The sequence below is a fragment of the Acanthaster planci genome, unplaced genomic scaffold, assembly GCF_054643075.1.
Source record: "Acanthaster planci isolate LZ-2023a unplaced genomic scaffold, COTS_SCS Contig20, whole genome shotgun sequence".
NCBI lineage: Eukaryota > Metazoa > Echinodermata > Asteroidea > Valvatida > Acanthasteridae > Acanthaster > Acanthaster planci.
This window is the reverse complement of record NW_028257644.1, coordinates 1-144,179: the sequence shown is the minus strand read 5'-3', so window position 1 is coordinate 144,179 and position 144,179 is coordinate 1. Positions and strand designations below refer to the sequence as shown.

Below are 144,179 nucleotides of genomic sequence, written 5' to 3'. Positions count from 1 at the left end.
GGAATATTATCCAGTCATTTGGGCCCACCGCGGTATTTAGTTTGTGTGCCTGTTTCTTTCTTGTAGAGTCCGGTGATCCCCGTGCGTCGGCTCTCTCATTCGGTGCCTCAAGGGATCTGCCGTACAGCTCCAATGAGCAGCGATGTCGGGCGTACTGTGTCGGCGTCAATCAGACGGCTTGTTCTTAGTGCTGTGCGGTGCGCCCCGTCACCAGACTTTGCATCGTCATGGACCTGGCTTGTCTCATGAAACGCCTGTTCTGCTCATCAGCACCGACTAAAATGCCGTCTACGAACCAATATTAAATATGAGATAATAATAGCTACCTAATCATATTACAACGACTATTACTCTTTAAGAAGGCGTAAATATTATCTCAACTCAATCAGTTCATATCGATGTCATTCGGTCAACAAATACTCTTAAAATACATCAAAAACACACAAAACTGTAAAAATGAATCAACACCTTTCTGTTAATTATTAAGTAAATGAATAAGTAAACTCGATATGAAACTACAACCACGTTTCTCATCTCAAGAAACAGATAGGCTAACTCATGTCACTAGCATGACGGAACTTAAAGTCACCAGACTATATTCTTTGTTTGGACCAGGTTTCCAATGGTGTACATCGAAGGGGAATTGCATTAAAACAGAAAAATCATCATAAAAATTCAAATACTAAAAAATAATGCAATCGACCATACTTACAGTCAGATAGGGTTTTGGTCCCTTGGACATCTGGCCAATCTCGACCGATCCCGGTCTCAAATCAGCAAAAAGCTGCTCAAAATCATAGCGCAATTGCGTCTAACCACCTCGGGTTATTTTTCTCGCGGGGATTTTCTTTATTTTCATCACATGACCACGGCACTGATTTACGTTACAAAAACCAAACAGTCACAGACCCAAATAAAAGCTTCATTCAAATAACTTATAAATATTCATATAAACACGGTCCGCTGAATCCTTCAGCGCGCAGGCTATGCGGATACTTGTGTGTGTGTGTGCGTAGGCATTGCACAGTACAACCTACGCCGCGTACACCAAAAAAAAAAAAAAGAAATTTCTTATGCATGTAGTAATACTTACCCAATCTGCGATGAAGGGAAAAAGGAAGGAAATTGAAAGGAAACTAAATATTAGAAAATGAGAGAGAGAAAAAAAATATATATATACAAATTTCGACAGCAACTGTGACAGCTGGATCCCAAGATGTGTGTTGCTTGAAGATTGATTCTGCCCTCCAAGGTCCAGAGGAGTAATTTTCTTATCAAGAGGCAAAGGCTTGAGGATTTATGTAAGACACCACTGTCCTATTGTCAGATCAGATGAGGATGTGTTTGTTCTCAATTGACAGATGGAAGTGGCAATCGGCATTGAATATGAAGAGTTCCAAGATATTGATGTAATTCCTGATAAGGGATGGACCCCAAGTCTCTGATGCTGGTAAAGGAGGTAGGTAGGCACCCCATCACTGGGAAGCGTCAGTTGTGATGGTGAGCTGCAGAGCAGGTCTCGGGAAGGAAAGACCTTTGGTGAGGTTGGGATTTGAGTGCCACCAGCAAACGTGTGGAATGTTTAACTTTAGTCACCAGCACATCTATTGGGTCCTGACTGGCGCAGAAGAATGTCAACAGGTGGACTTGAATTGGATGCATGTAAAGACGGCAGAAGGGAACTTGGTCCATAAGACTCGCCACGAAGCCCAGGAGGTGAAGTCAAGTTCAAGGCAGGGCCAAGTAGCCAGGCAGAAGGAGGCTGACGCAGACAACCAAGTTGGCAATGCAATCCAGAGTAGGAGTCTTGATTCCCCCGCTGGCGGTCGAGACTTGCCCCAAGGTAGGTCAGACGTTGAGTGGGGGTAGGTCGCAATTTGTTGTGGTTTATAAGAACCCCCAGACTTGTGGAAAGGTTGTAGACAAAGAGGGTGGAAGCTGTAACCTCAGATGCACACTTGCCAATGATGAGCCAGTTGTCCAGGTAATGAAAGGTCAAGATGTCTCGACAACAGAGTTAAGCCACGATAGACCTGACGACATGTGTGAAGACCCTGGGGGACCCCAAAAGGCCGAAAGGGAAGTGCTACAAATACAAAGGTTTGGCCGTCGTAAATGAAGCGGAGGAACTTTTGGTCATATAGGTTGATTGGAATGTGCAGGTACACGTTCTTCAGATCCACTGTAGAGGCCCAGGCTGGGATCGGCAGGGACAGGGTGACTGTTTGCAAGGTGTCCATTTGAAAGTGCCGAGGACGGATGAATCTGTTTAGCAGCTTGAGATTTGGATGCCAGGAGTTTGACTCCTTCTTCGGAGTGAGGAAGAATGTTGAAACGAACCCGTCGCAGGATGGATGGGAGACTGGGGTGATTGCTCATGTCTGAAGAAGGGAGTTGATATATTTTCTGTGTTCATAAGTTTAATTTGAGGTTGTTTTACTTGCAATTGAAGCGAGCGTGTTTCAACAAATTTCCTGCCACAGCACAAGGTCTAGATGCATCACGCACATTTACCACACCATGCACAGACATTGTTGGCCAGTTTGCTGTTGTGATTATCTGAGTAGTACTGTGTGAATTGTCCATAATTCTTGAGTATTGTCGACTGTAGAAATTTTTCACAGATTAAGACAGGTTTAATTAATTTTTATTTTAAATTTTTTGAAAAATGTCATTCTCGTTCATGCCATTCAATCAGCACAACAAATTGACTAAAAGAAAAAAAAATTCCGATCGACCGACCTATTTTTGAGGCATGTAATCAGAAGCACAACTTCTTTTTGGCCTAATTAAAGACAGCATGCATGCAGCAGGCCAAGGTTAAATAACTATAATAATTGTGGATTCCAAGAAATCTTTGGCAAGTGTTGATCCAAATTGGGCAAGCAAATTTATTACATGGCCTGCACGCTCGAGCAAGCTAAAAAAAAACTGATCACATAAAATACATCCATCTACAAACATGTACATGTAATAATGAACCAAATAGGACTTGACACTTCTGCAGTCATTGAATGTTAAAAGTATCACCCTCAGTATTACGTCACTTGACCTGTGATGACATCATCATGACATAACCCAACTTCCATTTATAACATATCCTATCTATTTGAGAATGCCAAGTTTTGTCTATGTTGGACTTTTGGCTCTGAAGATACTAGCCTGCAAAGAATACAACTTTGGAGGTGTGTCATGTGACTTTGGTTGTTGCCCTCACGACCTTAACTCTGGTAAGAAAGATCTTTGTCTGATAGCTGTTTCTTTGTGTAACTTTGCTGATGATGAAAGATAGGAAGATGAAAGATAGGAAAATGACAAGAGTCGCCCCTAGAAGATCGTATCGAATGTCATCTGTTGTTATAGATATTCAAAATTTAATAATACATGACCTAATTGAGTCATTGTGATGTCACTTAAATGTTATCTGGAGCGGAAATTTTATCAACCGTATCACTTTTATGATTTTACCTTGAGAAAGATTTTGCTAGAATTGAAAAAAAATCAGGCCCTCCTTACATGTATTTTGTGAATTTTATGGTGATTGATTCATGTTTTAACAATCTCCTTTGTTCAGAATATGCATCAAAAATGTTTACAATGTGAAAGATGATGTCATCATGACATCAACCAAAATTTCATATAACACAAGGTTCTTTTGATCCATTCCAAGTTTAATCTCAGATTAATTGTTCTGGAGATATTGGTTTCCAAGGGATTCAGCTTTGCAGGCATGTCATATGAACTCAGATGACGTCACCATGACATCACTGTTCTCAGGGAATTTTTAACCTATTATTCGTTCAAGAGATATGTCAAATATCTTGTTAAAATAAGAATTTGAACCTTGTTAAAACAAGAATAATTGCTCCCACTCCCTACCTGGATATGCCACTAGACACCAAGTAGCCAAGAGGCTAGGGGCTGCAATTTTCCCCTGCAACTGTGATTTACATGTACTGCAATTTTCAGAATATACATGTAAGCCATGGCTTATACGCTGATTCTCACGCTGACAAATGTCTCTGTGGCTTATACGCTGGGCAGTCTTCTGTCACAAAAGCCACAACCAGGCCAAGTGTACCACGTGCAGGTGGCGCAGTCATGCTTTCGTTGGTGGCCATTTACATCTGAAAACTCGAACCTCGGAGAATAAATAAACATTCAATTGTCCAGATTTCCAGTTATTAACAGAATTCTGCAAGTCATGAAATCACGAAACACATACATGTACATAAATGTGTACGTAATCTTAAACTTTACTTGCTCTGCTGCGGCAACATTTCTTAGGCGGCTTTGCAAAAAGGTTGCCGCGGTTTGACCGTTGCGGTCGCCACGGTTTGGCCAGGTTGCTAAGGATCCTACAAACCGCGGTTTGGCTGCATCAAAATCACTCATGCGAAGGCAAGTTAATGAGTACGAGTGGAAACTGCGGCATTGTAATGCTAAAGCGCTCATGAATAATGCATTATCAGCTGTCCAAAACACGGTGATCGCGGCGCGTTTTTATGAATCCCAAAGTTTTTTTCCGGAACGTCGGCGATCGCTCGTATGCCCACTGACTTGCATAAATATGAACGCGGTGACTGTGTTGATATTGAAGGGGAATCAACGATCACACATAGTATGAATGAAACACAACGTTTTCAAACGTGATTTTGATCAGGTAATTGCTTCGAAATATAGAACAGCAAATGCTAGCTTAAAATTTGTATTACATATGTACTTAATGTTTCTGCCACCTTGGTGGTACGAGTGTAAAATAATTGCCTTTTACTACTGGCTTGTGTCAAATCCATTGACTTTGCGGTAGGCCGATGTCATGTGCGCTCCAATGGCCGGCGCCAATAAAAAGCCCAAATGAGAGCTGCCAACTTTTACAAACTCACTAAAAGCGGGGATGAAATTTTCTTTCGGAAAGTTGAAATCACAGTGGTGTAATTAATCACTGGTATCAAGAATGTGCACTTCTTACTTTACGGATTCCCAGCCCGGCGATGGACATCGTGAAACGCCATCCAAAAAGGCGAGACCATGCAACCAGCGTATATGCATTCTACACGTAGTATCACCATGTCACGCGCCCAGAAATAAACAACTGTGATCCAATAGACATGGCATTCAGTCATTTATCGGTCATATTTTGCCAGCTCTTAGATGTGTTGTGCACGTATAATACTCGCACCACACTCAAAAAACAAAAACAAACAAAACGATCCGTTCATCACAGACTGGAATTTAAGTCTATGGAATGTAGTGAGAATTTAGGTTCAACAATACGCTCATTACTCAGTTCTTCGCGCTATAAAATCACATCGTTGTACTTCTCGCAAAATTCTTCATGCGTGCGTATTCCGATGCCCCTGTGTTTTCTTTATCGGGAGCAACTGAACTGCAAACAAGCCTAGTAAAATCACACATCGGACTTATCGATGTCATTGACGCTTATTATCGGGCTTCCTACTTCAGTATAAAGCTCATACGCTTTAATTATGCGCTCATTTTAACAAATTAAAGCCGTATTTTTAACGAGAATTTCCATGCGAAAATCCGTCCTGGTTGGCAGCTCTGCCAAAATGAACCAGCATGCCCGTTGATGATACGGACCCGTTGGTCAACTACACATAATTTTACAGCGTTTTCCTACCGGTACCCCAGGCTTTTGACGGAATGGAGAACACTCATGTTCAAAAATACTACTTTACGTATACGTGTACATTACGGGGATCATTTCCCAGAACTGCAAACCAACATCACAAAACACAAACATCACAGCTGGGGTAAAAGTATGTTCTTAGGAGCAAAACAGTGACATACAATGTGCGCGTTTTTCCCCCTTAAAAAATGCCCGAGAAATATTGGAGTCGGTATGCTGGCTTCCTGAAAAGTACCTAGACAGCTTTGGAATGTCACCACGGTGGCCGCAGTCAGTTGCTAATTCCTCTGTGGAGCCGACCGCGATCACCGCGGTCCGAACGTATTTAAATAACAACAGGGGCTTCATAGTCAGTTGCACTGATATGTAAAGTGGGCGGGACACCGCGGTTGTCGGCTTGTAACTAGGGATTGGACAAACCGCGGTGACTTCGGTCAAACCGCAGTTCAACCTTTCTGCAAAGCCGCCTTAGTGATTATTTTCCCACTTTTTATTCCATTCATGGTGGTTGTTTGGTAGACAAATAATCATTTTACTAAGATTTATTTATTGTTGTGACCTAGAGATTTCTTTCTTTACGTTATTAAAATAAACATCAACCGCCTCAATGGTATACCTTCATGTGGCAAATCTTTGGTCTTTTTGCCGATGGTGTTCAGCATGACATTCTACAGAATATCTTCTTTTTTTCACTTGGGTTTTCTGATGACAACACTTTCTGTGGTCACATGGTTATTGGAGTCAGCAATTAGACTGTCCATGAATGGGTCTGCGGTAGCAGTCAGGCAACCCTGAAAACAGGGTTTATGAGATTGCAGTGGTGCGTGCATGCGTGTGTGCCATGTCACATGCAGCATGCATGCAACACAAGAGGTTCCAATGCGATGACTCGAACGAAGGGCTCATGGCAGATTTTTTATTTGTGAAGCAATTTGGCAGTGTCTTTTTGGTCAGTGTCACAAAACCTTCAGATAACTGGATATAGTGCTGTGGACAGTTACAGAGTCTCATTTTGAAATTTTACAATCGTGTACACTGCCTTTAATGAATTTTTCTATTTGCTCATGAATTTCAATCTGTTATATCCGTACTGCTAATTCTTAATTATTCGTGTGCAAATTTCCATAATAACTCATGTATGAAGAGTTCTTTCTTTTGTGAAGATTCACCACTGCCATTAGAGAGAAATGCCACAGCACAGTTTGCAAAACACTGGGTCATTAAATCTAAAATTCACAAAGGATGTGTAATGTTTAAACACACATTGACCTCGAAGGAATTCAGTAACGATACATGGATGTAACAACACCTTCACAGATCACAAACATGATAATGCCCAGTGCTGGAATCGATTGGGTATGATAAAGGTATGTATTGTGAATATGCCTTAAAAGAATAAGCTTACCGTTTTAAAGAACGCAAAAAATGCTCTATTTGGTAGTCGGCGAGCTTTTCAGTCATACAAAATCTCTGATACATGTACCACTGGCATCATGAAATTATATACTCCCTTGGCTTGGGTGGTATTTCGGTATCACCGAAATACCGCAGTATTTTTTTTATACCGAACAATACCGACAAACAATCCATGAATACCGGAATACCGGCTAATTCGGTACTGAATTTCAATACCGCGGTATTCTGGCTATTTTGTTCAGAATGTTCCCACAACCCTCTTAACATGAAAGCAGACAATTAAATCCTCAACACTGACTGCATACTTTGTGGTTTAAGTCACCCAGCATGTGTTTGTATTTTCTCTTTTGGGGAGGAGATAAGATGTAACGTGATACTTCAGCCATGGAGGAATGCTTCAGCATGCAGCCATCAACCCGCCTGTCAAAAGGTTTTGTCTTCCTGTCCCCACCATTGAGTTTGCGGTTTGGGGATAGCTTGTCGACAGTGCTTGTTGTTATTCCCACCAGCACATATCACAGCCTTTACCAGTAGCTTGGGAATTAAAAAGCAGCTGGTCTTCCGGTTCCGTGTCGCACTCGACTTTATTTTCCGAAGATCTTTATTTGCGGATAAGAAATTTAAATGCAAATGCTGCTTATGCTATCCTTATGCTCCCTTTGTGTCTTTTTTGTCCTTTATTTAAAATATGTACAAGTAGTGTGTGAAAATTTATCTAACTGAAACCAGGAATGTGTGTTCTAAACTTCAAAATGATTCAATAAAACTGCGTTCGGTTGGACATCCACGGCAATCGAGGATCATTTTTTACTGTTTTCACATTTGTTCCCAGTCCAACCACACAAAAAGAGAAGCAAAACCCGATCCCTCACTTGTGACTGCTTGTATTTAAGCTTGTCTGGAATAAATTGAGGACAGTATCTGATGTACAGAACTAGCTGCCTTTCAAAATGCGAGACACTGTTTAGTCAAAAGTGTCAGACCCTCAAAGAGATTATGGACTGAAGACAAGGGCGGCACAAGTGTAGTGAAATTAAGTCTATTGTTGGTCTTGAGTGGTCAGTTTTATTGAATGTGTGTGTACTTGGCGGAAGTTTACAACAAAATAATGCGGTCGGTCGTTTGATGTTGGTCAACGTCGGTCGGTATCGTTCAATCTGATAGAGACAAAATATCGTCTGGCTGCATTAAATTTCCTCTGTTGATGCAGGATGCTTAAGAAACTTAAGAAGGTAAGACAACAGGATTTCAGTAGCGTCATGGCGTCACTCGTCGCCTCCTTCCAAGATAGTACAAAAATGCAGCTCAAACTCCACGCCTCGTTCATGAGTCCTTCCAGATTTACGAATCAAGTATGGCAGTGTCTGGGGAGGAAATACGACTTGTAGGGAAGAAGAAAACGACATCAGCAATATGGAATCACTTCGGCTTCAAGCCTGGTGAAGACGGTACACCTGAGAACGAAAATAAGGCAATGTGTCGCGTATGCCACAAAACAGTTGTGGCGAAGCACGGAAACACATCAAACCTGGTCGCGCATCTCCGAGCAAACCACCCTGCAACGTATGCCAAGTTTGTGACCGAGAAAGGGCGTGCCACACGGCCCGGAAATGCAGACCTTGGAGCATCGTCATCGAGCATCAAACAGCCAACAGTCAGAGAATCTTTCTACAAGGCTATGAAATATTCCAGGCAAAGTTCCCGGTGGAAAGAACTCACGGACTCCGTCACACATTTCCTTGCTAAGGAAATGCTGCCAATTTACACCATTGAGAAACCAGGATTCAAGAACATGCTGTTGAAGTTTGATCGGCAGTATGATTTGCCTGGAAGGAACCACTTCAGCAGAGTAGCTATTCCACAGTTGTACACCAGAGTTAAGTCCAGGGTTGCGGAGGATTTGCAGGCAGCAGATTTCTTTTCCGCAACAACAGATATGTGGTCAAGCACCAATATGGAGCCGTACATGAGCTTTACGGTTCACTATCTCTCGCGTGACTGGAAGCTTCAGTCACGATGTTTAGATACATGCTTTCTACCTCAAAGTCACACCGCACAAAATCTGGCTGATGCACTCCGATCCACTTTGGAACAATGGGACTTGCCCACAAGCAAGCTGTCATGCATAACAACAGACAACGGGGCCAACATTGTAGCAGCAATCCGACAATTAGATTGGCCTTGGTTGAACTGTTTCGGCCACAATCTGAACTTGGGGGTGACGAAGGCCATTTCTGATGAGCGTCAACGAACCAGTCGTGCCCTTGGGCTGTGCCGCACCATCGTGGGAAGTTTTTCCCATAGCTGGAAGTTGAAGAAGGAACTTGCGAACGCCCAAGGGAGTCTAAATCTGCCGCAGCATTCCCTCGTCACGGTACGTACATTTTTTAAGATTACCAAAAAAATGTCTTTATTGTAGGCATATTTTTTTATAAATAAGTTTTTGAAAGCGGTCTTATTTCTCATTTTTTTGTAATCAGGCAACTTTGGTCCTGCGTGAACTCTAAAAAGTTAGAAGGAATCTATGTAAAATATCAACATGCTATTTTTTACACTCCTCATCAATGGGATAGTTTAAAGATGTGCGCACTTTATTTTTGGGCTGGCTGGGTGAACGTCCCCTGTCACCCCCCTGAAATATTGAACTGAGCGAGTGCATATGAAAATAACCACACCACAAAGTGAAAGTCTTGTTTATTATTCTGAAGTTTCAAGTTGTACAAATAAAGTATCAGGATAATTAAGCCTCAGTTGGTGGATTTGTGGTCGGCCGCGGAACCCATAGCCTGATTAGCCTCATTAGCATAATGAACCCCATTCTCCCTGATAATTCATTTCGTACTTCTTTTTCTTTATTCCCTAAGGACTGCGCCACCCGATGGGGATCGATGCAGAAGATGGTCGACAGAATCCTCGAGCAAGCACCAGCCATACGCAGGGTATTCTCTGAAGACCGAGCGCATGGACACTTGATGCCAATTTGGCAGGACATCAGCGTGCTGGAAGCCGTCAACAATGGGCTTAAACCAGTGGCGGCCTTCACCGACATCATGTCTGGGGAGGAATACGTCACTGTTTCGTCTCTCCTGCCAATGCTGTGTCACCTGGAAAACAACGTTCTCACCGAGGACCAGGCCGATGTCACCCTGACGGCTGACATAAAAGCGACGATAATGAGGAAAATGAATTCCTTGTATGACCGAGAAAGGACACAGGACTTGATCCATGTCGCCTCCTTCCTTGACCCGCGCTACCGCGCCGACAATATGACAGAGGAACGAATCCAGGCAACAAGGGCCGCGGTCGTGTCAGAAAAAAATTCCATGTCCGAACAAGCCGCACCACCAGCACCCGACTCAGACGTCGAGCGTGACGCTTCGACCGGCGACCCTATCCCAGCACCTGCACTTCAGGCGCCTCAGCAGAAGCGGAAGCTATCCCTCGGTGGAATTCTAGCGAAGAAGCGGAAGGACGACCCGAGCATGCCAATCACACAGCGGGCACAACTGGAAATCGAACGTTTTCTGGCGATGGACAATATAGATGGAGAAGTAGACCCCCTCATGTGGTGGCGTGATAACCAGCAAATGTTCCCCCTTTTGGCAAAGTTAAGCAAGAAATATCTCTGTATCTGCGCTACAAGTTCGCCCTCTGAACGCTTGTTCAGCACCGCAGGACACGTTGCAACATCACAGCGGTCATTGTTGAAGCCAGACAAAGTAAACATGCTGATATTCTTGGCAAAGAACTTGTGAAACTGTCACTATTATTTATTCACGCAGGAATACTGGATTTTATGGTCATGTTTCCAATTGCATGACAAACCAACAACTTCAACTATAAAGATTTTTTTCTACCTATTTTTTTTCAGTGTTACTTCTTTCAGCTTGCTTCACTGATTTATTCGTACTTTTCAATCACAATTGTTCTCTTTGGTTGAGCAGTTTTGATGACTTTTACAAGATGTACTTCAAGTTAAGGTAAATAAACTTTGGGGTTGGAATGGAGAAGGAGAGTACTTGTACAGTCTTGTAGATATACGAGGGAAAAAAACAAGACTGCTGCATGTTGATAGATGGTGTATTCTTATAATTAGATGGATTTTAAAAACGTGCCGGACCAGGTTCACACTATCAATGAACATAAGCGACGAAAAGCTTGCTAAATATCCATGCTCTTAGATTAAACGACCGTACGAGTAATAGGAACAGATTGAGCATAATTCTTTGATTTAAAATAAACATTTTTGAGAAGTTTCAGAAGTCTGAACCACCATGTGTTTGACTCTGTGCCCATTTACATTTAAGTTTATTTTTAGCGTCAGTCAGTTCTTAGGATTTTTAGTAGTTTTCCTCCCAGTGACTTCAACATTTCATACAAAGCCACTGTTGTATTGATCAATCCATGGTCCGTGGTGATCAACGTGCGTGTTGTTGAGTATTTCAGAGGGTTCTAGCAGACAGCAGACCACGTGCTTTCGTGAGGTCGATGCACTGCATGCAGTATGATTGGGAATGGGAAGCACAACCGTGACCATGACAGATGGGCGAACGTAATTAAGGAATCTGATTGGCCCACAATCCCCGAATCATCACTTATGACACGCCCCATGCACCCCTCCGTATAACATGTACATGTACTTGGCATTCTGCAATGCCGGCCGCGCCGCGCCACAGACTTTTCTGGAAGCCACCTTACTGTATTGCGCACGCACAGTGTGAAGGCACAGCTGAAGAGGAACAGCCACTGGTGACCGGCACATAATCATTACAATAACGCACTGTCTCAGCGAGTACCAACTTGACTGTTGTACATACAGTTTAGTCACGTACAGATTTTCACACCATGGGACTGATAACACAGATACGAATCACAGAGCAACGAATCGGTATTTAAAACACCGTTCAGTTTTTATTATTCTTTCACATGAATAATATTTATTTGACATCAAGTGGAAAGATAAATTATAATACTTATTAAGTTTAGAGGGTTTTGTGATGTTAAAAATAATTTATGCTAGCCGCTAGTTGTTCTGTTTGTGTTTTGCCATTGAATGTCAGCGTCAAGGCTACTTTTTGATGAGGTCATGCTTTTTTCAATGAATACCGCGGTATTAGTAAATACCGCGGTATTTTTTTCATGGATACCGCGGTATCAAAAAATACAATACCGCCCAAGCCTAATACTCCCTACCTTCCTTCCCGCCACTGCAATGAAACCTGCGCAAATTCTTCTCCATGACATTTTAAACTTTCACACAAAATTTTGCTGAATTTTCAACCAAAAATTAACATGTCAAATCGATTAATTTGTTTCAGTCATGTATTGCGTGCTTGGCGATGGCTAACCCTGATCTTGATTGGTTGTTAGAGTCTCTATAATCCAAGTAACAATTTTCCATTTGGATGAAATTTCCTTGTGATTTCTGAGACATCTGCAATGCAGACACGAAAGAAAAATCCCAGCAACTAAGAATCTGATACTTCTCAGACCTTTATTTTTAGTCTCTTTTAACCAATCTGTGCCATATATTAATTTCCTTGCTTAATTTTTGTTTAAAGTGTGATTAATGCAGTGGAAGTGTCAGGAAAAAAACACAGAATACATGTACATGTATGTACCATTTCCACTCTCGACAATGGAAAAGTTGGCAGTGTGTCAGGCAAGTTTATCCTCTTCAGCAGTGTCATTTGCCTAACCGGCAGGAACATGGCCACTTTTTGCTCATGTGATAGCTCTTGATCATGTTCATCAGTGGTTTACAATGCAGGCTGTCTAGGATTGTCTGGTGCCATGATCTGAGTGCTAACCCGGACATTGCAGAGGGTTGAGAACTATCAAATCATTTTTACAAGAGATAGAGCTGATCCAAAAAATCAAATCATTGTTTATTGAACAGAAATTCAAATAACAGTATTTTTTATTGGATTTGGAAATTTGGAAAAAATATTTACTTACCTTAAATCTTAAAATTTGGCCTTTTTATATCTATCCCTGTCATGGACAGCCTTTTATTTTTCTGTTTCTAGTGCTATTGAATTTGGTGTTAATTTTTTTACAAAGATTTTAAACGACCAGGCTATGTAAAACACAGGCACTGCTTTCAATTTTGTGCTCAAATTTTGTCCCTGAGACTATTGATAACACTGGAAATTTTGTTTACTGGTTCAGAGAGTGTTATCTTACTGTACTTTTTAATCCCACAAGTATTTCAGTTTCTATTAAAAGAAACCCTACAGTTGTCAATCTCTTTTCAGGAAACTTTTTCTTTGTAGATCTGAATAAATTTAATGGAAAGGGGTTTATTTTAACCACTTGCTGCTGGGGAATCCTGTTTTGAGCACCATGGGTTTATACACAGAGCCGGGGTGCCCGAAATGGGACAAAAGAGATAGGCCTTGTAACAAAAGACAGTACTCAGAAAAAAAAAATGATCTGCTGGGAATTTCAAACATTTTTTCAGTTGTCAACAGTGGAGGAAATCCATCACTGTTTTTAAACAGTATACCACCATTTGTGGCATTTGGGAACCAGGGACAAAGTGCTCCAGTGCTCCACAGATGAACAATACAATACCACTGCACACTAATCTGGCCCGTATTGAAAAGACGTCAGCAGTGCACTGTACTGGTTTAGATTAGAGTAGCCACCAGACAGTCATTCATGTGTGTAAACATCCAGTAAATGAAGTTATGAATTTTAAAATAATTTTGAAAACAGAAAAAAAAAGACCCTGACCAGCAGAATAAACATGGATAAATGGGTCCGGTGTGAAGTGGTTAAAAAGTAAAGGGGTTGGAGAATAAGGCCAAAAAAAAATCTGGTTTCTGGTCTGACGTGCGTCATCCTAGACCTGCGCGTCAGCAAAATAAAGAATTTTTTTATTTTGCATAAAACAATTTCCAAAAGCCGCTAAACTTACTTGATCAGCAGGAATTCTGCTACCGTGTAATTTTAACACATTTTAATGGGTGAGATTGAGTAGTATGTACAGTGAAGGAATCCCCCTAGGACTCCATACATTTCAGTTGGGCATTCTTATCAGATGACGTCATCCCTGTATCTTTACATAAAGGCCATGTCTGAATCAGTTGGCTGCGGCCTGATATAATGCGTGATCCTGTTGGAACTGGCCGTGAATACTGCCAAATACTCAGTGTAATTTCCGGCCGTAGCCAATTGATTCAGACCCGGGCCCACATCTGTGAATCAGACAAACGAAGTGGTATTACGTCCTGCTTACATATACAAATTGAAATGCTTTCAAGCAACAAACCGTAAGGTTTGCATCGCATGATGCAATGATAACTTCAAGTGTTTATGAGTTTCTTAAAACAGAAAATTAATCATTTGTGATAATTAAAACAAACTTAAATATAACTTTTTATGAACCCCCTAATCAAATAACTTTCCTGCAGCAAAACATTTCCAGTGTTACCCCTCGTCCTGTGGGGAAAGTGCTCAAATTTGTAAGCGATGCTTGTGTTTTATGAAGCCTGGTAAGTTATGGTAAATGTTTATAAAGAAATGATCAACAAAAAAACAGAGCCAAACAACAGATCAAATGACATTTTAACACTCACAATTATTTTAACAGCCAACTTAAAGGATTTCTGGTTAAGATCTCTAAACATTTTTTTTTAATTTCCCAAACTAACCAAAGAATAATACAACATGAGTTTCTGTTCAATAAGCAATTATTTGATTTTTAGATCAGCCCCTAATCTTATGTAAAAAGATTTTGACATTTCTCACATCCTCTGCAATGTCCGGGCCAGCAATGATACAGCACAAGACAATTCTAAATGGCCTGCAGTGGAGACCGCCGTACTTACCAGTAATCGAGAGCTATCAAATGGGCAAAAAGTTGTGGTTGTGAATTTCGCTTTAGTGTTGCTATTGACCGGTCATCAGACAAACGGCACTGCTAGAAAGAGAGAAGAAACTTCCCTCACACATGGCCAGTGGTTTCCATTGCCGACAGTGGAAATGGAATATCTCGAGTTTTTTTGGACACACTGCCACTGCAACAGTCACACTTTCAATGAGAAAAAGTAAGCAAGGAAAATAAATATGGCCCAGTTTGGTCAAAATAGACTAAATAAAGGTCCGTAGGGAATCAGATCCATAGCCTCTGGGATTTTTCTTTTGCGTCTGCATTTGCGTTCTTTAAAACATTAAGCTTACTTTTTAAGGCATATTCACAATAGTTATCATGCCGAATCAATTCCAACACTGGGCATTATCATGTGATCTGTCAAGGTGTGACATTCACGTATCATTGCTGAATTTTTTCAAGGTCAATGTATGTTTAAACGTTACGCATCCTTTGCGGTTTTTAGATTTAATGTTTGTGCATTGTTCGCAGAGGGATCCAGTGTTTCGCAAACTGTGCTTTGGCATTTCTCTGTAACGGCGGTGGTCAATCTTCACGAATCAGCTATTACCTTCGAGAAAGGAAGAACTCCCCAGACAAATATTTTTAAAATTGCACACAATTTGCAAAGAATTACGAAAAGGTCCCATATTTCTGAGCGGTATGGATAGCATGATATATTTTCATGTCTCTGTTTGGATTCTTGTGCCAACCAGAATGCATCCATATTTGGTTATCTCTATTAAAATTTTGACTTAAACATTTGAAATAAATTAGTCTTTTCAAATTTGCTTGAATTCTCCATGGCTTTCATTATTTCTATATTTTCATGACTTTTTACGGTCTGGAGATGGAAAATCAAATTTGATGGCAGGAAACCCTGCACTATACCATGGAGGAAGGTTATGGCATGTTCTTCATAAAATGGACTAAAATACAACCCCGCATGTCATTTTTCAAAACTTCTAGAAGATTGACTTTGATCATGTAAAATACAAATTAGCACCTTCAGATTTATAAAAATTATTGTTTGGGGATAATTAGACAAACTGTGTACATTTGGTTGGCTACCAGTGCAAATCAAATGGAGCTGAATTCATTTAAAGTTTTACTTCAAAGTGTTTGCACAAGAGGACTTGATTTCAAAACTTTTATCAACAACAGGGAGAATTCAGTTTATTTTTCAACTGATGTATTTTAAGCACCTAAGAAATAACTTGTAAAAAATATAAGCCACGGGAAAAAGAGCACACAATTGATGGAAAATGGTGAGAGAAGTTTGGCTCTCTTCATTCTTTTACTGTTTTTAATTACTTTCGCTAAATCTGCATATCTGCCAGGTGTTATATCTTTCAAGTTTGGCTGCATCAGAAATGTATAATGAGAACACTATGTTCGTTGCAAACGTCATATTTGACAGAATTTTGATGACGTTCGAGAATTTTGACAGAAACTGCATGACGCTCGACAATACTGAAATGACCGTCACGTGCAGTACTTCAACATTCCATGTGCGATGTTCATTTTATCGCTTATTTGGGAGTTATCCCCACTGAAAATTAAATCAAAATTAACATGATAAACAACTCTGAGCATTAGATTTTCTTCATGAATCGTATTTCATGTCTCGGACGTCTTTTTTTGTGAACGTCATTCAGTATGACAGATTTTCTTTTGAGAAATCTTGGTACGAAGAGAAAAATCCATTCCATGGAGAGGTTCATGAATATCGAATGAAAAAGAGGGAAAACTTTCTGGGTAGATTTCAAAGGTCAAACAGCCCACGATGCAACAAAATGTTTCCCCAACGTCACCATGAGATATTGACAGACGTCACAAAATCGCCATGATCGGTATTTTGGACTGCGGTTTTCAGAAACGTACTTGAAGAAATGTGATCAGTCCAGATGTGATGATGGTTTGGGGGTGCTTTTTTGCACTTTTTTAAAGCTTGTTTTGTACATCGATTTTGAATTTACTCGCTGGTTTTTTGCAATCCAGTTTTTGACAATCAAATGACGTTTGCGACTGCCGACTTCAAGACCTGATTATTTGTGAGATATTTTTTTCACTTTGCAACTATGGTTTTAATATGTGTAAATATTATCACCTTTCACCACATACAAATCTGCGTAAAATAATTGTGGGAATTATTACTTCCCGGTGACTTTTACTTGGCTAAGATTTCAACAGGTTGTTCACGTCTGTCAAAAATGCTGACATTTGAGACTTTAATTAATCAATTCTGATTAAGTTGAAAGATGGGAACGGTCATCACTGTTCCAGATATCAGCCATGACTTCCCTCATTTTATCAGATATCGGGAATTAATTTCCTGCTGTTCACTTAAGGAAAAATGAACCCCCAAAGTTGAACATTATCTAATGGTCCATATTTTGAGGAATCTGCCTAATACAAAGATTTCATGATCCACACAAAAGCTACATGTACATTTGTTTAATTTGCATCATTTTTGCAGTGCTATCATGAACTTTTCACACCTTTTTTTACCATGTTTCCACCCCATTTTTGCACAGTATTCACACAGTGATTTTTTTTGCACTCTTTTGAAAGTGTTTCATGCCCTCTTTACAAAACTTTTGCACGTTTTGCACCACTTTTTCCTTCTTCACATCTAATTTGCTGCGAATTTGCAAGTAGGAATAGCAATATGCAAAATGTGACTGCAAACATGAATTCCTTTCCCTGAACTAAGACAATAGTGGCAGAAAACAAACAGGAATCTCCCACCTACCGGTAGCTCTTTAGGGTTAACACTGCCACAACTACATAGATTATTCTTTCTGACATAGAAATTACATGTGCCAGAAAATAAAATGGAAAGCTTTTATTTATGCCAAGCCTCCAATTATGTGTATACCGGTCCATGTAAACTACAGGACATAATAATATCCAATATTTTCAACTTAATCTATGTACATGTACCTGTATGTCAGCTTCTGCGTCTTGACATTGACATTCTTGAGGATGATATTCTTTGTGTATTCTCCGCCTGGCTCCCATCCTCTCCATGTCAGACCTTTGACCACCTCAATTCCATAACGCTTAACTTTGCTTTTGTTGCCTTGTTGATCAAATTGGAGAGTACAACTCTTGAGATGGCTTTTGCCAGGGAGGTGCTGACGGCTAGTGGCAGGCATTTTAGACCTCATGTTGAACTTCTACACACAGAATTATCCTGAATAAAACAGAAAACAATGGGTCACATAATGTACAGCACTTGATTTGCGAAGGAGCTGGTAAACTTCCAGGTCATTTTAATAATTAATAATGATGCTGAAAAAATGTCAAATTTTGTACCACTGCACCACAGGATTGGGTTGTCCATGCCAGTGCTGATACTCGCAGGCGCTACGGTGTATGTGCGCCCCATGCATGCAGCAGCGGTCGTGTGTTACAGTATGCACATTGGCCGTTCACATGTGCACCATACCAGCAATGAAATCAAGATGCAAACAAGCGAGGGGAATTCACTGTGAACTGTGAATCCACTTAGATGCCTTGAGACAAGGCTGGTACCACATGTCAAAATGATCAAACCATGGCAGCAAAAAGGAAGACTAATAATATACTTCTTGAATTAAACAAAACCTAGTAAGCTTGGTGTACCATTCATGTAGCTGAATAGGCCCTCGGACCAGCAACAGGTACAATGTAAATTTGACTGGCTCACGTAACTTTTGCGCCGGCTACTTTTTTCCCAGTCATTAGTTTGTTTTTCGTAAAGAATCATTTTTGTTTGTTCACAAAAAATGCTAGTCTGTGGATTGTAATTTTATTGGGCCTAGCTTCGTGAAGAACAAAGGGCCTACACAGCTCACTGACTGGACCACCAATAACATACAGACCCTACATGTGGGTTATGCGGCCCAACTCCCAGTACCAGTTTATGGCACATGTTGTACCGTGTGGTCATATCAGGGCAAGCTCATACTCATGCATGTACAGTACGTGACATATCTATGATGAAGGAATCTGTATGAAGCCCTAAGAGTTACATAGACCTAGAAAAAATAGTTCTGCTGCCGATTACAACCCTCTCAAAAATAGGGTCAGTAGGTCAGAAAAAAAAACATGTGGGAGAGCAGTTTTTGTGCTTTTTAAATGAGAATGAAAGCTACCAAAAACTGCCACAAAACGTGATAAAAACTAGCAATAATTAATATAAAAATATCTACAGTTAACTAGTCTTAAGAATTATGAACAACGTCAGTCAGGTAATCACGATGGAAAATTGGCTAACAATTCCCTATATCACATGGTACATGTATGTGTGCATGATGCATCTAGAAGGACGAGCGATAAATCTCGTGTGGCAGCAGGCAATTTTGTCGAAACATGCTAGCTTGAATTAAGAGCAATACAACCTCAAACTAAATTCATGAAAACTTACGATACATGTACATGGACAAGACATTAACTTCTGCGAATTACCAGTAACTTGACAAAATCTTCTCACAACATCGAAAACGTTTTCTGTTCAAAACAGACTGCTTAACGTGCAAAGGCAAAGCGCTTAACTAATTTAACATCTAGGATTTTGGAGGTACAGTAGATTGGCCACCCAAAAACCAATGTAATGTACCATAAAATTATCTGCGGAATGTCAACACAACACAAATAAGAGGCTATTGCTTTCCACAACCAACTGGGCCAATGTCAGAAATACATGAGGTCAAATTTTGTGTTTACATTGGGTTGATGATGTAATGGGGAGAAATGCAGAACAGGCATGCATTCAGCATGCATGAAGATACATGTACACACATGTAACTGGTATCGTTGTGGCCCAAATACATGTATATTATTAAAACAAGGAGTTTTAATGACATGCAGAAAATGCACATTATACATTTACGTGTATGTCTTAGATGTATAAACTTTACCTTACTCTTAGCTGGTCAGAATAATTGAGATTTGTTCTGAAATAAAGGAGAACATGACGTTGAAGGTGGAGAGGAACATAAATTTGCATGACATACACTGTACATGTGAGAGTGCACTCCTGTTCATGTGCAGTAGCAACAGACTATTCCTATGCCACAGAGAACAATGCACCCGACCAGTACTGAAGTACCCAGACCTGAATCTTTGGCTGAATCGCGGGACACCTTGTACATGTGTGTGTGTAGTTTTCAGTAACTCCTCTTCAGTCTGAAGTGAATAAAGCTGTGTCAAGAGTTGAAGCCACCCTTAATTGACTGCATTTTTTAAAGGGTAGGATCACAGTTTGGGTCTGCCTTCTTTCACCATGTTCACTCGAGCATGGGCAGAGAATAATAGCTGAAATGCAGGCTAAGGATCTCAATTTTTACGGTGTGTCTAGCTGCATCCTGGCGCGAAGGGGTTAAGGAACACCGCAGCCAATAACAGCCCTGGGCAACAAGGCAAAAATTTCTACAAAAGAAACTTAGGCACTGAGGCCAAGGTGTAAATTATTCTGCAAAACAAGTTTAGAAACTGGAAAAAAAAATTGGTGTTTGTGTGCTTGAGCTATCAGACATGTATTTAAATATATTACAAGATGGAAAAGTCACATTTTCTGACAAAGGATTTTTTAATTTAGAGAAAATTCATTTATACAAAAGAATTGCAGTGAATTAAACCATAGATTAAACAAAGAGAATATGTTTTGTTTCAATTTTGACATATCTTTTTTGACTGCACAGCATGAACTTACCAACTTCATTCCCCGCGGCATAAAGTTGACTAACCCGTTAGGTCACGGAATAATTGGTTATGCGCATGTAGTTGACTCTACTGCATGCATGCATACATGTCCAAAACTACGGGGACAAAAGACCTAGCAGTAGCCGTGGAAGCTGATGCACATTATGCTGGATGAGGCTGGCTGGCACCATACACCCTTACATGTACATGCTAGCCGCTTGCAGCAAATAATCATGTGGTACATGTACGGCGCTGCGGCACACCAGGTCTTCCAACTCGGCTAGCCTAGCCGCACATTCATGCATGCATGTGTCGTGAAGACGATCGTGTACTGGTAGACTGCAACACAACATACATTCATGTGAATGTGAAGTTAGAAAATTATGGAAAATAGAGGGTTTTTAGGGCACCACTGCCAGCCTGAGGAAGAATGGCCCTTACATTACAAAACTGGACTGCATTTACATGTACATGTAGTTAGCATGCACTTGGCATTCAAAAATGGCATGTGAATATTATGAGGACTACCCTCCAGTATGGCATTCTCAAGAGATGCAATTCTGATAGGATTTATATGCAAACAGTATGCAAATCTGGTTCCATGGGGAGCCTGTACATGTATTTCATAGAATAAAAACTACATGAAGGGATAATTTTAGAAAGCATGTGAGAAATGCTGACCGAATGCTTAATGTCAACTGAGTTTTTTAGTTGGATTGAAAATGCCAACAACTTGATAATTAAAAGTTGATCGACCAATCACACAAGACTTGTGCAATCATCAGTAGTGGCATCCATCTAAACTCAGAAACTGTCCCTAAACTTACATGTCCCAACATCACTGCTGACCCAAACAATTTCATTATTTTTAAGAGAAAGACACAACAGCATAAAATCTTACTTCTAAACAGGATTCTCCCCAGGATTTTTCAAAACTGTTGGGGATTTCCATGTGGTTTACCAACTTTTTGCGAATCCATGGCGTGGGGTTCAGACCCCGCCCAAGGGCCCCGACAATTTTGGACTTTAGATGCTCTCAGCTGCATTTTAGAGCATTTCCTGGGTTTTTCAAGTACCTTTTCTCCGGAAAACATAACAAATTCAATATATTTTTTAAATTTTGGATAGGCCTATTAGTATTTCAACAAATGACCAGTTTCCATTTCTGGACCACTAATTAGGCCTGTAGGCACAAAGGAGTCATTTCCAAGTTTCAGAAATGCAAGAACATGTAGTGGCTGTTTAATTAACGATATGAACACCTGTTTATTCAGTTTTAATTTTAATACATGTATCAACCTTTTTGTTTTCCTGATCAGACCTGAAACCATGAGCTCCATTCAGTTTGTAAGGCAAAAATATTAGCATATAAGGAATAAACAAATGTCATAAAAATATAAAATGATTTTGTCTTGATATAAAATAAACAACAAGGCTTTTCTTCTATATCGGCAAGAAAGAATACCCACTGCAGGTGGCTGCTTCATTTGGGTTTCCCTCAGCGTGGACTGCTGAAGTTATTGGCTTCAAAAAGAGCTTATCTTTGATTGAGATATGGTGATATGGCAACGAGAAATATTGTCCCCGTCATAGATGCCATTAATACTTTTATACAGGGCTACGGCTGCCGCCATGAAAAAAAAAAAACTTGTGTGGGATCGATGTTTTAAGTTCTGCGAATGGTGTAGTATAAAACTGTAACCTTTGTAAATGCAGCCCCAGTAGCGTATTGAGCACACGGCACAGAGAAAGCACGCCTGCGCATGGGTGCATGTACGACGCCCATGACGGAAGTTCAGATTTCATGCAACACCGGCCACGAGGAACGTTCGGTGCTGATGTACATGTACAGTGTGCAGTACAGTGTGGCTGCCGATGCGTGGTGCACAATGCATGTCCAGTACATGTACGGTGTACAGTACAGTGTGGCCACCGACGCGTTGTGCACAATGCATGTACAGTACGTGGAAAAATGCAGGATTACACTTTTTTCATCTAGATTTTCCGGACATGCAATCTGCATTATGTAAGAAAATTCTGAGCCATACTGTCATAATTATATTGTGCATATCGGGGATGGGTATCAGCCCGTTTTTTGCATATCGGGCAGAAGTAATTGTGTATTGGGCCCGATACGCAAGTTTGTACTTGGGGAGAGCCTTGCTAAATGTAAGTTCTAGCAACTGTATACAACACCATTTTTATCAGGTATTTTTATCAGGTCAGGTTTTTGTTTTCTGATTACTGAAGTGAAAGGAAAAATTACTGGCGGCCGTAGGCCTACACGTATGTCAATCATGGAACTTAGGCCTACCTAGAAAACTATGGGTCTGACGTCCGCCAGTAGTATGTAGAAGACAATTTGAGCTAGCCCCCTTTTTCCACTCTGCTTCCATGCTCCAACACCCACAAACCCCAGCGCCAGGGTTTCCCACTTCACCCACCTTGACCTTTGACCCCGGTGCTTCCACTTCACCGGTCCACAAACAAGTTTGACCTTGGTAAACAACTCCTGACTCTAACAAAAAAGGGGAATTCCCTAACCCAAAACAAGCCTCGACTTGCCCGGCCGAACTTGTGACTCCTACTCCCCGGAAAATACTCTCTGCACAGAAGCTTCGAAGAAAAATGAGATTTATTTTGGGGATCTATAAAAATTACTAATGATGAACACCAGAGCTTTTAAAAAAAAAAAAGTTTAAAAACCTATATATAAATAGAGACATAAGCAACCCAAAACACAGGCTACTATTATCGACTTTCAACTGATTTAAGATGGCCTTTTTAGCAGATTTGGTCAAGCAGTATAACATTTCATTACCAGCACCACAGCGTAAATTTCACACTACGCCCGAACTCGTTCAAGCCATCTGAACAAACCAAAGGCAAATCAGATACCTCCCGCGCCAGTCATATCGCCAGCTCTTGAAAACGGTTCAAGAACACACAAGGGCATCCCATTCACACACAAGGGCAGAGTCCTAAAGCAAGATCTTATTAAAGCGATTAAAGTTTACACCCAACCCGAAGAAATTGCAGAAGTTAACATTAGAAACGTGAGGCGCTTTCAGGGTAACTATGGCAATTGGGAACTAATACCCAGCTTCTTTGAATACGATCTCCTGCATTTTTTTGATTTTCATAAAACTTTTATCGAGAGGAAAGCATTAGACGAATTGAGAGAAATCGGCTCTTATAAACTACAAACGTCCCTAAAAGTGCAGTTTAGATTGGAAAACCCCGACCAAACCGACCTTGGCACATTTACCTTCCCGAGTCAAAATACAGTGGTCCTAAGTAAAAAGGACCTAGTGGCAGCATTCGCGGAACAGAGACAGAAACAAATTGAGGACGTGGAGGCTCACATGCAATGCGGATCAGGATGGGTCTTCGATAAAGTTGACGCCTTTACATTAATGTGGTGAGGTATAATCCGGTGGGTGCCATGTATATTCCACTACCTGAGAAATTAGCACTTAAGGAAGCAATCATAAACGTTCAAAATAACGACCAGCAGTGCATCCGATGGGCACTGAGAGCAGCTTTAAAATTATATTCAGACTACGTCAAAAGCCAAATGAAAGTCATTTTGAAATCTAGAAAACATAACGAGCGCACCTCAACTTACACAGAAGCAGATGGCCAAATTTCACAAACATAAGCTTTCCAACACCCATTTCAAAATCCCTCATATCGAATCACAAAATAAATTAGCAATCAGCGTATTTGGTTACGACAAAAAAAACAGCGTTTACGTACTTTACAAGACTAAGCGCATAGGGGAACCAATCAATACTTCATTTTACCCAAGGGAAAAAGAGTCACTACTGTTGGATTAAAAAATTTTCTCGGTTGACGGGAGACGTTAATAAACACGATGGTAAGAAATGCTTTAACTGCATGTTGCACTTCCAAACAGATGAAAAGTTAAACAAACACAAAGATTGCCAAGGGTTAGACTCGACAAAAAGGCAAACACATTTTACAATTTGAAATTACAAGGACAAACAAGATGCCCCTTTTGTCATATACGCTGATTTGAGTCGGTTTTAGAGCACCTTCCACCTACTTTGACAAACACGGTCAAAACTCAGATCCATAAGCCCTACGGCTATTCATATGCAGTAGTGAGACGCGACGGTAAATGCATGAGCCAAAAGATGTACAGAAGTCAAGACGCGGCAGCGATTTTGTCTGGTCTCTTTCCGGGGAAGTAGATAAGATCAACGAAATATTTGAAAATCCAAAGCCCCTAACCTGGTCGCGCGAGTTACAAAAAATTTACGAAAATTGTAATTGCTGTTGGATTTGTGAAAAGCTTATTGGCAAAACTGAAGAATCTCAGTGCCAGTGCCCAATTCCATACGAGCCAAAAACAAAGGACGAAAAAGCTGCCTTTAGTTCAGTCAATGAATCCAATGGTTTCAGAGAGCTGCTCTGTACGACGTGCACAAAGCCAATTAATAGATTCCGTAAGGTCAGGGATCACTGTCACGTGACGGGAAAGTACCGAGGCCCCACACACGCTCTGTGCAATCTAAAACTAAGAGTCGTGCCCTATCAAACACCCATTCCAGTGATTTTACACAATTTGGAAAAATACGACGCGCATATAATCATGCAGGGCGCTTGCGAGTTTAAGGGCAAGGAAACTAAATTAACTGCTAAAAATACCGAGAATTACATTTCGTTTTCATTTGGCCAACTTAGGTTCCTAGACTTGTTTCATTTCATGGCGGCTTCGCTAGATCGATTAGTTAAAAATTGTTCACCCGATGATTTTAACTTACTTCGGGACAGATTTCCAGAAAACACGGGTATGCTTTTAGAAAAAGGCATTTACCCTTAAGAATATATCGACTTCTTTGACCGATTCCAAGAGACGAGCCTACTGCCTAGAAATGTGTTTTATAGTTCCCTGAAGCAGTCCACTGTGACCGAGAAATAACAAACCTGTGCACAAACAGTATGGCACACTTTTGATTGTAAAAACCTAGGCGACCATCATGACCTATACGTGGACCTATGAGCAGGTGTACTTGAAAACTTTCGCAGTCTGTAAAAAGAAGTATGGCCTTGACCTGGCTAACTATTACACATCACCGGGCCTATCGTGGGACACTCTGTTAAAGCACTCGGGCGTAAAATTGGAACTATTGACAGACATTGATAAGCACCTGTTCTTTGAAAGGGCTAAAAGAGGCGGCATCTCGAGTGAGGGTGCCTAGTGTTACGCCAGACTACGATCCAAATCAGCCAGAGTCACATATTATGTGTTTAGACGCCAACAATTTGTACAGCTGGGCCATGTCACAATCGTTACCAGTGGGTGAGTTTCGGTGGGTTGAAGGCAAGTTCACCCTTAAAAACATTCTTAAACTTTCGCCTAAAGACTCGTGGGGTACATGTTTGAAGTCACTTTGGAATATCTGCAAGACATTCATTCACTGCACAACGACTGGCACCTGAAAACTTAGTAGTTCCCAATGAATGGTTTTCAAGCTACCAACAAAAATTAATCGACAACGGTGAGCAACTAACTTCTGTAGATAAACTGGTAGTGACTTCAGGCACAAAACATAAATACATGTACGTGGTTCACTATCGTACGTTGCAGAAGCACCTGTTACTCGGTCTCCAGTTATTTAAAAAGAGGTACACCGTGTAACGTCGTTTAAAGAGGCGCCTTGGATGAAGAGTTACATCGATAAAAACACCGAGCTTCGTAAATTGGCCAAATCTGACTTTGAAAAAGACTTCTTTAAATTGATGAACAATTTAGTTTTTGGCAAGACCAGGTACCAGACCAGGTAAGATCCTGAATCAATGGTCATTTATTAAGAGATGTACAAGATGCCACCAAGTACAAAAAATTGACCCTTAAACCGAACTACAAATCCACTACGCCTTTTAAAGAGTGGGACCTCTCATTCGTGGAAATGTGTATAGTAAAGACCAAGCTGAACAAGCCCATTTACGGCGGAGTGAGCGTACTAGACTTGTCTAAGACCTTAATGTACGATTTTTACTACAACAAATTAAAATCCAAATTTGGTTCAAAAGTTCGCCTGTTGCACACAGACACTGATTCTCTGTTAGTCCAGATTCAAACTGGCGATCTAAACGGCTACTTGAGTAAAAAGAGCAGCTTATTCGACTTTAGCAATTACCAAACCGACCATTAACCTTACAATCCTAAAAAAAAAAGTAATTGGTAATTGACGAATTTGGGGTAAGGTTATTTCAGAAGTCGTTTGCATTAGGCCTAAAATGTATTTGATTTTAACGGAAGATCAAAATTTAAAGAAGGCAAAAGGCGTCATTAAAGTCATAACCGAGAAACATTTATCACATGCCATGTATAAAAGCTGCCTAATTGAACGGGTGCTACATCTTAATAGACAGCAGTTATTCAGATCAGATAAACATCAAGTACCAGTATACACCATCATGCAAAATAAGCTGAGTCTTTCGCCGCTAGACACAAAGCGCTATGTATTATCAAACAGTACAGATATGTTAGCTTACGGGCACTGTCAGTCGTTAATTCGCAGATTTAAGGCAACTGACCTGGAGCGCGCCAAGCAAGCGTTACAACCTAAGTCAAAAGAATAACACGATTCATTCATCTATCACTGGGAGTACAACTCTGATTTCAAAGATAAAGAAAAAGCCCTTAATTTAGTTTTTGCGCAGTTAAGACTCGGGCGGTAATTCGGTATCCTCGGGTATGACTTGAGGTTCCTCTTTGACAAAACTCCTATTTGGCCCGTTTAACAGATAGTGCAAAGTGGGACCCGTTTTCATGCGCTTACCTTTCACCCGTTTAAAATGACTGGTGCGCTTCTCTACCTGATAAACGTCCATGCTCCAAACGGGATCTGTTGCCCTTTTAACTGAACCACCCTCCTGCTCACCTGGGTAATACAGATACAGCACAACCAAGTCTGGAAGAAGTTTTCGCTCGCTCTTGGGGGTGCTGCAGGCGTTTGTTTCATTCGGTCTAATTTGACAGCTTCTGCGGGCTCTTTGCCAATTAAACACATTTTTTCTTCGTTTAACGATTTTATTACTTGAGGCAAATGCTGTACTCATTCCACGTTTCGCTCACCCACGTTCAACATTTCTTGTGCGTATTGATGGCCTAATAAACGCTTGGCGTTCAATTAAACCGTTCTATGATTCCCTGAGACCCATGAACGCCCGGTTCACCCATTTGTAACGATACGCCTTCCTTAACAAACGTCTTTTAAACTCGCCTTTAAATTCCAACCCTGAGTCTACCATTATAACCTTGGGCCAAGTCAGAGGTGATCTTTCATAAATTTACTTCATGGCTTCTAACACTTGATCGGTGGTTTTACTGGTCAAAGGTTCTGCTTCTTTGTACCGCGAACCCACGTCTACGATCGTTAAAGTGTATTTAAAAGTTTTACGGTTTACTCAATCCCAAGGCAAGTATAAAATATCTAATTGATGTGCTTCGTTTGGTTTGACAAACTCGGTTTGCAACGTAGATCTGGACACGTACGTAGGAGCAGGTAAGTAAATTTGCCAAATAACCTGTTTTTTTAGCCAGTTTTTAACACTTGACTTGTCTGCACTGATCTTTTCGTGTAAATGATCTACGGCGCTTTCTCCTTTCCAATAGCCTTGAGAGCCGTAAAACAGTTTTTTAAAAGTTTCTTCCTTTCCTTCCTTTTCTTCCTTTCTTTCCATTTTTGAAAGTTAAAGCTTTTTAAAATAAACTTACTTTAAAATAAAATGAAAGCTATTTTATCGATGATAGGATCAGCTACAATATACTGGTTAGCTTTCTCTGGCAGTAATTATTTGTTTAGTCTTATTCCAAAAGTTAATGATGTCGCTGTAGAACGTAAACGTCATGATCTAGCGTTAGAACAAATGGCTCAAGCAAAACAAGCTTGGAAACAAAATTGTGCACACGTGCTAGACTTTCTAAACGAACACATGAAACAAGAGCGTATTAGTTAACACACATTTGTAAACGTGGATGAAGCCTTGCGAGCTTACAGTGAATCGACAGGTAAACAGTTGCCCCCATTGCCTCCAGAGCCAAAGTTATCTGATTTCTACGTACCTTCTGAAGATCAGAAAATTCACGAGTTTGTATGGATTCTAGGTGGGACGGCTTTGATTTAGCGGTACAGTTAAGTTCACTTTATTTTGAAAGAATGAAACAAGAAATTCAAGCCGAAACGTTTCGTAAGCGAAATAACGAAGAAATGCTCTTTGCAGTGGCTACATGTATATCGTTAATCGCGTTTTCTTTCCTGTTTAAGGTTTCCCTAAGATTTAAAAATTAAAAATCGTATATATTAAGAAAATGTCGCAACAGTACACTAAAAAACTAAACCCGAGTCGCAGGCTAAAAGTGCCTCGCACGATTAAAGGCAAAAGATAACCCGGGCACCACCGCAGCACACCAAACGTTGACCGTAAAATTTCCAGCTTTAGGCGTAGACGACGTAATCATACCCGGCACCACAAAACTGGCTTTCAAGTTGGACCCAGACCGAGCATCAGACGATAATCGAACCGTGTATAATAACGTGGCAACAAACCTGATTTCAGAAATCAACGTCAGCTTACAGGGAAACAAAATTGTCAGTTACGGAGACGCAGACGTGTTTCATAATTTTAAGGACAATTAGCTATCTCTGTCGCAGACTAAAAATATGGTGTACTTTGGCTTAGAACGAGAAAATGTGGCAAAGTTACGTTTAGGTGCAGGTGATGCATCAGACTCGGCCAACAACAGCAAAGACAAAGCTATAGCTGACGCTTTTGGCAACAGATATGCGATTCTGTTAGATGCACCTATATTGACGGATCACGGCCTTTTTATCCGTCGGGTTTTAAAGAGCCTCTGACGTACCAGTTGACTTTTAATGACCACAACAAATTAGTTAACTCGTTTGACACGGCCGCAGAATATGCAATTTTGGATATAACTTTAGAATACGAAGTCGTAACTAATGGAGACCTCGCTCAAACTATGAGGAGTAAGCACAAGGGCTCCTGTATTACTTATTTGATACACTCTTGGAAGAAACAAGCGGTAAACAAGTTGGACACTTTGTGGAACATTAGTATAGATCAGACGATTAAAAGTCTAAAAGGCATTTTGATTCTGTTCAAAGATCCGGCGGTAAAAAACCCTCAAAGATTTTACAACCCACACATAACTAAAACGGTAGTCATGGTCGAAGGCAAACCAAATCAGCTGTATTCACAGGGGCTATTTGAATATCAACATTGGACCGAAATTAAGAAGCACTTTGGTGACTCGGAAACTGAATCGACTTGTGTGGTTGTAAAAAACTTGAACTTGACTGGAGTAGACATGGCTGACTATTTAAAAGATAAGTACGGGCTCTGGCTGGATTTCAGGAGTTCAGACGACAATTCTGCGCACAGATCGGGTAGGCCGCTCGGCGGTGGCGGTGATATATCGATACAAATGGAAAGACAGGCAGAAATGGCGAGACCTTTGACGATGTACGTCTTTTTGGTAATGGATGCACAGTTAACGGTAGAAGACGGGAATTTTAAGAGCTTGGTTTATTAAGTCTAGTTTAATTTAAAGATTAACCAAATGTACATGAGACCTCACTGCACCTTGGTCATTGGTAAAACAGGCAGTGGTAAAACCCAGTGGATCCTAGACCTATTAGAAATAGAGTATAAATTTATTTTTGAGGCAGTTGTAATGAATTTTGGCAGACACGTTAACCATTCATGCTGGTTGTTAACGCAAAAGTATGATTTGGTGCTCAAAGACTACAGAGAAAACATGGCGTGGACTGCTTTGTTTCATTGTAAGGATCGAAATAGCTTTGATCAATGTTTACATGAAAATGAGGTAGTGCCTGATTGCGAATGGGAAACGATTAAAAAACATTAACCTGATGTACACTTTAGCAAGTTGATTTTAAACACAGAGCCTCCGCTGAATTATATACTTCAATAAGCTACCTGCTGAACTAGAATAAACTACTGTAGCTATAATTTGTTGTTTTATTTTGTTATAATATAACAAATAAAATATAAGCTACGTTAGAGTATATTCAACTTGTTATTCAACTACATGTAATTATCGCAGCTAATTTGACTTATTACACCTATGAGTACCTTTGATTGAAATTTACGTTCAATTTATTTAAAACGTGTATTTTAAAAACGTATATATTATAATGGACATCAAATCCATTATTAACGAGACAAAAAATGAAACCACAGAATCGAAGGCCAACATCAAAGATCGTCTCTGCTCAATCGTAGCCTCGGGCAAAAGTAAGAAATACCTCGGCAAGGAATTCACCATTAAAGACATTGAATCTTTGAATCTGGCAAAACAGGAAAAATTGTTTAATTTGTACGAGGTCAAATTTGGCAAAGAAATCGTTAAAACCTTAGGTCACTCAATTTGCAGTTTGTACACGTGTTTACTAGGAATAGGTACTCCGGTCGAACTCTTGGGCTTCAACATGGACTTTAAATCTGAAGAGGCGCTAACTAAGGACTTAAACGATGACCCGATCATGAGTCAAACCATGGGACATTTTTTAAACGAACTTTGTTACAAGTACGGTGTGTACCTATCACCACCGGTAGCAACGTTAATTACGGCTAAGCATCTGGAGTTTAACAAAAGTCCTTTTATAATAAAAGATGGAGACAGAAGAACAACAAACGAGCAGTCCAGCAAAGACTCCAGTACAGACAACTAAAGTTAAAAATCCGAAACGCGTAGAGCAGGGTAAAAAATTAACCCGAGCATAACAAAAAGATGAAACAACAGCCAGCTAAAATGGCAATGAGTGAAGCCTCCGAAATAAAACCTGAGAATAAAATTTACGCGGCATGCATCAATAACCAGTACTTGATCTTGGGTGGGTTAATCGCCAGGCGAATTTTACTTGCGTTTTACTTGAAAAGAAGGCAAAGAATACATGCCGAACCAAAAGTTACCCAAACACCAGAACCAAAGCTGGCAACAAAAGCACCTGCGCAAGAAATTTTAGACATGGAGTAAGGTAAATTTAAAAACCGTATATATTAAGAATGAGTGACACAAACATCAACATAAATGGAATTGCTAATACGGTCTACCACGGTGCTGTAGTTTCTGCAATTTCCATGGGATACGCCATGCTCGGTAAAAGGCTGTTAAAAATTAAACCCCAGATTTGGATCAGTTGAGTATCAAAGACATTGCTAAAATGAGTGGTGTGTTGGCCACACAGGGGTGGCTCGAGGCACAAGGTGTATTACCTGCAAGTTTGCCCAGTAGTTAAAGTAAAATCGTTTATTTTAAAGTTGAAGTAAAATGGCAGAAGGCGGATTTGAACCAGTCAATTTTGACCCGATTAACGAAACTGAAGATATACCCCTAGAAGGAGAAGACGACGTGACATGGGACGATACCTTTGATACAACGCAAGAAGAAACAAGTTTTATAGAAGGCCAAACAATAGGTTTACCAGATTTAAGAATTGAGCTAGTCAAAGACAAAATGTACGATTTTTATGACGTGGTTCAAAGAGAAACTCGGTACGAAGCGTCAATTAGGGATTCAAATCTAGATAGCAAAGACCACCTGTACGTCAAGTTTGAAGGCAAAAAAGTTCTCTTAGCCCGAGAAAATAATAGTAGCGTATTTCGTAGCCTAAATACAATTAGGCAAAAAACAAACACCAATTTTACAATGTCCTAGGCTTACGCAACTACGTTTCTGGTAAAACGAAACAGCAGGCACAAGAGATAATCCATATACTCGCACAGCTTCAACCTGAAAACCTCAAGAACCAGGAACTCCCACAGGCATCAGATCAAGTCAGTGACATCGTAGAAGATCTTACTCAAGATACAGGCGGATTAAATTACAGGGAACTCGTTACTTTAGATAAATCTTTACAGACGGTCAAGGGGAATTAATTTTAAACCAGGGCAAGTTTGACCAATTGGACGCCAAGATTGAACAAGTAAAAAACGAATTAGAAGAAGCGGCATCTGAAGGAAAACGTACGGAACTTCAACGGCAGTTAGACGATTTACAAGTGGAAAGACGGGGTAGGTTAGAAGTTCTTAATAGGAACACGGATCAACTTTGGGGCCAAATCAATCGAATTAAGGAAATAATTACAGCAGTGATGGACAGTGATTTGATTTACGCGAGAAGACTCAAACTTTGTTTAAGGAACAGGGTGTAACGATCGTAAGCATTTTAACGTTTTTTTCTTTGGCCGTGAGTACGATTGTAAGTAGTATCATAGCTAGCGTCAGAGCTGCTGGCACGCTTAGTCCCATGCCTGAACCTACGCCTGAACCAAAAGCCCCAAGTAAGGGAGGTGTTACCGATTGGGTTAAAAGGCAACTGTGGAACTTAGCAAACGTGTTTAAGAAAGTGGGTTTGAAAGCGCTGGGAGCTTTGCCCAGAATCATCAGTAATGTTTTGAGTTGGATTTTCAACGTGGCGAGTAAAGCAGTCGGACGGGTCGCCGAGCACGTGTGGACTTTGTTTGTGGGCACAGGTGTTTTGATTTTGACTTATGTGCAGAGGGTACAGTAAGTCACTGTAAGTAGGGCAAAAAAAAAAAAATTTAAACCCCTTCTCATATTTGGGAAGATTTTTTTTTAATGCCTTAAGTTTTGCTACACGACTTAGCTTAACACTTTATACAACTTTACATTATACAACTTAACTTAACACTTTAGAACAACTTTACTTTATACAACTTACATAAACATTTTATACACAATGAAACCGAGACCACCCACGGCAATGGCTCCTAAGGTTAAAGACAGTTTTTCTTCGTTGTGGAAGTCTAACGGTTTTTTTCTCCTTGGTTGAGCGGGTAAAGTTTCTGGTAAAATTGTTGGTTCTTCCACTCCGTCGTTAAAATTGCTATTTGAAACTCCACCAGAATTTAAAGTCGGAACATAACCAGTCTGGATGCCTTTGGTGGCAATTTGTAAATTGTTGTTGTATCCTTCAAACGTGCCGATGCGTAAATCCATGTCTGAGGGCACCAAGTACAAACCTGGTGCGACTACGAAGTTTAAAGGCATTTTTGCATATTGTAGCGAATCTTGAAATTGGTTTATCGATTGTTCTTAGTCGGGCTCTAAATTGATTAAAGATTCCACAATGGTAACGAATTGTCTTTGCGCGTCTAATCTGGTTCCGGGGGCTAAAACGCTGGTCATGGTCTGAGCTTGCGCACCCAGTAACGTGTATACGTAAGCCCTAATAGACTCGTTTACCTTTGAAATTCCAACGTCTGTGATCTTTGTCCTTTTAAGTGGAATAAAGTCTTGCCACGCAGATTTTACTTTATCATCTTGTAAAATCCAGTCAATTTTATATTTAATCGTTAGACCCGAACCCAAAGGTTGCCAATAGAGATCCATTACCTTGCCTTCGCGACCATATTTATTATAAGTTTTTTTTAGGTCTTAGTTTTCCCTGGAACGGGTAGCCATTTTTTTACACCGGTATCAGAAAAACTTGAATGTCGTAACAGTAAGCGGTGCCGAGGCCGTTTGTATAAGGATCGCGGGTTTGTCTAAAATTCATGTTTGGATCCACGTCAAACTCGCGGCAAATGTTATTAAACCATTGTTATCGTAGGATAGAATATATTGCAGTAGGCAATGGAAAATTACACTCGGCAAATATCTTTCTTACCGCATAATACAAGTGGAAATTCATTAAGGCAGATATGTACTGGGATCAACGATTTGCCCAAAAATCGATTCCACACGCAGTCGTTGCACAATACACCGCAAAATTGACTTGGTTTTGATAAAATGAAATCGGATCTGTGGCCCAACGATCTACGACTTCTTGCTGGGTGACTTTTGGCATTTTGTAAGCCCTAGTAATGTCGGTAAACTTAGCCCAAATGAATTGTCTTTGTTTACTAAAATAAACAGGTTACTAAAATTGATTCCCATCTTTTAAACAAAGGGGCTTTTAAAAAGGAGGTGCTGTAGGTTTCACGTCTCGGTATTATGGAGGCGAGTCTTCGTATTTAACCGATTTGGTAAAACTTACTCGCCAAGTTTTTTCATAAAATCTTTTTTTAAAATGGCTGCCCGTTCGTTAGCGAGTGTTTCTGCTCTTTCGTTTACTTGAATTCTTCTTTGCTCATCGATTTACTTGCTTGTAGTTTAATAGACGTACTTGACCTAATTTTTTCTTTCATCTCGTTAAACTTTTTCAGCTCAGACAAAATTAGTACAAATTCCTCTTGTAAAATGTCATCATCTTCAATCGCGTGAGAAACATATTCTTCGATGGTGTTTAGCTTGGAGTCTGCCAGCATTCGATTTGATCGTGCATTTTAGTTTTGTGGGACAGCCTGTGACTGGCATACTTTAGCAAAGCCTAGGCACCAAACGCACCGATAGCAATGCCACCTTCCATCACTGGTCCCACGGGTGCCGACACGCTGCCCAAAAGTACGGGAATTCCTACAGCTGCAGAAGTTGCACCTATCGCTTCTACGCCGTACTCTACGTAACCGATTGCTGTTAAAAACCGTTTAATCTTTTTGTTGCTAGTTTCGCGCGTGTCACATTCTCTTTGGATTTGAGATTTGATTTCTTCGATCTTTCTGAGCCCGTAGACTCTCCTTTCTGCTTGTTCGGCAGAGTTTAATTCTAGGTGCTTAGTCAAATCTGGATATATGTTTGGCTTGACGTTTACTGTCATCTTTTTGTTATATACGCATTTTAAAAAACGTCTAACTCGATTAAATTCCAGCGCCTCTGTTGTCAACTAGCTACCCTCGCTTGTCTTTTAAAGAAAAGGTCAACTCGCCGACGTTTCTGTAAATTAACGTTTTAGACGTCTTACTGTCACAAGCGATAGTCGAGTTACACAGCCCAGTAGGTATCACGTCCAACAAGTCCGAAGACTGTCCGTTATAAAACTTGTCATGGGTATTTAAGTGTTCCCAATGAATGAACGCAAATTTCAAGGGGTTTAAATCATACATGTATGTATCTTCGTAAATGACGTTGGGTAAAAGTTTGATTTTGGGTAAGTTTAACAAATTAGAGACCTGTCTATTTGGCCTCAACTTGAGGTTAGGATCCGTGATGGCCAATGTCACCCTTTTAGACTCTGTGAGAACTTTGAAAGATACACCCGGGATCAAATTTAACAAAAAGTCAAACCAGTCTATGCCGTAATAACCTGGAAATAGGACGATGGTTCCTCTTTCGCCCTTGGGTAGCGATTGAAATGAGCCTTGAAGATGAAGTGTATCAAGTACGGGTCCTCTTAATCCCGTGAGATAAAGCCTCTTGTCTAATTCAGCGTTTCTCAACCTTCTGGGTTCGTTGTTTGGTACTTCGGTAGAGGACGTTCGTATTATTTTTCAGCTTCTTTTAAAGCTAATCGTCTACCTTCCAGTTCATCATTTATTGATTGATGTAATTCAGTCAACCGCCGGTGTAAAGCTTGTTTTGTTGGCACGTAACTTTCTTGATCAATTTGCACCGATAAATCCTTTATGTGTTGATTTATATTTTTTATTCTTTGGTTTTGTTCTTCAATTTCTGCGTCTAGTGTACCTTGTTCAATCGCCTCCAAAAACTCATTTTTAATCCTTTGTATTGTGTCTTGCCCTCATTTCACTTCTTCTATTGGAGGATCTACCGTCCAAGCCTGTGTCCCACTCAATTTTAGTAACGTTAGTCACATTAAAATACCCAGCTTCAAACTGAATATTCTTTACTTTGACAACTTTGTCACCTTTAGTATTGTTGGTCTCGTCTTTCAATTTAAACGTCTGTGGATTTTTGGTCAAATAAAAAGTGTGAGTCTCCATTTTAGTATAAACAGGTTTTTAAAAGTCTTCTTCGACAAGTTTAAATTTATTGAGGGCGATGTCCCAGTGCTTATCCGAGACTTGAAATAAGTCTTTAACTGTTGATTCAGCTTCCACGGTTACATTTTGGTATAAGACAGCGATTAAGGCCTTCAGCGGTTTGCCTCTAGAGATCTTACCCACTAAAATTTGGTTTAACTTGTATTCTATGGTGCCCGCTTGAACATGCTTCAAACGTTTAATTCTTTTAAAACTTTACTCAACTTTTGCTTATGTTTTTATAAACGAAACATTGGTTATATTTACCACCCACGTTTTCTACATGTACTTCGTCTGACTAAATTTGACAAAATATTAATCCGCAATGCCGGCATATGAGTTTATAATCTCTGATTATTTTGGTGTCGTGTGGGCATGTGGGTTCTTCTTCTTCTTTTTCTTCTTTGTTATTCACACAGGGTCTCATTTGGCTAAAAAGATAGATTAATAGAAGAGATAAACATAATCACCGCGATGGATGACAAATACAGTAAAAAGATAATCGCGGTGTCGTGTTGCTGGTAGTGATGTTTCGGCTGCTAGTGCTGCTAGCCTTCATCAGGCAACTGAAGTCTGGATGCTGCAGGGTCTGCTATATACCGCCGGACCGCGTCCTCCGTGTGTCCCCCGCCGTGTATTGCGGACGCAGTACAGATGACCTCAGCGGGCGTCGCACGCTCCACTTCATGGGCGTGAAGGGGCGTGTCCTCGGTATGGCTCCGTTGCTCCGGTGGTTGTGTTGGCGGATGGTGGGGAGCCAGAAACCGGGGATGTCGATGCCGCTGTCTCTGTTGATGTTGTGTCTATTCAGGCGGATGTGGATGGCCTCCTTGACGCGTCTTGTGTACCAATGCTGGTCTTGGTCCATGCACTGCACGCTGTCCCAATCGGGGTGGTGACCAGCTCCCCAGGTGTGCTCGGCTACCGCTGACGACTCCACACGGGAGAGTCTCACGTTGCGTTGGTGCTCCTTGATTCTCTCGCCGATTGGTCTGCCAGTTTCGCCGATGTATACCTTGCCACAGTCACCGCATGGTATCTTGTAGACCACTCCTCCGCGTCTTCTGGGTGGGATGGGATCCTTAGGGCGCACGAGTTGGTACACAAGACGCGTCAAGGAGGCCATCCACATCCGCCTGAATAGACACAACATCAACAGAGACAGCGGCATCGACATCCCCGGTTTCTGGCTCCCCACCATCCGCCAACACAACCACCGGAGCACCGGAGCGCAACGGAGCCATACCGAGGACACGCCCCTTCACGCCCATGAAGTGGAGCGTGCGACGCCCGCTGAGGTCACCTGCACTGCGTCCGCAATACACGGCGGGGGACACGCGGAGGACGCGGTCCGGCGGTATATAGCAGACCCTGCAGCATCCAGACTTCAGTTGCCTGATGAAGGCTAGCAGCACTAGCAGCTGAAACGTCGCTACCAGCAACACGACACCGCGAGTCATCGATTATCTTTTTACTGTATAAGATAGATTAAGTTTTCTTCGCCCATGGGTAAAGGCTCATATTTGAAGGTTTGGTTAGACATGATTTTTATTAATAGTCCATTTACTTAAGGTGGTTAAATGAGGGCTGTTTAACCATGCTTTGAAATTCTTGGCGTCTAAAATTTCTACTTTCGTCCTCGAGGACCAATGCATATTCGACAAAATCTGGAATTTGCCCTCCTGTCGAGCTAGATCGAAAAACTATTCCTTCGTTTTCATCAAATTTTTCATCTTCTTCAGATTCTTCGGTTTCAGGTTTGAATTCTTCTCCCGATTCCATTTTGGCTCTAATTTCGGCTTCTTGAGATAAGCTTATGTATTGTATGGTTCGGTCAATCATCAAGCCTATTTTTCTCAACTTAATGTCCAATTCGTTTTCTATTTCAGGCATGGGGTCATTTGGCATAATTAACTTTCACAATCTCGATAATCAAAACAACCATCGCATTCCTGACAAGATTCACATTCAAAAAAATGGTACATCTGGCGAAATGTGTGCAATGCCTGCAGTCCTGGCATGAATAAATACACCTTGTGTTAAGACAGTTATCACAATCGCGAGCATCTATTACGTTACTGCACGCTTTTATGTTTTTGCAAAAGTGACAATCAAAATTTCTGTCTGTTAATCTTTTTGGAAGTAGTTCTTGAACTGTTTTTTTCACACTTGGTTTTTCATCTCTAATTTTACAAGAATGTATATAAGGTTTTTAAAAAAATCTCATTTTTTTGTCAGAGCTTCAGATCTAAAATTCATTTTCGGATTCAGATTCAGAACAACCAAATCCACTAAATGCTTGTACCACAGATTTATCTAAAACAAGACCGTCATTTCTAATTTTCAACATAGTCGCCGATACTTTATACCTAACACTGGCACTGCACGACAGTGAACTGTGAGTACCGTAGTATACATGTACGTCTTTTGGACAAATAAAAGATTGCGCATCACATCTCTTATTCATAAATTTCTCGATATCTGTCTCGTCAATGGGCCTTTTTCGATGATCAAATAGAGAGGCATAGGGGTCTATTTTAACATACATTCAGTGCTTGGCTGTGTAAGGTGGTTTAAACTACGTATTCCATCTTGTTCAAATCATCAATGTCGCAACTGGCTTTGTAGGCGTTTATGGTATTAGACGGAATGTTAGACTCGATGGTGGCTTGAGATTCGATGAATCTGTAAACGGCTAAATTTATGTGATCGAGTATGTTCATGGTAGGTTGCTCTATTTGGTAGCATATTTGACGGCCCGTTATATTTTTAGAGGTTTTGTTTCTAGTACCGTATTTATACAGCGGGTTTATGCCGTAACAGGGTTTGGTCATCATAATCAACAGGCGTTTATCTTGGCCGTTGTGGCGGTAAAAAATAGGTGAGCTGCATACAGTTGTACATGTATGTTGGACTTTTTGCACCAAACAAGATGGCCACCGATTGAGTACTGGGGATCACCTGGCTCTGTTCAACTGTTGAAGGGGTACTTCTAGTCGAGGCGAATATCGGCATACATGTATCTGCCAGGTTTTATACCTTTCACCCACAGAAAATAATCTTCAAGTCTGGCTGCATCAAAGATGTACATATAATGTGTTTGTTGGGAACGTCATATTTGACAGATTTTTCATGACATTCGAGAATTTTGACAGAAAATACACGACGTTTAAGAATGCCAAAAACGATGTCACATGTAGTGCTTGAAAATTCCATGAGCTATGTTCATTTTACCACTTATTTTGGAGATATCCCCGCTAAAAATTAAATTAAAATTAACAACTCTGAGCATAAAATTTTCATCATTAATCGTATTTTATGTCTTGGACGTCATTTTTTTGTGTCCAGCATTCAGTATGATAGATTTTCTTTTAAGAGACCTTGGTATGAAGAGAAAAATCATGGAGCATCACAATTCCGTGGAGGGGCTCATGAATATCGAATGAAAAAGAGGGCGCACTATCTGGGTTGATGTCAAAGGTCAAACGGCCAGTGTTGTAGTCGAGTACTTTTTTCCGAGTATCAAGTACTGCCGAGAACTTTGACTGCCGAGTACAAAGACAGAGCGAGTACTTTGCCAGCCAAGTATAAGTACTGGTTTCCGAGTACAAGTACTTGCACTTCCGAGTACGAGTACAAGTACTTCTAATTCCGAGTACAAGTACAAGTACTTCTAATTAGTTTTAAAGTAGTTTTATCTTAATTTAGAGACGCTAAGACCGGCCACTGTGTAAAAGAAAGACCAAATACAGATGACATGGCTACAAGAACAAGTGATCTGGCTAGCAATGTCACAGTCACTACACTGCGTTGCAGCAGTTGACACAATGTGCATGGCGCGGCGAAGTCTATTTTCCAGACTCAATTGTTCACATGCCTGTGATTTTCTGTATGCTGGGTGCGTTGTTAGAATTTTTGACTCCAGGAACCAGACTGCCAATGCCCAAGTAAATCACGGGACCATTCTGGAGTACCACAATATAATTTGCGTACGTGACTGGTTAAGTACGCGCACAGACGGCGAATGGGTCGTATATGTTAATGGTCCCACGTTCGGCCTTCACTTTGTCAGAACCGTATCGAATATCGGGTCATTGGAGTCGATATTTTTGTACCTTATTTTAATGGCTGTGGTAAGTTAACTTAAAGGATTTTTTTTATCGAGTGCGAGTACTTTGATGCTCGAGTACAATTTTTGGATGTCGAGTTCCAAGTATTTTGCAGCTCGAGTACAAGAACTGTAGTTCGAGTACGAGTACTTGGACGTCCGAGTACAAGTACGAGTATAGGATTTCATGATTATGGTTTTAATATGTGTAAATATTATCATCTTTCACCACATATAAATCTGTGTAAAATAACTGCAGGAATTATTCCTTCCCAGTAACTTTTATTTGGCTAGGATTTCAACAGGTTGTCACATCCATCAACAATGCTGACGTCCGAGACTTTAATTAATCAACTCCGATTAAGTTAAGAGATACATGTAGGCACTGTCATCATTGTTCCAGATATCAGCCATGACTTCCCTCATTTCATCAGACATTAGGAATTAATTCACTGCTGTTCACTTCAGAAAAAATGAACCCTCAAAGTTGAACATTGTCTAATGATCCATATTTTGAGGAACCTGCCGTTACACAAGTAAAAAAGCTTACAGAGTTCCAGTTTGGTTAAGTATCAGTTTGCCCATGCTTGCCCCATAAGAATCTGGCAATGAAACAGCTGAAATGGAATAAAGTAGCTGAAACAGGTTTTGAAGGTTTTAAAAAGGATTGTATAGGTACCAAGGATAAGGGTTGTATAGGTATACGATCCCCTAATAGTCTCCAGTAGCTATATACATAATACCTCTGGTATTCAAATAGTGGACACTGAACAAATCTTGGAAAATTCAGCATTAGCATTGAGGAGTTAGAAGATGTTCTGTATAATTTGTCTTATGAACATTATGTGCGGGGCTGCATACCCACGGGTAATAGTAGTTTATTCTACTTTTTCAGTCCCTGACCCACATAACTGTTATTTGTCTTGTTACATGTATATATTCCGATTTTCTTCTCCGGTCCCTGCTACTGCTTATATTTACTTACAAGTGTGTTTTGTAGTTTTTTGTACACTTTTTGTTCAATTTTGCTTTGTCTGTCCTTGTGATGGTCAAATAAACAATAATAATAATGATGTTCTGCCACATGGGGTCTGGACAATTCGAGGGTTCGCCAACTCGACTTTGGACAAATCGACCGTTGAGACAAGTCATCGGTTGGGACACTGTCCGCTCAGCCCAATCATCTGCTGAGGCCATGGTGTGAATAATGCCTTAATAATGGGATGGAATTTCACGTAGTAGATAGACAGGCCTAATTTCTGAGTTATTATAAAAATGGTTGCCGCAGTAAGCCAATCTTTGCACGATCAACGGATCTTGCACCCTCGCTGACCCTGCCATGTACATATACATAGTTTTGGATTGCTTGAAAAATAACCTACCTCCTTTGTGTTGTCCTTCAGTTCTACATTTTCAGATTCTGGTTAAAAGGTGAATGTTAGCTTTTTGTTGAACAAAACTTGTTCTCGGAAAATTTCTAGAAAAGAAATTTTGGCCAGACTTCTGATTCGCACTTCGACATTTGTGAACAGTTTGTTAAAAATCATGGTAGTGGACAAAAATTGACAAAGAGTTGCAGGGTGATATGTCATTCACTACGAGTGATCCCAAATACTTTCTTATACTCAACAATAATAAGCCTTTGCATCTAATGTCTGTTTACTCAAAATGACTTTCAGAGTTGAATTTTATTAAAACTGGCCGAAAACCATTTTGTTTCCTAGTTTTGGATCACGCATTAAGTGCGTGCATGCAATATGTACGTTGTGAACTCATCTTACTTTACGGACATTGCAGAAATTTACATGACATAATGAGTTTGCCAACTGTGCGGCACGAGGTAGTATCGTTGATGGCTCGCGCTGTGCAGGTGAAAAAGTTTACTCAAGATTCACTTTTTAAAATATTCATTAGAATTCTTATTTTCGAACTGATTTTCTCTAAATTAAGAAATTTTTCATTAGAAAATAAACTTTTTACAATGGTTCTGGCTGAAAATGGATTTGCCGCCCGCGTGGTTACTTTCCGAAAAGTGTTGCCACTTTCGTCGATCCTGTATATCCGAATCAAAAGTTTAAAATTTGAAATTCATTTAGTAGCATCTCTAGCACACAAGGTGGATGGTGACAGGTCATATTTCACTGGAATTTGAGAATTTTTTGTAGCTGCAATCTGACTGAATAATTTTTGCAATCTGGAACTGGGAAAACAACTGTATTACGTGTAGAGTTCTCACTGGTCGAGCTGTTTCTGTGTCAAAGTCAATTTGTCCTAACGGACGACTTGACAAACGGTCGAGTTGTCTCAACGGTCAAGTAGTCTCAACAGTTGAGCTGTCCGAAGTGGGGTTGGCAAACAGTCGAGTTGTCTGGACCCCAAGTTGGTTTGCCGGCGGGTCTGAGTTGACTCCAAACCGAGTTGATCAGGGACGACATGTACAAGCTGACCCAAAATTGGATAGGCCTAGAACGGTTTGCAGACTCGGGCCTAAATTTCACTGGACATGCTGGAGCAGACAATGTAGAGCAGGTAATTTTTTTCAGAAGTTAGGCCTACCTTCAGTTTGATCCAGACAGATTTTTTCTTTCAGTTTTACTGGTTTCGTCCACATTGAATTCTCAAAGTCAAGGTTTCATCTCACCTAAGCCCACAGCTTACAAATTATCACCGTCAACGGTCCACACGCACACATGTCACGTCTGCATTAAAAGGCGCCGGCGACGGACATCTTGTTTGGGCAGTGTTGCTAGGGTATGATTAAACTGGTTTCCTGTCCCGGGTACCGGTAGCGATTTCCCCCCCCCGTACCACCACATTTTTCGCTATTGGCCCAGAAAACAAAACGCACTCTGATTGGATTATTGACAAGAATATAATATAAAACCAGTGCTCATACGTAGGCTAATTGCCGACCTTTCGGTGACTGAGTACCTTCTTTCTTCAGAGCAAAGCAGATTCAGTGCAGTAGGGGGTTTGCGGATACACCTTGTGGAAATTAGATTCAGTTCTGAATGAACGCAGAAAAATCCACGTTCATGCCCTCTGATTGGTTCATGAAACCATGTGATATGATTGGACCGTTGTCATGCATTACAGAGCGTCAAAAGTGGACAACCTCATTTTCTCATATTCTGTTCGGGATTTTTTACTTTGCCTATAGCATTTTTAAAAAAACGCAATTTCCGCTAGGAGAAATTTGGATTTTACTTTAACAACTCTTCGTCGCGCGTCAAAAGTGGACAACTAAAAACTTCAAATTCCCACTGGCAAAATTACTGTCATGCTCCAAAAGTGGACCACCCCGTTTTCAAACGCTAAAAGCGTCGTATTGGGATCCCGTTATGGGCTGTAGTGAACATGTGATACGGGAAAGAAAAAGCATACAGGTTTCCCAAGGGTGCACCCTCGCAAGAAGGCCCTAAATATGTCCACCGAGCTCATTACTAAAAGTTATACACTGAAAAAATACTCTATATTAGAGAGTCCTGAGAGCCATGAAATTGGGGAATTGGAGAAATATGGCACTGAACCCCTTCAAATTCAGAGCAATTTGGATGCAGTCAGGTCCAAAAATGGCACTATTTTGCCGTTTTGCAGAGGGCGATGGTTTTTCAAAATGGCTACTTTTCTGGGCAGGAAATTTTCTTCATTCTAGGGGTGGTCTGCCTTTGGTGAAAATTTCTCAAAATTCATTGGTCAAGCCCCCGAAAATTGAAAGGAAAATGAAAGGGGACATGTCGATCATCGTATTTCTGTGAAGCCTGGACACCTGTGAGAGTTGTATTTTTAATAATTGCGAAGTGTGGGGATTTATCATTGCTGTCTATGGGAATTCATTTGTAGTGGTGCACCCCCCAAGACCTTTCCAAGAGCGATGAACGAAAGGGCGCCCTCTATTTTGTTCAAGATTATGCATTGCTGGGACGCGTTTTGCGTAAGGGGGGGGGGGCTTACAGTTGCACTACACCAAATACGTGCCCATAGAAAACAGAGCAAAATCAAACTGAAATCGCGCCGCCTGTTGACTCTCGTGAAGAGGTTGGCCTCCGTTTTTTGTTTTTGTTGTTGTTGTTGTTTTTTACTGGAAATTCAAGATTATGGCCAGAAGAACACTTTTCGTTTCATTTTCATGGGGGTTAGCCACGATTTTTTTTATTCGCCTTTCAACGAAGATACTCCCAAAATAGTAGTAAAACTAAGCGCTCATTTCTGAATGTAGCCGCCTGCCTCTATCCAAAATAGGCCCGCAATTTGGGGCTTTTTGTGAAAGAAATACCCAGAACTGGAAACTCGGGAAATTCGGGATTTATAAAAATATTTCTGTGATCCCTCCTGGTTATGGCCTGTCTTATTGTAAAAAAATCCTGTGGGATCACAAAGTATTATGTGTAACAATCCAGTAGCTTGTACTGATTGTATTTCACAATCAGTTATTTGTTACCAGTGAGGAAACTCGATGAGAAATTATCTGTAACAATCCGGTAGCTTTATTGTATTTCACAATCAGTAATTTGTTACTGGTGAGGAAAATCAATGAGAAATTATGTGTAACAATCCTGCAGCTTTATAGTATGTACAATTAGTCATTTGTTACTGATCAAAGAAATCAATATGAAATTATATGTAACATTCTTATTTGTTACTGGTTGTCTGTCCTATGGTTTCATCATTTTTTTAAAGTGTTATCTAAGTTAAAAGTTTATCTTGTTAATGAATTTGGAAAATTATGTTACTTCATTTGTTTCTTTGAGATTTCTTGTGGGAGAGGCTGTGAAAGGTCAGCCTTTTTATTTAGGCCTGTGGGTTACAGTCAGATCTTTTCATGAACCAAATCTTTTAATGCGTGTCGATTCCAATATACAGAATTTTTATACAATCAAATTCTCGGGAATATTTTATATCACAACTCGTCAAGATCCATTAATTAAGGTATACTGCCATTATCCTAGTGATGTAAATCTTACTCTGGTGACGAATGTATCACTGGCTAGAGAAGTGTGTGGAAAAGGTACTGATTTAAATTGAAATCAAAACTTTGGTCTATATTATGATGGCTGTCATCAGTTGCCTTTCGTCAGAAAGTGTCCATACATTTTTTCTGAGGTTTCCGTAAGATGGTTTCTTGTTCGTGAATACTAAGTAGCATACCAAGTGAATTGATTTTCGGTAAAAGAATTGATTCATTCAGACAACTGGGCAATGGCTGCATTAGTTTAGTAGTAGGGATAGGAGAGTTCTGGACCACACGCCCTTTTCACCCCCTTTTACCCACCACACTCACCGGGGATTCCCACTCACCTTTTGACCCAGGCGCACTTTTCCTGTAAACAACTCGTGACTCGACGCTAACCCCCTTTCACCCACACGCGCTGGGGATTTCCACTTCACTGACCTTGACCTTTTGACCCCGGCTCACGTTTTTGTAAACAACTCGTGACTAGCACCGATCGCACCACTGCAATTACTCACAAACAAAAAAGGGACTTCCCGTCGACCGGAACTGTGACCTCAACTTAAAGCATGACTCTGTTCAAAGCAAAACACGCTATGTTTACAACCGCCTTAAATAAATGGCCTATATATAAAAATAACAATATAAAAAAACATGTCAAGTCAAGTCGTCAGACAAAATGATAAAAATTTTAGAGACCTACATATAAATAGAGACATGAGCAACCCACAACACCGACCTCTACTAACGAACTTTAATCGATTTAAGAAGGCGTTTTTAGAAGATTTTGTCAAGCGATATAATATTCCATTACCGGCACCAAAAACAACCAAAACCCGTAAATCTCAGACTAAACCTGAGCTCATTGAAGCCATACGGGCAGATCAAAAACAATTTAGGTACCTCCCGCGTCAGTCATATCGGCAGCTGTTGAAAACGGTTCAAAAATATGATAATATTCCTTTTGCAAACAAAGACAGATATGTCAAACAGGACTTTATTGAAGCGATTTAAGCTTACACTCGGCCCAAGGAAATTGCGGAAGTCGACATTAGAAACGTCAGGCGCTTTCAGGGTAATTTTCGCAATTTGGAATTGGTACATCCGAGTCGTTTCTTTGAATACGATTTGATACACTTTTTTGATTTTTACAAAACTTTCATCGAGAAAAACGCTTTGGAAGAACTAAAAGAAATTGGTTCGTACAAATTGCAAACGAATATCAAAGTTCAGTTTAGATTGGAAAAACCCGAAAAAAATGAATTTGGCGTATTCCCCTTTCCGAGCGACAACGATGCAGTCGCAAATAAAACCGACGTTAAAAATGCACTCACTGACCAGAGGGAAAAACAAATAAAAGAGGTGGAGGCTCATACACAAAAAGGCTCGGGTTGGATCTTTGACAAAGTCGTCGCTTTCTACATCAACGTGGTTAAATATAATCCAGTGGGTTCTTCTTACATTCAGTTGCCTAAGGAACTGTTAGACAAAAAAGCAATCATAAATGTCGAAAATAAAGATCAAGAATGTATCCGATGGGCATTGCAGGCAGCTTTAAAATTATATTCTGACAACGTCAAAAGCAAAATTGAAGTTAATCCAAAATATAAAATACATGACGAGCGAACATCGACTTACAGGTCAGAATCAGATGGTTTAAATTTTACAAACATAAGCTTTCCAACACCGGTTTCACAAATCCCACGTATCGAATCGCAAAATAACTTGGCGCTCAATGTGTTTGGTTACATCAAAAAAGACGGTCTTTACATTCTTTACAAAAGCAAGCGTCCAGAAGAACCGATCAATTTACTTTATTTTACCCGAGATGACGAAAATAACTATTGTTGGATTAAAAACTTTTCTCGGTTGACGAGTGATATCGATCATCACAACGGCCAAAAACACTGGTGTTTTAATTGCATGTCGCATTTCCAAACGGAAGGAAAGTTAATCAGACACAAAGAAGATTGTCAAGGCTTAAACGTTCCCACATGTACGGTCGAGTTGCCGGCCAAAGGCGAGAATGTACTCAAGTTCAAAAATTACAAAAATAAACAAGACGCGCCTTTTGTTATTAACGCCGATTTTGAGTCTGTTTTAGAAAAATTACCACTGACAGCGAGCGATACAAACATGGTCAAAACACAGATTCACAAGCCTTGCGGATACTCATACGCGGTCGTCAGATGCGATGGAGTTTGCACTAGCCAAAAGAATTACAGGGGTCAAGACGCGGCTGTTAATTTTATACGGTCACTTTCTCAGGAAACAAAGAAGATCAACGAAACGTTTAAAAACAAAGCGAAGTTGATCTGGTCACCCGAGTTACAAAAATTCTACGAAAAATGTAATAGTTGTTGGATCTGCGAAAAGTTGACAGATCGAGCGAAAGCGAACGAGCGAAGCGAGCGGAGCAACGAGCGTAGCGAGCATCACCGAGCAGAAGAATCTCAATGCCAGTGTGACATTCCAAATGAACCAAAAACAAAAGCTGACAAAATTGATTTCTGTCATAAAAATGAAGCTGGGTTAAGAGAATGGGTATGTTTAGATTGCAAAAAGCCCATCAATAATTTTAGAAAGGTTAGGGATCATTGTCACGTGACGGGGAAGTACCGAGGCCCAGCGCACGCCAGTTGTAATCTCAAGTTAAGAATAGTGGTCAATCAAACACCCATTCCGGTGATTTTACATAATTTAGAAAAATATGACGCACATTTAATCATGCAAGGCGCTCACAAATTTTACGGGAAATCAATCAAGTTGATCGCTAAAAATACTGAAAATTACATTTCGTTTTCTTTTGGCCAACTCAGGTTTTTAGACCCATTTCATTTCATGGCGGCTTCGCTAGATCGGTTGGTTAAAAATTGTTCACCCGATGATTTTAACTTATTATGCGAAAGGTTTCCAAATAACAGTCATTTACTCTTGGACAAAGGAATTTATCCCTATGAGTATATCGATTCCTTTGATCGATTTCAAGAAACAAAACTCCCGCCAGTAGATGCTTTCTATAGCTCTTTAAAGCAGGGAGGAACAACCGAACAAGAATACGCTCGTGCGGAAACAGTATGACAAGCCTTTGGTTGTAAAAACTTAGGCGACTACCATGACCTATACGTGGAAACGGACGTGTTATTGCTAGCGGCTGTTTTTGAAAACTTTCGGAAGGTATGTAAACAACACTACAGCCTTGACCCAGCCAACTATTACACATCACCGGGTCTGTCGTGGGATGCACTCTTAAAACATTCGGGGTACAGCTGGAACTATTAACCGACATTGATAAGCATTTGTTCTTCGAAAGGGCAAAAAGGGGTGGAATTTCTTCTGTAGGAGCCGAACGATATGCAAAGGCCAATAATCCAGAACTACCTGACTACAACCCGAATAAGCCAGAGTCACAGATCATGTACCTAGACGCAAATAATTTATACGGCTGGGCGATGAGCAAATATCTGCCTGTAGGGGAATTTACATGGGAAACAGACTTAGAATAATTTACGTACTATTACATCCAAGAGTTGCGACTAACTGACGACTATGGTTACATGTTTGAGATTACTATGGATTACCCGGAACGTCACCATGACAAACACAATGACTTTCCACTTGCACCCGAAAATATGTCGGTCCCGAATGAATGGCTTTCGAGCTATCAACAAAATTTAATTAGCAACGGAGTAGCGAGCGAAGCGACCTCGGTAGACAAACTCGTGGTCACTTTGGACACCAAACGAAAATATGTGTGCCATTATCGTACATTGCAAAAATATCTCAAACTCGGGTTGTGGATCAAAGAAGTTCACCGAGTATTGAAATTCCGTCAAAAGCCGTGGATGAAAAGCTATATTGACAAAAACACAAAATTGCGCAAATTGGCCAAATCTGATTTTGAGAAAGACTTTTTCAAATTGATGAATAACTCAGTCTTTGGCAAGACGATGGAAAATGTCAGATATCGAATTGACGGTCATTTACTGAGAGACGTACAGGATCCGATAAGTACAGAAAATTAACTTATAAACCAAATTACAAATCGACGGTACCATTTGAGGAGTGCGAGCTTTCGTTTGTGGAGATGTACCGAACCAAAACAAAATTAAATAAGCCAATCTATTGCGGTGTAAGTATTCTCGATATCTCAAAAACATTGATGTACGATTTCTACTACAACGAGCTAAAAGCCAATTTTGGTGAGGGGGTACGCTTACTTTACACGGACACTGATTCTCTATTAGACCAGATCGAGCGAAGCTCACACGGTTTAAACGGCTACCTAAACGAAAAGCGCAATTTGTTTGACTTTAGTAATTACCCACCCGATCATCAACTTTACAGCACCAAAAATAAAAAAGTCATAGGCAAAATGAAAGACGAATTTGGTGGCGAAACAATTTTAGAAGCCGTTTGCATCAGACCAAAAATGTATTCGGTTCTGACGGTCGATCAAAATTTAAAGAAGGCGAAAGGGGTCACAAAAGTAGTAACCGAGAAACGGTTAACCAACGAGATGTATAAAAGCTGCCTATTTGACCGGGTTTCTTATTTCAATAAACAGCCATTATTTAGATCGGACAAACATCGGGTGTTTACTCTGTCCCAAAACAAACTAATCCTCTCGCCGTTGGACACAAAGCACTACATATTGCCGAATGGAATCGATACGTTAGCTTACGGGCATAAGCGAATCGAAGCGAACCCAAGCTAATCAACAACGAAGCTACTCCCGTTATTACTCAGGTAATTCGGTATCTTCGGGTACGACCTGAAGTTCCTCTTTGACGAAACTCCTATTTGGGCCGTTTAATAGATAATATAAAGTCTGGAGGTAGTTCTCTTTGACGCTCGCTTCGCTCGCTCACAGGTGCTCTGGGTGTTTGGCTCGCTACGCTCGCTAATTTTATAGCTTCTGCAGGAACGGCATCGATTAAACGCGTTTTTTCCTCGTTTAACGATTTCACGACCTGGGGCAAACGTTCTACCCATTCAACGTTTCGCTCACCCACGTTTATCATTTCTTGAGCGTATTGATGGCCGAATAAACGCTCGGCTAAAGTGCGGTTAAACCTTTCCACGAGTCCTTGAGATCTGTGAACACCCGGCACACCCACTTGAATTTGTACTTTATTTTTTGCCATTAACTTTTTAAACTCGCCTTTGAATTCAGATCCCGAGTCTACTATTCCGAATTTGGGCCAGGTCAGAGCTGATCGTTCGTAAATTTTCTTGGTCGCTTCGCTCACTTGCTGAGCGGTTTTACTGGTCAACGGCTCGGCTTTTTTATACCGGGAATCCACGTCTATCATGGTCGGTATTTAAACGTTTTTCTTTTAACGCGGTCCCAGGGTAAATAAAGTACGTCCATTTGATGCGCGTAATTAGGTTCGACCGATTCTGATTGCAACATTGTAGGTCTGGGTACGTAATTTGGTTTTGGTAAATATATTTGCCAAATGGCCTGCTTTTTTAGCCAGTTCCTGATAACTGATTTGTCAGCACCGGTATTTTGTGTAGATGATCGACCGCGCTTTCTCCTCGCCAGTAACCCTGTGGGCTGTAAAACAACTTGGAAAATTCTCTCTCCATTTTAAAATAAGTTACGCAAATCGATAAGCTAAGAAACCGACCAAGGCCGTCCCGGATATAATTCAAACAAACTCGCGACTTTTTTGATCTTCGGAAGGCTCGTAAAAATCGGACAATTAAGGCTCTGGCGGTAATGGGGTAATACTCTTACCGGTCAATTTCGAATAAGCTCGTAGGGATTCGTCCACGTTTACAAATGTCTGCTGACTCGCGCGTTCTTGTCGCATTCGTTCGTTTAAAAAATCTAGCATGTGTACGCGGTATAGTTCCCAGGATTCCTTCGCTTGCGCCAATTGCTCCAACGCGAGGTCGTGTCGCTTTCGTTCTTCGTCGACTTTACTTTTTGATAAACTGCTAAATAAAAAATTTGAGTCCGTGAATGCCAAGCCGTTTACTATCGCTCCTTCCACCATCATCAAAGCACTAGCCATTTTTAAAATAAGGTTGAAGTAAATTAAATGAATAGCGAAGTTAAAGATCAATTGTCGGAGATTCAAGCAGACCTAAGCAACCTCGAGCAGATGTTGGGTGATATGTGTGCCGATATAGACCACATCGGTGATATGGTTTCAGAGACCCCGGCAAAGTGAAAAATACGAAGACCTGTTTTTTACGGTCGGTGTATCCTTAATCGCATTTTCTTTTCTTTTTAAAATATTTCAATAAGAATAGTAAATAAGAATATTATATTATAAAAGTAATATGTCACAACAATACACCAAAAAGCTAAACCCGAGCAGGCGTCTAAAGGTTCCTCGCGCGATCAAAGGCGAAAGGCGCGAAGTAACCATTACGCATAATCCGAGTACCATAGCCGCGGGTCACACGTTAAACGTACAATTTCCGGCCCTAGGCACGGACGACATCATTGTACCCGGCACCGCGAAACTGGCTTTTAAACTTGATCTAGAGGGCGCTTCGGACGATAACAGGACAGTTTATAACAACGTGGCGAGAAACCTGGTTTCGGAAATAAACGTTAGTCTACAGGGAAACAAAATCGTAAGTTACCGAGATGCGGACGTATTTCACAATTTTAAGGACAATTGGCTACCCCTGTCGCAGACTAAAAATATGGCGTACTTTGGTTTGGAAAAGGAGAACGTGGCCATGATACGTCTTGGTGCTGGCGACAAAAACGAAGCCGAAAACAACGGTAAAGATAAAGCGATTGCCGATGCTTTTAAAAACAGATACACGATTCCACTGGACACGCCTATGTTGACGGATCATTCTCCCTTTTATCCGTCGTGGTTTAAAGAGCCTCTGACGTATCAACTGACTTTTAACGGGCACGACAAAGTGGCCAACTCGTCAGATACAGCCGCAGAATACTCCATTTCGGACCTGACCCTAGAATACGAAGTTGTTACTAATCGAGACTTGGCGCAAACAGTAAAAAATAAAAAAAAGCGATGTATTACCTATTCGACCGGGTGCATTCCTGGAAGAAGCAAGCGGTAAACAAGTCTGACACGCTTTGGAACATCAGCATCGACAAACGATCAAGAGCTTGAAAGGAATTTTGATCCTGTTTAAAGACCCGGCTATTAAAACCCCCCAGAGATTTTATAAACCGCATATAACAAAAACGATTGTGACGGTCGAAGGTAAACCGAATCAACTTTATTCGCAGGGTCTGTTTGAATACCAACATTGGAACGAAATTACAAAATATTCTGGCGATTCGGATAGAGAATCGGCTAGAGCGGTGGCCAAGGACCTAAACTTAACCGGAGTAGATATGGCCGAATACTTAAGAGATAAGTACGGTCTGTGGCTCGATTTCAGAAGTTCCGACGATAACAGCGCTCATAGATCGGGTAGACCACTAGGCGGCAAAGGAGATATATCGATTCAAATGGAAAGAGCGAGCGAAACCGCGGGACCGCTGACGATGTACGTGTTTCTGGTGATGGACTCGCAACTCACGGTTGAGGACGGTAATTTTAAGAGCTTGGTTTATTAAAAAAAAATGAACGAGCGTAGCGAAGCGAAGCGAGAAACGAGCGAAGCGAGTGTTACCGAAGCGAATGAACGAAGCGAACAACGAGCGAAGCGAGCGAATGAAATGAAAAATTTTAGTAGACCATACTTTTACAAGAATCTGCATTGTGCATTGATCGTGGGTGAGACGGGTAGCGGGAAGACTAACTGGATTTTAAATCTTTTAGAGACTGAATATAAATTCGCGTTTGAAGCTATCGTGATCATCTGCCCGACGCTTTTTAAGAATAAAACGTATTTAGAACGCCCGTGGATATACACCGACGAAAACGTTTACCTGTGTGATTTAGATCGGGAAAGACTAGAATTAAACGAGTCAATCGAACTTTATCAAAAAATATTCGACGAAACGAACACGTTGTTTATCATCGACGACTGCGCAGCTGATCAGTTTATTAAGTACCGAAAGAAATCTAAGAGTAGCAATACGTGCGCTTTCAGTAAGATGGCGTTCTCAGGCCGACATTACCTTCACAGCTGCTGGCTACTTACCCAAAAGTACAATTCGGTGCTAAAAGATTTCAGAGAGAATACGGCATGGACCGCTATTTTTCATTGCAAAGATAGATCGTCCTTTGACCAATGTCTGGATGAGAATGACGTAGTACCGGACGAAAAACGTGATCAAATAAAAAAATATTTACGAGACGTGAAATTTAGTAAGCTAATTTTAAATACGGAGACACCGGTGAGCTATTTCGTTTAGTAAAATTGAGAAATTTTTTTAAAAATACTACTAATAAAAGTAACGATGAAAAAGAATTGCGTTAAGTGTCGTTGGCTTTCAGACTGGACAAACTTTAAAACGCAGAAAACGGGCAAAATTAACTCGACTTGTAACGATTGTATCGAGAAAATACGAGCTTATCAAGCGTTAAACAAGTGCCCGCACGGGAAGCAGGGATCTCAGTGTGTGGAATGCAACGGATCGTCAATTTGCGAACACAGGCTACTAAGATATGCTTGTAAACGTTGTGGTGGAGGTGGCATCTGTCTGCATGGAAAACAGAGGTCATATTGCAAGATTTGTTCTGACCCGATTGAAGTAACGATTAGAAGATGGATTAACACCGCTCGCAAATTAGATAAGAAGTATGGCCGATTTGAACCTAATTATTTGATCGACACACACTTTTGCCGTGGTTTGATCAAAGATTGCAAGGTTCGAATGCAATTCTTAGAGAACAAAGATGACTTGTGTACCATTGAACGATTAGATAACAAAATCGGTCACATTAAGTCTAACGTTGTGCTTTGCTGCTTGAGTTGTAACTATAAAAGGAAGTCTGATAAGTTAATTGTTACGTCGTCTAATGATTTAAAAATTGGCTACTAAATATCTATTAACTACCTAACTTTTGTTATAGCTAGGCTACGTCAGCCTAGTTACAACTTTTTTTATTTTAGTTATAACAAATAAGCAACAATGTTTGAGCTAGTTCAACTACTTATTCAGTTAGTTATAGCAGCTAACCTGACCTACCTTACGATCGAGTACATACGGTTAAAGCACGCCTACAAGAAATTTAAAAATCATATAATTAAATGGACGATATCAAAAGCATTCTCACCGAGCGAAGCGTAGCGAGCAGCGAATCAACTGAATCGAGCGAATGTAAACAAAACGTCAAAGACAGACTCTGTTCGATAGCTGCGTCAGGTGAAAGTAAAAAGTACCTAGGTAAAGAATATTCGATCAAAGAAATTGAAGCTCTGTCACTTAAAGACCAAGAAAAGCTTTTTAACCTCTACGAAGTTAAATTTGGCAAAGAGATCGTCAAAACTCTCGGCCACGCTATTTTAAGTCTTTATTCTCGCTTACTCGGTATAGCTACTCCGATCGATCTACTCGGGTTCAACGTTAACTTGACGTCCGAAGAAGCGCTGACCAAAGACCTAAGCAACGACCCGATTATAAGTCAGACCATGGGTCACTTACTTTAACCGAGATCTGTTACAAGTACGGTGTATATTCGTCACCACTTACAGCTGCGTTGATTACCACTAAGCATCTAGAATTTAACAAAAGCTCTGTTATATTAAAAGAGGATGTCAACGAACGAACAAGCGAACACTCCAGCAAACAACGAAGTGAACAGTCCAGTATAGACGAACGAAGCGAGACCTCAGACGGTAACTAAAATTAAAGTAAACGTTAAAAGTCCGAAGCGTGTAGAACAAGGTAAGAAATTAGCCGAGCATAACAAAAAGATGAAGCAACAGCTCGCCTAGATGAAGCAAAGCGAAGCGAGCAGCGAAGAGAGCAACCAGAATAAAATTTATCAAACGGCTAGAGAAAACAGAAACTTGATATTTGGTGGATTGGCGATTGGAGCGCTTGCGGTCTATTTAATTTGGAAAAACAAGTTGACGCCCATGAAAGCCGAAACGAACAAGAACCAATTAGTTCAACCCAAAAGCGACCGAAAAAAGCAAACTCGAGCCAAGAAAATAAAATTGAAGAACAGATTTTAGACATGGAATAAATTTAAGATTCCTTATTATTAAATATGAGTAACGCTAAATCAATCGACGTAAACGGAATCGCGAATACTGTTTACCACGGTGCAGTCGTTTCGGGGCTATCGCTCGGTTACGCCATGCTATCGAGCAAGCTATTTAAAATCAAACCGCCGGATTTAAATAAATTATCTGCCGAAGACGCGTTGAAATTGACCGCGCTGTCTAGCGGTGCATTGGCCACCCAGGGTTGGTTGGTAGCGCAAGGTATCCTGCCCGCGAGCCTGCCCACCGCTTAAGTTTCTTTATTTTAAAGTTAAAGTGACATGGCTGAAGGAGGATTGGATCCCGAGGAAATACCTCTGTTAAATCTAGATAACGAAGAAACAAATCAAAAGGATTTAGATTGGGACTATAATGAAACGTCGTTGTTAGAAGACCCTGATTTTACACATCCTATTACTGTTGGGCCAGACGAAGAAGATGAAATATATGGCGGCTTAGAGAGCGAAAAGCGATACTACGAATAAATTAAAGACGTCGATCCTTTACACGAAACAGAACTAACAAGACAAGTCAACTTAATGGAGCTTAGGCAATTGTTACGCGAATCTAAAGTGAACGATTTTTACTCAGCTATTAAAGGAGAAACTGGTTACGAAACAGAAATTAAAGACCCAAATGTTTTTAATTTAGATAGTAAAGATCGCCTGTACGTAAAGTTTGAAGGCAAAAAAGTTCTTTTAACCCAAGAAAACAATAGTGAAGTATTTCTTAGCCTAAATACTATTAGACAAAGAACAAACACAGATTTTATAAGACGCGTCTTAGGCTTGATAGATTACGTTTCTGGCAAAACGAAACAACAGGCGCAAAAAGTGGCCCGTAAACTCGCGGACTTCATCCCGAGAGCATAGAATTGGTAGAACTACCCCAAGAAGCTGATTTAGCGAGCGACATCGTAGAAGACATCACCCGTGACGTAGACGTTCAATCCGAAGGGTTAAATTACAGAGAACTCGTCGCTTTAGATAAATCGTTGCAAACGGTAAAAGGAGAATTAATTTAAATCAAGGTAAATTAGATCAGTTAGACGCAAAAATTCAACAGGTCGAAGCCGAGTTTGAAAAGCGACATCTGGAGGAGAACGTACAGAACTTCAACGGCAATTGGGCGACTTACGAGTCAAAGACGGGGTAGATTAGAAGTAATCGATAGAAATACCGATCAATTGAGGAGTCAAATTAATCGCATCAAGGAAACGACCGAAAAGATCATGAATTCAGATTTGACACTACGCGAGAAGATTCGAACGATATTTCGGGAACAAGGCGTCACGATCGTGAGCATTTTAACGGCTTTTAGTTTAGCCGTGAGTACCATCGTTAGTAGTATCGTGGCTAGCGTCAGAGCTGCCGGAGCGAGCGGAGCGAGCAAACCAACACCCGCACCTAAACCAACGCCAGTTCCTCCTTCCAAAGGTGGAATTACCGATTGGATCAAACATCAGCTGTGGAACTTGGCAAACGTATTGAAGAAACTCGGGTTGAAAGCTTTAGGCGCTCTGCTCGGAATCATCGGTAGCGTTTTGAGTTGGATTTTTAACGTGGCGAGTAAAACGGTCGGATTGGTGGCTGAGCACGTGTGGACCTTGTTTGTACGCCTTAAATCAAACCGTTTAAGTTAAAATTTTATACAACGTAAAACCGATGACACCCACGGCAACGGCTCTGACGGTTAATGATAGTTTCTCTTCGTAGTGAGCGTCTAAAGACTTACTTAAAACTGGCTATACAATTGGTCTCGGTAACACTTCCGGTTCTGGTTCTTCATTCAAACTCGGTACGTATCCAGTCTTCATATCTGCAGTCGTGACTTGTAAATTATTGTTATAACCCTCAAAAGTGCCTATGCGTAAGTCCATGTCAGAGGGCACCAGGTATAAACCGGGGTGACTACGAAATTCAAAGGCGTTTTCACGTATTGTAGCGAATTTGAAATTGGTCGATCGACTGTTCGAGATCGGGGTCCGAATTAATTAAAGACTCCACGATCATAATAAATTGCCGTTGCGCGTCTAATCCGGTGCCGGTGGCCAAAACGCTGGTCTTGGTCTGTGCCTGTGCCCCGAGTAACGCGTAGACGTAAGCTCGAATTGATTCGTTTACCTTGGTGATTCCCACGTTCGTCAACCGAGACTTTTTAGGAACAAAATCCCACCAGGCCAAAGTAACCGCATCCGACTGTGAAATCCAGGTGACCGTGTAGGTACTCGCGTGACCGGAACCTTTAGGCAGTTTAGCCCAGCCAAATCCCATGTAAGTAGATCCCGCGTATTTACCGTTGGTCACGTGTAAGTCGTGCGCGTCGTAGTTTTTACCCGGAACAGGTACGTAACCGTCGTCGTAATAATAAGCGGTGCCTAATCAGGCCGATAATTTGTCTCTTGTTTGTTTATACGATTTATTTGGGTCTACTCCGTATAAAAGGCACGTGTCGGTAAACTTCCGATGGTCGTAATTATTGCGTAACGCATCAAATACGTCGTCGCTAGGAATGGGCATCACGCAGTCGTAAAATATTTTTCTTACGGTGTAATACACGTGAAAGTTAAATAAAGCCGAGACATATGGATTGGGATCAGACAGCAGATCAAAACCCACACCGCCGGCCCATACGCGTGCGTCAAATTTAGAAACTCGGCTGTAAATTGTCTTCGTTGACTACAATGTTTAGACTACTAAAATTGCCTCCCATTTATTTTAAAAGACTTTTAAAAAGGAGGGGCCGTCGGATGGGTGAAAATACTCGCTTCGCTCGTTGTCGTTTTGTTCGGTTTGCTCGTTTCGATCGCTTCTCGATAAGCGGGTGGAGATTCTGGCTTTTCTTTAAACTTAACCGACTTTGTTAAAGTTATTCGCCAAGTTTTTTCATAAGATCTTTTTTTAAAACCGCCGCCCGTTCGTTGGCTAGCGCTTCTGCTCTCTCGTTGACTTGGCGTTCAAATTCTTCTTTAGAAGTTTCTTTAGTTTCCTCCAATTTTGTAGACGTACGCGATCTGATCTTTTCTTTCATCTCGTTAAACTTTTTCAGCTCGGATAAAATAAGGACAAATTCTTCCTGGGATATGACACCGTCTTTAATCGCGTGAGATACATATTCCTCGATGGTGTTAAATTTAGCGTCTGCCAACATTCGAATTTGGTCGTGTATTTTAGTTTTGTGGGTGAGTCTACGGGAGGTGTATTTCAATATCGCGTAAGCGCCAAACGCACCGATAGCGATGCCTTCCATCACAAGTCCAACGGGTCCGGTTACGACTCCCAAATTGGCGGGAATGCCGACGGTGTTGATGTGGCACCAATTGCTTCCACGCCATACTCCACGTACCGAGTGCGGTTAAAAGTCGTTTGATCTTTTTGTAACTATTTTCTCTCGGGTCACGTTCTCTTTGGATTTGAGATTTAATTTCTTCGATCTTTCTGAGTCTGTATATTTTGGTTTCCGCTTGTTCAGCCGAGTTTAAAGTCAACTCCGGGTGTTTACTTAAAATCCGGGTATACGTTAGTCGTCATCTTTTATTATAATATTACTTTTATAATCACGCGTTTTAAAAAATGTCTAACTCGATTAAAATTTTGCCGATGTTATTCAAGAGCTCGCCTCTATCGTTTTTAACAGAAAAAGTCAATTCACTGATGTTCCTGTCGATTAACTTTTTAGGCGTTTCACAGTGATTACAGGTGCGAGGCTCGGTAGCTATCACGTACAGCAAGTCTAAAGACTGCCCGTTGTAAAAATTGTAAAATGTATTTAATTGTTTGCAATGAATAAACGCGAGTTTCAATGGGTTTAAATCGTACTTGCCTTCGTAAATAACGTTGGGTAAAAGTTTTATTTTGGGTAAGTTCAATAGCTTCTTTGTTTAATCGCAACTTGAGATTGGGTCCGTAATGGCCAATGTCACCCGTTTAGATTCTGAGTGAACCATAAAAGAAACACCCGCAATCACAAAAAGTGAAACCAGTCCATGCCATAATAACCGAGGGATACCACAATGCTTCCTCTTTGGCCCTGGGGTAATGGTTCAGATGAGCTTCGCGAATGAAGTCTGTCATATATAGGTTCAGTTAGCCCTGTCAAAAACAGTCTTTTAGTCAATTCTCTTCTGGGTCTCGTGGGTGTTACGGGGGAGTTGGTGGTGGTAGGTCGAGTTGGGAGATTCCCTTCGTAGATTTCATCTAAAGCTTGTCTTTGCCCCTCGAGCAGTGAGCTGATTTTACTTTTTTATCGTCGATATCAAAAGCTAAAAGAGATCGCATTTCTGATGGTTGTCTTTGGTTTAACTGATCTTCTAAAGTTGCGATTTCTTGGTTCGGCTGCTCAATTTCATCAGCAATGATTCTAATTTCTTGCGCTAAATTGCCTCTTTTATTTGCTTGGATCAATCTGTTTTTAGCTGTTTGTACTAATTCTGAATTGGGAGATGCGTCCGTTCTTTCCACTGAGGGTATTCCGGGCGGTCGTTCGCCAAGTACTCCCGCGGGCCTACCCTCCAAGTTTGTATCCCACTCAATTTCAGTGGCGTTTGTTACGTTAAAATATCCAGCTTCAAAATGAATATTCTTTACTCTGATGACCTTGTCGCCTTTGGTGTTGTTGATGACATCTCTCAATTTAAACGTCTGCTCGCTCTCGGTTAAGTAAAACGTGTGAGTCTCCATTTTATTATATACGTTTTGAAAAATCTTGTTTGGCGAGGTTTAATTTATCGAGGGCGTTTTCCCAGTGCTTATCCGAAACTTGAAATAGATCTTTTACTTTAGATTCGGTTTCCCCAGTTACGTCTTGATAACATACCGCGATTAAAGCCTTCAACGGTTTACCTCTGGAGATCTTACCGTTTAAAACTTGGTTTAATTTATATTCTATTTCACCCGCTTCGCCGTTTTTAAAGCAAATGATATATTTTTGTAGGTTTTTTCTCGATTTTGGTGGCGGTGGTTTCCTCCAAACGTGATGCTTGTAGTATCTATCTCCCATGTCGGCGGGGGTGAAAGAAGTGAGCGAAGCAAACCCCCAAATTAGACCACAATGTTTACACGCGTATCTTTCATCTATTTCAAATATGTGGTGGTTACAAGGAGGTATCGGTTTACTTTGTTTTTGAGATCCTGCTATGTGTACTTCCTTTAGATTCAGCAAGTGACAAAGTTCTGCATCAGTCATCTTTTATATATATAGGTCATTTATTTAAGCTAAAAAAGAAAATAAACCCCAGTTATTCCGAGGAATAACCGAGGTTAAATTGATTTTTCAAATTTAATCGACTTTTAATTCAAATCCGCTAAACGCTTGCAACGCCAACTTACTCGAAATTAGACAGTCGTTTCTAATTTTCAACATTGCCGCTGTCACTCTTTACCTAACGCTGGCTCCGCAAGACAGTGAACCGTTGGTACCGTAGTATACGTCTTTTGCACAAATAAATGATTGCACGTCGCATCTCTTATTGATAAATTTATCGATATTTGACGAGTCGATAGATCTTTTTCGGTGATCAAATAGGGAGGCATAGGGATCTATTTTAACGTACATTTGGTTTTTAGCAGTATAAGGCGGTTTAACTACATATTCGATCTTGTTCAATTCATCGATATCATGACTAGCTTTGTAGGCGTTCACGGTGTTAGACGGGAGATTAGACCCTTGAGACTCAATAAATTTATAAACGGCCAAATTTATGTGATCGAGTGCGTTTGTCGTAGGTGATTGTATCTGGTAACAAATTTGACGGCCTTGGATGTTTTCAGGCGTTTTATCTCGAGTGCCGTATTTGTAAAGTGGGTTTATACCGTAACATGGTTCTATCGTCATAATCAACAGGCGTTTGTTTTGGCCGTTGTGATGGTAAAAAATGGGCGAAGTGTAGGTCCCTTCTTTAACCACGGGTTTTGAAATAATTAATTTACTCGGGTCAAAGGGACCGTATGTGACACTGGGATCGCAGTTGTCGGCATTGAGACGCTCGTGGTCGTCCGAAACGATAAATACTTGAGTTGACATGGTTCTGATTTTCCCGGCTTTGACCAAAAATTTTCTCATTTTTATTCGAGTGGGATTTCTACTTTAATTAAATGTTCGACATCAGCGTTGTATTTAATAATTAATCCAATTTTGTATAAATCCGCGTCGAGTTTAGTCGATGAATCGGGCAGTGGCTGGTTCTCTCGCGCGTGCCTCAGCTTTTTATGCTTGCCGTCTACGAGCACCACGTGATCTATTCCTTCCAACTCGACACAATTCACGCAGCAGGTGCAATAGGTACAACCAAAACATTCGATACAACGGGCACACTCGTAACAGTCCTCGCAACTGTCCAAGGCATTTGAATTCCGGCAGTCGTATGAATTAAAACAAGCCACGCAATTTATACATCTACCGCAATCGTCGCTGGTGGAGCAGTCCTTACATCTGACGCAATCGTTACATTGGTGGCAATTGTGGCATTCTTTACAATCGGTGCATTTGCGTAAACTTTTGGAATTTAAACAACGAAAGCAATCGTACGAATCTATCAAATCGATCGAATCTCTCGTGTCTTTGCAAAAATAACAATTCACGTTTGTAGTTTGATCTACCATTTATTTTTATGTATTTTTATTATTGTTTGTTTATTTTTTTATCATTTTTTATAACGAGTTCAGGTCGACGGGAAGTCCCTTTTTTGTTTGTGAGTGATTGCTGGTGCGATCGGTGCTAGTCACGAGTTGTTTACAGGAAAAGTGCGCCGGGGTCAAAAGGTGAGTGGAAATCCCCGGTGAGTGTGGTGGGTGAAAGGGGGTGAAAAGGGCGTGTGGTCCAGAACTCTCCTATCCCTACTACTAGTTTTTCTTGACGTTGAACTTAGTTTTGAGTGTAGAAAATACAACAATTTTGATACCTCTAAAAGTATACTAGAAAAATGTTTGGATTGAACACGTGCACACAAGCCTGGTTAGTAAATCTGAAGGTTTAGGTTCCAGTCTTCCCTGATAAGGTTTTGCTTTGCCATTTAGTTTTCCTTCAGCTTTTATACCTGTGAATATCTACTGTTTTGTATGCTTTATACACACATGGTTTATTTTTATAATCTATTTTCTAAAGGAATATATACACAATGAAATGTTCTTTCCGTTTACTTAAAAACATGAAGTGACCATGACATTTTGCTGTTGTTGGTTGTTATTATTATTATTATCGTCATTATAGTCATTATTATCATTTATTCCACCAAATTTGGAAAACAAGAAAAAAATAACAAATTAGTTTAACAAATACAAATAGCGGGGGGGGGGGGGGCAGGAGGGTGCAGTTGGTTAGGGGAGGGGTGTAGTGGGTTGAAGGAAGGGGTGGAGTGGGTTAGGGGAGGGGTGGAGTGGGATTGGGGAGGGGTAGAGTGGGGAGGGGTTGGGAAAGAGAAGTTCAGTATGAGGGAGGGACCTATGGCGGAGCGGGCGGATGCAGGTCCAGGGGGTGTTGCCTCGGGACTGTGGGGGATGACTGTGACAGCACGCAGGTTCTGGTTGTGTTTCATGTATATGTATGAGCCCAGGAAAGGACAAGGAGTCAATTATCCTCTCTCTGGCTCTGGATATTTATTCGCTGTCTGGGCCCGGGGGCCACCTGTAAAGATATGGCAGGCACTGCCTTGCAGGGTCCAGTCCACTAATTCAAGCCCCATTGAAAACAGTGTAAAATCAGCACCGTTCAGGGCCCAATAGCATGCACGCCAACATCCCTGAGATTTCTGAAACACAAATGAAATTCTTGTCTGGTCACTTATCTTTCAATTTCTTTTCAATTTTTTGTGGGTTAACCAATTACATTTTTAATTATTCCCACAAAACAAAATCACCCCCCAAAAAGTGATTTTTCCGAAGTCTGATTGCAGCCATTTTTCAAGTGGCAACCCTCAACTTTCTCGGGCACTTAGGACCATTTTTCAACCGTAGTTTTCAGCCCTTCTGCCCTCATATGAAAGCTCAAAGACCCAGGGAGTTGATCCTGGCGACGATTTACACAATCTCACCATTTTTGGGGCCAAACAATCTCTTTTTTCAAAAGATACTGTGGGGGGCACTTTTAATGCTAATGAGCTGGTCAGAAATTCTCACTTGAATTAGTGGTCTGCACCCTTTATGCCTAGCAACCGCATGGGCTGAGGGTTTTGAATGAGTAACATGTAGTTCGTGCAAATAGCAAATATTAACCAAATACAACCTGAGCGATACTATGACAATTACTTTATAAAGAAATATCCCTGATCACAATAAACATAATGGTTCATGAAAATTTAACTCTACTGTTCCCTTTTTTCTAACTGAGAAATTAACTTAGCTGCCTGTACAAAACCAACAATACTTTTGTCGCCTTAATTAAAGTTAGTGTAGTCTTGTTCCAAGTCAAAGAGAGGAGAGTCTCCACTCAAGTCGCATTGACTAATTACGTACAGTAGTGGGAAGAGTCAGAGAAAGGGATATGGAAGAAAACCACAACTAGTCATCCATTACAACTGTATGCACAGAAAAGACAACCCAAACTTACGACGGCCAGGATGAGCAAACAGCGAAAGACACAGTGACTCGAAAGCCTGCTCATCCAATCCAAAGCTAAATAAACAATAATCAATAATATACCTGAATACTACAATGAGAAAATATACAAAATAAAAAAGCATAAGTGTAAAATGTACAACAAATTGTGAAAACAACAAAACAAAATTCATGTAGATAGTTTAATCTGCAAATAAATCCATCTTAAGTGTAAGAAAATGGAAATATAAAATTAAATTTGTTCCGTCTTTGGGTCGGCTGTTTGTTTGTTCTTTGTTCTCTCTTATTGAAGATCACCAAAGAGGCCTTGTTTTAATTATAACAAATAATTTTGCAAGTTGCAAAATGGGCCGATCTATTATGGCGTAAAAACCATGCCCTCAGACACATGAGATCATGGAGGTGGGGGAAAGATTAACCATGACATTTTGTCCAATGTAAAGGTTCATGCGGCAGAAATAAGGATTCAGTTATAAGTATTTATAGTTGCATTGGACAAAAGTAAGTGTTAAATTTAATAAAGACCTTGGAAAGGTGACTTCTTTGAATACTTATTTTCATTCCGCCAGCGCCAAGTTCCTCATCTAAGGAGGCTCTGAAGAGCCAAATCACTGAGCAAGAAAGCAAATCATAAACATGCCCCTTTACCAGCGCCCCTTTACCAGCTGGCCTTAAAATAATACAAGCTGCGGAGAACTGCCAAAGCCCCTTTAATGAGCCTGTTGTTTTTGAAACTGCAACCTTTAGACCAATGACGATGGAACAATTTTCAAAGTGAGGGGGGAGGCACATGAGACAATCTGGCTTCAGCCGTTAATCATAGAGCAATCTATTAAGCCTACCCAATTGAAAGGCCTGCGAAAAGTGGGGGGGTCCCCCAGTTGAAACAGTGGGACACTGCACTCCCCCCACATGTGATGAGCCTTCCGCCTGATTTAAAGTCATCTCTGCCCATCACAATTTGAAACCCACTTTGTGAACATTAAATTTTGACTGCCCTACAGTTCACTCAAAGCGTTAATTTTTACATAGAAAGGTATCCAAAGGTCTACATGCACTCCTCCTGGCTCGCTTGCGGGCCTCAAACTTCACCATCCCAATAATTATGTTGGGTTGGCTTGAAAGTATCACATTGATTAAAATGTATAAAGAGGGTGTATAGAAACGAAATGGATATTATTGGCATTTGCAAGTAGGGCGTATAATTATTTGAATCAAAGGAGCGGCCTTTGTAAGGGTTGATGTGTCTTCTTTGAAATATCAACCAATTATGCACTGGGGGACCTGAGGGGCCAATGCCACTGCCTCCCTACGAATTTCCAGTGCCTCCAGCCCCCCCCCGCCAGAAAAAAAGGTTGCCCCCTTTTCCTTCCCCAACAAAAATGAGTTGCGATAGTGAAACACACCCGTAGGATGCTTTGCTTCGTATTTTCTTTTAGTTAGCCAGTTGCTTAATAGTAACAATCTTTATGTCAGGGGTTACAGAGCGAGGTAAAACAATGTTTACAACCACATAATAATTTACTCACTAAACTACATAAAGCCCTCCCAAGAGATGCTGATGCCCGGCCCGTTCACCCCCCCCAAAAAAATCCTAGCTACGCTGCTGTAATTTCTGTCACTTCGTTCACAGCTGACTGAACAGTGACCAAATTTAATTTATTTATTTTTAAATTTTTTTAACAGCGTCTATTTGGGGAATTGTACCACTTCGTTTGGCAGCCTACGGTGGTCTTGACTACTTTCTGAAATTTGCAAGTAAATGAGGGGAACCTTACAGTTTCTTGAGAATGCATGCTGCTTACAAAAGAACATTCGAATATAATGTTGTGTCGAAGTGCTGCAGACACGGAGACTTTAGCAAGACGTCCCCCTCCAGCTAAGGCAACAAATTGGTTCAATGTTTGCAAGTACCAGCATGAAAGAACCAGCCAAAACTTGTTTTTCATTGATTTATATAATTCGATTTGAAAGGCCCTTTAATGGTTGATTGCATTTTGGATGAGAGTTAACTAGGGTGCCCACAGCCTGTTAAACGAGGGTGTTGAATGCCTAAAGGGAAGTACAGGGGTGAATTATGACAGAGGAGGGGTGGGTGGGTTAGCGTAGCGGTTCTTTCCTTGCTTTGCACCAATGAGGCCCGGGTTCGAGTCCTGGCTTGGCCCCAGGTTTTTTAGTGCATTTGGTTTCCAGTCCATACTCGCTCTCACAGGTTTTCTCCGGGTACTCCAGTTTCCTCCTGCCTCTAAAACTGGACCTTCTTCCTAACTCCGTAATGTGATGCTGATAAATAAAGTGTATGAATAAACGTACAGTTATTGGAGCAAATAGCCTGAGTTGCTGCAAGCGCCATTAAAACACAACAATAAACAGCAGCAGCAGCAGCAGCAGCAACAACAACAACAACGAATTATGACAGCATTCAGAGATAGTGTGGGATTTGATTAAACTCAGTCTAGGAGGCCTGGTACCTGTTAGCCCCACTAGTGTGGCACGGACTCTCACTCCCGATCTATCCTTAGCCACACCTCCGTATGCGCAATTTCGTGTCGGCGTACTCAACATTTTCGGTGCACCCACTTATCATCGTGGGCGCAATTTCTTTTGCACACGAACATGATCCTTGACCTTTCCGTTTTCTAAAAACCATTTATTGAATGATTTCACTCACGTTATTCAAGTATTTTCCAGTCTTTTTACTCTGTTTTCCTTCCTCCATGGCTGGAGTTACTTCTTAAACAATTGCCTGTTCATGGAATGAAACATGTATACTCGCTTTTGCCCTTTGACATTCGAGTGTGTGTTTGTTATACGGAAAAAGGAAAGACGTCTAGGATATTCTGTCTTGGAAAGATGTCTTTCCATGTTAAGTTATCACAGAAAGGCGACTTTCAACTTGAGATTAACATCTCTGAAAGACGTCATTTCAGGATAGGAAATCACGGAAAAACGCCTTTCTTTGACATCATATCTAGGAAAGACGTCTTTCCATGATATCATATCTTAGGATGACGTCTTTCCCGTTATATTGTATCTCGGAAAGACGCATTTCCGTGATATTTTATCTTGGAAAGTTGTCTTCCTGTGATATTTTATTTTGGAAAGCCGTTTTTCCATGATGTTATATCTTGGCAAGCCGTCTTTCCGTGATATTATATCTTGATAAGACGTCTTTCCATATCACACTATCAGAGAAACACGTCCGAAATTTCAGGGTATTCCGTCTTTCCACGATAATTATCTCGGAAACGCGGTATTGTGGATGGCCACTTTAAACTTCCATAGTAGGCCTTGCCGCAAAGTGAAAAAATTTCTGCCTCCCTTTACTCCATGGAGTTTGTTATTGACGTAAACCCGAATCGCGGTGCTGCTTCAGCAGGTCTCTTAAACCAGTCTAAACACTAACGTTACGTATGTCGTCTGTTGATTTGTGGGATTTGGAACAATTTTGAGGAACACAGGTGACATATTCCCAAATGTATTTGTTAAAAAACTTTCAATTTGTTCAGTTAAATATTGATGCTGGGCCTGTTACCTTTACAATACATGATGGTTGAACTGACGCAGTGTTACTGTCACTAGTGACAATGTAGGCCGCGATCATGCATGTCATGATTGCAACGTTAACGGTGGTTTCCGGAAACCCTGTGCACAAACATGACAATCCTGTCATCAATGCCTGTGCTGTAGACTTGTCTGAGAAAACCTGTTTTCTAAGTAAATGCTTCATAATTTTTTTAGCTAAATTTCACTGTTTGTAACATGTTATCACTTTTTTTGGAAAGAATGTTGCATCCTGATTCCACTTCAGCCAGTCAGCAGTTGTGTTCAAAGTCTATGGGGAGTGAAGAGAAATTTTAAAGTATTTCCCAACAACATTGGTAAATGTTTACAGTAAGATAAACACTTCTCTATATACATGTACATGCATGTAAATGTACAAAATACATGGACGAATAGCCCTGGAAAACTTTGTATTTAGCGTAAATTAATATACTGTACCAGGTACCGATCACTTTGTGTAAACATTTTAGAAAAATAGTGCAGAATTCCAGGCTATTGGGATGTAGCCTTTTTTTTTAACCAACAGTTTGGCAAACTGTCAGATCTCTTAATATACACATGACATGCCTACATGTATATGTATACTTCACACACTTCCACTTTATAGACATACCGCAATCCCTGAAAATGTTTGCAGGCTGTCAAAATAGCGTTGGTCTGGAGACTGAGACTTGCTGATTCATATCTGAGAGCATGATAATACATGTAGTCCACACCCAACACGAAGTATGTCTGGTATCACATCAGAACAGCAATATGTGCACATGAGCATAGCCATACACTGACTACCATGTGTGCTTAGTACTCCAATGACCTTGCCTTTGAAATAAAAAACTAGCGCATAGTATGGGCAAATTTTTCCTTTTTTTTTAAGTGTTTGTACATGATTGATTGGAGTAGAAATTGTTTTTGATGGCATTATTAGCAGGAAACAAATTCATATACATGTATTGAACTAACCATCAGTTTGGCTTCCTACCCATTGTTTGATGGTTGCAGTATTGAATCATGATTGAATCAAGAATCAATTTTACGTGGATTTCATCTTTCCATGAAATTTGCTAATTTTTTTACAGATAAGGATGACTTTCTGGGAGGATGATTCGGTACCTGCTGAACCCATGGCTTTCCTCCACCTCCTCAAAAACTTGGATGATGGGTTAGGGTCTGAAGATTGTCACAAGCTCAGCTTCATAATAACAGATCTTGGCATTCCAAAGGCCAAACTGGAATTAGTAAAACAAGCTACTGACATTTTTGATGAGCTTGAAAAGCGAGCATTGATTGCAGCCGATGATGTCCATCTTTTGTGGGAACTGATGGACTTGATCCATCGGAAGGACCTTCTAAAAATTATTGATTCTTATTGCAAAAGGCACTTTGTCAAGCAGTTGCACAGAGACCACACCATCAGCAAGTACAGGTGAGGATTCAAGCCAGTAGCAAAGTGTGGACATCAGTTGTTCACTTCTGTTTCATGTCTTTCTTTTATTTTTTTTTATTTAGAGACTTTCAACATTTATGGAGTGCATAGGTTTATAGTCATAAATTTCTGCTTACAGTCCAGTAGTTGGTGCACATGCAATGTACAGTTGACTCCTGTTAATACAAGGGCCTTGGAACTTAAGTACATGTATCTTGTATTATGCAAAACCTTGTCTTAAGTGAAAGATATTTTTCCACTTGTGTTTGTCGATCGTACTATCGTTGAAGGGTAATGAATTTGCTTTCAAAACAGTTCAAAAATGTTCTTTATGAAAGTGGAATGTACGAGGAGGTCGAGTAAGGAATTGTTAAACATGTATTACAATCTAGAAGAATGAAACGAAAAATTTATAAAATGCAACAACATGGCAAGTGGACTCATCACCAATCATTGTCGGAGCAATGTAACCTGCACTGCTTGGTCGTTGTTGCAACAGAACCTGCGCATAAGTGCATTAACAATTTAGTCGGTGACTGACTACAAAGAGGCAATTTTATACGTGTACAAAGTGAAGGAAACAAGTGATTTTTGGGGGTGGACAATAGAGGGCGTAGGTTAGGGCCTGGGTAATATGTGACCCACTCTGTGAAAATGAGTCTTAAGTCGCCAGAGCCACTTTGGAGTAAAAAGTCCTTCAGAATAATTGTGCACAGTGTAAATCAATAGGAAACCACAGCATTTTTCACCATGGAGTATCCACTTTCATAAGGATACCAAACTGAGTGATACATCAAAACAAAAACTCAATTTGCTCTTTCCAATACAATTGAAAACCAAAAAAGTGGCTCTGGTGACTTAAGACTCATTTTCACAGAGTGGGTCTCATATCTGTAGCGGGAAGTGATTTTTTTTTTAATTTTGGGGATTTAGAATTCCTAAAGTTGAATTCCTAAAGGAAATTTTAAACAGAAGAATGGGTTCGTTGATTGACGAGTTTTCAAAGTGCTTGTGTTAAGTAGATAATACATCTGCACTTGACCGGACTGGAAAAAGCACTCGTCTCAACCCAAATCTGGTATCACCCAGGCTTGTATTGAAGATTTTTTTCTTATAGGAACATGTACACACTTTGGTCGGTACTGGCAAAATATACTCGTCTTAACCAGAATCTTTTCTTACCTGAGCTCGTATTACCAACAGTCAACTGTACATCCTCTTGTGGGGAACAGAAAGCTAAGGGAGGAGAAGCTTCTCTGGTGGAGGGCTTGCCTAGTTCTTTTCAGGGTTTCTGATAACAATTGATCTTCATCTACACATATAGCTCTCAGCTTTCTTCTGCAGCTCAAAATACGGTTGCCTGTGCACCAGCCTCACCCTGGTTAACCATCTCAGCGGGTGGGCAGGGAAGCTGATGGGATTTAAACCCTTCTTACGTTACATGTACATGGGCTTGTCTGTCCCAGTGTACACATATTGGAAAACTGGGTAGATGAGAGCAAGAGAGTGGTAATTAAGGCAGTTCTGGCAAGTGTTATGGAGAGTAAAGAGCATGGCAAGACATGAAAGACATGTTGACATCGCTGATGTTGCACAAATTTCCCTTACTTAAATCCAACTCGACTGCAAGTCATCTCCTTTGCATATGCAAAGTAGTAGAGTAGTATTCTTGGGTTTTCCTTTCATGTCTATAACTGTAACTGATTCTAATTGACTTTTGGTGCCATGGTCAACAGAAACAAAACTGGGGGCTGAGAACATGTATGAAACACCTGTTCTGACAGATACAGTTGTAACATCTTTAAATTGTACATTTGATGCTATTTGTTGTGAATTTTGGTATGATAGTTATATTTTATGTGGTGTTAAGAGCTATTGGTACATTCTCGAGAGTTCATGTGTGTAGCACAGATGCACACATACATTCTTTGGTGTTATGTGAGTGTGACAGCGAATTTATCTTCAAGTGCACTTAATGTGCAGTAAAGATCAAACATACTTGACACTGTAAACCCCCCTCACACACACCCCCCACAGAGAAAAAGGGTGTGAGATGGACTCTGAAATACAGTAAAATATCACACTGTTCATTGTTGTGGATTGAACATCGAGAATTGAGGATTTACAAAATGTAACTGTGCTTGAAGGTAAATACTGGTACTTAAAGATACTTGGTACATATACAGATGTAAGATATTATCATGAAACTCTGTGATTCGCTGGGGTGAGGATAGTTAAATACATGCTTACAAGTGAAATGACTCGCATCACTTCAGTCTCTTAAATTCCAAGTTTACTGATATACCACCTACATGAGTTAATGACTTGTAAATTACCATGTAATATTCAAATGCTGCATTTACAATTAAAATGATGCAGTGTTTATTTTTTTTCAGGCTGTTACTTCTTGAGGTAGCAGATAGCACATCTACTGCAGAGCTGGAATGCTTTAAGCAAGGATGCAAAGATCTCCTGGGAAGGCAGGCAGTCAGCAAAATTAAGAATGTCTATCAGTTGTTCTCACTTCTAGAGGAGCGTGAGACTCTATCACCTTCCCGTTTGGCATTTCTGTTTCAGCTTTTAAGTCTGGCTGGAAACCATAAGATGATGCACAAAATTCAACACTTCGGTGAGTTTACACACACGCTCATTTTGTGAGTGTTGATAAAGTTCAAGCGCAGCATAAAGTATGCAGTGCAGCGACCATACTTTTTTTAGCTGCTTTGGTAAACTGCTGAAACAGCTATTACTTTCCTTACGTTTTTTCTTTCTTTTTTTAGCTGTTTCCTCTCAGACGTGAGGTCAAAATACAAACGCTTTTGAAAGCGTTCAATGCTTTGTAAATGCTAAGCCCCACCGACAGTCAACATCGAACAGACGAACGCTTTAGTGAGGCTAACCAAACCGTTTGCGGTCGAGTACACCGTTCACTCTGCAGCTTGTAGTAAACAATGGACAACTTATCGCATTACCGCATCATGGGCTGCTGCGGTCTGGTGGGTGAGGCATGACAAGAGCTCTCTGCAGCTCCACAGGAGGATTTAGATCGGCAGACTTTAAACTTTGCGGCTGCACCTGCATGATTTTAAGGATACATGCTTTTTCTTCAAGTCAATCATGCATGCACGTTGCGTTTTGTTTTGTAAGGTTCTTTTGTCCTCTTTTTATACTTTGTGGCTGCACAAAATGCATGTTGGAAAACGAACATGTCAGGTTTTATACTAATTTTTGGTGTTCGACTTTACCTATTAAACTTAATTCACAGTAAACAAAAAACATGGACATAATTTAATCTGGTGCTGCAGGCGAACCGCGGAACTGAACCAGAAATCATCAAACAAGGCACTTTTGAACCGAACCAAACCAAACTGCTCAGTTCGGATGTTCGGCTTTAATATGGCATTTCATTGAGGCACGTGGGAATACATAAAAGAAAACTTAATAAAAACAAACAATGAAAAATGGGTCGTATGGTGTGCTCCACATGTGTGTGAACATACAACTTACAATGGGCCGGTATCATGAGATGTTTGTAAAAAGCACTGTGTGAGAATCACTCAAAAATCAACCAAGAATATGCAATGTACAGCATTGTCGCTGCATAACCATTCTAAATTCTCACTACATCCAATTTTGCTCATGTATATTCAGATTTAGTATTGTTATATTTGCCAATCTCCGATAGCTGTGCCCTCATGTTCCATTTTAGGCTAATGGCATTCCATATTAGGCCAATGATGTCATAAATGGCCATTCGAAATGAATTTTGATTGGATGCTGATCACAGTCGGATTCGTGCTAGATCGAAGGCATCTCCGGAGGGAAATTTTGCCAAGTTGTTCTGTGCATGCAGCGCTTCGGCGCAGCACACATGAGGAGTTTTGTTCGCTTGGTGGCCTAACTTGCCTTTCATTTGATCATGAAGGGTTTGATCGTAGTGGGAATATGTTGTAATGGAATTTCGCCAGATCCCAAATAACAAAATGCTGTTATCCCTCCGAAAGAGGCTGGTGGAAAATCCCTCCTTTGGTCACATGGGTGCCATCCTTCGAAGGTTCCTCCTCATGCAGATATGCAATGAAAGCGATATTTTCATAGTTGAGTCTATTTCGCAAAAATAACCAAAACACAATTTTCTCAAAATCTAATTTGATCTTTATTGTATTCTTTACTGAAGGAGGAAAGTCCTAATTGAGCATGCTGTGTTTTTTGTATTTGCACATATCTTACGATCGTTTTGTTGAGTCAAGCGTGGTCCGAACACAATTGCTTCTGGCTGGCAAAATACGGTCAGAAACTGCCACATCTCCGGCAGTAACTTTATATGGAATTAACTTGTAAACAAACTCTGGGAAAGCAGTTTTGAACAATATATTCAAATCGAAGTTGCTCGTGCATGGGGATAGATAGGAGATTCTTTACATATTTTATACACAGAAATACTATATAGGCCTGTGCGGCACATTCGGAGTGAGCGCTTCGATGTCTTAGTGTGTTGTACATGTACATATGCATATGTCTGAATTCCAACCGAACCAAAGTTCTGCAAAAGATTTCCAAACCGTGTCAGAACCGAACTTCGACACCTACTTGCAGCTTTATTTGATACAGAGTTTGACTTTTTTATTACCTTCAAAGAATATTGGTACACCTGACTGAAGTTCAACATGAATTTATATTGTGTCCATGTGGATACTTCTCTTCAGAGACGATAGATCAGGCATTAAAATAGATGACTGTGTTTAGCAATTCCTGTCACTCCCAGATAAACTTCTTTATTTCCCACGCTAAAAAACGCTTAATTAAAGATGAACATAAGTCTTGTGGCGATGTCTTTTTGTCATGAATTACCCACTCAAAACATTTTTCTGTGGCTAGAACAATGTCAGTAGCCTAGAATGCAGTTGATTTTGCATCTCTGTCACCAGGTGTTAACCACTAATCCTTACGGCCAGCCAAGGAGGGCTGACTCATATGCAGTAAGGTATGAGACGGAGAGAACCCACCTGCTTTGTGTTGGTTATTGTCTCGCAGGAATCTGGGGAATTCCTTTCAGACATCTTGGGGGGATGTGTTAAGTAACAATAGTCTGGAATGTGTATAGGGATTGGACATGTTGGGGGGGGGCACCCCTCGGTCTCATTTCTTGCTGGGCACGGTATAGGCTGACAGGGGCCCACTGGAGTTCTCCTAGAATAGGATCTTTTGTTCACAACTAGGGCTGTGTGAGCCACAAACTCCATTGTTGTCAAGGTTTCCCATCCAGCTAGACAGTCCAGGGCAGACGGTTCTTTTCAAACCGTTGAGCTGTCCCCAAAGCAAGCGACGAACGGAACGAAGGGGGATTAACACCAAACGTTAAACTGTTTCTAAACCGTCTGTATTTTGACCTTACGCCTAATTACCGTCCTTATCATTTTTCTTCTTTTTTGGGGTTACTTTTTCGCAATTTGCAAAAAAGGCTTTCTTTTTCTTATGAATTGTTTTCTACCTGTTTTGTTCGTCTTACCTAAATCATATTGGTGAGTCAGGTAAGTGTAGTGGTTCTTTCCTCGCCTTCCACCTCTGCAGTCCGGGTTAGAATTCTGTCCCGGTCCACATGTGGATTGGGTTTTCAGTCGAATATTCTCAATTTCCAGGTAAAACAAAACCTTTCATAAATTTAACAATCAATACCCAAAGCGTGTCACTATATCACTTGTAAATTAACAAAGTGAAACCAGTACGTCATTCAACAAATGGCACATTTTAAGACGTGCGACAATGCAAACAGGTGCACAAATATCGAGAATTGAGTACTGCATATTTTCTATGGAAATCATCAACTCAGTGAAATTATCAAAAATTATTAGGAACTTAATACAATAATAAATGAAGGTTTATGGGAGATTAAGATGCTTTGTCACAGTTGCGGCAGATTCCATCAACACTCGTCGTCCGAGTCACAGGAGCAAACACAGTCACAGGACAGGACGATGCTGCAGAGAGCCATCAGGCTCCAGGAAGGACAGCAGGTTGTGGAACAGGCTACACTCAGAATGTGGAACAGTAACTGCGGAACTACTCTCAGGCCTCAAAAGCAGGGTCCCAAGGAAATTAGTGCTTCGTAGACCATATACATCATCATACAAAGACCATCTAGAATGGAAAATAATCAAACTACTCCATACCAGAAAGCAGATACAGCTTCCAAAATCACTATCTTCTAGTGTTGGAAAAAATTAATAAAGTTCCACATAATTTCAACCAAGCAATTCAATTTAAAGAAATCACAGAGTGTAACTTATGGCTGCTGTTGTTACGCTGACCTATGCTTGCCCGAGCCACGCCCAAGACTTCACAGAGCCAAAATCATCTGTGCCGATAGCCAAGGGATGGCACAAGCTAACCAAAATGGCCATGTCAGCATGAACTCAAAACACCATGTTCCTTCTACCGCAACATGTAGCAAATTCCACCCATGCCCAATTCCATCCAACCTTATATACACACATCTACTTTCAATAAATACTAAGGATGCACTGATGCATGCCCATGCATTCCACAACTAGACCAGAGGGTAAACATAAGACAAAATTGGGGTTAAACAAGGATTTCTGTGACCAACAGCAACCATGGTCCTACAAGAGAAGAAACCCAATAAAAAGAAAATATTTAGTCCATAAAATTCAGCTGTGACACAGTCCCTACCTGATTCCATGGGTTGTACCCAGAATATTCCTCTGGGATTTTCCTCCCACCTCTAAAACTCTATTAAACTGCTTCCCATCATATCCTCTGTACAGGTTTCTTTAGACTTACGAGCTACAGTGCCTTGGGTGCTTTTGAGGAATACTTGGTGTCATTACCAGAAATGATTAATAATAATAACGAAATGAACGTTGTGTTTGTTGGTAGACAAGCGCTGAGCTGTTTCTGATAAATTAGGGCAGGAATCGAACAGCTGTCATGAATATGTAAGTCTGCTGTTTAAAATGTAAGACACACAGTATAAGCAGGGCCCGATATGCGTGGTTGCATGGAAACTTGGCAGATTCCCTGAAACAGGCTGGCTGAATTTGTACTCGATACACGTACAGAGAATATGGCCCTTACCGTTGCGGTTCTTACCCCTACAGGTGGTGTTGCCAGCATTACCAGCAGAAGGCAAATTTTTTTCATTAGCAGAGGAAAGTGTGTTTAAACAATGAAAGGAGCCCTACACCTTGCACAGTGGATGCAGATCTTTACTCTAGTTTTTGATTGGAAACAATAATTGATGATAGATATGAACCTACTTCCAACAGTGCTAGTTTCTGACCCAGTAGTTTTCCTCAAAACATCTAACGGTGACATCATGCAACCATCCAGTTCCCTCTATTGAAAGGTAAAAAAAATTCAATAATCTAATTTGAGCAGATGTCTGGGGTGAAGTTTGCCGGAATTCCTTGACAATTGTAATGTTTGTGCAAAAATTTAGATTGATGACGTCATCAGACCAGAAGTGATAATAAAAAGTCCTTTTAAAAATCACAAAAAAATCAATTCTGACAGCTACAGTCTGAAATTGCTCATCACAAAATAGAGCAATTATCTGCATCTATTGTCCAAGACGTTGAGCTTGTTATGTTTTTCATGCTTACCATGCGCCCATAGTGAAAAAATTGCCTTATGCTGCTGATGGTTGCAACACAATCCGTAGGTGTAAGACCTGAAGCAGTAAAAGCCACATGCTTTGTACATGTAAAGTGTGTAATTTGGAACCTTGCTATATTGGGGGAATCTGGCAAAATGCGCTACACGTGGCAGGGAAATCGTGTGAGCGTGTATTGTCATTGTCTTCTGACACAAGGGTAGTGGTGCCACAGACCTGAATTTGATTCTGGCCTGTTCCGTGCTGGTAAATGCATCATATTTTCTGAACGTGTACGTTTTACTAATGTCGCAGACTCCAGCACTTTTATCCATGACTGACCTTGTATGACTTTATATTCGGCACATATGTATATAGTCCATCAGGCCAAGATGGTGTCAGAAAAGCATAGTCATCAGGAGTCTCTTGAAATGAGATTAAAGTACAAACCTCAATTCTCCTTATCTTATGAAGTACATGTCCAATCGGGTTGAAACTTTGCAGATGTCTTGAAAGGGAAGGGATGTAGGACAGACTGACATCATGAGATCATGACTATTGGGTTCGAACCATGCAGATATCTTGAAAGGAAGTGTTATAGAGGAAAATTGATCTCACTTAATCATGATGTCATCAGATAACAAGTCATGTAAAATGAAAGGTGGACCCTTAAATGACTCGACATGTATCTCTTGAAGAACATGCTCGATTGGGTTCAAAGATCAAACCATGCCGATATCTGGAAAGGGAAGTCTCATAGAGGAAAATTGACCACATGTAGTGATGATGTCATCAGATAGCAAGTCACTTGACATTAAAGCGCACATCTCCTGAAGTACATATCTGATTGGGTTGAATCTTTCTCAATAGCTGCAAAGGGAAGTGTTATAGATGCAAATTGACATCATGTAGTAATTATGTCATCAATTGACAAGTTATGTGACATTAAAGTTGCATCCTTTAAAGCTCTATTTCTCCCTTAGTACCTGGTACATGTTTGATTTGGTTTAAATTGTGTTATATAGAAGGTAGATGGCATTGTTTGATGTTGACACCATCAGTTACAAGTCATGTAACATGTCAAGATGACAGGGATTGTAATGTTTTAGCAGATCCATTTCAATTCCAGGAATTAAGTTGCTGAAAAACACACAAATGATGCGTTGAAAAGCTTCCAAATCTGAAGCACCTCTGTCTGTCTGTGGATGTTAATTGTAATAACAAACATCTTCTAGTTCTCTTTTAAGTCCTTCAAAAATTCATCACAATTATTGCTACATACGAAAAAGTTGCTGGGACCAGACAAATTACTTTGTTATAACCAGGACATTGTTAAAACGTATAGAAAAACCGAAAAAAAACACACAAAAAATTCAAGAAATTGGGATTTGCAGATATTACCATTTTGTTATAATAGTGTTCTTTATATCGAGAGTTGACTGTACACTGTGAAACTGTAATAGAACTGGCTATGGATTGATATTCACACGAAGTATTGGGGAGCCAATGTAAAACAAATAACTCCGCTGTCTGTTCTTGACAGAGAATCAAGGCAGCCTTCCTGATGATGAACTTGTTCAACTGAGTTCACATTTGGCATCTGAATGGCGAAAGCTTGGGTCATTTCTTGGGCTTGGTCACCACACACTACAAGCCATAGATCTAGACCAACATTCCACAGAGGGCAAAGCCGCAGAAGTACTCTTCAAGTGGCGGCATACTTTGTCCAACAAAGAGGATGCATATGGAATTCTGTCAAAGGCACTCAAGATGTGCGACCGCTTGGATCTTGCAGAAGTAGTAAATAGTAAGTGTCAATTTATGACCTTCACTCTTTCATTTTCAGTATTTGCTGTGCTGGCTTTTAATCAGTCATGATTTAGTGACAAAAGTGTTTCATATGTATTGACATACATGTACATGTACTGGTAGTCACATTTATTTTTATAATGTATTTATAACTGGGTATTCCCACAAAAGAAAGGGAAACTCCCAAAGACAAAGCATGGCCATAAGAGATTGAAAGAGTACAAGCCCTCAAAGCCTACGATGCACTTGATGTTTATTGATGATATTGCTTTTTGACAATTATGAAACTCTGATTCATCATAACTATAAGGCCTGAATTTGAGTAAAGCTGAGCAAGGTCTTTTTGGTGCATAAATAATAACTCAAAGAAATGTGTCTTATAAATGTATTTTTACCCTAAATAAACGTTTCTGAAAAAATCTTGTTAAAACAAACTGGAAAAATACATGTATATGTCTTAGTCTAGTAATAGTGAAAGTTTATAAAAATTGAATTTGTAAAAATGGACTTGAAAAAAATACACCATACAAGTGAACTATACACTTTCTGTTTCGAAATGCATTCTTCATGGCACTATTTTAGACATAAGTACAGTACATGTATGGTAGCTTCGGTAAACGGTAAATGTTCTGCTACAAACACTTGTCTCTTAGTTAATAGTTGAACCATCCCATAAACATGAATTTTCAGTCTGTCCTCTCTCAATCCACTGGACTTTCACTCAACCACTTGCTGCCTGATGGTTTGAAAAATGCAGTGCACATAATCAGGACTTTTTCAAGATTTTCAGTTCTCAAAATTCTTCAGAAATTCATCATTTCAATAAATGGACGCTTACACCCACATGAATTACTGTCTGGTGGCCACTCTAGTCTGACAGACAAAATCTATTGACGCCCGAGTATTTCAGCCAGGCCTGCAGCCTTGTGAAAAGAGCCCAGATTGTGTGCGGTGTTATGTAACATTCTTTTGTTCATGAATCTGGTACAGTGCGCTGCTGACCTCTTTTCAATAGGGGCCAGATTAGCATGCAGCAGTGCTGTGTGGCTCAACGCTGTGGTGGTGGAACGCTTTTGTCCCCAGTGGTAATCTGCTTGCACTAAATGCCCCAAACCATGGTATACTGTTTCAAAACTAGGCTGGATTATCTCCACTATTGAGATGCCTAGCAGCCAGGTCTTTTGTTCCGAGTCTGGTCTTTTGTTACAAGGCCTAGTTCCCTTTGTTCAATTTTGGAGACCCTGGCCACACGTATAAACACACAGTGCCCGAAACCAGATTTCCCAGTGGCAAGTGGTTAACCCTTTGATGACAGGAATTTCTTTCTGAAAGCCAACTCCAAGAATTCCAGTCTTGCTTGGTCACGAAGGCTGCCGGCCAAACCGCAAATTCTCGGTTTGTGGCCCTGCGTGCTCTGCACGCTTTGAATTACACGGTGAAAAGGCTGATTGTTCGGTGGTACGCGGCTCTACTCATGCTTCCACATTCCCGTTGCCTCTTTTGAAAGTGGGGACTATTGTGAAGCTGGTGATTGTGATGCAAATTCGGTCTTTCCATTTCTGGGCTACACACAAAGGCCAATTACCATATATACAAGAGCCAGGGTCTGCCTTCTTTCACCGTGTTTGCTCGAGCGTGGGCCGAGAATAATAGCAAAAAGCGGGCTGAGGATCTAGATTTTTATGGCGTGTCTTGCTGCGTCCCGGCGCGGAGGGGTTAATGAAACACTGAATAAAAAATACTGAGTAACAAAATCACTTTATTGACAATAGTATCTAACTGCATGATGCTCAGTCCAAGCTAACACTTGGTACAGTAACTTATTCCACAAGCTGTCCCAAGACATTTTTATTTGCCATTTTTAAGACTGAATTGAAGAACTTTAGTGATCATAACCAGAGAAATGCATTCACATTTACCAGTGTCCGTAGAATGCTTGGAACCTATTGTTTATCATAAATGAAAAACAGCAATTGTCAAATTTGCATCTTTCATTGCTATAGTTCATGAGTCTCCTTTTGGGCATATACCTTGTATAGGAGTGCTAGTTTCCCTTTGATCTTGTAGTATACAGAGGAGCTGATATAAAAATTGTCATAATTGTAGTTACAAGTTTAATGATAGTGTGCACTTGCTTGCAAATTTGCGTACCTGCCAAACATTCTGATTTTATCAGAACTGCCTAGATTTCCAAGTTTTCAGACTGCTGAAAATGGGAAAGTAGGGCCTACCAATTTCCATGAAAAGGGGGATAGAAAACTCGGGAAACAAAGGTGCTAGGCCTATTTGCAGAAGAAAAGAGGGAAGAGAAAAGAGGGTACTATTGGCTGTGTCAAAATGGAAGTTTTTTAACACATACACTGTACATGTACATACATTTGCATGGATGTTTGTAGATACATGTAGCTTCTCTTGTGCGGCTGCTTATTTTGCTATAGGTTCCTACATGTGCAGATTTTTTACTTTTCAATGTTGGCAGGTATGTAATTATACCAGTAATTTTCATGATTTTACTTCTTCCTAGCAACATTTTTCATCTAATCGATCAAGTATACATAAATGGGATTTTTAATTGTGTATTCTCTAAACATAATAGTACCTGGTACCATACTTGTAGACAAACAGTAACAAGAAAAGGGCATATTATTATTTTAGCTGCCAGAATTAAGGGCCGGCGACCATTTAGACCTGGTTTGAAAAGGGCCCTCCCGGTAAGCTTGCCCTGTTGCAAAAACCCCTTTCATACCGGCCTGGCTACCAGCCTGGGATGCTAGACTGGTTATTGATCTCGAACTTCTCCATCCTGGGGTGTATTGTTTGCAAGGACTGGCACATGTAATCTATCCCAGAAGGAACCTGCTTGTGGTTTTTAATCCTTCAGCACTATACAATGTTTGCACTAATCCGCTTAGACCCCTATTCATCTGTGGAAGCAGGGGGGGGGAAGCCTTCCATCAGGGACTTTGAAATGCAGATGTGCAGACAGGCCTGATACCGGCCTGGAGTAGCCTGAATACTGGGAAGGCATTATACATTTTCAAACTGGGTCTAAATGGTCGCCGGCCCTAAAGAGATTTTTAATGCTGAGTCAGATATCTTGCGTTCCATTTATGGAATGACCCTTATTTTCTTTTCTCTGGGTGGTTAGCTGAAAGTTCAGTCTGTATATTTATGAGCTGGGTTAGTTTCTCCTGTAGTTAAAAGGAAAGATTCACCTGAGGTTGTTAATCTCCAGGTTCTACCGGTATCTTCATTTCACTGTTTGTCTAGATATGGCACGAGAGCATCAGCAATCTGCACTTTCTCCTGGCAAGGTGGTATACCAAGATATGGGAGGTCATGGCCCAACACCACACCTTATGAAACCCAGTGACTTCTGCAAAACTAGTGCACCATCTTTACCTATCCAAGCTACCAGGCCAGTCAGCTTTACACATATATCTGGTATGATGCTGTACTGTAAATGTGTACATGTACAGTGCAGCGTACATGTAAGAGGGGGGTACCTGTATATTCCACAAGGGAAGAATTCAGTTTCTTCTTGTTAAGCACACACCTTGTGTCTGACTTGGGTTGATTATATACTGCAAACAAGGCAAATATATGGTCATGCTATGTACGCACACTTAAGATCTCACCAGCAGTGGTGGGTTTTTTACGCTGGTAGAATACTCCCACTTACTATCTGCTTACATAAAAGTTTAGGTTTATCTGACCAGAGGCAGATTTTGATAGGTGATAACATTAACCACGACCTGCCGGGTGGATTTCTCTTGAGCGGGATGTGATGGCGGGACCTTTTTAAGATTTTCTGTTTTCAAAATTCTTCAGAAATTTATCTGTTCATTTACTGGACATTTATACCCACACAAACGACTCTCTGGTGGCTATTCTAATCTGTCAGGCAACCTTTATTGATGCCCGAGTATTCAACCTAGGCCTGCAGCCCTGTAAAAGGGAGCCCAGAATTGTGTGGTGTTGCATAATTTCCTTTGTTCCGGTGAATGCCAGCAGCATCTTTTCATACGCGGCTGGATTAGTGAGCAGTGATGCTGTGTCGCTTATCAATGGGGCCCTGGAGCCCTTTTTTCCGCGGTGCTAATTTACGGGCGCACTATGCCCAAAACAGTGGTATACTGTTTCAAAACAGTGCTGGATTACCTTCAAAAATGGAAGTCGAAAAATGATGGTAATTCCCAGTAGCAGGTCCTTTGTTCCGAGTGCAGTTCTTGGTTACACAGACCAGCTCTTTTGTCCGAAACCGGGCGCGCCGGCTTTGTGTATAAACACACATTGCCCGAAACTGGGCTCCCCGGCAGGAAGTGGTTAAGCAATAACCTTGTAGACCGTGGGCCAAACAGACAAAGCCTGTACATTTTTTACACGATCGGGCTCAACTCCTACGACTAACTAATTGTCACATAACAAGGTGTTAAAAAATCGGAACTACAAATTGGGGGATGTTCATATGGAATTTTCCTGCATGTTAATGTTTAGCAACAAGAAATAACAACCAAAAAATCTTTTAAAAATGTTGAACATGGCTCAGGTCATTGTAGTCTGGTCTCCATCCCGACAGTTTATTATTGTATAGTAAGGTGGAAAGCTTATGGTAGCACCATTCAAGGATACGATCTCTTTGTGTTCAGAACCATTCAGACTCACAAAGAGATTGTATCCTTGCATGGTGCTACCGCAAGCTTTCCACCTTAGTTGTCTGTCACCATGAATAGCTTGAAATTCTGTTATATAGTACTTGACATTTGGGGATCAGGCGTGACCATGAAATTCAGCATGGCATCATCAAACGAGAGCCACTACGACAAAAGTAAAAAATTTTGGTGTGTGATATTCATGTCCTTAACTCAGTTACTGGCAAGTAGGCCTGTGCCGGGTACCCGCCCATCGATTTCAAAACCCGGTTCCATTTTTCCGGGCCGGGTACCCGTAAAAAAGTAAATAAATTAGGAACAAACATTCATGCATAAAATGTCTGTGAAATTTCTTACTGAAGGACAGACTTCATGGAAAACCACCATGCCGATGAAAACCCGGTCCCGCGGTCATACATGATACTTGAATTCGGAGATCGGCAGCTAATTTTGTTATCCACTCCGCCCATTGTACCGCAAGTCGTTTTCCTAGTCCCGGAATTTCCTAGTTCACAAGAGCGAAAAAACCACTAAAATTCACGGGCGATAGGCCACTCGCCACGTGTGATTTTAAATATTTCTTTAAATTGAATAGTCATATAAACCTTTGCATCTAATGTCTGCTTAATCAAAATGACTTATTTAGAGTTTCCGTTTTTGTTAATTTAGCGAAAACTGCAAGCTTTTCCCCCACTCTCGGATCGCGCGGCGTTACCATGCAAAGTCGTTGTGAACTCAACTACACGGGCGCAGTAGAAATGTATGTGACGTAATGGGTTCGTCAACTGTGCGGCGCGGGGAGGGTAGCGTTGATAGCTCACTGTACAGTTGAAAAGTTGAGTAAAACCTTACGTAATTTCCACCTTTTTAATTCATTGTAATTCTTATTTTTCATCTAATTTTCTCAAAATTAAAAGATTCTTTATTAGAAAAGCAATTTTTTCAATGGTTTTGGCTGAAAATGGATTTTTCGTAGGGTTACTTTTTATTTGTGAAGACGTTTTTGTCTCGACCCTAAACCGATCCAGAACTAGGAAAGGTGTCATCGTCACTTTCGTCGATCGATGTGTGAGTCCAAATATAAAAGCTTAGATTTTGAAAAAAAATTGAAGTATATCCAAAACACAAAGTTGACTTCTGACCATATTTCACTCGAATTAGCTGCAGTCTTACTAAATAATTTTCGCAATCCGGAACTAGGAAAATAATTGTACCAAACCTATATGAACAAGAGACCGAAGGGGTTTTGTCTTATGAGGGGGAAGTATTTATTAAACTGAACCACTTCATCGTGGTCCGTACCTCCGTGTGGCAAAACTTTCGTATCGCTTAGTCATTTGACAACGTGAAGCGCTGCTATTTTTTCACTTGGGCTTCCCTATGTTTGGTCACATGACCGTTCTTTTTACGGTCACGTGGCCGCTGCAGTGTCAGCGATTGGACTGCCTGAAGGGGACTACAATTGGGCCCGCGTTGCAATCAGGTTACATGTAGTTTCAGCGTCTTGAAAGCCAGGATTACACAGTTACAGCTACGTTGATTTATTCAACGTGCCGTCCTCGTCTGAAAAGAAATGAACTTGCAATGACTCCTAACCCCATACATAGACTTCCGATACTTTCAACGCCGTTTGAAGCGTTTTGGTGGCGGTTTTTTTAATCAGAAACTTCAAAATAAGTGGATATAATGGTGTGGGCATTGTTCGAGTTACAGTGGTATTTTTGTACATAAAACTTTAAGCCTTTTAACCCGTGACGTACATAGCACTGATCTGGTCCCGTGACACGACCAGCGCTCATCATTTGTGCACACCACATGCGTTCCGCGTGTACGTGGTCATGAAGCATCCGGGACATTTCCTTTGAGCGTTTGCAGGTGCTTATATCATGTACGTGGTTTGCAGCTCTGTTCTCTTTTCTGATGTTCCCCGTGAAGATTTGTATTTCTGTTTCATACACCCACAAAAAAAATTGCCACCTAAAGGTAACAATTTCGTTTGATAAAAAGGTAGGAGAGATTAACTCCGACGTTTAGAACAATGTTCTGCTTGCTTCTTATGTACCAAAAAGAACCGTGTTTCGGGCACATAATCCACCGGGTTGCGCGCAATGCCATTTGTTATCAGGCGATCTCTTTTCCGGGTACCCGATGTTAACAAAAAACGGGTATCCGGTTCTAAAAATACCCGCAAATGCACACCCCTACTGGCAAGGTAACACCTTTTTCAGAAGTGTCATGGGATAAAGTCTAACACTGCATGGAAAGATGGCAGAGTTGTGAGGGCCATTTCACTGAAATAGTGCAAGACTTTCAAGCAAGTCTTGATGTGGCGAGCGACGACGTTTCCATCAGTAACCACAGGTAGGCCAACTTCGACGCTACGTAGACACACGGTCAGGACGACTGATTTGCCTAATATGCTTCTTTCAGTTTTTAATGTTCTTAGGTGTTGGTTGTTTTCCTTTTGCATATTGAGAACTTTACATTAAATTTATGCAATCACGACTTTCATCATGTACATGTAGGCCAAGGCCCGTAGGCCATGTAGGCCGAGGGTCATTCAGCATGTTCAGCTCACTTGAAGTTGCAGTCTGGCAGTTGCACTTTGCAGATGGATTGTACTTTTGGTTGGCAACATTTTATGTATGGTTACATGTATTGACTGCTTTATTTTTGTTTTTCTTATTTTCACCATGTTCACTGTCTGTCTATTGCTTGTTTCATGCCAACTAGGCCTATAGTCATTGTTAGCCAACTTGACTGATGACAAGTCCACGGTTAAGAATGTCTCATCAGCAACAACTTAATCGCAATTGCTTACGAAACAAAGTGTCATTACGCACATTGTACAGTACATGTACGTGGAGGTTTACACAAGCAGTGACAAACACTGTGCCTTTACACATCCTGATTGTTAGATTGTCTTTATGACAGGTGCCAGTTTTCACCATGAGTGCTATCAGCGGTTCACAGATGTTCAAAGAATCAAGTTTGCTGAGAAGAAACAACTTAGAGGTGTGCACATAACCCACTTGTACATGTTCAGGTAAATGTTTAATATGTACAGCACATGTATGTGCTTGGTACATCAGTTTGAGTGTAGTATATATCAGGAAGAAAAAATGAGAAATGTCTAGGCTGTGACCGTTCTTTTGCAGGCTTTTCTTGTGGGCCAAGTGTGTGTGTGTAAATTTCAAGCGCTTAGAAGAATTAATTCATAAAATTTTTCAATGTGTTACAAAGGAGAGAACAATCACATTTGGAAAAAAATCAATTGTATTTTATTACAAGACCTTTCTAAAAACATGTTGTCAATTTCTGGAAATTAGTGAAAGAAAGTACTGTACATTACTATTTTGTTTGCCATGGATCAGGAGAATTAAATGAAACCATACAAAAATGTCCTTTGCTCTCCCAAATAAAAACCAAATAATCTGTGACCCAGTGCCTGAAGTCACAGTTGCCAGTATTTTTAAAAGGTTGACACTATGTTCTAAGTGTACATGTACGGGTAGAAATCGATTCCCGTGTTTGCAACTGCATTCAGTTCATATCTAAAGCTCATATTGTTGGAAATCATTTTCACATGAATGTAGTCATGTTCTTGTAAATAATAGCACTTGCATTTAATGTATGTATGCAGCTCCAGGAATCCTGACATCAGTTTTGTGGAGAGTGATGGAACCTCATTTTTGAAACAATATGTATTGTGCAAGCTGCTAAAAAATAATATTTTATCAAGTACCCATCTTCTTTGTACCAGTTCTGCAGGGCCAAACGAAGGATGACAACCTACATGTACCAACAGCTGAAAAACGTTTCCTACGTTCCGAAGGTGCAGGAGTGTCTGCCACTGACAGGAGACACATGCTTCCCTGCAGATGTATCATCCGTCGTTCTGATCAGTGGAAGACAAACCCACTGTCCAGGAAGAGAAGACTGCAGCGGCTAGTGCAGTGTGAGACCAAGACAGGTGGTTTGCTCCTGGAGGTGGCGTATCATGAAGGATGAAGCCTTGCTTGTCAACATCCATGGAGCTGATTTAGTAGCTTTAGAGGCCTGTTATTATAAGCAGTGTTATAATAGGTACACACAATTCCTTCGGGTAAGCAAGAAGTCGTCAAAAGTGTCTGTAGACAAGAAATCCTATAAGCTGTCTTTCAGTGATTTTTGTAGAAATATTATTGAGGCTCGTATCCTGGAGAAGAAGGATATATTTCGGTTGACGAAGTTGACGCAACTGTATATTAAAACAGTGCAAAGAGTGGAAGACATTTCTTGTCCAAAATATCGATCCTCCAACTTGAAGCGGCGGTTACAAAATGCGTATCCTCAACTGCAGTTCTTCAAGTCAAGCAGGAGTTGTTCTTACTGCGATATTGTCTTCACCCAAGAACTTGCTGTTGAGGATATTGTGGAGGAGAAGAAGCCTTTGGAACCGGAAAGTGCCAGCAGCTCAAGTGAAGCTTCAGAATCAGAGGAAGAAAGGAGAAGACCACATGTCCCTTTACCACCTCATGATGAAGTTGTTCCTCACAAAAGTTCTTTTTCATGCGGCGATGAGTCTCTGTAATAGCTTTCAGTCAAGTTCGTCACTGGCTTCATGGCCTCCCTCTGCAGAGGATCTCAACTTGGATGTAGCTTGAAAGATTGTTTCAGTTGAATTACATAATTTCCTGGCCTGGGTAACTGGAGCAGCTGAGGAGCCCACAGGTGAACAGGTACAACAACCAGCAGATGTTCACAGGAAAATGCTGAGCATAGCACAAGATGTGATGTATCTGTCTTCAAAAGGCCGAAAGCAGATGCCAAAGCAGACTGCTCTTGCTATGACGATCCACCACCTCAGTGGCTCAGCACAGCTTATTGAGATTTTGAATGGACTTGGGCTCTGCACGTCTCATTCCATGGTACTGCAACATGACTCAGCACTTGCCCGGCAGCAAATTGACTGAGGGCCACATCAACTTCCACCTAATGTGCTTCCTGACACCTTTACGACATTGGTTTGGGATAATAACGATTTTGGGGAGGAAACATTGACCGGGAAATCAATAACACATAACAAATGGTATCGTCATCCAGTGAAATGAGGTCGGAACTGCCGCCATTTCAGCAGAGAGCTCAACTTCCTCAAGCAAGAAGACAAGACAGAGGTCACTCCTGGCTCCCCTGGTTGATATCACTGAATGTCATGGCAAGAAAAAGAAAGGACCTCAGCCTTTTGGAGAAGAAATTCCAACACAAGAATCAAAGCATTTGGAAGTAGAGAGAATACAAGGAAAATTGACATGGCTTACATCCTGTCCAAGATCCCAGAAGTTGGAGGCCCTCTACTGCTAACCTGGACAGGTTTCAACTCCCTACTCCACAGCACTGACATCCCTCCTCAGTCAAACATAGGCTATCAGCTAGTCATCGATGCCAGCCCAGCAGAATACTCCACAGCATTGTGGAGCATTGTGAAACAGTCTTGTTTCATCGTGTACAGATAGCTGATTGCCTTGGTTTGGATGTGATGCTCATTGTCTTTGACCAGGCCATATATGCCAAAGCCCAACAGTTTTGTTGGACCAATTCTATCTTTATGCGGAGGCTGGTTATCTGTCTTGGAGAATTCCATACAGCTATGGCCTTCTTGGGAAATGTTTCAGGGATGCTGGTCTAGAAGATGTAGCTGTGGAGTCAGAGCTGATAGGTCTGGGGTCTGTCAACTCAAGTATGAGCGGTCACCACTGCAGTCGTAGTGTGCGAATGCACAAGATCATCTTTGAGGCGTTGCACAGATTGTGCTGGCAGGCCTATGAAGAGACGCTACCAGAGAAAGAAGTCAACCAGACTCTGAAGACCATCCAGTCCCTTGCAAATACACATCCATCAGGTGCGTTCATGGAGCAAGTATGTTCAGATGAGTTTGACAACATCCTTGCAGGGTATGACAGATGGGCGTCAGAGAACCAGTCGAAGCCAACATTCACCATGTGGTGTACTTACATTTATATGGCACAAATCTTGCTGCTTTTCATCTGAGGTACCCAGGAGGGTAATTGGCAGTTGCATTTATCCGCAGTCTGATCGATGATACCGTGGATGATGGCTTTCGACAGGATAAACTATTCCAGATATTTGCCAATCTGCTGGATGGAGATGAGCAAACTCTCAACCAAACACAAGTCAGTGTTCGAGCATTTCATAGGAGGAGAATTTTCTGTTCAGTGACAGCAAGAGCATGGTTTTGTTCATTGCCTTGTGATCAAACCATAGAGCAAACTGCCAATCGGGACTCAAAGACAAAAGGAGGACTCATTGGGATCACACTCCACAAAAGAGCTGTACATTGATGGATTCTGTCTTCACACCATAGAGCAAGAATCGCAAGGCAGTGTGAAGATATGCCGGGGAAAGGTGACATATCAAGGCAAAGGAAGGAACTAGACAAAACAAAGAAAATCAGAGACGAGAAAGACGTCAGTGCAGTGATTGCCACAGTACAATCAATGATTAACCCATTCACTTCTGAGAGTGAAGCGTTGCTCCACATAACATCAGGAGTGGCAGCTGCAGCAGAAATTAAATCTGATTTGCTCTCAGAATACTAAAGGTGAAATGGCAGATAACACATTCCTCAGTGTAAGATTGCAGAAAGGTGCAGTAGACATCTTCAGTGCCATCAAGCCGTTGAAGTTGAAGACATTTGCTGCTATAGTTCATAAACAAAACAAGCAAGGTGAAAGGGAAGGAAATTGAACTGAAGAGTGATAGGCACCTTTTCACTAGACTCCTGGTCTTTGGTCAAGTTTGGAAACTGGACCTGGAAGATCTGATGACTTACTCTCTTGGTTCCCACCCATTTCCATTGGCCTCCCATGATGGCTCTCTTCCGAAGCATCCAAAAGCCAAACTGATGCATTACATTGAATCATTGGCAGCAGAACCTTACATCACATCCATACCTCAGGGAACTACATGGATAATAGATGGCATGGCTATGATACAGCAGCTGAGAGTCAGAAGTCTGCCGGCTAATTTTGGATTGTTAGCTTATCAAATACTACAGAAGCTTGTCAAGTTGGCAGTGGATAGTGGCTCATCCTGCATTCACTTTGTAACAGACCAGTATCCTGATGACAGTATAAAAAATGCTGAGAGAGGGTTATGGGCACGTCAAGTGGGAAACTGTCAATGACCATTTATGGTTGGCATCAAAAATCCCTGCTCAGTGGAAAAAATTTCTGGCTCATGGAGAAAACAAGGAAAGGCTCATCGAGTTCCTCTTTGTGACATGGTGTAAGTCCCCAGAGCTGTTCCGTCATGTGCACGTGTACATAACACATGGTGAGACTTGTCATGAAATGCACACAAATATGACAGGAGATAAAGTAGATGCTGTTGAAATCACTTCATCGAAATGTAACCATGAAGAAGCTGACACACGGTTGTTGCTGCACAGCAAGCATGCTGCTAACAGTACAGAAAATGTCGCCATAGCCAGCCCTGATACCGATGTATTTATTTTGGGGATTGCCCATGGCCACAGCATTGATGCCAATCTCTTCTTCCATACAGGCCAAACGCAGAAGCGCACTATTGACTTAATGAAGGTGCGCCGGTGCATTGGGCAAAGGGTTTGTGATTCGTTAATAGGTTTGCACTGTTTTACTGGATGTGATTCAGTTAGTTCATTCCATGGAAAAGGAAAGGTTAAGGCCCTGAAATTGATCATGCAAAGTGATCAAAGATGTGATCCATTCATGGACTTGGGCAAAAGAGCAGAAGTGACTCCTTCCTCGGTTGACTCCCTGGAGGAGTTTGTTTGTTGTTTTTATGGTGTGCCAACATGTAAGAAGGTCAACACTGCTTGCTACAACTCCTTGTGTTTATGCAGCAGAAACGCTGAGTCTGCCATGCCCCCGAACAGAGACTCTGGTCAAACACATTGAGCGCGCTAACTATCAGTCTCTCATCCATAAGCGTAGCTTGGAACAGATGCCTAATATTCCATCCCCTAATGGACATGGGTGGAAGATTGAGGAGGGCCGGTTGGTCATTGACTGGATGGAGCTCCCGGCGGCACCAGATTCTGTCCTCGAGTTAATGCACTGTAGCTGCAAAAAGTCAGGATGTGATGGGGTTAGGTGTTCTTGTAGGAAAAGTGGCATTCTTTGCACTGATGTGTGCAGATGCACTAACTGTGTAAATCGCAAGCAAGATCCCTCCCAAGATGATGAAGATGGTTGTGATGGTGGCTCTGACACTGATTCAGATGACAATTTGAGTGATTTCACCAATAGTGAATAAAGTTAACGTTCTGAGTTTCGAATACTACCGGTGCAACTCAACTCACTTCAATGAAACTTTATAAATTTCTTTTCTTTACCTTTGCATGCTTATGTCATAGTAGACCTTTTTTAATTTTTGGAGAAGTTGTTTCATTTAACCACTTTTGTTAATCTGTTCTTTAGTTGTGCAAGCAACTTGTGGTGGATGCTGCATTCATAGTTGCATTCTAATTTCACCTGTGCCGAAAGTAACAGGTCTTTTTCTGACATGTACATGTATTTTAATGACCCACACGCTAAAACGAATGTACAGAGTAGAATGTTTTGACTTAATGGTATAATCAAAGTTTTCAAGAAACATGTTCTTGGTTTCAAAATAGTGAAACTTTTTGCCTGCTTTTATGACCACTTAGGAATATTTAGCTTAGACGTGATAGAAATTGCAAGTTTATCAAAAGTCTAGAAAGCGTCTGTTTCGAAATGTGGATGTTATTGGGGAAAAAAAACAAGGTTGTTTGTAAACCAAGTTCAGGGACAAACTATATTTCCTTCAGAGATAAGTGCTTGGTCAGTGTTTCTTGGTCATGTCCTGCGGTCATTGCATCATCTTGTAAAATAGAAAATTTAGGTTTGACCCATACTGTTGCAAGACGAGACACTTTTACCTGTACATGTGTACATACATGTTGTTTGTAACCACAAAAGTAAGCCTCAATTCATGGAGCGTTTCTACCATCCAACCGCAAAATTCATTATGAAAGAAATGTAAAGTTTTAATTTGCAGTATTTGGCGTGATGTATTTTAATACATTCTTCATTTAAAACAATACACAACAATGGGTAGAAATACTACTTAATAACCTTTATCCATTGTTAATCAAAACCTTTCACAAACTGTAACATTTTTCTTCAGCAAAAATACTTTGCAGCCAGCATAGCACAGAATGTGTATTTTTGGAAACAAATGAACCAACTGTACTCTGCTGTACTGTACTGTGCTGGTAGTGTTCCTTCAAACGTGAGGTTAGTGGAAGGATAAATTTTTTTGGGAGAGAGCACATGTTTGATCACTATCATATCCATGCCCATGGGTTAGCTTCAAGAAAATACACTTTGTTGAATGTCCATATGTGTTCCTGTCTATGAAGTTACTATGCATGAATTTCTGATAGTTTTCCAGTGCCAACTCCGTAGGGAAACAGTAATTGATGTATGCAGTATGTGACATGTGCCACCCATCCAGATAATTTTCTAATAATTTCAATTGATAAGGTTGTATAGAAATCAATACATAAATGGATGACATGTGTTGAAGCCATAAGAGCGTATCTTTTAGCTGGATTTAATCCAATGACTTGTCCAAATGTTATAAACAGACCCAGACCCGTGGATGAAAGTAGCTGTCACTCAAGTAATATTTAGTTGTTTAACAAATTACAATGTTACTTTACATTTTGTAACTGCTTTAAAGTACCTGTAAACACATTCTGAGAACCATAAATGTCAACCAACTGCTTTCCATTCAAGCGTCTGCTTGAGAAATGATGGAATAAAATCAGTGTACTTTAACATGGTTTTACTGTACCTGTATTTATTCAAAATGACAAATTGGTAGTTTTCATCATAATGCATTGGGACTTTAAGTCATTTGAACCATGTAAGAATAGCTTTATTTCATTCATGAGCCAGGTTTACAGTGATCGAAAAAGAGCTGAAACTACATTCATGACAATGAATGATGAACCCAAGCAAATAAAAGACACTTGCAGTGCAACTTTGAAACATCATGGTGATGTGTACATAATGTACACGTCATAATGTTTAGTGTGAGGCACACGTGGCAATTGAAGTTGCTGTGACAAGTTTTCTTTCTTTTAAACTTAAGAAATTAAAGTTCAGCCGTCTGATATGATGGGTACAAGTCCGTGTCACAGTTCCTTGGGTTTGTTACATGCAACTGTGGCATGTTTCTGCATGGTGAAAAAAGTAGGGAGAAAATTTGAATAAGTTGGATTGAATGAGAATAGTCTGTTAATGACACTTCAGAATCAGAGAACCTATTTGTGCTGTCTTTAATAGACTGCAGGCAGAGCAGCATACTTTGAAAAAACTTCTCCCAAGGGATAACCATGAGAGGACCAAGGCATACCTTCATTCAACAAAATTATTTAGGGCCTAACCCAGCAAAGCTGCACATAATTGCAGCATAACAGAATTTTTTTAAAGAGACACGGACATTCGCGCAAATACCTTACAAACACTGTATTCAATATGTCACAGGATGTTGAGTAACAAAGCTTGTACCGTGGGATTTTTTTTAACAACTGAATAAATGCCGATAGAGGTGCAGCTGCACATGGCAAGTATAGTGGGTACCGGCATCCGCGGCAGATCATCATGCAGGCATGGCATGGCAGGCATATGGCATGTATGGGTTGACGATCGAGTCCGTTATGCATATCCTCGATGCTGCACTAAAAACCACTAAAAAAAATGCAGGTTATAGAGATTTATCATCGATTCCATGACTAAGGATGTAGTTTTAAGCCTAGCTTCTACTCCATCAGTGGCATTCCGGTCCTTGGGACCACGGCTACAACTTACAAGATAGCTGCCTGCGCCTAGTAGTCGATACAAACCGTGTGTGTTTTTCCGCAAGTGATAGTCTACAGTGCACAGCTGAATTCACGTAAACAAGGTAGTCGGTCACGCGAGAACTGTAACTGGTTACCAGACGTTAGTGTATGCTCTGGTATTGCGCCAGACTACACAGATTTTTAGGCCCTTTCCGTACGAAATTTACCGTGAAATGGACTGCGTTTACATTTTTTCTCATTAAAGTGCAATAGTTGACAATATGAACAACCTGTAAGTCACGTGTTGTATTTATTTCTGTTAGGAAATGCAAACAGAAAGAAGGCGTATGAGGTGTGCCACGAGAGAAGCCCTTTTGGGCACTTGGCCCATGGTCTATTGTAACATATCATACATATAAAGGCACACATCCAAGTTAAACAGGCAATATGCGTAAAAAAGATTAGTTGAGGGCAACTAGATAAGCACAAAACAGCCGGGATGTGATCAGAATGAGACAAAGCTTGATATATGAGAAGAGCACACAGGTATGAGAACCTGAAAATGATCACTTGCACCCCTCCCTTTCAGAAGCAAAGACAGGACAAAACTAGAAGGCCTATATTATGCAGGTCAGGTAAGTCAAAAGTAAATTTAATTACTGTTCGGAAGGAAGTCATCCCGCACATAGTATAGGAGAGAACAACTCAAGCAACCAAACAAACCAACATGGGAACAGGAAGCGAGGACAAACAAACAGAAACATTACACACACCTGCATACTCCAATTTAAGTGGTAGAAATTAGATAGAATTTAAACATTTGTCCATGGGTTAAGATTTCAGAGAAATGGCAGTAATGGACATGTAATGGCAGCATCCTGAATGTGTGGCAGCCCAACCTCGGAGCTATTACACTTGATTTTGACATCTTGCTTGACATCATAGCAGCTCAGTTCTGGTGCTTCCGTCATGAGCTTCTTGATCTTGTCCAGAGCTGTGTCATGATGTGGGAGCCAGTCAAATGTGACGTCTTTGTCAGTGAGACGTCTGAGTGGCTCGCATACTGTGCTCAGTTCGGGCAGGAATTTGGCCAGGTATGTCACCATTCAGATGAGTCGCCACACTCCCTGGACGTCTGTGGGGCGAGGCATGTCAAGTATGGTTCTCACCTTTTCTGGATCAGGTGAAAGTCCATTCGCACTGCACATGTGTCCCATGTAAGTGACCAGACCAGCTTGTACCGCAGCTAGGCTGAGTTGAGCTTCAGATTCCGCTCCCTACATCTCTGGAGTTGGGCGGTGAATGCTGCGTCATGAGAAGCCTCTGCCTCTGTTTCTCAAGAGCCATATATAAGGATGTCATCTGTGATGAATGCAATGTTCTCCAGGCCTTCCAGACACTCCTGGAGCCTGCACTGGAACTCTTCCGGTGCCGATGAGATGCCGAAGGGCATCCTCAACCAGCGGTAGTGCCCGTAAGGTGTCCAGATGACTAGACGGCTCATCGAGGATGACTTGGAGGAAACCATCCTTTGCATCTACCACAGAGAAGATTTTTGCATCCTTCAGTCTTGGGGCGACTTCCTCTACTGTGGGAATAGGATAGTTGTTGCGCTTGATTGCCTAGTTCAGGCCATATGGGTCCAAGCATACCCTGATTTTGTTTGGCTTTCTGACAACTACCATATTGTGGATCATACACCACATTGCATTTTGGGTCGAAATGGGCACCCAGACTGGTCAGGATTTGCTGTGGTGACTTTCTCTGCTCTTTTGATTTTGATAGACTTCATAGCACTCCTTCCCCATAACAGTCAGGGTGGCTACTTGGACGGAAGCATCTTTTTTGTCGATTTCTGTTGCCACTGAATAGTTCTACCAGCTTGCCTTGAAGAACTGCCAGTTGGAGACCTGGTCTCCTTTCATGTCCATTTTGGCCAATGGGGGAATGAGCGAGTGCGCCATGATTCATATGTAGAGCGTGTAAAATGCACTGCAATATGTCCGTTACAGGCCTCCGTAGTTCACAGGGTGTCGAGGTCAGAGTGCGCTCGCCGTACACGTGTAAATGTACATGTGCTCGGTAGTCGGTACAGTCTATCTGGCAATACATGTAGCACTACAGCAAATGATGGTGTAAGCCCGCAAGAAATGCACAGTTTATTGGTCACTGTCACAGTCTACCTTGTGTGACAGGATAAGTCTGCACTGCCGATGGATGCTCATTTATCCGTTCTTCGGGATTTCCAGGAGTTTGGCCGGGCTTGTTTGGTAAGGATGCGGGATTCGGCTAATTTCCGACACCATGTTAGGAAGACGGTGTGAGTCCAGGAATAGCGTTTACTGTGTGTGGTTTATTAATGGATTGTGCTCAAGTGTTCCAACAGGGATACGGTAGCCGCATAATGCCACTCCATAACAAAGGATTGAAAGAACTAAAGACTTGTACAGGGTTAAAATTGCTTTAGGGGAGGAACCTCAAGCAACGCTTCTTATAAATCCTAAGAGGCAATTGGCTCTTGACACTATTGAGTCAGTGTGTGCTGCCGAGCTGAGCTTAGCATCTATCTTGAGACCCAAGTATTGGATCGTATTGGTAGTGTTGAGAGGACTGTTTCCAAGAAAGTACACTGGGAGGTTGAGTTGATGGCTTCCACTTGTAGTTACATGCATTGTCTTAGTTTTACCAGTGTTGAAAGTCATATTATTAAAATCACACCAGTTAGCAACCTATTCAAATCAGTCTGAAGGACATGCTGGTTGTCAGGACATTGAAAGGCTTGTGAAAGATATCATCAGCAAATAAGGCACAAGTAGAGTAAACTAAGTTGGATATGTCATTGCCCCAGAACACTACCTTGTGGAACACCAGAAGTAACATCCTCCCAAGGAGAGACAGCACCCTGAAGGAGGACCCGCTGCCTGCAACCAGTCAAAAATGATCGAACCCAATGCTGCAGCTTACCCTGCAGATTGAACACTGTTGCCAGTTTGCCCAGCAGGATATGGTGCAGTATTGTGTTGAGCACCTTAGACATGTCAAGGAAGACGGGATCAATTCGTGGGAGTCTATCCAAGGTGGACAACCAGGAATGCATAATGTTGGCTAGCTGGGTTACACAGCTTCTGTGTTTACAAAACCCTGTTGATTGCAGTTAAGGAGACCCAAATGTGGTTAGATGATCTGAAATGGCAGTGGATATAATCCGTTCTAGTACTTTACAATAACACAGATGTGAGAACGACAGGCTTACAGCTGATGAATAAAGATTTATCGCCCTTTTTAAAAAAACAGGTGTTACATTGGCACTTTGCCAGATGTCTGGTAATGACCCTGCATTCAGTGAGGCACCGAACAACAGACTAAGGGGATGAGAATTTTCTGGACCAATTTCATGAAGGATACTCCATGTAGGTAAAATACCATCGAGTCGGGGGGATTTATTGGACAGAAGCATGCGGAGCAAAGTAGCAATTTCACTTGCAGAAACATCAATTAGCGATAGACAAGGAATTGGAAGCGAGCAAGGACGGGGGTTATGGGGAACCGGACCAGCAGGTTTACACACAGAGGAAAAGTAATTACTGAAAGCAGAAGCGGTTGTATAAGGGTGACAAAATTTACGATTGTTGTGAATAAATGATGAATAAATGATGATGGAGGAGGAGACTGTTCACAGGTTCTAACAAATGACCAGAACCGACAGTTGTTACCATCCATTTCAAATAACACATTTACATAATGCCAATATGCTTTCCGAATAGATGTTTTGACCTCATTGCGGACGGATTTGTACGAATTCCAACCAGTTAAGAGGCCAGATCTATGAGCTATGTTGAACAGTTTATGTTTCTTTTTTGATAAGTTTCTTTACATCTGGGGTGATCCAGGGTGAAAATCAAGATCGGCGTTTGGTAACCCCAGAAATCGAGTCTTTTATTACAGCATCAAACAAGTCCAAAAAATTGTCGGCTGACTGTTTGATGTTACTGTTAATTAACTGATGCAGATGTTTTAAGTCTTCACGGTGAGTTTGTAAGAATTACCGTAGTACCACTGGATGGGGGATGTTGTGTGGATTGAAATATCTTGTCTACAAAGTGGTTAATATAACAGGATTTGGAACGCTGGAGACAGACAAGATATGATTGGTGAAAAATAAGTCAATGATGGAATCTTGATTGGACTGTTTGGGTTGGATCTTGTTTGTCTCTAAGACCCTCAGTGAAACCACGCAACGATATGTCAAAAGTGAGTGTGAACTCCATGTAGTCGTGTTTGGCTCTGAGAGATTCCATTCCTACATGTACTTGTAATGAAGTGATACACAAAAAAACCACTAAGGTCAGCGCCACTCCAGCGTCAACGCATGTTCATGAGAATGATAACCCTCTGACCTTGAGATTGTATATCACCCAGGAAATGATATGCTGTTGGCTGTTGGTTTGTCTTGCCTAACACAAGACATACATGTGTACATATCAATCTGGATCTGCAAATCCAATTTGTACAGTTCTCTGAAGAACACCTCAGTCAAGTCAGAGAAGAGAGCCCGTACTTGTTGAGCTCAAAGGAATAATCGTTTGCTGGCTGGCCAGACAGAATTGAGGATCTGCCAAAACCACTCCGCCTGTATTTGTCCTTCTGCGACAAATTGTCAGTAGAGAATGGACTCCACAAAGGAGAATGTGTCCTCATTCCTTATGGTATGCTGGGATACATGCTGTCAAAGTTGTGTAAAGAGACACCAAGGCATGGAGAAAACCAACCTGTAGGTCAGGGAATGTGTTTTGGGGCTCCATATATATGCACACATTGATTACTGAGTGAAACTGCCCAACCTGCCAACCTTTCCAGCACTCTCAGGCACTAGAATCTCTTATGTCACACAAAATACCACTAAATTTCCATCAAGCATAATGAAAATATGCTGCAAGTATTTTAGACCTGCATACTTGAAACAGGGGTGAAATTTGTCAGGATTTTTTTTGACGATTTCAGGATTTTTCAAACAATGTCCTTTAAAATCTGAAAACCTTTGAGTTAAATATTGAGGTGTTTTACTGCAAGTTGATATACGTGTATAACACAAGAAATAGGTATTTTGAGGGATGTTGTTTTAGGCAAACTTGAATGTAACTGTACCAATGGCCCTACACTGATGTGGGGCCCACAAACCTCTAACCAGTAATATCTTTCATATAAATCTCTCTGATAGATCATGGCCTACCAGACACAGTTTTGCGGGAGTTGAGTGAATACATCATAGGGGAATGGAAGAAAATCGGCACATTCTTGAACTTGGAGTACTCCATTATACTTGGAATAGATCAGAACCATTGTGGCTCAGAAGATAAAGCTTACCACATGCTAATGACATGGCGTTCACGTCTCAGTGAAGGGACCGATGCTGTTACAACACTTGCTGCAGTACTAAAGACTGTTGGGCGAGTGGACTTATCAGAACGACTCAAAGGTATTCTGTCATATTTATCATAAAAAATTGTAAAAAAGAATTAGGTAATTAAACTCTACTATCTACTTGACCTTGGAGTCAAACTTACAAGGGATTTTAGTCATGCCTTCATCTCATTGTGAAAGTTATGTTTAAAATTCATGTGAACAATATACATGTAACATATTTATTTCAATTTTTATTTGCAATGGGCTCATTTTCCAGTCGTCTTGTTTATCAAACGTTCAATATGCATGGTAAACCTGACCATTTCTTCTTTTCCAATCACATCCTTCACATATCATTTGTAATTGGTGTATTAACCTCTAGCATAACATTTATGGAGAAAACTTTAGCAGAATCATAACATCTGTTTACCTTTAACCCCTTCACGGTGGGATTATTTTGACCGCGGCTGCTGGGCTGCGGTATGCCCTGAATGGAGGGCTTTGTCCAGCAGCAGGCCCCATTGAACCAGCAGCTGCATGGTGAATAGACTGTATGTGTGGTATGCACTAATCCTCACACAATGGTGCGATAGTAGCAGTCCTTCGTAGCGAAGGGGTTAACAGGTATTTTGAATATAACTTTCCCTCAAGCAGTTCTCCCATTTTACCAGATGATAAAATCACCAACATGTTAAACACTTTTCTCAGTTTCAAGAACTTGACTCCCACACATATGTCAATCAATGTTTTCCAAATAACACACTTATCTACCTAGATTACCAAAACTTTAGAAAATAATTGCAAAAATACCTACTTTTTCAAGCTTAAAAGAACATTTCACAGTTACAAAAACTTAAACAGTTCAGAAAAAATATCCTGATGAAGTCATGATGACGTAGGCTGATATGTACATTTAACCCCAATTTTCCCTTGTAACATCGCATTCACATTGGGCTTGTAGTTCTTGAATAGTTGGCCTTCACATTTTCAGCTTTAAGGATCTGTTTGTTGACACTTGATGACGTCATGACATCACTGTTAAGTACTCACCTACATATACATGGTGCTTGGTTGAAATTCATTCAAGATCCAAGATATAACAGTGACAAAAGCCTGAAACAGAAAAAAGACTTCATTTCTTTTCTCTACATGTACATTTCCAATAATGCACCCCTACGGTGCACTTTACAAACAGCTGCACTTGGTTTGTATAAAATGTAGCAATGAATGTTTTTGCTCCTCATTATTACTTCATACTTCATGCTCATTATTACTTCATTACTTTAATGTTTTTGTAAAGTCACTCAGAGATGGGAATATCCCCCTCCCACCTTTTGACCAGCTGAATGGGCTTTTGGTTCATCTTTCTCTACTTTTTTGCAGAGAAAAAAGGCTAGGATTTTGGCGTATTTTTGAATTTCTTACCAACAAAAATGTTTTCAGTGGTACTGCCCTGTACTCACACAGCAAGGCTATTTTCAGATATGTTTGGTCAAGAATGATAACTCTTTATCCTTTTTATCTATTTATTAGTACATATGGCTCAGCCACTTCAATCCATGAATGTCCAGTTTACACAACAGCCGGAGGTAATAGATTGGCCATCACATTACACAAGAGATTCACAGCAGCAGCAATCACAGGCTGATGCAACACCTGAAGCATGTAAGTGACCCACATGTAAATGTACCAGTGTTGGCAATTAACATAAGGAGTTTATAATGTAAATGTAATATGATTTATGAGAAAGTGATGAAACACATGTGTGTAGCTTTGAAGTTTTAACATGGAAGTAGCAAAAAGCACAGATGTGTTCTGGATAACTGGCATCGTCATCTCATAATTTTTACATCTTTGTTAAAGTTGTTCTGAAAATTTATCAGCAGAAATTGCTTTGAACACATCAGTGACAACTAGTACTTAATAATGGTTAATAGACTGTACTAGGGTCCACTGATGCATTGATGTTAGTTGATTATTTGATATCACTGTAAAATCAGTAGCGCCAATATCAAATTTGTAACCATGTCGAAATATTGAAAATCTTGATTTTGGGAATGATCTTTGAAATCTCAAAAGCAAGTCAGATCATTGACAAAATAAATCTCCAGTTTGAATTAGGACACAGTGCCCACTCTGAAAAACATTGTGAGATCTTAGCAGCTTTGTTTTAAATGAATTCTCTGGGGAGCTTTCATCCAACCAGTGATTGACAGCCGACTGACTGTCATGTGTTAAAAGGTGAATTTTCCCGATGTAATAAGGCCAGTTGACTTTTGTAGAGGCTATGTCTTTTTATTCATTTAATGCCTTATGACTTTTCCAGAACAATACCATGGAATATTTTGTAATGGTAGACAGACTCTGAATGATATGCTTATCCTGTATCAATCTTCATATTTGATCTGGTAATTTTTTAATGTTGGACCAATATATGTTTTTCCATAAGGGGATACTGAGCTGCAACACACTTGCATTCTTTTAAAAGAGAGAGTAAGAGTACATGTACCTGTATGACCTGTCATGATTGTGAATTTACACGCACGGTAAGGTTTGAAAGTCATTGTGTATTACCATAGTTTTCAGAATATAAGCTTCCCGGTGTATGGGCTGCAGCATGCAAAAAACAGCAAATTAAGATTTAAAGTCGGTGTATAAGCTGCACCGGTGTATAGACCACACAGCAGTGCTGACGATCCAACCATGAAGGTGCTGCAGGTTGGAGTGAGGTGGATAAATGGAGAGATAAGAAAGGAAAAAATAGGCAAAAGGGAAACAGGGACTAAATAAAAGGATTATAAGCTGGCCTGGATAGACAAAAGTATAATCAAACACTGTGGGCCGAGGACCTGTCTATTCAAACTTAAAATGCCAACACAGAACATATATACGTATAAAACATTTGCATATTGTCAGTGCTCTGGGACCAACGTCACTCAGCCACCACACAACACCCCCACACATTCCAACACAAACCCATCCCACTTTTCTCAATACATCCAACTCGAGCCAGTCGCTGTCCTTGTGGAATGGCCCAGAGCACAAATAATATGCCTGAAATAGTGTATTTCTATATAATTGATATTAAATAATCCTTTACAAGCTGGAAGTTGAAGTGTCATTAATCAGTTTAACAATACATTTCTGAACATTCCAAGTATGAAATAAATACAAACTACAGGTCATAAAAGTGGGTAATCAGGTTTTGAGTGAAACATGTTAAAGAGTCAACTGTCGCAGAGTCCTTAATGTGAGATGGGAGTGCAGTGTGTTAAAGAAAAGAAAAGAAGTTATAGTCTCATCTGCAATTGATGTTTCATGCTTTAAAGCACATTCCACCAGGAGTGCAGCTACCTCGGCTGCAGCTCTATCAGGAATTTCCATTGTGGAAATTTTCAAAGCAGCTGATTGGTCATCTGCTGGTACATTTAGAAAAATCTACCAGAGGGATGTAGTATCCTTAAGGTTTGGAACAGCAGGGCTAGTTTTGGTTGAGTTTTGAATTGTACAATGAGTCTTGATATTAACTGGGATGAAATATAATTTCCAATTTTGTAAATGCACTTACTTATAATTGGAATTAAATGAGGAAGGACTCATACTCCCTCCCAAAGGTCTCAGGAGTTTCCTCTTTTATACCTACCCATATGCAATCACTTCAGCCAGTTAAGGGTACTCCTGTCTACAACTACAAAGAGAAAAGCCTAAAGGAGCTAAGGTAGTCTTTGAAGTATTCAGAGAGCCAAATGTGCAGTCTTCAAAAGACCATCCCAAAATAATGCACTGTTTCAATTTTTGTTTTTATTGATTTTACATACAGTTATGTTTCTTTGCTAGAATGCTTTGATCTTTTCTCCCCAGTAGGTTCCGAAAATGTTGCAGAGCAAATGGAAGGGATGGAAATCTGTCAATCGCATGGAGAGCAGGAAAAGCCACATACACCACAAGAGCAACAGACATGTTAGTGTCTTCAGTGCTTCAATTGATTTTTTTTGTGAATATGTCTTTGAGGGTGGATGCTTGAGAGGGCAATAGGGGCTATGGTCCCCCCCCAAAAAAAATATTTAACATCTTTTTAAGAACTAAAGGCAAGTCTTTGTCTATTTCATTCCATTTCCTTTCCACAAGTGTGTAAAAAGTGCCAAAATGTTGCCTTAACCTTCAAAATACCACAAAGTTCATGTGCAAAATTTAAATTGTTTTTTACCTCTCCAAACAAGTCCCCCCCTGGGAAAATTTTGGATATGGATCCACCCTTGCTTGACTTTGTGGACCTATGTACCATAATTTTATGGAATATAAGTCGCCCAGTATATAAAGAATAAACATACAAGCCGCAGCTTGCAGTCCGAAAATTACGGTACAAAACATTCAATGTTTGAAAGATGTATATGTGTATGTGTTGTGAGTATATTAATTGTTGAAATATACATGTATATCATGCAATAAACATCAAGTGAAAAAAAATGCTACATGAAGTACAGTATTGTTACAAAGTCCAGTTCTAAATGAAATGAGATTTATATGTAATATCACCAACAACGGTTTCTTCTGTCATCTTTCAGATGGAGGGATTACTATGAGCAAGAAAGAACATGTAATTGGACAGGAATCGTTACCTGAATACAGGATGACCCGCAACCCGAGGGGACTGTGTATGATTATCAACAATATCAACTTTGTTGGAAACAGATTTAGAGTCCGTACAGGCAGTGGAAAAGACACAGGTATGAGATTCTGTCAATCAGTTTGAGTAGAAATGTACTAATTAACAAATACAGTCAACTCTCTGTAATACGAGCTCAGATAGGACAAGATTCCAATTTGTGAGAGCATATTTCAGTAGTGTGTACATTCCTGTGAGGACAAAAATCTTTAATATGAGGTTGGGTGAAACAAGTTTTCTGTTAAGATGGCACCTTTTGTGGTATAGTTGAGTGCAAATGTTATCTTTCTATCCAACCCTTTATGCGCTATTGCCGACTCCAGTCACCCGGCCCTTTTTTCCCACACTGCTATCGGCGACCACAGTGCCCCCGCAAGAACAGTGCTGTATAAATGAATGAATGAAGCAAACCTTTGACCCCTGAACCCGCATCCGGGTATTTTCTGAAAAGTGAATACGTGGCAAACATTTCTCAACAGTAAAATCACATTCGTTTCTGAGAAAATTTTCTGCAATTTTCGATCGAAATTCTGTGTGTCCCAATGTTCGAGTGCTCGCTAAAACAAAAGGCATGTACAATGGAAGCTTCAGCCACATTTCGGAAGATTTTTGGAGACTCAGACTATGGAGATTCCGACTTTGAAGGCTTTTTGCAGACGATTCTTGTGATAGTGACGACTATGTCACCCAGGGCTCCGTTGACTATAGTGTGAATGATGCATTTGATGGGCCGCAACGACACCACGATGGCTCCGGTGAAGTTCGCCAACAGCCTAGAGGTAATTACAGTAATGCGGCTCAGATCGCAGCACGTAATGATGCATTTCAGAGGGCGTACCATTATGACTGGCTGATCAATTTCAGCCATCCACACGGCCAGCTGATTTTCGATGACAAAGAGCCAACAGAATATGGGATTTTCTCCCATTATTTCGATGCAGAGGTAATTGACTTCTTGTAGAAATGAACAGATATGCGGTGACCATCATTGCAAGTAAAGGCGGTATAGAAAGCTTGGGAGATTATTCGAGATTACGCAAGTGGCGAGTTGTCAGTGACACCGAAATGAGAGCATTTCTGGCTATATTACTGTTGTTCAAAATTGATCGTCGCCCCAACTGTGAGTCATACTGGACCACAGAATGGACAATGGAGGCCCCCAGAATAAGGTCCATAATGTCCAGGGATTGCTTCCAACTAATCTTGACCGTTTTCCATTGCACCGACAATGTGTTGGTGACTCAACCTGGTGACGCCAACCGTTATCAATGAGGCAAAATAAAAGAACTAATGGACATGCTTTTGACTCGATGGATGTTGAGTTATTATGCAGACCGAGAAGTGTCGGTTGATGAAACAATCATATCGTTCAAGGGCTGCACTGGAATGAAAGTGTACAAACCCAACAAACCCCACTGAATTGCTGGAATTTGGCTGAGGCGAAGACCTGATACATCTGGAATGCTGAACTTTACCAGGGAAAGAAAACTGAGGATGTTGAGGTTGGCTTGTATCACAATGTCGTAGCGACACTTTGTGAGCCAGTGTACGGGAGGGGACACCACATGTACGTGGACAGTTTGTTTTCTTCTCCTGCCCTGTTCAAAGAAGTTGAAACAAACAATGTTGGTGCATGTGGCATGCTCCGCATCAACCGCGCAGGAACACCAGAAGTAATCAAGAAATCTAAACTGAAGAAGGATTACCCACTCCTGGCTGTTCATAATGGAAACTTACTGTTCCTTGCATGGCATGACAAGAGGCAAGTCAATTTGATGATGTCTGTCCACAACGCCAACACATTCAGGAAGCAGGTGCGAGACCCACGAGAAATTGACAAACCAGTGGCCATAGAATGTTACACCAAGTATGTGGGTGGAGTGGACAGAGCTGATCAGGGCATGTGGTATCATTTGAACATTCACAAGACCCTAAAATGGTGGTTGAGGTCAGCTATATCAACAGCTGGATTGTGTGGAAATCTCTCCATCCAGGCACTCGGCATTCTCCAGAGAAGTTGCAGATTAGTGTTTCTAAGTAAATGTCAAAAAAAATCAGGAGTGATTGAGCAGACATTTTGAAGAAAATTTTATTAGTTTCATTTTAATGGCTTCATATTTCATACGCTTTTTAATTTTAATAAAAAATATACCCACCAATGGATAGGTAATTTCATACTGAACAAAAAGTTTGCATTCTCCCATAGAATGTATCCTTCACCAAGAAAAACATCCATGAAACATCATTGAGCAATTGCTTGGGTACTTAAAAAGAAACCCAGCGCCACTGGAATATGTGTGGATAAGGATGGTAGCGTGTTAAGGGTTAACACAAGCAACGTGTCAATAAACCAACCCATTTAGTAAAGGTGCTGTTGCAAGTGATTATCTTTATAACAAAGAAGAAATTGACATGCACAGCAACTTGGTTACTGCATCAAAAGTCACACACAAAAGCACTCTACACCAAGCAAAAATGACCCATGAATGGACAACATTTTAAACAACCAATGACAAAGGGAACACCTGTTTCATCAAAATGATGTGCATGAGTGGTTTCTGTATTGGGATGCCATCCTTAGTGACAATGCATAAACATTATTGAAAAGTAATGATTGTGACTTCTTTATTTCATCCTGTGACATTGATTTCTGCATAAAACTTAAGGATCATTCTGTTACATTCTGTGACTTTGATGCAGTAACCAAGTTGCTCTGCATGTCAATTTCTTCTTTGTTATAAAGATAATCACTTGTTTTGGGGCGTGTGATTAGTAAGGGGTATTACCTGTGTACAAAAATTGTTTATTTCTTGAGTAAATTTTTATGTGTGGCCTTTGACAGAAGTGGCAAATTTCTTTTGCTGTCCAGTGTAATTTTCTATATGTAGGTACATGGGATATTCGTATTCATGTAGAGTAAACTCCATCTACTGAAGTATACAAAATATAGTGCAATTTTTTATGAGGCATCCTGTCGCGACGCACTTCTTTTCACATTGCAGTAGTCTTAGTTTCAAGATGTTCTTCCTGGTGTTTGGTGGGTGACAGTAGTTTGTGTCTATTGTGGTTGTGATAGGATCCTCTTGCAGTGACAGTTAATCAAGCACATCTACAACAGCGTTTTTAAGTGGCTGTGAAAGCTTATCCACACATCAGTCCTAATCAGTTTGGCACTTTATGCCGGGGCATTTTTCAATGTTGATGATGCTGGGCCGACATGACTATCATTTTTTCAGTTTTCAAAATCCTTCAAAAATTCATCATTTCATTTAACGGTCGTTTATAGCCGCACCAAGTAATGTTTAGGCACTACTCTAAGTTGACAGGTGGCCTTCATTGATGCCCGAGTATTTCAGCCAGGCCAGCAGCCTTGTAAACATAGCCCAGATTGTGCGGTGTTGTATAACTGTCTTTTGTTCATGAACCTGGCTTAGTGCACTGCTGACCTTTTTTCAATAGCAGCCAGATTAGCGTGCAGCAGTGCTGTGTGGCTCATCGCTGAGGTGGTGGAGCGCTTTTGTCCCGGTGGTAATCCACTCACTCTAAATGCCCCAAACTCTGGTATACAGTTTCAAAACAAGGCTGGATTATCACCACTTTTGAGAGTGAAAAATGTCGGTAATGCCCAGCAGCCTGGTCTTTTGTTCGGAGTATGGTCTTTTGTTACAGGGCCCTGTTTCCTTTGTCCGAGTTTGGAGACCCCGGCCATGCATATAAACCATATGTCTCTGATCCCGGAGTCCCGGCAGGAAGTGGTTAAAGTGATACGAATTATGCATATCCTACCATTCTTACTACAGTTTGTTGCTGCTTCTGGTCAAACAGAATTATCCAAACCTTCCTGTGTGGCTCGAGTCGCAGATCACGGAATAACTTTGGACTGTGGCTTGAAATCATACATAGCACAACTTGTCTTGTACTTGGACAGAAAGACTTGTGACTTGTTTGTGCTTGGACCAAATGACTTGTGACGTGACCTAGACTTGCACAAATGGACTTGTGACTTGACTTGGACTTGCAAAAGTTGACTTGTTACCACCTCTGGCTTTCGATTAGATCAGTCACGATGTATTAAAAAAAACCTTGTCAAGTTTGACATTTAAACAAACCTGACTGAAAGAAGTTTCTTACAGAGACATTAATTCTGTTGACTTTACTACATGTACATGTATGTTCCAAAAGGGTATGTTATCATCCGATTTATATTGTGGCAATTTATCTTTGTGTGGTTCTGGTGAGCTTGATTGTTTTGCCACTTCGACATGGGGTGTTTTGAGTTCTGTTCATAGTCATGCACCTATTACAAAAAATATCCCTGCACTTGTCCGTATGTTACATAGTCAAACGGTGAGATCAGATCAGCTAAAGGAAATCCAAACATGAATGGAGAATTACTAGGTTTTATCTTGATCATGAGCTTAGTAGTAAGAATTGTCATGATCTGTGGGGAGCTTACCACCGCCAAGGTCAAGTCTTACAAGCGCCACTCCATGTAATACTCCAGGCACATCAACAAACTGACCTTTATGAAACAACGCAGAGATTCCAACATCATCCCTCCAGGCCTTCGACTCCATGATCCCATTTGGAGCCACAAGTCCTGTTCCATTCTACACAAAGCCAGCCTCACCCTCTTCCGCCACTGCATCAGTACCATTAGATTCACCCTTGCATCATTGGACAAGCAGATTTCCACGACCTAGAAGTAGCCTCGTTCTCCAATATCCATGCCTTCAAGGAATCACACCACTGCAAAGTCAACTCCAAGAGCAAGACCTGTACCTGTTCCAACCTTACGTTGATACTGGCAATGGAATCATCTATATCCCCACACCCACACAGCGCTTCCTTCAATCACCCAGGATCAAGACTTCATCAACCGGGCCCTTGTCCATAGGGCTTACAACATCTGTGACAAGGAACACCTCACCCACGTTCTACATCCATCACCTGCATCTGAACGGATTCAAGTCAAGCCAGATTAAGACGCAAGACCTAAGTTCCATCCCTGACTGAAGGGTCACCTATACCCAAGCCTGAGGGCCTCAAGCATGGAATTTGAGGGTACCATACAGCCCCTTGAAGATGCAGAATCTGCTAACTTTGCACAAGGACTGGCTGAACCCATGGCACAGGCCAGGTGTATACAAGATCCCCTGTCAGTTTGGAAAAGTGTACATCGGCAAGACTGGTAAGGACCTCCCGACCAGATTCAATGAGCTCAAAGCCCATGGCAGGAAAGGAGAATTTAAGAAATCATCCATCAAGACGACCACCAGATCAATTGGAGCCAAGCTGAACTCATTACCAGCATTAAACCTTGATACCTTCACTGCATCGGGGAGGCCACTGAAATCATCAAACACAGCATAGTCCCCCAAGACATCTGTTTCAGTATTAGTGATGTCTGGCACCCCATCCTCGCATCCCAGTCCAATGGGTCCCCTATACCCCAGGGCATGTTCCTAGCCTATGAGTCCTCTGTACTCTTGGTACCCGTCTCCCTTGCTCCCCCTCCTTTGGATTGACACGGTTCTCTGATCATCTGGAGTCCCTTGTTCTGCTTGAGCACCTTTCCGTTCAATCGTGAGGTGGATCCCAATTTACCATCCTCTCTACACCTCACTGCCTCCTGACATCATGAGCTGCTTTGCCTCTGGATGATCAAATGAGAGTGGTGTTAAGTGCTTCTCATCACCCCCTTCTGGCCACACCAGCCCTGGTTCCCTTGACTAACCACACTGCTCGTCCAACCGCCGATTGTCCTCCCCTCCAGACCAGATCTGTTTCACCAACCAAAGTCTGGTGTTCTCTATCTGTGGTACTGCTCCTCAATATAACATTGATTTTTTATCTCCGTATAATCCACCAAGGCACCAAAGATCATCTGATGCTTTCCTGCTTATCATCCCACATACTCAAAACTCATGGGGTGATCGCTGTTTTGCTAATGCCGGCCCTTTTCTCCTCAAGCGTCACTTGTGACGGACTTGGCACATTATCAATTCTGATTATTATTATGATACTTATTATAAGTATTATTGTTATTATCCTCCTCCTCCTCACCCGTCATCCCTACATCTGACCTGCTGGCCATTGTCAAACAATCCTTCCAGTCAGCAGGACTTTCTAATGAAGATGCCTAGATGGCTTCAAACAGTTGACGCCAGTTAACATGCAACATCTACAACTCTAGACTACGACATTTTACTTAATGGTGTACAGAGTAAAATCATGCTCCGATCAAAGTTTCTGTGACTGTAGCCTGGAAAAATGACACACCTAAGAAAACTTTAGACACTGGGGGAAACTCGCTTGCAAAATACAAAAAAAATCTTTCGCTGCGGATTATTACAAAAAGATAAACAATCCGGGATTGGGTAAAGACAGGCGCGAGATCTTTGTAAAAAAAATAACACAGAGAAAATTTCTTCAATTCCGGAACAACCAATCAAAAGAAGATTTATTCAAAAAAAAGGCAAGAGATTAACAAGAAATAAAAAAATAACTCCAAAGAGAAAGCGTCAGATACAGTGATTAATCTTCCTAAAAAGAATCCTCGACGGTTAGACCAACGGACCAAAATAATGACCAACCTTCACATGACCATAAACCAACTCAAAAGACCTATAGACCCAGACCAAAAATCAAAAGAAAAGGACCAAACCAAGGAAAATTTAAACCATGACCAGAAACCAAAACCAACGGAACTAACCAAAAGCAAACCAACTTTCAAACTATAACTCAAAGCCAAGTCAAACCACAACTATAAGCCAACAATATTCAAACTGTAACCTTAAAGCCAACACAGTATCAAGAAAAGTACAAATCGATTACACAAACAGCTTTAACAACCTGCAAAGAAAGAAAAAAATGGATACTTATAAATGAAATGTTACGCAACAACAACAAAACATCTTCATATAATAACCTAGCAATGCACAGCCATGCTACCTGTACTTAAGGTAAAACTTAATCCGTCATAAACTTCTAGCATGGGAGGAAGGAGGGTAGGTAATGCTACTGACACTCAGCTCATGAATAATTAAGAAGTAATAAACAAAAGACTCTGGCCTCTTCTTGGAAGGCAGGACACTCTAATCCTATGTGTAATCCCTACTTCCCTAGTCATAAACTAAGAGCTGCTGCCTCAACCATGTGGCAAGGAATAGAGAACAAAGAAACTGGCCTTACACAAGATAAAAATCACATGGTCGAAATATGAACAAGTGTATTCCATGCCTAAAATTTTTAACTAAAATACAAAAAAAATAAGGAAAAGATAAAGAAAAAATGTGTCCAAGCATCTCAAGTATTAAACAGCACAAAGTTCTTAGACAAGAGATTCCAACTTCTCGATCCTACATACTCCAATCATCTGACTTCCGAAACTAAAAAAAACTTAGTCTACTAAACAAAACAACCTTATATAAAGAACAACTTCATGGCACTTCCAGCAAAAAGATAAAAAGAAAAAAAAAGAAAACCACAAGCAATACATGTAATAGGAACACTTCCAATAACCATGAACTCCAAAAGTTACAAGTGCCTGGGATAATCAACAACTGAAAAAGGAGTGGAAACTTTTCACGGATACTAAAAAAACAATACACTCTGTTTCAAAAGATAAGCTTCAGCAAAAACATGAAAAGTTACATGACGCCCTCAGATTAAAGTAAAAAAACACTTGCAAAACTACAGATTATTTCTGCATCTCTAGGGAAAAATCAGCAAGTATCTTCAGACCTCCAAAAATGGATCAAAAGGAGAGCCTAAAAAAAATATATCTCTGTCAAAGGAAAACTGCTGACTTGATTATAGAGCTAAACCTTAATATGTCAAAACAAAGTAAAGCGGCACGTGATCATGTTCACAAAAAAGGAAAAGGGGAGAAACTTACCAAGTCCACTGCAGGTCGATTCTTAAATACAGCAAGGGCAGATTTGGATGCCAGGTTACATGAGTGTTTACTCTCTGCCAGCTGACCTGCTACTGAAGCTTTAGCTATGCTACATGGACTTAAGTATGAAATAAACACCAGGGGGGCACACACTGCAACTCCAACTGGGTAAACTAAGGGGTGCCACCCCTATCTTAATACAGGCTGCAAGTACTAATAAAAAAAATCACCCAAGTTAAAGTTGTCTCCACTACACTCTCCCCCTATTAAATACATTGCTGTCCTCAGCAATGGTGTAAAGAAAAAAAATCATATCATGCAAACGGCAAGACTGTTTATTTTGTTGGAGACATCTGTTCCACTACTAGGGGAAGTTATTAGTCCCTATATCTTGCTGGTAGCCTGATGGTTCGTCTCGGCCATTGGGGCTGTTCTTGTGTCTTGACCCTCTCGTCGGCACTGCTGTCGTCACCGTCACTAGAGGAAAGGGAAGAATTAGGCTCGGTGTTCACTGCCGACTGGTCATTTACCCTTGGTCGCCGCACGCCTGGTGGGGAAGGGACAAGATATCTTGCTGGCATCCTGATGATTCGACGCGGCCATGGAGGCTGCTCTTGCATCTCGTCTCTCCCATCTGCACTGCAGTCGTCATCCTCACTAGTGGAAGAGGGAGAGTTAGGCACAGTGTCTACTGCAGACTGGTCACTGCTACTCGATTGCCGCACACCTGGCGGAGAAGGGATGAGGCCCTGCACCTCGTCATCAGAAGGGTCGACGCTGTCCTCAGTTTCCGACAGATCAAATGGGCAGACTGACAACATGTTTCTGTGGACTGTCCTGGTTCGCGTACCGACCAAGTCTCGCACCATGTACACTGGCAGGTTAGGCAGTTTCCTGACGACTATGTGTGGTTCAGCTTTCCATTTGTCCTTCAGCTTAGACTTTCCTCTCGGGGTTCTGTTAGCGACGAGTACTCTATCACCAGCCTTCAATGGCTGCTCACGCACCTTTTGGTCATAAGTGGCCTTCTGCTTTGCGCGAGCTCTCTCTGTCATCTGATTCACAGTGTTGTACGCCTCACGCAGGTTTTCTTCCAGCTGCTTGACGTAAGAGTGGTGGTCGGCACCATTTGGAGTGGACTAATCTGGGGGAGGTATTAAGACATCTATGGGTAGCTTGGGGTGACGTAGAAACATGAGGTAATACGGCGAAAAGCCCGTGGACTCGTGCCGGGTGTTGTTGTAGGCATGTGTGAGGGTTTGTACATGCATTGCCCAGTCCAACTTCTGTGACGACTCCAGGGTTCCAAGCATGGACAACAAGGTACGGTTAAAACGCTCGGTCATCCCATTCCCCTGGGGGTGGTATGGAGTGGTCCTGCTCTTGGATGTCCCCAAGAGGCGACAGAGCTCCCGCACCACTGCCGACTCAAAGCACCATCCTTGGTCTGAATGAAGTCGTTCGGGTATGCCGTAGTGGACGATGTATTTCTGCCACAGGACTTTGGCCACAGTCGTTGCACGCTGGTCCCTGGTGGGAAAGGCTTGGGCATAGCGAGTGAAATGATCGGTGATGACGAGGATATTCTCTATCCCTCCCTTCGATGGCTCAAGACTCAAGAAGTCGATACAAACTAGCTGCATGGGACGGGTTGTCTGGATCGGATGAAGTTCGGCCCGTCTTGTCTCCGGCATCTTCCGTAATGCGCATCTTTTGCATTTCTTGATGTACCACTTCACCTTCGAATACAACCCTGGCCAGTAGTATCGATCGCTTACAAGGGGTAGAACCTTTTCCAGCCCGAGGTGACCCATATCGTCGTGCAGATGACGCAGTACCACCCGTCGCATTTTACTAGGGAGAACCTGCCGCTGGCACACCTGCCCATCCTCACGAACCTTCTGGTACCACAGCATGCCGTCTGCAACAATCAACCTGTCCCAGGCCCTCACTAATTGCCGAACTTCCTTGGACTCCTTGGACAGTTGTCGCTTGCTGGGCTTCGCCACACTTCGTTGCTTGAGGACAACAACCCGACTGATAACCTCATCATCTTGTTGAGCCTCGAGAAGACTGACGCCTTGTAGACAACTGGTTCCACATCCACAATCCACGCTCTGGTCCTTTCCTTTACAGGACTCTGTCTGGGAGGCTGTCGACACGGTCATCACTGGGGTTTGGACGGAGACCACATTACTACTGACCTTGATAGCGCCTGTCCCTTTGGTGCTCCCCTCATCTTTCTTCCGGTCGGTACCATCCAGTATCTGTGTAACTTCAGCGCTGAGAATGCGAGACAAGGAATCTGCATTGGCATTCTTTTTGCCTGGGCGATAGATGATGTCCAAATCAAATACCGCCAAGTCACTCACCCACCTCTGGCTAGATGCGTCCAACTTCGCCTTGTCAAGAACATATGTCAAAGGGTTGTTGTCCGTAACTGCGGTCACACGGTTCCCGTACAGGTAGTCTCTGAACTTGGAAGTTACGGCCCAGTGCAAAGCTTTAAATTCGAGCTTGTGAATTGGGTATTTCTGCTCGGCTGGGGAGAGCGTTCTACTGGCATACCCGATTACCCGCTCGTGGTCTCCCTGCTTCTGCGCCAGCACTGCACCTAGTCCTTCTCGGGAGGCGTCCGTTTGAATTACGAAGGGCTGCTTGTAGTCAGCGTAGGCCAGTATCGGTGCTGATGTTAGCTTCTCGACGAGGGCCTCAAAAGACGCTTGGCATTCTGGTGACCATTCAAAAGGGGGGTCCTTACTTCCTCGCTTTCCTCCAGTTAGTGCGAACAACGGAGCGGCTACCTTAGAGTAATTTCGGACGAACCTCCGGTAGTAACCGGTGAGCCCCAGAAAACCCCAAACATCACGCTTGGACTTGGGTACCGGCCAATTCTTCACCGCTGAAATCTTCTCGGGATCAGTAGAGATGCCGTCTGCTGACACAACATGGCCGAGATATTTCACGCTGCTTCGGAGCAGGTGGCACTTAGACGGCTTCAATTTTAGACCGTGTTCTCTCAACCGTGAAAATACCTTGGAGAGGTGGGCTACGTGTTCCTCTACGGTGGCAATAAAGACAATGATGTCATCCAGGTAAAGGAGAACACTGTCAAAATTCATGTCGCCGAAAACAGTAGCCATCAACCTCTGGAAAGTAGCAGGGGCGTTGGTCAGGCCAAATGGCATTCGGTTGAACTCGTACAGTCCCATCGGTGAAATGAACGCTGTCTTCGGTTGGTCCCTACTGGCGACTTTGACTTGGTGGTACCCTGAAGTGAGGTCTAGACAGGAGAAATATTTTGCATGGCACAGGGCGTCTAGCGCTTCATCGATTCTGGGAAGTGGGTAGGCATCCCTCACTGTTCTGGCATTAAGTGCCCGGTAGTCTACGCACAGTCGAATGCTCCCGTCCTTCTTCCTGACAATTACAATGGGGGATGCAAATGGGCTGGTGCTTGGTTGTATCACTCCGGCTGTCTTGAGGTCTTCGATGTAGTTTCGTACTTCTTGGAACTGGGAGGGTGGGATACGCCGGTAGGGAAGTCTGAAAGGAGTTGGATCAATTAAGGGAATTTCATGTTCGATGGTCTGTGTGAACCCGAGGTCTTGGGAGTTCTTTGAGAAGATGTCAGCATTTTCTTCGAGTAGCCGAGTCATCCTGTGCCTATCCTCAGCTGAAAGAGAGCTCAGGTCAACATCAACACCAACACCGGAGGCTTCTGGGGAGTTTTCACGGTTGACGACTCAAAACAGCTAGCCATCGGTCCACTCTGTGTACCTGGATTTGGCGACTCTGTGTCGGACCCATATTCTGCCGACATGATTTGGCCCATCACCAAGTCAGCTAACCTGGTATTTCGTCTAACTACAACATCCTTGGCGGTCAGATTACACACCCGTACCGGAACTCTTCCATTGCGGACTTCAACGTAAGTTTTGCCGACTGCCAAGGATTGTCTGAATGGTGCATTATCAGTGTCCTCTACAAGCGCCTCAAATGACCTTAATCGTGTGTGCCTTGGTGCCTCGGTGGGGATGTCGACTTCTGTTCCAGCCTTCACCACAAACGGTTTCCGACCTCTGTACTTGAGACTGCCGAACTTGCCATTCTTCTTCGCCAGGTCAACCCTGTCTGACTTAACACACTGTATGGCTGAATACCACGTTTCTGACATCTGTTGCACCTTAGCAAGAAAACCTCTCCCATACCTGGTGTGGAGAGCGTCACGGCTTGCCCTTAGAACATTGGTTCCTATCAGCCCAGGAATCTTCTCGCGAAACTCTGTAACTGGGACGATGAACATTGGTACACATGGTACAGCGCGTCCCAAGACTTCAACATTCACCAAGATGACTCCACTATGGGGCACGGGCTGCCCTCTTGCTCCCTGGATAGTGACGCTAGTTTGCTGGGGCACTTGTGTTCGTAGTTGTGGATGGTTGGCCACGTAGGCATCGGTTATGGTGCTCACCTGAGACCCAGTGTCCAGCAGAACGAAGCACTTCTTCCCGGACATTAGGATCTCCACGTCACTCACTGGCCCAATTAGGTCACCATTCTCTTGGTCATCTCTTGGTGGTGTTGGTTCCTTTGAGGGCATCTCTGGGATAGAAAGAGGCGGGCTTGTAGACAATGTAGAAAAACCCACTGATCGCCCTGCATCAGGGGGTTTCCCTAGTTTAACGGTGCTGAGGTAGGCATCTGTCGCTTTGGCTGGGGGCATCTACGGGCAAATTGGCCTAGGTTACCGCAGTTGAAACAGACCCTTGGTTTGTCATCATATCTCTGGGCAGGATGGACGGTCACGCCTGACTGATTGGGTCTCCCTGGTGACATCACATGGGCGTTTCTTTCCAACCGCTCGACACGTTGGCCTAAGTGCATCTGATTTTCCAGGACCTGGTTCAGTGTGATGGCCTGCTTTTCCATGAGCTTGGTGATATCGGCAAAGTTGTACACTGGCATTTCGGTTCTCCTGTGTGTTGTCTGGCCTTTCAGCCATGGACGGTGTGGAGCTCCTTGGGGTGTCTGGCTTAGTAGGTACGTGCGCCATCAGCTGATAGTGCTGTCTCATCCGTTCTTCCTGTTGGTGCTTTTCCTCGGCCACCACTCTCAACTCAGCACGGAGTTCTTTAAAGCTCATGTCGCGAGGACGCATTGGTGCAAGTCGCTGTCTGCATCGGTCATCCTGTAAACCCATCATGAACTGTGTAGTTAGGATGCTGTCTCGGTTGTCGCCAAATAGATTGTGGTACCCTTGCTGTTTTCCCCTCTCCTCAATATGCCTCAACAGTGCCTCCAGTGCGATAGCGTACTCGCTTGCCGATTCGCCTGATTTCTGGACTCTGGCATAGAATCGCGTCATCGGTGAAGAAGCTGGGTTGTCCTCACCGAACTCCTCCAACAGTTCGGTAAATGCTGCCTCTGCTGTCACTCCTGAGGGGTTGCGACTCTCGAGATTCAACACCACATCCCGCGCCCTCCCTCCTGTGTTTCGCACCACTTCATGGAATTGGACCCGTTCTGAAGTACTGCCCTTCGCCTCTAGTAGGTAGCGCATGTCTCGTATCCAGTCTTCTACCCGCATGCTCTTCTCCCGGCTGGTGAATGTCGGTACTCCTTTCATTTGGTGGGTTGTGATCGTCCTTGGGGAGTTACTCTTCACTGGGTTAGTGTCTCTGGAGATGGGATCGAACCCGATGAGTTGTTGTGGCGTAAGCTGGTGATGTGGGGGTTGCACTGCTGGGCCCGGTGTAGATGACACCGCTGAGTAAGGTGTCTCCATGGGAGGTGTGGGTGGCATCATGAAAGTTAGATTCGGTGGACTCGGCGTCTCTGCCATTGTGCAATTTCAAAGTACCCTCTAAATACTGTGTTGGCTTGACCAGACTTAACCATGGACCAAAAAAAAAAAAACAAGACAAGATCTAGCTAAGTTCCTAAAGAAACAGTGTCCCAACCTGGATTCTCCACCAAAAGAGAGAAAAAAATGGATACTTATAAATGAAATGTTACGCAACAACAAAAAAACATCTTCATATAATAACCTAGCAATGCACAGCCATGCTACCTGTACTTAAGATAAAACTTAATCCGTCATAAACTTCTAGCATGGGAGGAAGGAGGGTAGGTAATGCTACTGACACTCAGCTCATGAATAATTAAGAAGTAATAAACAAAAGACTCTGGCCTCTTCTTGGAAGGCAGGACACTCTAATCCTATGTGTAATCCCTACTTCCCTAGTCATAAACTAAGAGCTGCTGCCTCAACCATGTGGCAAGGAATAGAGAACAAAGAAACTGGCCTTACACAAGATAAAAATCACATGGTCGAAATATGAACAAGTGTATTCCATGCCTAAAATTTCTAACTAAAATACAAAAAAAAATAAGGAAAAGATAAAGAAAAAATGTGTCCAAGCATCTCAAGTATTAAACAGCACAAAGTTCTTAGACAAGAGATTCCAACTTCTCGATCCTACATACTCCAATCATCTGACTTCCGAAACTAAAAAAAACTTAGTCTACTAAACAAAACAACCTTATATAAAGAACAACTTCATGGCACTTCCAGCAAAAAGATAAAAAGAAAAAAAAAGAAAACCACAAGCAATACATGTAATAGGAACACTTCCAATAACCATGAACTCCAAAAGTTACAAGTGCCTGGGATAATCAACAACTGAAAAAGGAGTGGAAACTTTTCACGGATACTAAAAAAACAATACACTCTGTTTCAAAAGATAAGCTTCAGCAAAAACATGAAAAGTTACATGACGCCCTCAGATTAAAGTAAAAAAACACTTGCAAAACTACAGATTATTTCTGCATCTCTAGGGAAAAATCAGCAAGTATCTTCAGACCTCCAAAAATGGATCAAAAGGAGAGCCTAAAAAAATATATCTCTGTCAAAGGAAAACTGCTGACTTGATTATAGAGCTAAACCTTAATATGTCAAAACAAAGTAAAGCGGCACGTGATCATGTTCACAAAAAAGGAAAAGGGGAGAAACTTACCAAGTCCACTGCAGGTCGATTCTTAAATACAGCAAGGGCAGATTTGGATGCCAGGTTACATGAGTGTTTACTCTCTGCCAGCTGACCTGCTACTGAAGCTTTAGCTATGCTACATGGACTTAAGTATGAAATAAACACCAGGGGGGGCACACACTGCAACTCCAACTGGGTAAACTAAGGGGTGCCACCCCTATCTTAATACAGGCTGCAAGTACTAATAAAAAAAATCACCCAAGTTAAAGTTGTCTCCACTACATGACAGTAGTAGCCGACTTCTTCATGTATCTGTGTCTCCATGTATCAGTCAGGTTTACAGGTCTCAACCATTTGCAACTACTGTTCAGCCACCGTAGCTATAAGTGACGGCTTCCCTGATGGTTTGACCGTGTCTGACAACGATGCCGTTAGACACCTCCTCCAGGGAATGTTCCATGAGCATCCCCCTACCAAGAGACTAATTCCCCCCTGGGACTTCGCAGTCATTCTTCAGTTGATAACCAGTTCCCCCTTCAATCCACTCAGCAAAGCATTGCTACTCATCTGAACGGTAAAGCTGGCTTTCCTGTTGGCAGTTACTACATGTAACTCACGACAAGGCAACGAACTCAAAGCCTTATCCATCGCTGACAGCCACATCCGATCGGAACTCCACAGCATCTGCCTCATCCCAGCGCCGGGCTTCCTCACCAAGAACGGCTCAACCTCCTTTCACCCTCCTGACATATTTGTGCTAGACAGTACCAAATGCACTGGGACCCCAGATGACAAACCTTGGTGCCCGGTGCAAACTTTTCAGTGGTACATGTCCGAACCATTCAGACAATCAAACGTAATGCCTCATCAGGGCTCATGACATCTGGGTTGTATCAACCTCTTGGGCCTACTTCTGGCGTCCGCCAGTTCAGGAGATTTGCAAAGTAGCATGTTGGAAGACCCCTTCCGCATTCACCACATGCTGCCTCACTGATGTCTTGCAAAGGGACTCCTCACATGGCAGAGCTGTCTTAACATTGGCCAAGACATTGCAGAGGGACTCTTCATCAGGGCAGACCACCTCTGACACTACCTATTGTGCTCTATGTTCTAGTGAGTCCACCAATAGTCGCTGTGACTTTATGTCCTCCATTAACATACACTACACCTCCAGGGGATCAGTGCTACTCTGCATATTAAGTGACTGTTTGGGGTAGGATGAAAGCAGAAGACTCCTCCCCCACATTCAGTGGGGATGAGGTCTGCTATTGACTACCTACCCCAAACAGATGACTCCCTCGCATCCTCCCCACTTCTGGCTGTGACGGTTCCAATACCAAAAAAGGATGAAGGTCGAGAGGGCGTACTACGGTTGGTCAAGTTTGTAGCGAATAGAATCAGATGCAAAGGAAATTTGCATATTTCACAACTGTTTGGGGTAGGTATTCAATAGCAGACCTCACCCACAAAGAATATGGAGGAGGAGTCTCTATTGATGATGGAGTGTCGAGTGGACAGTCTTCAGGGTACGGATGATAGATAATTGATAAGAATGTGTTGAAACAGCCATGTCAATAACTGTCCTGGAGGAGGACTTTAAGAAAAAGACCAATTTGTCAATGGTCTGGATTAACTACAAAAAGCTGTACGATATACAATGTACTGTCTCATTCATGGATTATACATAGTGTTTGGATTTAGTGGAACTGCTGAGGGGTTGAAGTGATTGCTGGACAACAGTATAAAGGCTTATGGATGATGTTGACAGCTAAGAATGAAAGTCTGGGTGAGGTTAATATCAGAAGGGGGATTTTTAAAGGGACTCTCTCAACAGCAGCACGGAACGATTGTCAAAGGGGGGGCAGTTTTGAGTCCATCAGGCTTGGGCCATTAATATGTGAGTCCACCCCATTTTAGGACCTTTAAAAGTGGGGGGCATGCCCCCAGTCAAAAAAAGTGGGGGGCCACTAATCCTCCCCCCCCCCCACGTCTGCTGCCAGAAGACTGGTTTTTGTTCTGGCACTGATGCTACTGTGTAGCTTTACAAAAGGTCAGTGTCGGATATGAGATGAAAAAGGATGGCTGCAGAATAAGTCATCTGCTCTTTATTGATAACTGGAGTTGCAGGGATTGTTGATTGGACCAAGGTGGAGTTGGAGTCTGTAGGCTGGAAGATGAGGAAACTATTGACAGTGCATGGTATGCTGCATCCAGGGGCTAATGTCAGCAGGCTGTACTTGCCAAGGACTGAAAGAGAACTTGTATTGAAGAGCATGAGGGACTGTGTAAACATGGAACAGAGAGAGGTCTCTGTTTGTTTCTTGGGCACAGGATAGATGGCTGGGGATGGCTAAGAAATATACCTTGGGAAACAAAGTGTACAGCAGTGCATATACAGTAAAATCTTGATAAGTTGAAGCTTAGGAGAATGGACGAAAAGTTCAAGTTATCCGACGTTCAAGTTATTGAAAGTTACATGCTTCAGTGCACATGCAACCTTACTTGCTTACGGCAGTTGGCCTGCAAGCTGAGTTGAACACAAAGTGGATTTTAGGCTATCCCTACTGTTTTCCTCAAACGTCATCATTAAACGTGGTTTTTATGTGGTACATTAACAAATAATAAACCAATGAAGTTATGTACCGGTACCTATGTCTACGTCTTGAGAATTCATTCATTTGCTTTGCTTGATTGGGCTGTTACCGCATAACGCAGCGCAGGCCAGTCAGTCAGGGTTTCCCTGCTGGGTCATGTGATACATGTATTTGCTTGAGGGCGCATCATTTGTGCCCGATTTATTTTACGGTTGCGGTTGATGCCCACCAGTGCTTGTCAATGTGACAATGGCAGCCTGTGTGAACATGCTCGGCTCATCGAAGCAAAGCTGTGCGTGTGACAGTAATGACTCATAATGAAGGCAAGCGTTCTTTTATCACTCTTTATTCATCATTCTTCAGTGTTTTTTTTTTTAATTTGCCTGCCAAAACTTTGAGATAAGCAGCTTTAGTGGTATTGGCGTTTCAAGTTAGGGATAGTTTATTGTACATAAAGGCCTATTCTTTTGTCAGGAATACAGAAAGACCTCGAGGTAAACAGAGTTTCGACTTAACGGGCTTCAACTTATCGAGATTTTACTGTGAGAGGAAAAGGAAGGAGGAAAGGTTAAGAGATTGGGAAGGGAAGCTACTCCATGGAAATTTTCTGAGGGACATGAGAGTAGCAAACAACAAGACCTGGGTATGGCTGAATAGAGATGACTTGAGAAGAAAATGGAGGGTTTGATAACTGCTGTACAGGAGTGGGCACTGCATGCGGATGAACATGATGAACGCCAGGATAGAGGGAGACAAAGTATTGCAAAGTATTGGAGACTGTGGTCCACTTGGTTTATTAGTCCAACAAGATGGCCCAGACTGAATACAAGGGGAGGTATGACAAGAAAATGTCAAAAATGAGGGATTAAGGTCAAGGACAAATGGGGGAGCACGTTTTGGAGAATGTTCTTGAAATGGAGGATTTAAGGTTTCCCGGCATTTCAACATTCAGACTGACTGTGTTGCACAACACAGTTGGCCAGATGTTTTTCTAGATATGGGAAAAGAATTGTGTGCAACATTATAAATTTGGCTACTCCCGGTGAAACAAGGGTTATAAGCATGGAGAAGGTCTTAAACAAACAGGATTTGACAAGGGAACTTTAAAGTTGTGGAAGATCTGGGTGAACATCATTCTGGGTGTTATAAAAGATCTGTGTTCTCATTGTGCATCAACAAATAATAGTAATAATAATAATGTCTTGAAACCAAGACTAGTTTGGGATACAGTATGCATGCTGCTGTGATTAGACAAGTCACAATTACAACACTGCAAGATTTGTGTGAAATCATAAGATGCATATTAAACCTGCCGATGTGTTCATTCCTCTACAGGTAAACTGAACAATCTGTTCAACAAACTTCATTTTAAGGTGGAAGTGAAGGAGGATCTTTCAGCTCGTGACATGTTGGATTGGTTCAAGAGGGTCAGTCAACTTGACCATAGTCAGTTTGATTGCTTTGCATGCTGTATCCTGACGCATGGAGCAATGGGCAAAGTCTACGGTACTGACTGTAATGAAATTGAGATACACCAGATAATGGCACTTTTCACAGCTGTTTCATGTCAGAGTCTTGCTGGCAAGCCAAAAATGTTTTTCATACAGGTATGTTCATTACCATTTCATTTTTCTTTCATAAGTAGAATGTATTTTATAATGGTACCTCTGTGTTTTACCGCTATGGAAAACATTCAAATTAAATGTTTTTATGTAGGCAGAAACCCCAGTCTTTTTTATACAGAGTGTATCAAAATAAAGGAAACCCAAATTCAACCATAATTTTGTCACGTCAGTGTGACAAGGTTGTATCTTGTGTACAAAACAAATGCGAGTTACGACCTTGTTGCACCGACATGACGATTTATAGGAAAACTGCAGATCTTGATATCTTCAGAAAGGCCTGAATGTCTTCTTTCCAATGACACCTTGATCATGTGCCCAATGTCACAGTTGAATGAATAACAATTCATTGTTGACCAGCAGGTGAAATTTGCACTGTGACGAGTTAGCATACACACATATTCAAAAGCACTTGTGTTGGCCTAAGCACATTCAAATGTCGTCATCTACTGTACAGTGTAAGCTTACTTGTCATAGTGGAAATTTGGGTTTCCTTTATTTTGATAGTCATGTTTGTGAAAGTATAGGGCAGCTTTGGTGTAGCTGATGTGTACATGTATGCCCTACTGTCAAGCATCTTGTGTGTACACACGTTGAAACAAGTTTGTATGAACGCTCATTCATGCAAGTTCCTGACAGATGCATCATTCCCACTAGCTGAGGGCCCAACAGATAGGTGATTTTAAAAGTATAGTCCAACATTTGTCATTGGTGCATTATTTTCCTTTAAGGCAACAAAATTACTCAAAATCTAAAGAAGGGTGCCTAAGAACAAACCTGATGAAGTTTCAGCTCAGAGAATACTGTAAAGCCCAACAAAAGCAATATTCTAGGAATTCAATTTCAGATCAAAAGTTACTGAGTCATGTTTTGAATTGTGCCAGAATTTAGCATCTGGGACATGTTCTCATGTAAAGTTGATTGCAACTACATGTATGTGATGTCATTGTCACACCCCTAGAGTTGTCTTACTCTTAGGGACAGACCTTTGGTAGCTTAGACAGGAATATATACACACCTGTTGCTGGAAATTTGTTTGCCTGTACAATATTTACATTTATTTAGAAAAGAACACAAAATAAGGATAATTTCTAACATTAACATTTTGATTACAATATAAATGAGGTGATGAGCGCCTCAATGTTGCTTCTGTTTCTTGCATTGTGGTCGGCTTTTGGCTTCTGTGGCTGACTCGGTAGGTTTTATTAATTTAAGAGTAATTCCGATGTAACATCACTCTGTGACAGTCATGCACTGAACAGATGAACTGACAATGTCATGACAATGCTTGCACATGCTTCTAAATGACTACTTGCCAGAAAGAATAATTTCACAGGGAGTTTCATTCCTTAAAATCTTTAAACCACGTATGCTTTTCAACAATAATATAAGATACATGTACTTTTGGGTAACTGCAAATGATGGACTGTACCTTTAATGTATTCCCCAATGAATCTGTACCCTTTTACCTCTCCAATGGCTTGTTAATGCATCTGATGAAATTACACTTAACAATTAGAATAGTTAAACTGAGGATGTGAACACTGTTAGCATTATCTTTATAATTATATTGATGATGCACAGCTGATACGGCTTCCTTGTTTGATTTCAGGCCTGCCAAGGTAATGTCCAACAGGTACCAGCAAAAGTGCAAGATACTGAAACTGATGAACCTCCGTGTGGAATAGGCGCTGACATCAAAACGTTACCAAATGAGGCTGACTTCCTACTGAGTTATGCTACTGTTCCAGGATATGTGTCATATCGAAGTAAAAGCCAAGGCTCTTGGTTTGTCAATGCTTTGGTCGATCAGATAACCAAACACCACAACACTTCAGATTTGATGTCCATCTTGACCACAGTAAACAGTCATCTTAGTGATGCTGATGCAAAATTTAAAGAGAAAGGTGAAATATTTGTAAGGAAACAGGTGCCAGCACCAAGCTATACATTAAGGAAGAAAGTTTTTCTGCGTAGTTTGGTTGAGTAAATCCACTCAAAATTCTCCAAGGTCACAAACCAAGGCCTGGTAAAGTATAGCGCTCTCCTACATATGTCTATAGCAAGTAAGTTTACGGTACTTGGGTGCCAGTAGTACTACGTTAATACGCTATTTACATGTATAGGTCTTGTATCACGTGATTATCACTTTATTGCGTGCTTAGCTATGGAAGCAAGGTACGGACCTGAAAGGCCCAAACTGTCATGTGTACCTTTTTATATTTTACACTCCAGAGTTCCAAATATTGGCTAAAATATAAAAGGTTAGATTCATCAGATAAGAAACTAGGAATGGTTGGTGATCCATAAATTCATTTCTAAAAATATGCAACCAGTGCAGATGAACATTGTTAACATTTATTTCACAATCGTACATGTACATAACAAACCTGAAGCCAGTCGCTCTGAAATGGGGTATTGTTTGTGGTCCATGCGTCTTGCCTTGCAATTTAGCTATAGGATCAACATTGCATTATTGTGATTGGCTGAAGTGGCGTTATCTCATCAAATTACTTCAGCTGTGGAGAATCAAAGTTACAAATTTCAAACAACATTCAGTGATATATTTTAAGAGTATACTGTGATGACATCATCACTTTGGTGACAAGAATGCATGTGCTCAGTTCTTATAGGAAAAATTTCTTTTGTGGCTTGGTGCAAAAGCTACTATCAATATTGTAGGTTGACAGGACAGTTGAAAGGTTATGTAATTGTGCAAGAAAATAGGAAACTTGACCAATTTTAGTTCTTTATATAGCATAAAGTGCAAAAGTAATGTTTTCATTATTACATGTTCTCATGCTAGAAGTAAAATGGGTGTAACTTTTTTATACTAATAGTGATTTTTACTATTGTTGACGGAAAATGCTCTGAAAAATATGCAGAGTCATTACGTCGACCTCCCAGACATAGAATAGCTCTGTTGAAGAGATTTTCATTCATGAAGTTAATGTAGGGGACCGTGCCTTAGCAAGGGCGACTTCACTGTTTTAATTCTAACTCATGAATATATGCATATTGTGTATAGCTGATATACATTATATCTAGGTTATTTGCATGTTTGTGTGTCAAGTAATTGTTGCTTGATGACCTTGTGCATCCCACGAGCAAGGACTGACAGTATTTGGTAGACATCCACCAGGAAAATAAGTCCAAAGATTATTTTAGACTGACCGAACTGACTGAATTTATCGAAATTATTGTAATGTACAATAATTACCCCTTGTATTATGTGATATTTTGGTGATGCGTTAATTGAAGCTTACGTTACTTGTACTATAATTTACTTGGTAAGTAAGTCTTCATGTATGAATACAAACAAGAGAGTGTAAGAGACCGTCAAAGACTTTCACTGGGCTGGCCATGGAATTCCAGTTTTAGAGAGATGCGGAGAGCATGGGTATATTTTGATGTTAGTAGCACCCATTTCTATGTCTGTGTAGGCATAATCCTATGGCGAATTTGTAGTAGTCTACATGGAAACCCCTGTGAGTACTTCTTGATTTTGTTTGTGATATTGATGTATTATGATATGTATGGACATTGCCATTCACTTTGATGCATTTTATGTAAGCAACGATACACATGTATGCTATAGTGTGCAAATATACAGTATGTATATAGATGCAGTTGGCTCATTGGGAGCTCTCATTATTTCGTTATTTCAGGCAATGGGGGTGTTTGTGACTGTTGCTGGTCATGAATAAATCAAGGCTACAAATATCCTCCTGCCTGAGCCAGTCTCGGTCTTTGTGCACGTACCATGCCGGTGCTCGTTCCGTTTCACAGTGGAACCGGGCTTCCTTGTGGCATCCCACTACATTAACAATGCCAAATTTGGAAAAATGTGTCATAGCAATAAAAACCAAATTGGGGCCCACTGTCTGTTGATACTGACATGATTTTTTAGAAGCATATTCATGGCATAAACATCAGACTGTGTCAAGAGGGTAGTGTGAACAGAAGGGAAATACATACTCCTTGGTATGTCCGTCAGCGATGTAGAACTAGTTTGCCCATCATTCAGGGTGGACAGTGCCGTTTCATCTTTTGTTTTCAAAAGTGCCTTTGCTTTCACGTAGTTCACATAGGTCATTTCTGATGTATTGACAGGTTACTCTGTCAATCACCCGACTTGTTAAATCAGAAGTTGGGTTTCATGGACATACAGAATTAAAGTCATACTACATCTCAGAAGTCTCAAAAAGTGAAACTTTTTGTCCGTCAGAGTGATCCCGATAGTATTCAAAGGGTTTGAGTCAACAAAACTCCCATAGGCACAAGTGACTGAAATCGAATGAACCTAGGAAAATGGGGACTTAGGAAGTGGGGATCCGTGTTTGGAGAGTACCCCAGTCTGATAACCCCATAAGTGATGAAGAAGTATCCAGACTGCAGAAAAGAAAACCTTGACTGGGAAGAGATAAGGTGTGGAGATGGAGATGAAGTATGTGTAAAAGTGAAAAAGTTAGAGTTCGCAGGTAGAGGAAATAAGTTCTTAACGTAAAGGGAGAGAACTGCAATCTTGCATCATGAAAAAAAAGAACTTTGGCCAAGCCCAAATTACTTGGGATAATCTATATTAGCTGTATGATGAACTGATGATCGAGCCTGATCAGTGATGACACAGAAAGATGAGATCAACCGACACCACCAAAATGTTTGGGAAGACTGAGTTTGCCATAAAACAAACAAATTATCATTCTCGTTAAAGCAGAAAAGACAACAGTGATAGTACATCGGAGTGTGAAGTAACATTCTGATGGAAGACATGGTGAGAGATATCAAGAAGTTCCTTGAGTCCCAATAGCTTTCACGTTCCCATTGCCTGGAAGATGTCCGCTCGAGTTTGATGCCCTCTGCATCCCTTGTCCCTTCATTACGAGGGGAACTTCCTTCTGTGAGGGAAGTTCCCCTCGTAATGAAGTCACACTTTGCACCAGAGCTGATGACTCAAAGAAGTATATCATGTGAGATACTTGATGGTGTGCAATAGCAAGATGAGCCAAATCCCAATATTGACCCTTTGCAGCCAATACAGTCAAATCACACCACTACTCCACTGTGACCCTTGTGTACGGACCAGAGTCCCCAAAGTTGATGAACTTATTCTGACTTCCTTAGAGAAATGTATTAAACTCCTCGCAAACTCCTGAAAATTAAAGAGCAGAACAACAACAAATGCTTGTTGTGTCATCCCAACGTCCCAAGACTACCATCCCAGTGTTTAACAGTGATCCCCACCAGGATTCACTCTTGGCAGAATGCGCGCAACTCTCTCGTATGTCACCAACCCGTCAATGTTGATGTAAAGACGAGCTTTCTTAACTGCACGTTTCAGCAACGTCAAAAGTTGTAGAGCACTACTGGAATGAGCACTATTCATTGGAAGAGAAGATGCTTATCAGAAAGCCAGAGATTTTTTGTCCAAAAGATATGGAAACAGTAGTATTACAGTCAATTTCTTAAAAATCTGGAGAGATGGTTTAAGTTGCCCCAGAGACGCAGTGGGTCTGATCTTAGATTTTTGTAGCAAGATTGTTGCAGCAAGGGAAACGTTCCCAGGCCTTGATGTTATGGACTACGCCAAGGAGAATGTCAAACTAATTGAAAACAATCCCTGTAGCCTTTTGCGCTACAGATCGCCAAACAGCGTGGCTCAGCAATTACACGCACCCGGATTAGTAATCAAATAATGTCCGTTACATGTACATGTAACTGAATGTCACTTTATTTGCTGGAAAGATGTGGCAAGCGAGCTTGGGTGGCTATGCAATAACGAAGTCTGAAGTCGGATGATAATAATTTGTGATTCAGTTATGACCAGATGACTTAAATACAGAGATAGCGCAGAAACACAGCAGCGTGGCGTCATAGAGTAGCAGTAGTAGTTGAGTTAGACAGAAGGAAGCTGCTGTGCTGGTGCGCTATCTCTGTATTTAATTTAATTTACTGGCAGAAGTGCAAGCAGAGAAGAGGAGACAAGCACTTGAGGAGGAAGAACTGAGGTTACGACAGAAATGTCGACAAATAGCCAAAATGGATGCGATGGAAAAAACTTTCGCCGAGACTGAGAATGGTGAAATTCAGTTGGGACCTACCAAACACTCCATCCCATATTGCCAGCCAGTGACTGGTCACCTCACAACACCTGGTCAAGACAACAATGCCTGTGAAAAGGGGGACATTATTTCAACTTCAAACTCGCCGTCAGCCGTCATGGAAAGTACCCATGTTGGAGACATCTTGACTCAGATGCTGAACAATAGCCAGCTGCAGCAGCAGTCCCTCGTTGAAAATCTACATCTGCTAAAGACAGAACTGATGACTTTCGATGGGGACCCAGTTAATTATTGGGTGTTCATTAGAGCATTTGAAAATGCTGTAGACAAGGAATATGTTAACGATGCAGCCAAGCTTGCCTGTCTGCAACAGTACTGCACTGGACCGGCAAGAAAACTCATCCAGTACTGTGTGATGAAGACACCCAGTGAAGGTTATGCTCTTGCCAGAAAGCTGCTGAAAGAAAGGTTTGGCAATGAATACGACATCGCTGAGGCCTGGGTGAACAAGATCGTTGCCAGACCAGAGATTCGAGACCGCAAGTCACTGTTTGATTTCTCAGATGAGCTGCATAATTGCCGAGAGACCCTGCTCACCATGGGCAAGCTTAACGAGCTAAACAACGACAAAGGCCTTTCTCGGATCTAGAAATTGCCATGGGACTTGCGAAGAACATGGATAAAAAGGGTGCACTACATTAAGAATGTCGGCGAGAGGGCATCCAACATTGATGATGTAGTGAAGTTAGTAACAACCTCAGCAGAACAGGCTAACGACTCTGTGTTTGGTAAACTTGTTAGGAACACCCGAGGCCAAAGGACTAGCCGAAGCCAAAACAGAGAGCCAACTTCAATACAATGGTCGAGATTTCTCAAGCCAAGACAACCGCTGGGTCAAGTCCAAGTACAACCTACAAGCAATGGGTATGGGCACAAAAAACAGTCTGTTTTGTGGCCAAGGGCATGGGTTGTTCAGCTGCAATGCCTGGAAGGCACTGCGGGTTAACGACCGGCTGAATTTTGTGCAAAGTAAGCGGCTTTGCGTGAATTGTCTGCAGTTGGGACATCGGGCCAAAGACTGCACCAGAAACACGGTCGGCACTGTGCCTGGATGTGGACTTAAGCACACCAAATTTTTACACCTACCCCATATAAGTGACGGCACGACGAAAACCACTCGACACCATCCCCTTCGTTACTCAAACAGCCGACACCTCGGCACCCATGAATACCAGTAAGAGACCACCAACGAGCACCTCAACAAACATGACATGCAACGCCATTGGGGCCGGCGTTGGTAAAGTAGCCCTTCCAATTATACCTGTGAAGGTGAGAGGACAGGGAGGATTTTCAGATTTCGTGGTCACGTGTGCTCTTCTTGATTCTGGATTAACGCAGAGTTTTTGCTTAGAAAGCTTGATGAGGAGACTTGGAGTACCGGGGAAGCACGACAAGATTAGGCTTACAGACTCGACAACCGTGGCGTACTCACTGACACCTTTGTTGTGAGCCTTGAAGTCACTGACATAAATGACAACACTGTAGTCTTGACACGTGCTGGCCAGGCCTGAGCTCCACATCAGCTCTGATTGCCTCGTGACCCAGGAAGAGTTGAACAAGTGGCCGCATTTGAGGGACATTGTTCTGCCAGATACAGACACAAATTAGGTTAACCTTTTCATCGGACAAGACAACCCTTCAGTCATGACGTCTAAGGAAGTTCGTGAAGGCGGCCTGGAAACACCCTACGTCACGAGGACCATTTTGGGCTGGACGCTAAATGGTCCGATAGAATCTGGACCCCAGAAGCGTGAATCTTCACACTTCATTAACACTAATGTCAGTCTCCACCGTCAAGTGGAGAAATTCTGGAAGCTGGACGATGCAGGAGGCAGCAAACCCGCTGTCTATCAGTGATGGGAAGGTCATCGCTATGTGGAGCAGTCTGTCTGTTGGGATGGCGGACACTACAGCATGGGCATTCCCTTCAAGACCAAGCCACCCTATCTGCCTGACAAGAAGGCAGTTGCAGAACACAGGCTGCGCCTTCTCACCAGGAGACTACAGAGAGACACTGACATGAAAGAGAAGTACATTGCAGGCATTGATATGCCAAGGGCTATGCTGAGGAAGTACCTCGACAACAATTCGACAGATCAGACGGAGCAGTCTGGTATCTTCCACATCACCCTGTGATCCATCCACGAAAACCCAGGAAGCTGAGGATTTTGTATTTGATTGTGCTGCAAAGTATCGAGGTGTGTCACTGAATGACAAGGTACACCAAGGCCCTGATTTCACCAAAAGTTATTTGGAGTCCTACTTCGCTTCCGTCAAGAGACCATCGCGCTCATGGCAGACATAGAAGGGATGTTCCTCCAGGTTCGGGTGAACAAGCCTGGTCATGATGTCCTGCGTTTCCTGTGATGGGCCAATGATGACATCGCTGAAGTTCCAAAGACGTACCGAATGACCTCTCACTTTTTCGGCGGAGTGTGGTCACCCAGTTGCGCCAACTTTGCCCTGAAGTGCACTGCACGGGACAAGCATAAGTTTGATGCTGAGACTATCAACTCCATCTATGTGGATGACTGTCTCAAGTCTGTGGCTTCAGAAAAGGAGGCTATCAACCTTGTTAGCCAACTTTGCGAGGCACTTGTGCTTGGTAGCTTTCGTCTCACGAAGTTCATAAGTAACTCACGTGAAATCCTGCAGACAATTCTGGAAACTGAACGAGCCAAGGGAGTCCCCTCATTTGATCTTGACCACAAGATGTTGCCTGCTGAACGTGCTTTGGGCGTTCTGTGGGACATTAAAACAGACATGTTCACCTTCGACAAACACCCGAAGGACAAACCTCTGACACGCCGTGGACTGTTGAGCACAGTCAGTTCTGTGTACCACCCTCTTCGACTTGCCAGTCCATTTGTGTTGACTGCACAGGTGTTGTTCCTGCAACTATGTAGACTAAAGATTGAATGGAACAGTCCAATGCCTGATGACATCACCGAGCAGTGGGTCCAGTAGAAAACAGACTTGCTAAACCTGCAGAACTTAAGGATACCCTGCAGTATGAAGCCATCAGGGTTTGGGGTAGTGGCTTTAGCAAAGTTACACCATTTCTCCGATGCATCAGAGAAAGGATATGGTGCAGTGATATATCTACAACTTCAAGACTTTAGTGGGCAGACACACTGTGGGCTAGTTATGTCCAAGGCCAAACTGGCTCCCTTGAAGACAACTACCATTCCGCTTTGGAGCTTTCGTCAGCTGTTATTTCGGTCAAGCTGGATGAGATGATGTGCCAACACTTGACCTTGCCTCTACAAGAGTCAGTGTATTGGAGTGATAGTATAATTGTCTTTCACTACCTCCAGAGTGAAGATGAGCGGTGCCAGATATTTGTGGCAAATCGTGTTGCTATGATACTGGAGCATTCCACCCCTTCGGAGTGGAGGTATGTAGAATCTGGAGCCAAGCCAGGATATGATGTCCCTTGAGGCCTAACAGCAGAAGAGCTCATTCAGAATGGTCGATGGATCCGTGGTCCACAATTTTTGTGGAGCGAGGAAGTTGCCTGGCCCCCACAACCCGATTCTGACAACAAGACACTATCGAGTGAGGCAGAAGTGAAGACGGAAACTCTTGTGTACAGCAGTGAGACCAGTAAGAGTAACGCTGACGTACTGTACACCCTCCTGAAGAAATTTACGTCATGGTTTCGCCTCAAAAAGGCAGTTTCCTGGATTTTCAGAGTGAAGGGTATTCTCTTGGGCAGAATTTGGAAGCAAGGCATGTCTAAAATGACAGGACCTCCTACTGTCTGTGAGACCCAGGCAGCTGAGAAAGACATCGTAGGATGCCTCCAGAGAAGCAGCTTCAGTGAGGCCCTTTTGAAGACAAGTTGCTTCCGCAAGCTGTCACCCTTGACATCCAGTAATGGCACTGTTCGTGTTGGAGGTCGAATTGCCAATGCCCCTCTTGAAGACGACACCAAACACCCGTGGATACTCCCAGCACGCCACCCAGTTATACCGCTCATCGTTAGACATTATCATGTGACACCAGGACACTCCGGAGCAGAGCACACACTTGCAGAAATCCGTCAACAGTTTTGGATTGTCAAAGGCCGTGCAGCTGTCAAATCTGTCGTCCATAGGTGTATCCCATTCCGACGAAAGGAAGACTCCCCCAATGACGCAGCGCAAGGCTGACCTGCCACAGGACCGTGTTACCCCTGGACTTCCACCTTTCAGCATGGTTGGTGTGTACCTTTTCGGGCCATTCGTGGTCAAGCGAGCGAGGAGTGAATTAAAGAGATACGGCTGTCTCTTTACTTGCCTTGCAACGAGAGCCATCCATCTCGAGACTGGAGACTGACTCATTCATAAACGCTCTCCAGCGTTTTATCAGTCGTCGTGGCAAGCCAGTGGAGGTGAGATCTGACAATGGCCCCAATTTAGTTGGAGAAGAACGAGAACTGCGACGTGCCATCGAGAGTTGGAATCAGGACAAGATTCATGAGCATCTCCAGAAAGACATCCAATGGGTCTTCAATCCGCCGCCGCTGCCTTTCACTTTGGTGGCGTGTGGGAAACGCAAAATCAGAACTGTGCATTCCGTTTTGATCAGCCTGCTTGTTCAACAGACACTCGATGATGAAGGACTCCTTACGCTCATGTGCATTGTAGAAAGCATCGTCAATGGTCGCTCTATAAGCTCTCAAATGACCCTCATGACCCAGCACCACTGACACCAAACCACCTCCTACTTCTCCACTCAGGCCCACAATTGCCACCTGGGGAGTTTACAAAGCAGGATCTCTACAAGCGACAGTGGCGACAAGTACAGTATCTGGCCAACCTGTTCTGGCGACGGTGGCTAAGTGAATATCTGCCATCTCTGCAAGAGCGCCAGAAGTGGATAAATCCGCAACTCAACTTGCGCACTGGTGACCTTGTGTTCGTAAAGTATGAGAACCCCCCCCCCGTTACCAGTGGCCACTCAGGCTTGTTTCAGATACCTACCCAGGCAAAGATGGTAAAGTTCGAACAGTCCGAGTGAAGACGCAAGCGATTGTACAATCGACCTACTGACAAGCTTTGTCTCCTTGAGGGAGAAAAGACTGAGCTGTAGGGATTGTAATGCTGAGAGACAGTTGTTCAAAGGACAGTTCACGACACTGTAAAGAGGTTGTCTTTATCTGGATATCTTCAAATATTCTGTCGCTTTTTTGCATATTTTGTAATTACCAGTGAGGTCATTAGGGGCCGGGATGCAGCGGCCAGAATGTCGTTCTGTATTTTGTTTGTTCGCAAATGCAATGACTTGCGTCTTGTGCTGTTTTGTTCCTAGAGGACGCTGTGTGAGCGCTCACATAATGCCGTGCTACCAGTTTATTCAGCGTTGTGCGGTGAATTTCTGAGAAAATCGTCATTCTTTTGCCGTTAATTTGCGAAAACCTTGCCAGCTCAGCAAATTTAACCAATGTAGCCTTTTGCGCTAAAGATCGTCAAACAGTGTGGCTCAGCAATGACACGCACCCGTTTTAGTAACCAAATAATGTGCGTTACATGTACATGTAACTGAATGTCACTTTATTTGCTGGAAGGATGTGGCAAGCGAGCTTGGGTGGCTATACAATAACAAAGTCTGAAGTCGGATGATAGTAATTTGTGACTCAGTTATGACCAGAGGACTTAAATTAAATACAGAGATAGCGCAGAAACACAGCAGTGTGGCATCGTAGAGTACCGTTAATTTGCGAAAACCTTGCCAGCTCAGCAAAGTGAGTAGTAATTTTTAGTCTTTAGACTCTATGTGAATGTTGTTGTAAGGTTTCCAGCGGATTGAAGTCATAAATGTAAGAGTTTGTCATTAAAATTTTTCTTTTTTTACGTGATCAGGACTTTCGCTGGGCGCTGGGCACGTGCATGTATGTGTAGCTCATTTATCCGCTCCTTTTGACCAGATTGTTATTTATTACCTTTTTGAGACAGTTCAGAGCAACAGATTTAAGTTTTGAATAGTTGTACTGGTGTATAGTAACCACGCATACATATGATTTACTTGTGAATACATCATTTAGTAGTATTTTTGTATTTATAATTTTATATAGTTGAACCACCATCACTGTCCCCTCTGTCACCATCGTCACCACAACTATTGTCACCGTCACTACCACCACCAGCACAGCAGCTTCCCACTGTCAAACTCAACTACTACTGCTGCTCTACGACGCCACGCTGCTGTGTTTAATTTAAGTCCTCTGATCATAACTGAGTCACAAATTATTATCATCCGACTTCAGACGTTGTTATTGCATAGCCACCCAAGCTCGCTTGCCACATCTTTCCAGCAAATAAAGTGACATTCAGTTACATGTACATGTAACGGACATTATTTGGTTACTAATCCAGATGCGTGTCAGTGCTGAGCCACACTGTTTGACGATCTGTAGCGCAAAAGGCTACATTAGTTCAAGTTGCTGAGCTGACAAGGTTTTTCGCAAATTAACGGCAAAAGAATGACGATTTTCTCAGAAATTCACCGCACAACGCTGCATAAACTGGTAGCACGGCATTATGTGAGCGCTCACACAAGACGCAAGTCATTGCATTTGCGAACAAACAAAATACAGAACGACATTAATGGCCGCTACATCCCCATTCTACATGGAGTGGAGAGATGCAATGGAGTGTTGAACGACTCATGGTGAAGGAACCTACCCACCCCTTTCTGCATTTTTGAGAAAGGCCGCAGACAAAGCAAACATGCCATAGTTACGAAGTTGGGGACCTGCAGTGAAAAGAGTTTCAATTTTTCGAAAATCAGAAAAAAGTCAACCCTAACAGATTTAGTCTTCAATAGCCCATCAAATGATATCAGCATATAGAGTGTTGGATTTCCTCGATGGTGAAAAAGACCCTAGTGGCAGTTCATCGCTTCGCTTTCCCCGTTGGCTCTAAATTTGTGCAGATCTAAAGGTTTCGTGTGTGCTCAAGGTGCATGTACGCCAATACATGAATAAGATTATTCTCAGACTGAAATGAATCACCGTGCACACACGCTTTAGTTTGTCTTCTGGCCACAGCTTTGTTTTATTTCCAAGACCTCTTAGAATATGGCCAGATACCAGAAGTTTTTTGGGAAAACTGGCAACTAAATTGCATTTTCATCGGGCACACCAGACACAGCCATGAAATAGGGTAATAATCTTATTCATGTATTGGCGTACATGCACCTTGAGCGCACACGAAACCTTTAGATCTGCACAAATTTAGAGCCAACGGGGAAAGCGAAGCGATGAACTGCCACTAGGGTCTTTTTCACCATCGAGGAAATCCAACACTCTATATGCCGATATCATTTGATGGGCCCACCCAAAACACAGCCCCTTAGACCGTGTTAATATTCAGGGCACACCAGACCATGCTACAATTATGGCTCACCAGACCACCACACGTTTAATTAGGACGCACCAGGCCCACCGTAAATATGCCACACCAGGCAAGCAAAGTTAGGCTACACCTGGCCCACCATTGTTCAACGCTAAACATGGCACAGTAGCCCATGTTAATGTAACACTTATAACACACCTGGCTCGCCTATAAATGCTGAATAACAATCAGGCACACCAGACCCTAAAAAAGTAAAAGCCTGCAGTCATGTTTACACCAATTAATTAATAACTCTGTAGTGAAAACTCTAAACCTGAATTATTTAATTTGCAGGCACCCAATGTTTCCTCTTGGAGACTTACGGGAGGAATGGCCCATGGTGAACATCCATTGAGCCATTCGAGTGCCTGTCACAAAACATTGAGATTACAGCCATAATGCCTCCATTGTATGCTGTAACTGGTAAAATAACTTTTTGGCCATTACAATAGACCATTTCTTGACTGTGTCTGTCAAAATTCCCGCCCAAAACTGCTTCAAAGTGCCAAGCTGAGTCAAATCTCTATGTAGGATACGATTCCCCCATTTGAACCGCTGAGGGGAGAAATGGTTCTTGATGAACATCCAAGAAACACAAAACCAAATATTAGCGATAATGCAAAGCACAATGCCAAAATTTCGTTCGCACAATAACATGTTACTTAACACAAGGTGGAGATGGGGCGGAGGCGGGTAAACAAAAGTTTGAAAGTTGCATTGTCTATTAAATCTTTACCCTATAAAGGCTGTGACAAAACTGACCTTAAATTACATTCCCTAAATCCATCAAGCCATGCGTCCCATTAAGAAGATGTCCCATTGGTTAAAAGTTGTCACAGAAGTTCCCTTATTGGTCTAAATTTTCAAATGTTATTGGTTTACAAATTATGCTAATCATTCAGTGGATCCTTTTTAGAATTCTTTGTTTTCTACAAATTTTCTAAAAACATTTTAACCAAGATGCTTCCTTCCAATTCCACACATACCTGCAGATAAGGAAAGCTGGTAGAAACACTACCTAATAGTTCATGCACTACTTCTTGGTTGTTAAGCATAGGAGAGATTTCTCAGTTGTTCTTGTCCAAATTTGCAGTAAAATTGGATCAATTAGCTAGTCAGCTTCACAAAGCTTTACACATAGTATTGCTTGCAAACTGTTACAATACATACCAACTATTACGCACAGGAGAGATACACACATACGTACCACAAACCAATAACAAAGACCTTCATGAAGATGTGCATGTATGTTTTCCACACTCTGCCTACAGCGCAAGCAGAGCTCAATGAATATTCATCACAATGTTGCCCCAAAGCAGCTGATTGGCTGCCAACAACAGTACAGGATCCCTTGTTGACACAAAATTGCTTATGGCATTTTCCTAGTTCTGGATTGGTAAACCCACTCCGGATCGCGGCAAAAACTTCTTCACGCATAACACGTAACCACGCGAGAACCATTTTGACAAGCTGACTTTCTTTCAAGAAGTTTCTAAATAAAAATAAAGTTCATATATCAGAAGTTTAGTGAATTAAAAAACACTGAAAGCTTGTCCTAAGGAGTCTTTCAGTTTATTGAGGGTGCAATTTGATACGAGTGAAGAAAAAGTCAATTTGTTATTGCAAAAAGGAGTTTATCCCTATGAATATAACAGTTTTGAGAAACTTTAAGAACCCCAATTACCACCCGTTACAAATTTTACAGGACCATAAAACAAGAAAGTAGAACTCCAAAGGACTACTTCAGAGCGTAACAAGTGTGGGAAACTATTGATAACATAATCTTGGGAGATTACCATGGCACAACTTGTATGTTGTGAGCGACGCTTTCATTGGCGGGTGTTTGGGAAAAATTCAGATCTCCGTCAGAAAATTACGGTTTATGCCCAACACACCATACCTAACGGCCCCTTGGTTAAGCGGGGACACCCTTTTGAACTCAGATAAACATGTCTTCTTTGAAAAGGGAAACTAGGCGGCATATCGAGCATTGGCGCTGCAATTTTTTTAAAGCAAACAATACATACATGTATCTCCCCGACTACGACTCAACAAACGATTGTTTTGTTGAGTCGTAGTCGGGGAGATACAACAATTTGTTCAGGATGGCGATGAGTCGGCCATTACCAGTTGGTGATTCTGCGTAGATAACACCGAACAAGTTACATCTGAATGCATACCCATAAGAACTTCACGTCTTTCAGAACAATCATCCCCTAGCTCCACAAACCATTGTCATTATATAGCGCTGGCCTGGTTTTCAAAGTATGGAGACAGAACTGTCGTCAAAGTACCACCCCAAAAATACTGGCACTTTGTATCCAAAATACAAGTATGTGGTGCACTACATTACGTAGTGCACCACATGTATATACATGTATATCTCGAATTGGAATTAATACACGCAAAAGTTCACCGAGTCCTGCAATTTAATAAAAACGGTGGATGTGGTCTTACATCGATAAAAATATAAAATTAAGAGCTAAGGCAAACTCAGATTTTTAAAACGATTTCTTCAAGCTCATGTAGTCCTATAACAGCGTTTTGGAGAGAACGATGGAAAACGTTACAAACAGAATAAATGCTCATTTACTCAGAGAAAATGACGTTTATCAAACTAAATATGAAAAGTTAGTAAGCCTGAAGTTTGAAGAGCGTAAATTATCGCTTGTCGAAATGTATAAAACGAAAACAATTTTAAACAAACCAATTTACTGCGGTGTGAGTACACTAGAACCTGTTCAAGACGTTAACGTACGGCTTTTACTATTTCAAGTTAAAAGTCACGTACGGCAACAACGTGAGGTTATTGTACACTGCGCCCACGCTAGCTATCGAGACCGAAGACGTTTACGATGACATGAGAGGGAAGACGCGGACTATACGCAAGTAATTACGAACTAGACCGTGGGCGAATGAACTTTTGCAAAGGTCATTTGTACATAAAACGATTTACGTAAAGCTCGTGTGTGCGCCAATGGGCTGCTGTTGATACAGACGATCGAAATTGATGAAATACGGAAGCTGCTGAAGACGAAAATAAATAGGGAAAAAACAAGAACATAATTAACATTCTGGAAACCTACAATCCCGTACAGTCTTTTAAAAAATACTACTGAATAGTGTCCCTAAATAATTTTCGATATTTTTCTATATCTTTTAAGGAAAGGAAATTGGCCAGATTTCCATTTATCACTAACTTCCCCCGCAAGGCCCTATTAGCCCTCAGAAAGCAATAATAATTTTTATTAATATGTCCTAAAAAGTCAAATTTAGCAGTGAGAAAATCGAAGCATTTTCTTAAAAAACAGAATTTTTCAGACCAGCTTCATAGGGGTTGTGCACACTCAGGGTGTCAAGTGACATTCGTTATGAACTCACTCCAGGACATCTTCACGAAAAGCAGTAATTTTTAAAATACAGTGAAACTGAAAATGGAGGAAAACAGAAATTGTAAATACGTACGAGTTTAAACTATAAGGTAATTTCATACAAATTAAAGTTCAATTAAGTGTGTGGAGTATGTTGTTGTTCCTTAAACTCCTCAATCGAGCCACGGTCCACAGATAAATTTCATCAATTGAAAGACTTAACCAAAACTTGAAAAGAATTTATCAAAATTGAAGCTCTAGCTCAGTGAATTGCCCACTTACCATTCACTAGACAACGAATGTCACAGAAGGGCGCCCGCTCAAGACGCACGGTGAAGCGATTTGTTTTATGTACAAATGACCTTTGCCCTACTTTCCAGTCCAGTGCAGCGTACATACGATAATTACGAACTGGCTTATTACACCTTTTCAAATGACGACCCAAATTACCCCTTCTTCGACCTAATAAATAAAAATGACGTTGGAAATTTCAGAGACGAATTTGAAGGGAAGGTTGTAAGTGAATGCGTTTGTATACGACCAGAAAGTACTCAATTTTAACCACCGACACTGTTAATGTGAAAAAGGCCAAAGGCGAAAAATTAAAACACAAACATTACAGAGATTGTGTCTTTAAAAATGTTTGCTATATAAGATCTGAAAATCATATAATTTATACTATTATTAGCCAACAAAATTTTTTCACTTCATACAAAAAGATTCATTGGTGTTATCAAGTGACGCCAAAATGTGTTACTTTAACACCGCTAGTTTTACTTCACAAGTGTTACGATGCACCAGAGAATGTAACACCAACATAGTTGAAATAACGCCCAAACAGAACACCCAAACACCGGTAAAAAGTGTTAGCACGGTCCTCTGGTAACACCGATTTAACACCCCGGTTTTCGTAATGTATACATTTTACCCGCTGGTTTGAAAACGCTGGCCTGCGGTCGCTATTGCTTAATTTGAACAGTTACAATAATATAACGTAAGACCTGTGTTAACTTTCACGCCATTGATGCTTTTAAACTGACTCGTTCTTTTCTCGATTTGATAAACATTGATGCTCCAAATTGGGTCTGTGGCTCTTCTTGTGGTGCCTCTCTCTTGTTTACCTGGGTAATACAGATATCTCACCAAAGCAAACTTAGGGCGCTCTGGCCGATTGGTGCTGCTTGCTCTTGTTTTAACACCTTGAGCCGGACTTCATGGCTGTTTGGGTTTTGTATCAACCTTGTCGTTTCTTCATTAACAGCTTTCAGAACTTGGGGTAATCGATCGACCAACTCGACGTTTCTCTCACCTGGGTTCAACATTAAGGTTTGTACTGATGTCCAAAGAGTCTCTGAAAGTTCTATTGAACCACTCTACGATGCCTTAAGACTTGTGAACACCAGGTTCACCCACGATGACTTCTACATCTTTTGACTGTTACACTTTTTTTTTAATCTCGCCTTTTAATTCTGTGCAAGAATCTATACGTTGGTTGTCAAAGTCAGAGTTGACCTTTTGTAAATCTCAATCAGAGCGTCTGTCACTTAACCAGCAGTTGTTTGAAGCATGTGTTTAATAGTAGCCCCATGTTTGAAGTCAGCGGCACTGCATGCTTCAAGTTGGACCGGCTGGCCACGTTGACCGCTTAACGCGTATTTTTAACCCCTTCACGGCGGGATTATTTTGACCGCGACTGCTGGGCCCTGAATGGAGGGCTTTGTCCAGCAGCAGGCCCCATTGAAGCTGCATCGTGAATAGACTGTATGTGTGGTATGCACTAATCCTCCCACAGCGGTGTGGCAGTAGCAGTCCTCCGTAGCGAAGGGGCTTGGGGCTTTACTTTATCCCAAGGTAAATACAAAACGTCCATTTTGATACATGTTGTTTGGTTTTGCAAATTCTTTTTTTTCAACGTCAAGGGGCTGAATACATAACTCGGGAGTGGGAGGAAAACTTGCCAGATGGCTTTCTCAGCCATTTTCTAATGACCTCGAGTCGACACCGGTTTTCTCAGGAAATTGATCCACTACTCATTTACCTTTCCAATAACCTTTAGGACTGTAGTACATTTAGACAATTGCTGTGATTCCCCTCTCGTTTCATTTTATTCAACCAATTTATTACCGCTTGCTGATGTAATGAACTAGGTACCAAACAGCCGTTGTTCCGCAAAGATAAACATAAAGAAAGGTATGAAAGAAACTGGCCCTTAACAAATATTGACATTCCTATATTTCAAAATGGATGAATCTGTTATAAGTAGCGTGAGCTACTATTGGCGCTCTCCATGGAAATATGCAGTATAGTTGTTGCAGCATGAATAATCCTTCCCGAATCAGGTTGCTCATGGAGCTATTATACACAAGAAGTAAGCACATACAGAGATCAAAGGGTCAATGATGGCCACCGCAAGCACTGCACGTGCTGCAAGGACAAAACAAATTATGCGCCACTAGCAGGCTGTAAGAAAAGCTCGGAGTTGCATTCGCAAAGAATTGTGAGTACCGCGCATGCGTGTCCGTAACACTTCCGCATGTTCAACATGCCAAATGTACCAAAATATGATATTACTCTGTGAAAGTAGTTTGGTCGTGTCCTCAATCTATTATGTGATGTTGTCGAACCATTATGTGATGATTGTCAATCCATTATGTGACGTTCTAAATCCATCATGGGAAGTTCTCAAACCATTACATGATGTTATCAATCCATTACGTGAAGTTGTCAATCCATTATGTGAAGTTGTCAATCCATTATATGAAGTTGTCAATCCATTATGTGAAGTTGTCAATCCATTATGTGAAGTTGTCAATCCATTATGTGAAGTTGTCAATCCATTATATGAAGCTGTCAATCCATTATGTGAAGTTGTCAATCCATTATGTTAAGTTGTCAATCCATTATGTGAAGCTGTCAATCCATTATGTGATGTTGTCAATCCATTATATGATGCTGTCAATCCATTATGTGACGTTCTCAATATGTAACTGCAGCCCCCGGTAACCTGTAGGTGCGCCCTCTGTTGAACTACTGGAGTTTACCTTTCCTAAAAGCACATTGTTGCAACAGCCGTTTTTGTTGCCTGATACATATTGGTCACCAAATCATCCAAAATGAATGAGCGATAAACATGTCCTTCCTGTTTGTTTGAAGGCCTTAATCTCAGAGGAAGCATGGAGGTATTGTTTAATAATGAGAATGACTGATTTGATAAGTTTGTAGTGTTTTTAGAGCTTTAGTCTTGGATTAGTTTTTTCATAAGAAAACACTTGATTTTTATACATGCTAATTCTTGCCTTGTTACACGTATATTGAACAATGCATGTGTACTTAGATTTATTGCAGTTTTCAGGGAGCCTTGCTAGTTAATGTAGTACTCTACTCGTCTCTCTGGAGCCGCGTAACCCATACTGCGAAGACTAAGCTTTGTTGGAGATAATCATTTGAACTTGCGTATACCGAATCTCTGTCTAGAGATTTCTTACAATGGTCACTACTAATCTGGAAGTGAAAGATGCTTCTGTCGAGACCCTTGTTTTTTTTTTTTTGCGTCTGCAACTTGAAATTACAATCAATCTATTATGTGAAGTCGTCAATTCATTGTGTGAAGTTGTCAAATCATTATGTAAAGTTCTTAATCCATTACATGAAGTTCTCAATCCATTATGTGATGTTGTCGAACCATTATGTGATTGTCAAACTTTTACGTGAAGTAGTGAATCCATTATGAGAAGTTGTCAGCGACATGTTCATGTCTTGTATTGTCCTATGTTATAATATGTATGTCTGTCAATAGGTTAGGGTACAAAATCAAATCTATGCTTCACCCTTTCCCTAAATGTTGTTCTTTAACGTGTTAATGTGAGTTAATGTGAATTTCAAATATAATTTCCATTGCCCAAAGAAAATTGTATAATACATCATACTAATTTTAATATACCCGCGGAATGAGGTGAATA

At 41.4% G+C, this 144,179-nt stretch overlaps 4 protein-coding genes and 1 pseudogene across 11 annotated transcripts in view; 4 read left to right on the top strand and 1 right to left on the bottom strand.

Annotated features, from left to right (window-relative positions):
• Positions 1-43,419, bottom strand: part of LOC147795473 (cilia- and flagella-associated protein 65-like) — a 52,241-nt gene extending 8,822 nt beyond the window's left edge. The window contains exons 1-4 of one of the 4 annotated variants that reach the window (XR_015423867.1): positions 43,206-43,417; positions 17,892-18,144; positions 713-2,381; positions 1-288 (exon numbers count right to left, since the gene is read on the bottom strand). The exon at positions 1-288 is cut by the window's left edge and continues 859 nt beyond it. Coding sequence is in view for 1 of the 4 variants with exons in the window: in XM_087131847.1 (XP_086987973.1) it covers positions 17,892-18,118 (227 nt within the window). In the remaining 3 variants the exon portion in view is untranslated. Of the gene's footprint in view, positions 289-712; positions 2,382-17,891; positions 18,145-43,205 lie in introns of all 4 variants that reach the window. The other 3 variants (XR_015423866.1, XR_015423865.1, XM_087131847.1) reach the window with 3 other exon arrangements.
• LOC147795474 (E3 SUMO-protein ligase ZBED1-like) lies at positions 8,424-10,961 on the top strand. The gene is made up of 2 exons (XM_087131848.1): positions 8,424-9,312; positions 10,100-10,961. Exons 1-2 carry the CDS (start codon positions 8,424-8,426, stop codon positions 10,822-10,824), a joined length of 1,614 nt encoding a protein of 537 aa, XP_086987974.1. The 3' UTR covers positions 10,825-10,961.
• A 24,147-nt stretch (positions 43,420-67,566) lies between the features above and the next one.
• LOC147795472 (uncharacterized) lies at positions 67,567-127,073 on the top strand. Of its 4 annotated transcripts, XM_087131843.1 has the most exons (12): positions 67,582-67,717; positions 68,042-68,137; positions 68,897-69,243; positions 71,640-71,872; positions 78,399-78,662; positions 81,935-82,108; positions 99,390-99,647; positions 101,108-101,239; positions 103,436-103,534; positions 104,140-104,301; positions 123,062-123,333; positions 124,961-127,073. In XM_087131843.1, the coding sequence occupies exons 3-12, from the start codon at positions 68,903-68,905 to the stop codon at positions 125,336-125,338; spliced, it is 2,313 nt and encodes a 770-aa protein (XP_086987969.1). In that variant the 5' UTR covers positions 67,582-67,717; positions 68,042-68,137; positions 68,897-68,902; the 3' UTR covers positions 125,339-127,073. The 4 variants fall into 4 exon arrangements, with proteins under 4 accessions (XP_086987971.1, XP_086987968.1, XP_086987969.1 ...); XM_087131845.1 differs by lacking the exon at positions 68,042-68,137 and having other exon boundaries at positions 67,567-67,717; positions 103,439-103,534; XM_087131842.1 differs by lacking the exon at positions 68,042-68,137 and having other exon boundaries at positions 67,567-67,717.
• LOC110986609 (uncharacterized) lies at positions 82,115-92,772 on the top strand (annotated as a pseudogene). The gene is made up of 2 exons (XR_002599167.2): positions 82,115-86,362; positions 87,080-92,772. The product of XR_002599167.2 is annotated as an uncharacterized LOC110986609 (transcript).
• A 2,314-nt stretch (positions 127,074-129,387) lies between the features above and the next one.
• On the top strand, positions 129,388-130,059 carry LOC147795471 (uncharacterized). Its single transcript, XM_087131846.1, has one exon. The coding sequence runs from the start codon at positions 129,388-129,390 to the stop codon at positions 130,057-130,059; it is 672 nt and encodes a 223-aa protein (XP_086987972.1).
• The last annotated feature ends 14,120 nt before the right edge of the window (positions 130,060-144,179 follow it).

Bases quoted from the DNA above. Each gene is read 5' to 3' on its own strand.
- LOC147795471 (XM_087131846.1), top strand. From the start codon at position 129,388: ATGGATGCGATGGAAAAAACTTTCGCCGAGACTGAGAATGGTGAAATT.
- LOC147795472 (XM_087131842.1), top strand. From the start codon at position 68,903: ATGACTTTCTGGGAGGATGATTCGGTACCTGCTGAACCCATGGCTTTC. The intron at 82,109-99,389 runs GTATGATGCTGT...TCTCTCTGATAG, and splicing joins CAGCTTTACACATATATCTG to ATCATGGCCTACCAGACACA. The intron at 123,334-124,960 runs GTATGTTCATTA...GTTTGATTTCAG, and splicing joins CAAAAATGTTTTTCATACAG to GCCTGCCAAGGTAATGTCCA.
- LOC147795474 (XM_087131848.1), top strand. From the start codon at position 8,424: ATGGCAGTGTCTGGGGAGGAAATACGACTTGTAGGGAAGAAGAAAACG. The intron at 9,313-10,099 runs GTCAACGAACCA...GGCTTAAACCAG, and splicing joins GAAGGCCATTTCTGATGAGC to TGGCGGCCTTCACCGACATC.